Genomic DNA, 144,179 nt, shown 5'->3' with positions numbered 1-144,179 from the left:
CCCACAATCAACATCTTGGGGCATGCTATTGACCAGAAACTGAACTGACCCAATGCCAGTAATGGCTTAGTGGAACTCAATACCATGCTCAAACATGTCATAGTTGAGGAGGCTCTGAGAGTAAATAAAATACCAAAGAAATTAAGTTTAAGGAACTATAGAACATAGAACATAGAACAATACAGCACAGAACAGGCCCTTTGGCCCACGATGTTGTGCCGAACATTTGTCCTAGCTTAAGCACCTATCCATGTACCTATCCAATTGCTGCTTAAAGGTCACCAATGATTCTGACTCTGCCACTCCCACAGGCAACGCATTCCATGCATCCACCATTCTCTGGGTAAAGAACCTACCCCTGACATCCCCCCCCATTCCTTCCACCCTTCACCTTAAATTTATGTCCCCTTGTAACACTCTGAATCTATGTATCCAAGTTTCCAGTCTTGGATGATCCAAAAGATATGAAGTTAGTCATTTTTAGCAGTTCTTCATATGGCAATCTTCCAGATCATTACTCCTGCGTGGCAAATTTTATCATATTCTTGGTGCGAGAGAGTAAACAGTGTGTCCATTGATCTTAGAAGCCAAGATAATAGAGAGGGTTGTTGAAGGTATCTTGGCTGATACAACACTGGCATGAGTGGAAACAATAGAAGTGGGGCTGTGTTTTCCGATATTATGAAGGTAATCTTACAAAAGGGGCAATTTGAGAAAATAATTGCCCATAGAATGTTGTGTAGATAATAGTTCTCTGAATCATACTGAATTCCTGCAGAACTCCATTGTAAACAGCCTTCAAGTCACAAAGACACTGGTTGCTGCCTACCACCTGGATAGGAAAGGTTTGGAGGGATATGGGCCAGTGCTGGCAGGTGGGACTAGATTGGGTTGGGATTGTACATCTCTATGATTCTATGATTCTATGGTTTAGCCAAATAAACGCAGTGGTTACAAGAGCATGTCAGAGGCTAGAGATCCTGCAGGAAGTACTTCACTTCCTGACTCCCCAAAGCCTACAAGGCACAAGTCAGAAGTGTAATGGAATACACCTGCTTGCCAGGATGAGTACAACAACACAACTTCATGATGATTGTAGGCCTCCATGGTTTGCAGGTGGTGCAGTGTGTCACAACACTCTCTGGTAAATGCTGCCATTTACCAGAACTGAAAAGAATTAATACCCATTGACTACAGGCGGCAAATGAAGCAGATCAATAGTTGCTATCTAGCAGTAGGCATGATGCGTTCAGTTTGTGCGCCAAGAGCCACAGATAAGGGCATAGGGTCAAGTGAAATAAGAAAAATCGGCCACTCAGCCCATTGAGTCTCCTCTATCACTCAATTAGGTCATGGCTGATCTGATCAACCTTAACTGTACTCTTTTGCCTTTTCCACTGAATCTTTGATTCCCTTACTGAATTAAAAATTTGTCTACTTCAGCCTTGAGTATATTTAACGACCCAGCCTCAACAGCCCTCGGTGGTCAAGAATTTCACAGATTTACGAGAGGGAAGAAATTCCTTCTCATTCCGGTCTTAAATGTGCAATCCCTTTTTTCTCAGATGATGCCCTCTGGTTCTAGACTGTCCCACTAGGGGCAACAACCTTTCAGCATCCACCCTAATGAGTGGTCTACGAATCTTCCTTGTTTCAATAAGATAGCCTGGCAATACTTATCAGATGCAAGCTCTGCTGCAAATCACACACCCTCCTGACTTGGAATCATATCGCTATTCCTTCACTGGACCAAAAGCCTGGAACTTCCCCGTTTCCTAACAGCATTGTAGGGATACTTTCACCATATGGGTTACAGTGGTTCAGGAAAGTAGCTCACCACTGCGTTCAAGGGTGCTAAGGACAGGCAACAACCACTAGTCTTGCCAGTGACATCCTCATCCCAAGGAAGGATTTAAAATGAGCTGTACAGTTGAAGCAGCAGAGAAGTAGGATCATGAGCAAGAAGACAAGAAGGAAGTGGAAAAAGGGGTAGTAAGGAAGGAAGCAGCCTCCACAGTCCCTTTCTGCCTGGGAATGAGATACCAGAAACCATTACCACAACCCCGGCATTCAACTTTCCTAGTATCACTGACTACCGCCGCATTTATTTATCAACTATGCAGAAATAAGGATGACCAGAATGCAAATATTCTGAATGGAATTTTTAAATGAGGTCATACCATGTTGCACACAAATTAGTCACTTGTGTGCATTCCTTTGTACATTCCATCTCAGTTCCATTGTCTGTCCTAATGCTCAGTGATTTGGCTATGTCCCAGTTGAAAAGATCCCACATGGACAGCAAAGGTAAGAGCCCATGGGATCTAAGGAAATTTGGCTAATTGGATCCAGAACTGGCTGAGTGGCAGAAAGAAGAGGGTGATGGCTGAGGGGAGAGAAGCCTATATCCAGTGGCACTCTGCAGGGATTAGCGTTGGGACCCTTGCTATATATATATATTATATATACACACACACATATAAATAATTTAGATTTGAATGTAAGAGGGTTGCTCAGTAAGTTCTTGATTATATGAAAATTGGTGGTAAATAGTAAGCAACATTGCTGTAGATTACAGGAGGATATAGATGGACTAGTCAGATGGGCTGATCAGTGGCAAATGGAATTAAATCTGAATAAATGTGAGGTGATGAACTTTTGTAGGACAAATAAGTCAAGGGAATACGTGCTGAACGATAGGAAACTGGGATGCACCAAGAATCAGAGGGACCTTGATGTGCATGTACACCACTCCCATAAGCTAGCAGGACTGGTAGATAAAAAAGGCAAATGGGATATTGCCTTTATTAGCAATAGCAAGTATAAAGGTTAAGAGCTAGAAAATGTTTGCTTAAGCCACACCTTGAGTATCGTGTGCAGTTCTGGAATCCACATTTTCGGAAGGATGTGATAGTACTGGAGAGGGTGTGGAGGAGATTTAAAAGGATGTTGCCTGGGCTGGAGAGATTTAGTTATGAAGAAAGATTAGATAGACTTGTGTTGTTTTTCTAGGATCTGGATCAGTGGTGCTGGAAGTGCACAGCAGTTCAGGCAGCATCCAATGAGCAGTGAAATCGACGTTTCGGGCAAAAGCCCTTTATCAGGAATAATTCCTGATGAAGGGCTTTTGCCCGAAACGTCGATTTCGCTGCTCATTGGATGCTGCCTGAACTGCTGTGCTCTTCCAGCACCACTGATCCAGAATCTGGTTTCCAGCATCTGCAGTCATTGTTTTTACCTTGTTTTTCTAGGAGCAGACGCCTGATTGGGATGCATAAGATAGTGCCCTAACCTCTGAGATCCTTTCCAGAAACCTCTTTGCATTTCTACCTCTCTTTGCTCTCAGACTAAGTACCAAACAGTTTTTTTTTTAATCATGAGGGACATAGATAAGGGGAATAGCAAAGGACTTTTCCCTTCAGTTGGGTGAGAGAGGAAAGGTTTAAAAGGAACCTGAAGGGCAACTTGTGTGGAATAAACTGCCAGAGGAAGAGATAAATGTGGGTACAATTATAACATATAAAAGAAATTGGATAGTGACATGAATAGGAAATGGTTAGAGGGATATGGGCCAATCACAAGCAAGTGGGACTTGTTTAGTTTAGGAAACGTGGTCAGCATGGACGAGTTGGACCGAAAGGTCTGTTGCCATGCTGTATGACTCTATGACTCCATTCTGAGGGGCAGAGATAAGGTAGACAAGAAGGAACCTTTGCCCTTGGTAGATGGGTCAATGATCAGGGCACATTATATTAAGACTAATGGCACAAGGTTTAGACAGATGTGAGAAAAATTGTTTTCACACAGAGGATGGTAGGAATCTGGAACTGGAAGGGTGGTGGAGGCAGAAACTCTCAAAACATTTAAGAAGCATTAAGATGAGGACTTGCAGTGCCAAGGCAACGAGCCAAGTGTTAGAACATGAGTTGAGAATAGCTAGGTGGTTGTTTTTGACCAGCACAGAGTCAATGGGCAGAAAGGCCTTTTTCTGTGCTGTACCCCCCCATGATGCTATGGCTGCAGCACTGCTGATGGAAGATTGCTAATATTCACTGAGGAGGTAGTAGTGGCCTTCCAGATACCCTTGAGCTTTAAGGTTCACCCCATTGTTGTGGGTTTGTCTCCACAGTCCAGGGCAAGACAACTGTCAGCTAAGTGTTGAGAGATGGACTTCACTTCCTTGATTTCAATCTCTGTAAGTCGGGAAATAGGTTTGTTTTGCTGCGAGTTTTAAGATTTTTTTGAGTTTTTTGTCTATATTTAGATAGCTTGGTTTATTTTTCTTTGTGTAATAAACCTCTGTTCTGTCATCAAAGACAGTCTTATGTGAAATGTCTCAGTGATTGGGAATCACGTTAAGCAACTAAACACACAAAAAATATGACTGATCAAACCCAGTCTCACGCTGGGATCTAATTTGTCTAGTATCACCGTCAACTGGGAACAGAACATCTGCACACACCAGACAACAGAATTATTGTACCACAGACTTCAACTGAGTTTCTGTGTCAGTCGTTACTGTTTTGCAATGACAATAAGTTATGAGTTGGAATTCAAGGAAAGTTCAACTCCATCAGTATCTCGTGTTCAAGTGTCCTCCTCACTGCCCTCGGAAGTTTCCTGACCTTCACTTGGTGCCTCATTATGAGGCAGTACCTGAGTTTGGGAGCTCAAAACATTTTAATCAAATCATTTGAAAGTAGGCATGCTTGTAGCTCAATCATGTTCCTGGGCACCATGCCAATCTGTATTGTGAGGGTTCTAATGCCAGCAATTGAGAAATCTTCCTAAAAGAAAGAGTGTAAAGGGCATCTGGATCATTAAATTAAGTGTTGATTGGTTCCTTGTTTATTTCAGTACATAGGATTACTTTCAGTTCCAATTCCTTGTCATCTGATCATTGCTCACTGTCATAATTTGAGTAACTGCTCTTGTCCCAGTTCTATCAATAACTGTCTTCACTGTACAATATGAATTCCTTCATCAACAGGTTAACTTTCAGACGTCAGAAAACTTTGCACCTTCAAATAATACAATAGTGTCTTGATAAATATGTACAGTTCATTCTCAATGAGACCATCATTTCCAACATTGTCTTCACCTAGCTTGAGTGTTTCTCACAAAGTAAAATATTCTTTCGGCATTCCTTCCGTCTAGTCTCCTCAGAATCTGATGTATTTCTGATTCAAATTACCTTTCATTCTTCTAAACTCCAATGACTGGCCCAACCCTGTGCAAGCTTTCCCCATAAGATAACCCCCTCAATCACAGGAATTAGTTGAGTGAACATTTTTCAATCTGTTTCTAATGCATTCATGTTATGTTCTTTCTTAGATAAGGAGATCAAAGCTATACACAGCATTTTAGATGTGGTCTCATTAATGTCCTGTACTATTTCGCTCGTGGCAAAGGCCAACATTACATTTACCTTCATAATGATTTGCTCTTAGTGCTCAGTCTCTTTCTGGATTCTCACAGAATCACTATCTTATCTCATCTCACCTTCAATCAGAGCTAATAGGCCCATAGTACTTCTGTCTTGTCTTGCCTTTCAATACCCACACAAGGTTGGGTGGTTTATCATGGTTGATGGCAGTTAGTAGTCAGGGAGATGGACATTTTGCTGTACAACACTGTGATATTTCAGTGTGACATTTGTTGCAAACAAAAAGTCATGTCTCAAAGTCTAAATCGAGTAATCCTCAGTCAAGTCCAGCGAGATACCATTCTGTCAGAAGTCTCTACGCAGTCATTTAAGTGCAGCCTTCGATAGGTGGTCCAGGGACTTGACCATGTCAATCTACTGCTCAGTGTGAGCATGTATGGGAGTCTATACATCTACTGACCAGGGAATGGGCCCTGGTCAGTCCTGTGGCTCCATTCCACTATGCCATGGAAAGATAGTGGGAGTTATACAGGTACCTGTAGGGTGGAAGAGGTGATGTCTTGTTGTCATCTTAACCATCGAGACTGTGATAACACCTCTTGTATCTGCAGGAGCACAAGAGATACTGTATCATTATCCAGCGGTGAGGAACCAAAGGCCTTGCAAGTAGTCAGCTGCAGTCACCAGGTAACCTCACTAACTTTCAAGTTGGAAATCAGCACCATCTAGTTTCTCACCAGTATCTGGGAAAATACCAAGCTGCACTGAAATTAGAATAGACAATAATAAGATGTTAATGCATACAACAGGCCCCTCGCTGCTCACTGGAGATTACCGTCTAGCCATCAATAGCTGAAATGGAAAACCAACATTTTTTTCTCTTGATGCTGAGAATCTCATTCTTACCTTCTTGTCTTAGTTTCCTGACATAACCCACTTCCTTCTGAGTTTGGAAAAATTCATCCCATAGTGATTCTATCATTTTTTAAAATATCTCTCTGAATGAAATATAAAAATATTGAAAATGGAAGAAAAAAGCTGTCTGACTGACAATCATTGTTCAATTGGGTAGTTTTTACTTTAAGCTTAGCATAGGAAGATTGTTTGTCACAAATGTTCTGAGGAGCGGCTGAATAGGCTGGGATTTTTTTTCACTGGAACGTAGGAGGTTAGGGGCGGGGGTGGGGGTGAACTCAAGAGGTTTACAAAATCATAAGGGCCATAGATACGGTGAACAGCAAAGGTCTTTTCCCGAAGATTGGGGAATTCAAAACCACAGGGAATATTTTTAACATTGGAGGGAAAGATTTAAAAGGGACCTGAGGGGAAACAATTTCCACAAATTTAGGGTGATTCGTATGTGGAATGAATTGTCAGAGGAAGTGGTAGATGCGGGTAGTTACAACATTTAAAAGACATTTGGACAGGTACAGAAATGGGAAAAGGTTTAGTGGAATAGGAGACAAAATTAGGCAAATGAAACTTGTTTAACTTGGGAAATGTAGTAAGTATGGGCAAGTGGGGTGGAAGGGTGTTTCCATTCTTTATGACTCTATGAAGTATGGATGTAGTGGCCAATTAATGGCTGAGCAGTAAGGGTATGTCATGTGATAAGACACTTAGGAATACATTTACTCACTGTTGGCTTTTCTGGGTGAGTTGAGAATCAACCATGAAGCACTGGAATCACACATAAACCAGTTTAAGTGCTAACAATATTCTCTTAATCCCAACATGAAGGAACTTGATTTTTAGTAGTCCCAACTCTTTCAAAAACAAAAACCAAATTCTCAAATTGCCATGTTGGGATTGTAACTCACAGTCTCTGGTTTATTCCTGCAGGTTTTTAAATTGCTAGTGCAGTAACATGACCTCTATACCATACTATACCATGCAGAGGGCAGGCAAGAGACCAGCAAACTGCTTAATCAAGGGAATTTCAAAAGTTAGCCGGAATGACTCCACTTCTTAATCTGCTGATTTGAATCCAACCATCTACTCTCTATGATCTTATGGAAAACAATTGGCAGAAGACCAAATTGTCTTTGTAGTGGGTGAATGACATTGAATATTTCCTGTTACTGAACTCAGACAAGCGTCATTGATTGAGAGGACGATGCAACAATTGTGTGTGTGTATATATATATATATATATATATATATACACACACACATGTGTGTGTGTGTGTGTGTAGTTATGTATACCATTCTGTGAGTGTGCCTGTGAAGTTGCTCTTCCTAGTAGTATAGTCCTCTGATATATACTAAACTGCGAGTAAACTTTTCAACTGATATCTTGCTGAGGCTATATTAAGATTGCTGGCTCCACACCATGAAGTTAAACAGTAGTATGGCTCTTTTACGCCTATTCAAAAACTCCTCCTTTCTGAAAGATATTAATCACATGATTGTAATGTGACCATATTTAGAACTCTTTTAACTAAATCACCATATTGGAAGGAAGCAGGGAGAGTGGTGAAGTCCTTTCTTGTCTTGATTCACAGTTGAAGATTCACACTGATGTTCCAGCTTCCACTCTTAGTAAAATGGTAATCGTGGTAGGAATGTTGTTACCCCTGAAAAGGGATGAAAGGAGACAAATGGATCAAAATCTGCTGTTTAACCATGTGTTTTTACAATGATGTCTGATCCCAGGGATGGCTGCACAAGACTGTCAGATTTCAAATACTCAGAAATTGGCCATGAGCAGTAATTCAGAGTGGTTATGTTCTGATTTTGAACTCCACTTTCCGTATTGTTTATTTACTAGCAAATTTCTTGTATTGTTGTGTGATTAAAAAAAACTTTTTGCAGCGGTGCCCTTTACTTGACTAGTCGATATTGCCTTTCAGAAGTTGGAATGAGGGGATCCATCAATATACTCTCAGTCATCCAAACTTATTTCACATTGAATACCTGTTGCAAAAGATCTTTAGATGAAAGGATAGTCATAGAATCGTAGAGCTGTACAGTACCGAAACAGACCCCTTGATCCAACTCATCCATGGGGTAAAAACAATGACTGCAGATGCTGGAAACCAGATTCTGGATTAGTGGTGCTGGAAGAGCACAGCAGTTCAGGCAGCATCCAAGGAGCAGCAAAATCTTTTAATTTTATAGACGTCATCTATAAAATTAAAAGATTTCGCTGCTCCTTGGATGCTGCCTGAACTGCTGTGCTCTTCCAGCACCACTAATCCAGAATCCAACTCATCCATGCTGACCTAACCTAATCTTGTCCCATTTGCTCGCATTTAGCCCATATACCACTAAACCCTTCCTATTCATATACCCATCTAGATACCTTTTAAATGTTGCAATTGTACCTGGCTCTACCACCTTCTCTAGCAGCTCATTCCATACATGCACTGCCCTCTGTGTGAAAAAAGTTACCCCTTAGATCCATTTTATATCTTTCCCCTCTCACCTTAAACCTATGCCCTCTAGTTTTGGACTCTCCTACCCTGGGAGAAAGACCTTGACTATTCATCCTATCCATGCCCCTCATGATTTTACAAATCTCTATTGGTGCAGGAATGTGGTGGCAGCCAATGGTCAGACCATGTTGAGTACCCTTGAGTTGGTCTGCAGGGGAGAGATGCGATGTTTGTCTTTTTAACTTTGCTTCTTGTTTTTCATAACTATGGTCATACTGTGTATAGCTGTAACGTAACTATGGTCATACAGTATATAGCTGTAATGTAACTTTTTTTCCTCATTTCTCTATTCTGTAACTGAGGATTGTACCTAGGATACTCTGTACCCAAGATTGCACTGGAAGGGTGATTACAAACTTTTCTCTGTATTCATTTGAGTACATGTAGCAATTCAATACGGTCACCCTTAAGCCTCCAATGCTCCAGGCAAAATAGCTCCAGCCTATTCAGCCTCTTCCTCGACCTCAAATCCTCCAACCTTGGCAACATCCTCATAAATCTTTTCTGCACCCTTTCAGGTTTAACAACTTCTTTCCTATAGCTGGGAGACTATAATTAAATGTAATATTCCAAAAATGTCTGTGCTAATTCACTAAATTACTCAGCACCAAGACAATGGGGAGGTAATGGCCTGGTGGTATTATTGCTTGGATGATTAATCCAGAAACCTAAGTAATCTTCTGGGGACCCAGGTTCAAATCTCACCACGGCAAATGGTGAAGTTTGCTTTTAAAAAAATTAAGAGTGTCGTGATGACCTTGAATCAATGTCGATTTTCAAGGAAAAGCCCATTTGGTTCACTAATGTCCTTCAGGAAAGGAAATTGCCATCCTGACCTGGTCTGGCCTACATGTGACTCCAGAGCCACAGCAATGTGGTTGACTGTTACTGGCAATTAAGGATCAGCAATAAGTGCTAGGTCTAGCCAGCAACGCCATCATACCGTAATGAATGACAAAAACAGCTCTTGTCTGCAAAGGTTTGAGAAGGAAAACTGAAGCAAAAGTATGTCCTTAATGCACTGTCTGCTGATTCCTCATCTTGAGCCATTTGCTTTTCAGCTTTTGTCACTGGTACATACTAAAGGTAAAGGTAGAATTCCCCAGTCAAGATTAATTGATCCAACAATTAATGCTTCTGAAGGTATGTGATGGTCGGTGCCTATCCTGCTTTCTGAATCAGGTGCAGGCTGTCGAAGTTTCTCTTATTTCTATCATGCTATGCAGGTGTCACTGGCAAGGCCAGCTTTAATTTGGGTGGCACGGTGGCACAGTGGTTAGCACTGCTGCCTCACAGCGCCAGGGACCTGGGTTCAATTCCCGACTCAGGCGACTGACTGTGTGGAGTTTGCACGTTCTCCCCGTGTCTGCGTGGGTTTCCACCGGGTGCTCCGGTTTCCTCCCACAGTCCAAAGATGTGCGGGTCAGGTGAATTGGCCATGCTAAAATTCCCCGTAGTGTTAGGTAAGGGGTATATGTAGGGGTATGGGTGGGTTGCGCTTCGGCGGGTCGGTGTGGACTTGTTGGGCCGAAGGGCCTGTTTCCACACTGTAAGTAATCTAATCTAATTGCTGAATCCTAACTGCCTTTGAATCAAATGACTTGTTTGGTCATTTCAAGGGGCAGTTAACAGTAAATCACATCATTGTGGGTCTGAAGTCACATTTAGGCCAGAATGAGTAAGGATGGCAGATTTTGTTTCCCTTAAGGACATGTGGGAACCAGGTGGGTTTTTACAATTGTTGATCAACATCCTCATGGGCATCAGCACTGAGATTCTTTCCCACTTTCCTGACTTAGCTTAACCATTTCCTATGGATTCCCAAAATAAGTTAAAATGAACCTTTACATCTGAAGTGGTCTTTTCAATTGTCCAAAGTCACTTCTACTATTACACTGCCAGCCTTAGCAACCCAGAATTAAGATCTCTTTCCAACAAGATAAAATCATCAGCAGCTTTGTCTTAAAAAAAGGAAATCAGCGATCAGAATAGAAAACATCTATCAGTGAGTTGAGCATAATAATTTAATCTGTGGGTTGTTTGCTTAATATCAGTTTTGTTCAATTGAGTTACCTTCCAGTTCACAGTTTTTGGATCAGTGGTGCTGGAAGAGCACAGTAGTCCAGGCAGCATCCGAGGAGCAACAAAATCGACGTTTCGGACAAAAGCCCTTCATCAGGAATAAAGGCAGAGAGCCTGAAGCATGGAGAGATAAGCTAGAGGAAGGTGGGGGTGGGGAGAAAGTAACATGGAGTACAATAGGTGAGTGGGGGAGGGGATGATGGTGATAGGTCAGGGAGGAGAGGGTGGAGTGGATAGGTGGAAAAGAAGATAGGCAGGTAGGGCAACTCATGGGGACAGTGCTGAGCTGGAAGTTTGGAACTAGGGTGAGGTGGAGGAAGGGGAAATGAGGAAACTGTTGAAGTCCACATTGATGCCCTGGGGTTGAAGTGTTCCGAGGCGGAAGATGAGGCGTTCTCCCTCCAGGCGTCTGGTGGTGAGGGAGCGGCGGTGAAGGAGGCCCAGGACCTCCATGTCTTCGGCAGAGTGGGAGGGGGAGTTGAAATGTTGGGCCACAGGGCGGTGTGGTTGATTGGTGCGGGTGTCCCGGAGATGTTCCCTAAAGCGCTCTGCTAGGAGGCATCCAGTCTCCCCAATGGAGAGGAGACCGCATCGGGAGTAATGGATACAATAAATGATATTAGTGGATGTGCAGATAAATCCTTGATGGATGTGGAAGGCTCCTTTAGGGCCTTGGATGGAGGTGAGGGAGGAAGTGTGGGCGCAGTTTTTGCAGTTCCTGCGGTGGCAGGGGAAGGTGCCAGGATGGGAGGGTGAGTCGTCAGGGGGCGTGGACCTGACCAGGTAGTCACGGAGGGAACGGTCTTTGCGGAAAGCTGAAAGGGATGGGGAGGGAAATATATCCCTGGTGGTGGGATCTTTTTGGAGTTGGTGGAAATGTCGGTGGATGATTTGGTTTACGCGAAGGTTGGTAGGGTGGAAGGTGAGCACCAGGGGCGTTCTGTCCTTGTTACGGTTGGAGGGGTGGGGTCGGAGGGCAGAGCTGCGGGATGGGGACGAGATGTGTTGGAGGGCATCTTTAACCACATGGGAAGGAAATTGCGGTCTCTAAAGAAGGAGGCCATCTGGTGTGTTCTGTGGTGGAACTGGTCCTCCTTGGAGCAGATACGGCGGAGGCGGAGGAATTGGGAATACAGGATGGCATTTTTGCAAGAGGTAGAGTGGGAAGAGGTGTAATCCAGGTAGCTGTGGGGGTTGGTGGGTTCGCAAAAAATGTCAGTGGTGTCGGTGTAATTACGGAAGATCGACTGTTCTATGTAGCCAACAAAGAGACAGGCATAGCTGGGGCCCATACGTGTGCCCATGGCTTCCCCTTTGGTCTGGAGGAAGTGGGAGGATTCGAAGGAGAAATTGTTTAGGGTGAGGACCAGTTCGGCCAAACGAATGAGAGTGTCGGTGGAAGGGTACTGTTGGGGTCGTCGGGAGAGGAAAAAACAGAGAGCTTGGAAGGCCTGGTCATGGCGGATGGAGGTGTAGAGGGATTGGATATCCATGGTGAAGATGAGGTGTTGGGGGCCGGGGAAACAGAAGTTTTGGAGGAGGTGGAGGGTGTGGGTGGTGTCTCGAACGTTTTTCCAATTCACAGTGTATGGCCAGTCATATATTATCTTCATGCTAATACAATTCATGCCAGTTAGTGTTTGATTTGTATTCTCCCAACAGACATTCCTGCTTTAATCTTCTACAGAAGAAAGGACAAATTAAAGTTAATGACGCTGAAGGTAGGATTCTATATCAGCTGTTATTGGCAAAGGAAACAATTTAATAATGGCACAGTATGACAGGCCAAGGCTACTATAGGTTGAAACATATAGAACAGATTCGAATATTGAATGGTAAAATGATTTTATTTAAGTATAAAGATTTTTTTGTTGAAATTCTTGATTCTTGAAATGGGACATCACTGCTCCAGGAGTTCTTTTAAATTTGTTCAGTTTGAAAGTGACATAGTCCAAATGCAAATAATCTTAAACTTAAAAGCTAATCACAAAGGTATGGGAGGAGAACAATTGTGGTTAATTAAATAAATGGACTAAAAGCACGAAAGTCTGACGTTTGGAGTGCTTTAGAAAACCAAAAGTTGGTTTTATAAAACACTAAATTACAAAAGTAAACTAGTCAGAAACATAATACTTAAAAAGTTTTTCTAAGGCTATAAAGAAGTGAATAACTGAAGAGAATGTCTGATTAGATTACGTTGATGTCTCCAGTTTGGTAAGATTAGATTAGATTACTTACAGTGTGGAAACAGGTCCTTCGGCCCAACAAGTCCACACCAACCCACCGAAACGCAACCCATCCATACCCCTACATTTGCCCCTTACCTAACACTACGGGCAATTATAGCATGGCCAATTCACCTGACCCACACATCTTTGGACTGTGGGAGGAAACCGGAGCACCCAGAGGAAACCCACACAGACATGGGGAGAATGTGCAAACTCCACACAGTCAGTCGCCTGAGGCGGGAATTGAACCCGGGTCTCCGGTGCTGTGAGGCAGCAGTGCTAACCACTGTGCCACCGTGCCACCCACATTTGCCCCTTAGAAATTATCATGTGGGTGAGGAAATGACAAAACTTTTCACAATTTTGTGTCTTTACAGTGGAAGACATAAGTTTCATTCCAGAAAGAGACAGCAACCTAGGGGTCAAAAAGAGTGGGGAAATTAAGGAAACTAATGTCAGAGAAAAAGTTATGGAGAAAACTAAGGGATTAAGATCTGGCAAATTCTCAGGACCCATGGCCTCCATTTGAGCTTCCAAGAAATAACTGCAGACTTAATGGATGTGCTAGCTATAATTTTTCAAAATTATTAGAGTGAGGAACAGTTTAGAAGCTGGCAAATTTTACACTGCTTTTCAACAAAGGAGAGAACTTGGAAGTAGGCACATATATTCAGTTAACCTAACATCAGTTGTTAGGAAAATGCTGGTATCTGATATTAAGGAAGTCTTATCAATGCACTTAGAAACATGATTATCAGAAGTCATCAAGGTTTTACAAATGGGAAGTTGTTTTTGACAAACTGACTGGAGTTTTTTCACTATATAACTAGTAAAGTAGATAAAGGAGAGCCAGTAGATGTAGTTATGTTACAACACAGGGTAAATCCTCCTGCTTAATTTAACTCAGCAATATAGAAAAGATTTATCCCATCCGGTAATCTGTGAAAATTCGATAGGCCAAGAACTAGTCAAAGTAAGGATTAACAACACTATTTCATAAAGTATAATAGAGTATAATTAACCAACAACTATTTACAATTCCGTCCTCTAACCTAGCTTTTACCTTCCCTTCTATAATACTGGTCTGATAAAACTCCTGATTAAGATTAACAAAACAGCACTTCTTATCTCAAAACCAGGCAGCTTTTGGTACTTCTCAGTATTCCTATATTCTTTTTTTCTTTTTGGGGATTCTACTTCACAGGTTACTGATCGATAAAGGCATCTTTAGGAGAGCTATTTTTCAGGCAGCCTTTACATGCTGGTAGCTTGGCAGTTCTCCTCTCAACTGTTCAATTTTCCCTGTCCCTGGTCTTATATACCCCAAAGCTTAGGATTGTGTCATTGGCTTTTAAGATAGTCAGTATACTCAATTCAAACTTGATTAGAATTTGGTATTTTTGGGGTGTAATTTAAACTGATTGGCTGAGTTCGAATTTTTTTTGTCTCATAGCAACTCAACCAATGCTATCTGTTCTGAACCAAATGTTACATTGTAAAGTCTCCAGCACTCGGTGTGTTTGCCAAGTCCTTTACTCTCTTAACGGTACAGTCCACTTCTACACCTTCATAACAAGTACACGTGAATCTCCAAAAAGCATACAATAAGATGCAGCACAAAAATAGTAGACAAGTTAAGGGCTTTTGGAATTGGAAGTAATATATTAACATGGATAGAGGATTAATTAACAGAAAGTAAGCAAAGAGTAAAGATACATATCCTTTCCTGAAGAACGATCACTTGACTCAAAATGTTAACTGTTTTGCTCTCCATTGATGCTGCCAGACCTGCTGAGTTCCTTCAGCAATTTATTTTTTTTCATCTATTAAAGATAAATAGGACATCTTCAAGTTGCTAGGCCATGAAAAGAACAGTGCTGAAGACATGGCTGTTTATAATCTAAATTAATGACTTAGATGAAGAGATAAAGAGTAAGGTATCAAAGGTTGCTGATGCTACAAAGCTAGCTGTTAAAGTATGCTTCGGAGAGCATTCAAAGAGGCCACAGAGATATAGTTAAAAAGACATAGATAGATGGTTAAATGAGTGTTCAACATGATGTTCGATAGATTTTAACATGGGGAAGTGTGAACTGTGACCCTTTGATCATAAGAGTAGAAAAGCAGATTTTTTTTAAAGGTGAGAAACTCTTAAATGTTTCTTAAATCACTTGGGTGCACTTTTATGGTGCATGCAAGAAGCTCGCATTTGGCTTCAGCAATCAATTAAAAGGCTAATGGCATGTTCACAGAGTTGCTACAATGCATTTAATTATCTCAGAGCCTCTTATACACTTAGGTTGAACCTACCTCCACCATACTTCCAGGCAGTGTGTTCCAGACTTTAACTGCTTGCTGGGTTATGGGGAAAAGGCGAAAGACTGGAGTTAAGCTGAGATCGGGAGACATTTTATTTCCCACTCAAAGTGTTCTGAAGCTTTGGGATTCTTTACCCTCATAGGGTTGTGATTGCTGGATCGTTGAATACATTTTAGGCTGAGATAAACAGACTTTTGATCTCTCAGAGAATCAAGGGATATGCACAGTGGGCAGGCAAGTGAAGTTAATAGCCATGATTAACTATGGGTGGGAGCAGATTCACCTATTTCCATGTCCTACTTCCTGTGCTCCTGAGTTCTATTGTTATAAGATCTAAGACTCTTCAGTACTATGTTTCTCTTTCTCGCCACAAGCTTCCAAAATCTGCTTTCTTTGATCTGCGATGTATGATTTATTTTTATAGTTACAAATGGCGTTGGAGTTCTTTTTTCTCTTGAAATCTAATAGCCCCATAAGGTTCCTATTTCTATTGCACTGATTTGAGGGTCATGTAGCCAATTCAAAAGATAATGATTCAGTTAAGTATGGGGCCTAGTTGGGATGCGAGTAAGGAGTTGAGGTGATTGGTGGATTGAGGTGGATTGTTGAGTGGAGGGGAGTGACAGGGAGAGAGCGGAATGGGTTGGCCAGTAGGTGACAGGGTTAGGAATGTGATGGGAGAGCAGTGTGGCAGGTGAATAAAGGTGGACAGAGCCAAGTGGGTGTGGGAGGCAGAATCTAACATCAGGGGTCTGTCAGGTCCAGAAGAGTTGGTGGGGAATCAGGCAAGGTCAGGGGTCTCGGGTCAGTGCAGGGAGGAGGTATTGGATCAGTGGGTTGTGTTGGGTCAGGGGTTTGAGCCCTGGTGTGTCACGGATCCATGGATGGGGTTAATCAGGGGAGTCCTGATGAAGGGCTCCTGCCTGAAACGTCAATTTTCCTGCTCCTCGGATGCTGCCTGACCTGCTGTGCTTTTCCAGCACCACTCTAATCTTGGCAATGGTAACTGTCAACCCTCCAAAACCTCCGACACTGATGGAAAGTTGGGACTTCCAGAAAAGTTGCCTATTGGAAGTTGCGACTTCCCAGGCAACCTCCACAGTGTTAGCTGCATCAGGACATCTGCATGATCCTGATATCTAGATCCAGTTTATACTGTTACATTAATTATCTTCTGATCAGGAAATCTGGTCTATCATATCATTGTAGGCTGTATTTCCTAACATGCAATAACAACAGCTGGTTTAAGACAAATCCCTCTTCTCAATAGACTAGTGAGTGGTTTCCCTCTATCACATCAGGTCAATGTGGGCTCTGTAGATATCTACCCAAAAACACAATCGTGACAACAAATTTACCCCATAGTGAGCAATAGTGCAGACAGCCAGATACAACAGGGTGGTCTGCAATGAGAATTGCTCATACAAAACAAACAACGGGAGAAAATCTGCTTTCGTGATTGAAATTGTGGCTTGGGATCCTTTACCCCAACCTGCAGAGAGAGGGCAGGCCAGGCCTTGCTTACTATTTCATCAAAAACACTAGTGGGGAAATTGCACCAAACAGGACTCAAATTTAATTTAGAGCTCAAGGAGGAAATTGAACTCATAGCATTCTGGTTCACAGATAAGAGTGCTATCACTGAGCTTCAACTGCCACTTAACATCCTGACTGAGCAGTGGAAATTCACGTTAGGACTTGGGTAGTGCAGGAGTTCTGCCGAGGTAAAACTTACATTGGGCTTGGACTGGGACTTGAAATTGCGACTTCTGAATTCAGAAGCTAAATTACTGTCAGTTAAACCAACTGACACAGATGTGTGTGGAGTAATCACAATACCCTTTAAAATGCAAACAAACTAGGGCTGAGTTCAATTCCAGATCACGGAGATAATGTGTTTAACAGAATGTGCCACTCAGCACCATAAACAGAACCTTGAAATGCGAGTCTCACCAGTTGAGTTTTATAAAAATGAATGCATCACAATCAACATGAATGCACGGATGGATACTTGGGAAAGAAATGATCTAACTAAGCATAGACGGCATGATTGGTGAATGGAAAATTATGTTCAACAAATTGGGGATTTTTGAGGATATTATTAACAAAGTTGATGAAGGAAGCTGACCAATGTGGTATATTTGGATTTTTCAGAAGGCTCTTGATAACATCACCCACTGGAGTTGGTTGGTAGAATTAAAATACATGTAATGCGAGGTATTGTATTGATAAGGTACAGCAATGTCCTGTAGTTGAGATGATTGACCTCCATCATCCCTGCAACTCTCTTGCCTCTTTACCTCACTTTTCTCTTTTTAGACATCCCTTAAAACTGACGTTGTTCACCAAACCGACCTCTTTGACCAAGCACTTGGACATGGTAGATTCAGATAAGATGCTCTCCCTCACTTGAGATGCCTTGAACCTGGGGAGGGATGTGATTTAAAAATAAAGTGGATACCATGATTAAAAAGCATTGAAGTGTTCAACAAGATCCTGGATGGATGAGCAGGCTGAATGGCTTATTCATGCTCTGATGTTCCTTCCTTTTGGTTTCCTTAGAAGATGCATTGTTTGTACTTGCTAACCTGCACTGGCTCACAGTCAAGCGATGTCTTGATGTTAAAATTCTCATCCTTGTTTTCGAATTCTTCCATTGCCTCTCCTCCTCTCTTTTTTTGTAATCAACTTCATCTCCACAATGTTTCAAGATGTCTATACTCCTCTTACTTTGGCCTGTATGCATTTCCAGTGAAAATCACTCCACCACTGAGGCCATGCCTCTATGACTCTGTGACCTTATCCCTTCAGTTGCCTCGGTCCAAGCTCTGGAATTCTCTCCCTGCACCTCTCTTGCCTCTTCATCTCACTTTTCTCTTTTGAGACATCCCTTAAAACTGAGGATTTTCACCAAACCTACATCTTTGACCAAGCTTTTGGCCACCTGATCTAACATTAACTGTGTGGCTTGTTATCTTACTTTACTTTATAACGCTCCTGTGAAACAATTCATTACATTAAGGTGCTATATAAACACACTACCTATGTTATTGCCATTTTTACTCTGTAAAAGACAAGTTTTTCAATTCAAGGAGCATACAATGATGATGGCCAAACCATCCATGGTATTAGTAACAGTAAATTGGGCGACACTCTTGTTTTAAAGTGATGGGGGTTTCATACCTTTTAACATCATTGCTATTGACCTGCCATTGAATGTACAGGCTGGGAATCAACCAAAATTAGACAAAGATTCACTTAAAGGGTTTTAAAGACAGATGACCAACAGCTTGGTCAATGGAGTGTCTTAAAGGAATAAAATGTGGTAAATAGGCAGAGAGATTAGGGTAGGATATGTGGAAATATAAGAGCTTAGGGTCTGGGCAGCTGATGTCACTGTTCTAACTGGTGGAACAATTAAAATGACAGATACCCAAAAGGCCAGCGTTGAGACTGTACATGGTTTTCTGAGGATTGTACCTGAAACTGGTGAAGCTGCACTTAAAATTTGTGCACAGACTTTGGATATCAATGGCTAGGCCATTATTTATTGTCCATTTCTAATAGCACTGGAGAAGATGGTGGCTACTTGAACTGAGTGGTGTAGGTAGAATCACAGTCTGGTTAGAAAGGGTGTCTAGGGGCTTTGGGACACTGGAACAACTTTGTGCTGATTTGACAGAGCCATTCCTTATTGGGTATAAATAACACAATGTGGGTGGAATTAGAAAGGAAGAGAAAAGCATGTGGAATAGACCGACTAGCATTACACAACAGTATTTATGGAACAGTATGTCTATAATGTAACAATAAAATTGGATTCTGCTATACCTCTGAATATCATTTATTGATGTATTAGTTTGCAATAAACAGTGTTATAAGAAATCCCAATCCTCAAGACAGTTATTGGTCTTTGATCAGTATGTCTTGAGCCCAAACTCAAGCTTGGGCTTGGCCTAAAGCCACAGATTAAAAGAGTCAGGATGGGTGGTGGTGTTCCAATATATCTGCTGTTCTTGTCCTTTCTGAGAGATGGAGGTCATGAGTGTGGAATGCACAATTTTTGTGAGTTCTTGCCATGCATCTTGGAGATGGCGCAAACTGTTACAACTGAGCAATGATGGTAGAGGAAGGGAATACTTAAGGAGGTGTTTGGCATGCCAGTCCAGCAGGCATCTTTGTCCTTATTTGAGGAAACCCTGCAGCAGTATCCTGTAGTTGAGATGATTGACCTCCAACAACCATAACCAACTTGCTAGGTATGATGTTTAACCAGTGGAGAGTTGCCCCCAGTTTCCATTGACTCCAGTTTTGCTATGACTCAGGTAAATGCTGCCTTGATGTTGAGGGCAGTTACTCACAGCTCACCTCTGGAATTCAGCTCTTTTTTCCCCCATGTTTGAACCAAAGCTTTAATGAGGTCGTGAGCTGAAGTGACCTTGGAGGAACCCAAGTGAGTGTCAATGGACATGTTATTTATAAGTAAGTCCTGCTTGATAGAACTATTGATCACCCTTCCATACCTTCACTGATGATTGAGAGGAGACTGATAGTGCAGTAATCAATCAGAGCGTGATGCTGGAAAAGTACAGCAGATCAGGCAGCATCCGAGGAGCAGGAAAATTGACGTTTCGGGCAAAGGCTTTTGCCCAAAACTTTTATTCTCCTACTCCTTGGATGCTGCCTGACCTGCTGTGCTTTTCCAGCACCACACTCTCGACTCTGATCTCCAGCATCTGCAGTCCTCACTTTATCCCAGTAATCAGTCAGGTTTGACTGAACCATGTTTCTGTGGATAGAACATTCCTGGGTAATTGTCCATATTGTCAGGTAGATGCCAGTGTTGTACCTGTACTTGAACAACTTTAAGCAAAGCATACTTTAGTCTTACCTGATTGTTTAAATACAAACAAAGGAAAGAAGAATTAGAATAACTTAACTGTATTGGAAAACTTAGCAGAATAATAGATTATTTAACCACTAAATAGCAACTGTTCCAATATAGTAACATCCCAAAGGCAAATTCAGTAAAATAGATTGTCTCACATTCAATTCTAGCAACAGAGAGAACTTCAGCTCTTAGCTGTAACAGAGAGATATAGCAGCTTCCACAGCTGACTTCAAAACCCTAGCACCTTACAGAAAGCCAAACTCAAACCTTGGTTCTGTGAAAGCCTGACTGTTCCCACTTATGCTGCTTCTATTGTTCCAACATTTAAAAAAACCAGAGGTCTCACAAGCTGTTTATTTCATTGGCTTGGAACAGACTACTTGGCACCTCTGTCTCAGAAAAAAAGACACCAGGACAAAATACACCTCTTAAAGCTATAGTATCATTACATTGTGTTGTGCAACACAGAAATAGTTGCTTATGTAGCTTCAATAGTTGACACCTCATCTTTATCCATAGCCGGTATGTGAAATATGGTAAGGATAGAGAGAGTGGGGTATTTGCTGGTTATAAATTGCAGTTGAATATAGTTCTGTTGGTGATGTTGATGATCCCACAGCATCTCCTGAATTCCCAGTTTACAGTTTCTGAATCTGTTCAAAATCTATCTCATTCGTGTCACACAGCATGATGGACTACTGCCTCAATGGGACTTTATCGCCATAAAGACTGTGCGGTAGTCACTGGGCAGATGTCCGTGAGAGAGGTAACTTGGTGAGGATGTGGTAAGTCTTCCCTTCTTGCTGGTTCCCTTGCTGTCTGTAATTATATCTTTTGGACTAGGCCTGCTCAGTCAGTATTGTGCTACTGAGCCACTCTTAGTGATGGACATTCTTGAGGAAATGGTCATTTCCAAGGACACAGAATCAAGTGTGTTTTTTGGAAAAGAACACTATTTGGATGATGTCAGATTTAAAAAAGATAAGCACTACTTTTTAAGAAGGTCCAATACAAAAGCAAAATTATACAGAACAAAAAAACTTCATTAAACCTCAATGGGTCAGGCAACATCTGTGAAGAGAAATACAGTTAATGTTTCAGGTTGGTAACTTTCAGTGGAATTCTGATAATTGACTGTCAACCTTAGACATTCACTCTGTTTCTCTGTGGAGATACTGCCTGGACTGATGAGTATTACAAGTATTAAAAGAGAGGATCGCTTACAATGAACAGCTAACATGAGAGCCTTGAGGGGAAAATGAGTAGTGAGTAGAATCATTAGAATCCCCATAGCGCATCAGAGGCCATTTGGCCCATTGCGTTTTTGATGACCCTCTGAAGTGCATCCCACTCAAACCCAGTTCCCCCACTCTATCCTTGTAATCCTGTATTTATCATGGTCAATCCACTTAACCTGTACATCTTTCGACTGTGGAAGGAAACCAGAGTGCTCGGTGGAAACCCACACAGACCATGGGGGAGAATGTGCAAAACCCACACAGACAGTCGCCTGAGGGTAGATTCAAACCTGTGCTGTTGGTGCTGTGAGGTTGCAGTGCTAATGACGGAGCCACCGTGCTGCCCCTAGTTTAGTGGGAATAGGGTGGCGGGAGTAGACGGTGGGTTTCACTGAAAAGATTAGATCAGCATGAGCACTCAGAGGAGAGAAACTGGAGAAAGTAGTGACTTCAGAGTTAGAGCAGAGAGAGCTTCAGATTGATTGATTCAATGGAATCTAATAAAAGTGAAGAATGATGCACAGGCAGCCGATGAGATGGATTTGATCTTAGTGTCACATTCTTCTTTTACTATCTTTGACAGTGAACAATGCTGGGTACTCACACGACATTTACATGGATTTGCAAAAATGGTAGTTTGGCCAAATTTCCCAGAGTTTGAAGAACTGTTTGTAGTCTTTCAGGTTTTTCGATTGTCACAGACCTTTGATTTCCTTTGCTTTCATGCAAAATAAATAAATGAAGCAAGTAGAAAAGTATTTGTATGTTACAAAATGGATGATTGTTCATAAATGACTTTTAAGGTCAGGAAAGGACATTTTGTCTAAAACAAGTTGGTACAACGTAGCTGAGAAATCATCTGATGACAATTTTGAGAATGGAATGGTCATTTTCAGTCTTGCTTATTTTGACATTCTAATGTGTGGGCACATGCTAATTTCATTCAGAATGACATCTGAAAATTTGGCTCGACTCTATTAGCAAACATAACTTAGGACCTGCCTGTAAACTAACTTGTTTGGTGCTGTGATTTGACTTAGTGTATTTGTGACTCAATCCAGACCACTGCACAACTGGCACAGCTTCCAGCCAATAGGGTAACACTGAGACAAAAATAAATTCCTGTGCACCTTTTGTTGCCATCACTGTAATCAACTCTTAGAGAAAAGTACTTGTCTTGCAAAAAGAAATTCACTGCATTTCTGTCTCAGTCATTCATTAATTCACTAAAACTCCTTAGAAAGCACCAAGCCCATTGCCACCACCAATTAGCTGAATAAGGACAGTAGACACATGGGAACACCACCAATGCTCCTCAAAACCATACACCATCTTGTCATGGAACAATGTCCTCATTCTTTACAGTCACAGGATCAAAATAGAGTTACAGAGTCATAGAGTTCTACAGCACAGAAACAGACCCTTCAATCCAACCTGTCCATGCTGACCAGATATCCTCAATTAAACTGGTCCCATTTGCCAGCATTTGGTCCATATCCCTTGGACCTTCTCAATTCATAGATCCATTCAAAGGCTTTTTGAGTGCTGTAATTGTACCAGCCTCCACCACTTCCTCTGGCAGCTCATTCCATATAGGCATCACCCTTGCGTGAAAGTGTTGCCCCTTAAACCTTTCCTGTCTCACCTTAAACCTATGCCCTCTAGTTTTGAACTTCCCTACCTTGGGAAAAAGACTTTGGCTATTCATCCCATCCATGCCCTTCGTGATTCACCCCTCAGCCTCGGACACTCCAGGGAAAATAGCCCCAGCCTACTCAATCTCTCCCTATAGCTCAAATTCTCCAACCCTGGCAACATCCTTGCAAATCTTTTCTGAACCCTAGTCCAGAGACAATATATTCCTGTCAGGGTGAAAAGAAAGGCTGGGAGTGCTGGATGACTAAAGAAATTGAGAGTTTGGCTTTTGTGCAGTTTTACGGTCTTTCATTTCAGAGTGCGGCTTATCTCTGTTTTGGGCTCAAGATGTCAGTGGTTTCACTTCCACCTTGAGTTTGAGGGGCTGCAGACCTTCCTCTTTTAATTGCAGAGGCTGCGCCTCAATCTCTGGCTGCACTTCAGTCCCATGTTCCTGATCCTTGCCACCTAAGTGAGTGGTAAATTTCGAGGGCCTCTTCTTGGTCTGCTCCCAGGTCATTTAACATTTCTTGGCAGTGCGCAGTTGAGGGAATCATTCAGTTTGGCTGGTAACCATGGTTCTTGTCTGCGCGTCTGAGGCCTTCCTTGTTTCCAATCTGCATTGCGGTATTTGCACACTTGGAGGTCGCCACTGATGATGTTACCTAGCCAGGTAATGAAACGTCTGGATATCAAACCTATAGCTCAGCGAGCAAACCTACACCCTAAATCTCAACCTGAGCTACAAACCTTCACAAACCTTGCAGTATTTGCACAGTTAATTCTTTAAATGATGACAGAGGGAGAGCACAGCAAAGATTAATGAGAATGTGTCTAGGTGATACAGCCTTCAGAGAATAGGATGGAGTCACTGAGATTGTTCTCTTTAAAGATTATAGAATCTCAACAGTGTGGATACAGGCCCTTTGGCCCAACAAGACCACACTGATCTTCTGAAGAGTAACCCACCCAGACCCATTCCCTTGCCCTATATTTACCCCTAACTAACACTGTGGGCAATTTAGCATGACCAATTCATGTAACCTGCATCTGGGATGAAACCAGAGCAATTCATGCAGATATGAGGAGAATGTGCAAACTCCATACAGGCATTCACCCAACGTTGGAATTGAACCCAGATCCCTGATACTGTGAATCAGCAGTGCTAGCCACTGTGCCAAAGATGTATGTTGAGGAGAATGAATGGAGTAGGTCGGATGAAACCATTTCCATTGGCAGAAAGATCAAGACTAAGAAGACATCAATTTAAGGTACATGACAAAAGAACCAAAAATGACTTTAAGGGAAACCTTTTCACAGTAAATGGCTAGGATCTGGAATTTGTTGCCGAGGGTTATTTTGGGCGGCTACGAAGCAAGACATTTAAAAAGAAATTGGATATTTATCTAAGGAGAAAAAAATGTGGCCCCCCTCTGCTGTAATTATTCTGTGACTGAGAATTGGGGTGCCTAGGTGCCACTGTAACAAGGTGATGATTTCATCTGGGAACATCCTTGTGTAGGCTTTGGGAACAGCTGCTATAGCTCACTCTGACCACGAGGGGTTGCTGTAACCAGCCGCTCCTGGTGGTGGCGGCGGGTCCTCCAGTATCCCAGGATCCTAGGGGAGCTGCAGGGTCCTCCCGAACCTGTTCCTCCACGATCCCAGCGTCCCTCAGCGGACAGTCAGCTGACGGCTGGGAGTTTCCGGCGTTGTGGTCGGCCGCCCGCCCGCCCTCCTCTTGTCTTCTCGGTGTCCAGCTCCCGGTTCGCCCGCAAAACCGACGGAGGCCCCTTTCTCATCCGGCTCGGAAAGCCCTTCCCCCTCTCCAACACACACACACAGCCACCCCCAGGATGTTGGCGCTCTTCAACCGGCTGCTGGACTGGATCAAGTCGCTGTTCTGGAAGGAGGAGATGGAGTTGACGCTGGTCGGGCTGCAGTACTCGGGGAAGACCACCTTCGTCAACGTGATCGCGGTGAGTCCGAGAGAGAGAGAGAGACACGCACCCTGCCCAAGTGACATCCCCTCCCCCAATTCACCCCAATCACCATCTCCCCCCCCGTCCCTATTCCCCCCCTCCCCCCCGTCCCTATTCTCCCCCCCTCCCCCCCGTCCCTATTCTCCCCCCCTCCCCCCCGTCCCTATTCTCCCCCCCTCCCCTATTCTCCCCCCCTCCCCTATTCTCCCCCCCTCCCCTATTCTCCCCCCCTCCCCTATTCTCCCCCCCTCCCCTATTCTCCCCCCCTCCCCTATTCTCCCCCCCTCCCCTATTCTCCCCCCCTCCCCTATTCTCCCCCCCTCCCCTATTCTCCCCCCCTCCCCTATTCTCCCCCCCTCCCCCCCGTCCCTATTCTCCCCCCCCTCCCCCCCGTCCCTATTCTCCCCCCCTCCCCCCCGTCCCTATTCTCCCCCCCTCCCCCCCGTCCCTATTCTCCCCCCCCCCCCCGTCCCTATTCTCCCCCCCTCCCCCCCCGTCCCTATTCTCCCCCCCCCCCCCCCCCCGTCCCTATTCTCCCCCCCCCCCCCCCCGTCCCTATTCTCCCCCCTCCCCCCCCGTCCCTATTCCCCCCCTCCCCCCCCGTCCCTATTCTCCCCCCCTCCCCCCCCGTCCCTATTCTCCCCCCTCCCCCCCCGTCCCTATTCTCCCCCCTCCCCCCCCGTCCCTATTCTCCCCCCTCCCCCCCCGTCCCTATTCTCCCCCCCCCCCCCCCCGTCCCTATTCTCCCCCCCCTCCCCCCCGTCCCTATTCTCCCCCCGTCCCTATTCTCCCCCCCTCCCCCCCGTCCCTATTCCTCCCCCCGTCCCTATTCCTCCCCCCCGTCCCTATTCCTCCCCCCCGTCCCTATTCCTCCCCCCCGTCCCTATTCTCCCCCCCCCTCCCCCCCCGTCCCTATTCTCCCCCCTCCCCCCCCGTCCCTATTCTCCCCCCCCTCCCCCCCGTCCCTATTCTCCCCCCCGTCCCTATTCTCCCCCCCCCCCCCCGTCCCTATTCTCCCCCCCCTCCCCCCGTCCCTATTCTCCCCCCCTCCCCCCCGTCCCTATTCTCCCCCCCTCCCCCCCGTCCCTATTCTCCCCCCCTCCCCCCCGTCCCTATTCTCCCCCCCTCCCCCCCGTCCCTATTCTCCCCCCCTCCCCCCCGTCCCTATTCTCCCCCCCTCCCCCCCGTCCCTATTCTCCCCCCCGTCCCTATTCTCCCCCCCGTCCCTATTCTCCCCCCCGTCCCTATTCTCCCCCCCGTCCCTATTCTTCCCCCCGTCCCTATTCTCCCCCCCTCCCCTATTCTCCCCCCCTCCCCCCCCGTCCCTATTCTCTCCCCCCCTCCCCCCCGTCCCTATTCTCCCCCCCTCCCCCCACCACTCCCTGTCCCTATTCTCCCCCCCCTCCCCCCGTCCCTATTCTCCCCCCCTCCCCCCACCACTCCCTGTCCCTATTCTCCCTTATTCTCTCCCACCCCCCCCATCCCTATTTCCCCACACCCCGGTCACTATTCCCCTCCCCTCACCCCTCTGATCCTTGCTCTCTCCCACCCCCGTGGTCCCTATTCCCCCCCACCTCCCCATCCCTATTCCTCCCCCCACCCCCCTGGTCTCTATCACGCCTACCCTCACCCCCCCGGTCCCTATTCCCACCCCACAACCCTCTGGCTCCCATTTCCCCACCCACAACCTCCTTGCCCCTATTTCCACACGCCCCGATTCCCTCACACCCCGTCACAGCCTTGTGAATCTACAAAATAGGCTGCAATAGAAGCTCACTCCCACCTTCCCTGGGCCTGTCAAATAGACACAAAATGCTAGCTGATGCCCACAACCTCTAAATGAATAAGAACTGACTGCCCTCTGTCTTGCTTTGATAAATTCGTTATTCAGAATTCTATCAGTGTTCTTAAGTCTTGTTCATCTATAATCCTTGTGCTGTCAGAGCTACTATACTAGTTCCTGACTGTTTTAAAATCTCATTTTTCCTTTCAAATCAGGCCTTGTCCTTTCCTGTCCATCACTAACATTTTGCCCACCACCATCTAAGATTTCAGTGCTGTGCTCTGCTCATGCAGTTCTTCCTTTCTCAATTTAATTGTTGCACAATTAGTGCAGTTGCTTAGATGCTATAATCTGAAGTACACACTGAAATCTCTGTACCTTTTTCCTCAAGCTTTTGTAACTTCCCTAATATTACCGTGCTTGACATGTTATCAAACTTTGCTTTAAATACTCCAGCAAAGCACTTTGAGATGCTGAAAACCCGTATGAATGCAATAATTTATTATAAGGGCAGAGCTTTGGGAATGGGAGCTTATTTTTTTAAAATTCCCAGTTAATTTTCCATTGTACGTACCAATGGGTCGTTATCTCATAACCTGAGAAGTGGATCATAAAGCCCCTTGAGTTTGCTGTGCCATTCAGTGACATTGTGGCAGAGGCTCTACATTAACTTCCATTTTCCTGCTCCATCCTCCTTAGTTTCTTTATTACCCAGAAATCTAACCAATTCAGTCTTGAATAAGGTCAAAGACACGGTTTGCGGTGTTGAGAATTCCAGTAGTTCGCCAATCTTTTGAGTGAAACACTTTCTCCCCATATCTCCATTGCCAATTATTGAAACTTTATCCTCAAATTATGACCCTGATTCAGACTGTCAGCCAGGGAAAAAAAGCCTCAAATCTGTCAAGTCTCAGAACTTGAACATTGCTTGTTCTTAGAACTGGTCAAATAAGCAGTGTGTTTATTTAATGGTATGATGGGCTGTAGAATTGAGGGCTCCAACCTCTTCCACTACGTCTCGATGCAGATTAAGGGGAACTTAATTTTGTACTTAAGTTCTTGCTAGGAAACATCCCCTTAACTCAAGGTAATTTTGATGAGCGTAGTAGGCGATTGAATTTCTTTATTGAATTTGATCTTTGCGCTGCACCATCTTCCTGCAGTACTTTTGCTGTCAGGTTGCAGAAGGGCCACATGTTAAGCTATGCAATAATGGGAAAGATATGTTAACACTGCTCCAAGTTCAGCCTATTTACAACCGATAAGTATTTTTCAATAATTTAGTGAAGTACACAATTATCTAGGGTTCATAAATGCTTGTTACCAAGTAGTGTAAAACAGTTTGCAATCTGAGCACACCCGGGGCAAGAAGTTTTTGTTCTTTCCCTGCTCCACACACGCACATTCTCTTATATGTTTCCACACACCGACCCCATTGATGTGAAGAGTAAAAGCAGTCCATGGTATGGTTAATCTTTGTAGCATGTTCTGACTAACATTACAGTTTGACTGGCACTTATTGATCAAGGTAATTGTATTGCTGAATAAAACTGCACAATGCTAACCCGATAGTGATTGTAGTTGGGTGTGGTCTTCCATTCTACCTGAATCAGTAATCTGTAGTGTAAGTTGAGAGCAGAATTGCTGTAATGCAGAACATCTTGCCTGAATTTGTGCTCTAGGTTACAAGTGTTATTTTTGGCATTTTCAAGCTGTGTTTTTTGCTTTGCTGAGGGATTTTAGCACAGTTCAGCTCTTAAATTAGTCAGAGAGTGGTTTTCAGTGATCTTACATGTTGGCTCGATTGAGCTTCTTTCCTGGGTATTGTTACTTTTTTTTAAACCACAATATTAAGTTGGTATTGTGCAAACAATCTGTCCATTGCATTTGGGACTAGACTGTTTCTTTCTTGAACTGTAAGAAGGGCACCAGAATCAAAATCTGCGTTGTTGATGCTTTGTTTATTTAGTGTGACCTAACCACCTATTAGTTCAGTCCATGTTTTGGAGTATGAATCAAAATTAGTTGGCACCAGGTATTGATATCTGGTAGTAAATAACCAGAAAACAGTCTGTATCTGCCACCATTCTGCATACAGCATTGACCATATTGGGTTTATCCAAGTAAAGAATTTAGAGATGCTGTGGTTTGTTTTAGATGTGCCAGTGAACGGCAATAATTAATAGACACTTTACATTTCTGTAATGTAATATTAATATTGCATTCTTGATGAAGGGTCTTTGCCCGAAATGTCAATTTTTCTGCTCGGATGCTGCTGACCTGTGTTTTTCCAGCACCACTCTAATCTAGACTCTGATCTCCAGCATCTGTAGTCCTCACTTTCACCTAGTCTCCATCTTCTACCCTTCAGAAACGTGATCTTGTTTAGAACACTTGCAATCTAAAAGTTGTTTGCCCAGGGTCTGTTGGCTTCTACTCTGGGGAAATCTCAATTTTAGAATTATCTTTCCACTCATCCCCCATAGCCTTGCATCCCTCCTTGTGTCTGTTCTCTTAGGACTGATAACCCTGAGATCTATCTGCTGCCCTGACACATCTCTCGTGCATCTTCAGTTCAAATCAGCCGTTGGTGTGGAGCCTTGGTTAGACTGCATTTGGAGTATTGTGTACATTTTTGGTCTCCTCAAATCAGGACGGATGCACTTGCCGTGGAGGGAATGCAGCAAACGTTCACCTGATGGGGATTGTCTTATGAGGGGAAATAGAGGAGAACACATCTTTATTCTCTACAAATAAGCAAGACTAAGGCGATCTCATTGAAATTTACAAATTACAAGCTGTGATAGGGTAGGTGTAGATGGATGTGTCCCTTGACTGGTGTTGGTAAGAATGTTGAAGACAGAAATCATACATTTCTGGAAACTAGTGACACCAAGGGTTATGAAGTTGGCAGATTGAGGTAGGTCAAGCCTGATCTAATTGACTGACAGAGCAGGTTTGAAGGGCTGAACAACCAACTCCCCTTATGTTTCCTTGACTAATGGTGTGACATTGACCATTTTAGTACATGATGTCTTCTCACTGTTTCAAAAATGTGCCAGAATATGTTTTTTGCAAATACAGCAAGTTCACTTAGAGTCAATGGTGGAACCTGGCCATGTGAAATCTGATTTTGGAGGACAATGATAAATACAAATGAAGCTGAAGTTTATGTGCAGTGGGAAGTAAACCTCTGGGATAAATTCTGCTAATCTATAAAGCAGTGCTTCCGAAACTTGCTGCTAATGTGTCCTTATTACAGTGCGATTTTAGGGTTCTGTAAGATTTCGGACAGAAGGTTGGTGGAAGGGTAGGGTTGTTCACGATACCCATTGCTGTTTGAGCTTGTGATTACAAACTTCGCAATCCCGCTTACGGAGCTGACTCCTATTTTGGGAAGCTCTAAAGAATCAGATTTAGTGTGGTCTTTGATTTTCATCAATTCGAGCAAGGAATTGGAAAATGCAACTGAGATTCATGTTGTGATTGCTGTCCAGAGACCCTTGTTAAATATTGCCCAGTTTTCAAACCTTTCATGTTTCTTGGTTCATTAAAGAATCAGAATTTCAGTAAGGTAATTGACAACATCTGTCTGCAGATTTTATCCCAGTGTGACTTGCCAATTTGAGCAGGTGGGGAGTTGTACCTTTCAGAAATTATCACCTACTTCATTTTTTAATTTGCAGTTATGTTATGCTTGTAATATAATAAAAGGTCTCAAGGTGCACATTGTACAAAAAGGCTTGTAATTCTGAATTTTAATTGATGCATGTTCTGGGAAAATCAGGAGTTTGCTTTGAGATACCATTGAAACATTGAATCCTGGTGTCATTTTTGGAGAAAAGATGAATTGGTGAATATTATTTCTGCTTTCTCATTGGTGATTGGAAGGTCAGCTGTTGCAGCTTGTTTCCTTGTGGCTGGCAGTTATAGAACATATTCGCTTGAGGATTTACTATCACTGTGCTGCATCTGGAATCATGAGTTGAGAAATGTCTTGCTTAACACAGTTGATGAGTATTATGAAACGTTACTTCAGCATTATTGTCTGATTTAAATTATCAAGTGGGTGAAGGAAAGAAGGTAATTGAATTTTGAAGATTTTAGGTATCTGACGCAAGTCAGGACTCTATTGCGATGATCACCATTTCCGTGTTCCCTAGTGACCTTTTTATTTGACTCATTGGTCTAGACGCTGGTCATGTTCTGAGATATTGTCAAGGCAACTGGGAGAAGGTGATTTATGTTTACGTGCTCACATTAAAGATGGGAGTGCAGTTTTTCCTTGCTGTATTATGCAGCATTGTTTCTTTACCTCTAACATGGATTTATTGCAAATCACACGAGTAAAATTTAAAGGTATTGGATTTTAAAACTGTAGAATCAAACAGATTACTGTTAGCGAACATCGGAACAAGTATCTCAATTCTGAGCAGAATTAACAGATCGCAAAATAAATTCTGTGCTGATGCAGAATAGTCCATTCTTGAAAAGCTGCTAAATGTATGCAATATTTCTGAGGAATCCTGGGAACCTATGTAAATCTCAACTATGCGTACAGAAAGTTGTTATAATCAGTGCGTGTGGAGTCAGTCGTACAGAATGGAAGCAGGCCCTTTGGCCCAATGTGTCCATGCTGACCTGTTTTCTGAAACTGAACTCGGCCCATTTGCCTGCAGTTTATCCCTGTATACTTTTCCTATCCATGTGTCTGTTGAAATGTCTTCTAAATATTGTAGTTGTACCCGCCTCTACCACTTCCTTTGGCGGCTCATTCCATATACACACCACCCACTTGAGAAAAAGTTGTGCTGTCAGATGTGCCTTTTAAATCTTAAACCCATGTCCTCTAGTTTTGGACTCTACCTTGGGGACACGATCTTTGCTATTCACCTAATCAATGCCCTTCGTAATTTTTTAAGGTTATCTCTTCACCTGCTATGCTTCAAGGAAAAAAAGTCCCAGGTTTTCCTTATAACTGAAACCTTCCAGTCTCTGTAGCATTCTTGTAAATCTCTTTTTCACCCTTTCCAGTTTAATAACACCCTTCCCATTGAAGAGCAACCAGAACTGTATGCAATACTTCAAATGTGGTCTTAATAATGTCTTGCACAGCTGTAACATGACACCACAACTGCTGTACTCAGTGCTCTGAAGGCGATCGTGTCAAATGCCACCTTCACCAGCCTTGAGTATTCAATATTCAGACAAGCAACTTGAACTTACCCAAGAGGTACCTTCCCCATTCCTTGTAATGTATCTGTTCATTAGCCCTTCATATCACGTTAACATCCTCATCTTCAAAGACGTTTATATTGTTGCTTCCGCTCTATATTCTCTTCCAGACTTGATGCCCCTTTCAGGCTCTTCATTCTATCTCTGGTCTGAGCTCCAGCCTTTGATTCCCTCCTTTATTTTATAGCAAAACTTTGAATTCCAAAGTCCTGAATTCCAAAGCACAAGTTTTTGATCATCCATGTAGTTACTGTCCTGACCTTGTTGAATTTCTTAATACTTTTTCGACCTCAGTGAACCAGTTTATAACCTACAAATGTGCTACATGAGTACTGGTTGTTTGCAAGTTCCTGGTGTTTCAGCAGAGAGCTGTGAAGCCATGAGTCTTAATAATGTTGGTCATCAGGTCAAGAAGTTGAGCCACAGCGTCATGTTGCAAATAGTGAAGCTGGGATCTGAGCTTCTACAACATTGCCAGTACGATTTACTAGAAACCGTAGTTCTGTCATATACTTTGAAGCTGGAACTTGCTAATCACTAAATAGATGTTGAAGCAACTATAAAAGGAACAGAATCTTCTGGACAAAGCCTTTAAAATAATGCCTGAAGCTTTCAAGGTACAAATAAGCTTATGGAAAGCTTGAAATTTGGGGCATGATCTAAGAGATGGATTTTACTGACTTATGTATATAGAATTATGTCAACTTGTGGGTAACATGTAAGAAAGCTATTTGTCTGTCATGCATTTCTAGCTTTGAGTCAAAAGCAGAAATTTCTGGAGATACTTAGCAGGTCAAGGTGTTATGAGCTCTGAGTGTCATGTTTAATTCCATACCTCCGTTTTTGTCGGTATTGCAAATAGAATCATTGAGATGTACAGCATTGAAACAGACCCTTAGGTCCAACTCATTCATGCTGACCAGATATCCTAACCTAAACTAGTCTCATTTGCCAGCACTTGGCCCATATCTCTCTCAACATCCAGATGCCTTTTAAATGCTGTAATTGTACCAGCTTCCACCACTTCCTTCTTCCATATATGCACCTTTAGAAAGAGTTGCCCCTTAGCTACCTTTTAAATTTTCCTTCTATGCCCTCTAGTTCTGGACTCCCCAACCCCAGGGACAAGGCCTTGCCTATTTACTCTATCCATGCCCCATTTGATTTTATACACCTCCTATAAGATCACCCCTCAGCCTCCAATACTCCAGGACATACAGTCTCAGCCTATTCAGCCTCTCCCTATAGCTCAACTCCTCCAATCCTAACAACATTGCTTGTAAATCTTTTCTGAATTCTTTTCATAACATCTTAACAATAGCAGGCAGACCAGAATTGCACAGTATTTCAAAAGTGGTCTAACTAGTGTCTTGCACAGCGACAACATGGCCTCCCAATTCCTATACACAGTGTTCTGTCCAATAAAGGACATCATACCGACTGTAATCTTCACTATCACATCTACCTGCAGCTCCACTTTCAAGGAAGTATGAACCTGCACTCCAAGGTCATTTTGTTCAGCAACACTCCCCAGGGCCTTACCATTAAGTGTAAGTCCTGCTCTGATTTGTGCTTCCAAAATGCTGAACCTCAAATCTATCTAAATTAAACTCCATCTACCAGTCAGCCCCATTGCCCCATCTGATCAAGATCATGTTGAACTTTGAGGTAACCTTCTTTGCTGTCCACTGCACTGCCAATTTTGATGTCATCTGCAAACTTACTAACTATACTTCCTGTGTTCACATCCAAATCATTTGTCTAAATCTCTTAATCATTGATTACTGTCTTAACCAGCTTCAGAATTAAGTATTGAATCTGCTACTGTCGCTTTTTCGGAAGGTTCCAGATCTTGATAACTGAGTGAAAAAAGTCTAGTCTCTCTGCAAGATCTTTTACTTGTGATTTTAAATCTGCAGTCTCTGATTGTTGACTGGCTTGGAGATGCTGAATATCCCAGATGGAGTAATTTTCCTTTATTTGCATTCTCAAAGGCACTCACCTTGGAAAATCCCAGGGTGACCAATGCTCCCTGTTCCAATGAGAACAGTCCTAACTTATCCAGTTGCTTCCCATAACTGAAGCCCCTCATCCTTTAAATCTCCTTTCTACCCTAAGGCCTTTGCATTTTCCTAAAGTGTAATGCCTAGAATTGTCCACAGTACTGCAGCTGAGGCCTGACCTCAGGCGGTTTTAGGATGATCTCTGCTTATACGTTCCATTTCTCTGTTTATAAAACATGCTGCTTTAATATTTACCTTTTCACCTTGCGGTCTCCTTTACAGATTTGTGTATGTAAAGACTAACCTGTGTCTGTTCATTTGCATATTTCAAATTGTTTTCATTTGCCATTTATAATAAATCCTTGTTCATTAATCATTTACATGTCCATCACTTTGGATTTTATTTTCTTGCACATCACGGTAGCAGGCTAGAAATTTAAAGCCCCCTTCCACTGGTCATTGCAACACCGGGCATTTAAAAAGTATGCAGAATTCCCTGTTTTGCCTGTCTTTTTAAATTGATAGGAGGGATGGGCCAGGTACTGACTGTCCTTGCCTAAATGCTTTCACTGATTTGCAGGAGACATGATTCACATTTGTAGTCAATGCTGAAGGAAAAATAAACTTTTTAAGGCTTAGTGATTTTTCAACAGAGAACGGAGACAGGTCCTGTGCTTGCATAGATCCGAAAGCTTTGCGCGATCCAGTTCACACCTCCAACCTGGGAAGCATTTGTATTGTTTTGGCAGGTCGAAGACCTTTGGTCTTTCGGCAAGTTGCCAGTTGTCAATGACAATCAGCTATTTGTTGCCGACTGGATCTCTGCTTTGACACAGCCATTGGCTGCAGTTTGTCTGCAAACCTCCCACCACTGTGGAACTAGCAACTGCGTAAACAACGCTTGCACTGAGTGTCTGGTAGCTTTCTCTCCAAAAGTTCAGCAATCCTTGGTTTTTGAGATTTTTCTTTGCTCATTCTCCCATAAGCAAAAGCACAGGTGAAAAAAAGACATGGTCTTTACACTTCACTTTGACCTCTGTGTCCATTTGATCAACCAGTTTATCATCTTTAACTGTCATCTCATTTTACGTTTTGTATCGTCTACAAATGTTATAATGCTGTTAATACTCTTGAGTCATTAAAAAAAAAGAATAGACCTGAATGCTTGGTCAGCACCATTGTAAACCACCTTGCAGTCTGGAGGAGAAGAAAAAATCAATCCACTGCTCCCCTGTGTCCTGTCGCTGAGCCTCGCGAAAATCAAACATAGAACAATGGGTGCTGGCGATCTAATACCAATGAAAACAAATTCCTGGGAAAACTGAGCAGGTCTGGCAGCAACTTTTAAGGGACTGTAGAATTTCTCCAATTTTTGTCTCCGATCTCCAACATCCTCAATTCTTCAAAGTTTGTGCGAAGATTGTAGCTCGGGTGCTTGTTGTAGTGGTTCTGTTCACCGAGCTGGAAGTTTTTGTTGCAAACGTTTCGTCCCCTGGCTAGGAGACATCATCAGTGCTCTGGAGCCTCCTGCGAAGCGCTTCTTTGATGTTTCTTCCGGTATTTATAGTGGTCTGTCCTTGCCGCTTCCGGGTGTCAGTTTCAGCTGTCCGCTGTAGTGGTTGGTATATTGGGTCCAGGTCGATGTGTCTGTTGATGGAGTTTCTGGATGAATGCCATGCCTCTAGGAATTCCCTGGCTGTTCTCTGTCTGGCTTGCCCTATGATAGTAGTGTTTTCCCAGTCGAATTCATGTTGCTTGTTTTCTGAGTGTGTGGCTACTAGGGATAGCTGGTTGTGTCGTTTCGTGGCTAGCCAAACGTTTGCAACAAAAACTTCCAGCTCGGCGAACAGAACCACTACATCCTCAATTCTTAGTTTTATTTTGGTGTTCTAGGTATGCTCACCTTGAAAGGTTCTGCTCCTGTCCACAGGATCTTCATTTTAAAGTAGTGACTTGTTCATCAAAGAATGTGAGCTGCAACATTTCTAGAATCGTCTTCCTTCCCCTTCCCTCTGACTGTTTGCCTTCTCTTAATCCCATTTTTTGCTACTTGGTATTCCTTTTGACCTTCCAGTCTCTGCTAAATGTTCAGTAATCATCAAAGGATTTAATTTTGTGCCTTTGCGACCCCACATTAATGAGTTTCAGGCACAACATGATTTTGAACTCTTTCCTTTGCCTTGGTGCCGTTTTCTTTGGTCCTCTGTCCCACAGATGCCACCTTCTCCTCCAATACTCTCCGTCCACTTGGACTCGTCCCTCAGGCCTTTTACCTGCTCTTGACCTGTTCATTGAGAACTGTTGACGTGACATCCAGTGCTGTTTTTTCACAGATCATGTTTGATCTGAGTTTCTCCAATTTATTTTTGTTTGATTCACATTCGTGCAGCTAATTTTAATTCCATGAGTTAGTAATTTGTCAAGCCCCTCATAACTTTCTCAACTGCCTTTGAAAGCCAAGTGTACAATATCTACATTACTAAATTAACATTCCCTGCTTAGCTATTTAGCAAAATCAATTGAGTTACTCTGGGATTTGAGTTAGTAAATCCATGTTGATGCTTCTTGATAAACTTTCACTGGAGTCATTGTTAATTTTTGTCCTGATGTGGTTTCCATTAACATCAAATAATTCAGCATTTCTGGTCTCCTGGCTTACTTTTTACTAATTCCACCTGATCTCGGCCCTAATTTATGTGCAATTAGTTGTTACAATTTTTACATTACAACCAACATTCTGACCAACTTCATAGAGTTTAACCAATTGCTTTGTTGGAATAAAAGTGGAATCAAGTCAAACTTGTGATAATGAAAAGTGAAATATGGATTCTTTAAAGCCTCTGGAATGATCCAACATAAATGCCCCTGAAATTCAATGATTCAGCTTTTTATTCCAAGATAGTTATTTAAGTTGTGGCTTGCACCAACTCCGTTCCAGACATAGTGATTAATCTTTAGGGCCAAGTATGTTAATAAGGAGGGCAGTATGCCTGTTGATTTGTTGACTTCAAAAAGTTACACTTAGTAAGAAAAGTGTTCAACCTTGATTTGATCCTGATATTTCAGAGGTTTTAAGTACAGTATATGCTTTGTGTACTTTTATGACTTGGCATGAAATCGGTAGAACTGTTTCCGCTGAAAAGATTAGTTAGCAGATTTTAGGTAATTATGAAAGAAACAGGTGCTATTTGTGAGAGAAGGATTTTGCAGCAAGTTGTAGTTTGGGACCTGGACAGGATTCTATCGTTCAAAATGGTAACAAGATTGCTTGCTGAACTGAGAATATGGATAGAATAGGGATCTGGGATTTGAGAAGTGGTTTCAGACACAAGGGACCAAATGGTCTCCCACTATGCAGCATTCTGACCTCTTTATAAATAAGTATTTTCTTCCCTTAATAATCAGATGATGTCGAATAAAAGTCAGGTAATAACTTGGATGAGGTGCCTTGTAAGTTTGTTCTGCCTCTTAGCACCATTTTTGCTTTTTAAAAAAAGTTTATATCAGTTTTATGGAAGTATTAGTTTGTGAACTTCCTCAAATGTTTTCAGTGTACACATTAAAAAACCTCATCAACATTTGAAGGCTTTAAAATACTTTGAATTTATCCAAGAATAGAGATACAATAAAGGGACAGTACCTTGTTTCTAACGTAGATTTATTATGCCGTTTGACCTTCAGTTCATTTGTATAAGTCAATGTAAGCCAGTAAGGTAATTCTTTTCGGCACTGGATGTTTGTGAACCATGTTTGAAGGGACCCTTGGGGCACAGTGGCTCACTGGTTAGAATGGCTGTCTCACAGCACGAGGGACCCAGGTTCAATTCCTGCCTCGGACGACTGTCTGTGTGGAGTTTGCACATTCTCCCCGTGTCTGTGTAGGTTTCCTCCAGATGCTCTGTTTTCTTCCCCCGATCCAGAAATCTGTCGGTCAGGTGAATTGGCTGTGCTAAATTGCCCATAGTGTTAGATGCATTAGTCAGGGGTAATATATGCTTGGGGAATGGGTCTGGATGGGTTGCTGTTCGGAAGGTCGGTGTGGACTTGTTGTGCCAAAGGGCCTGTTTCCATACTGTCGGGAATCTAATCTAATTAATTGTAAATTGCAGAGACCTTTGCTGCTCTTGGAGGGAATAAGCATTTAGTTTTCTTTGAAGTACTTGCTGTTTTGTGTGCATCACTGTCTGAAATTAAGTGAAACTCCTATTTTATGATGGGGAAAGGTGTTGGTGGCAGCATAATGGTAATGTTAATGGGCTAGTAATCCACAATTCCAAAGCTGTGATGTCCACTGTCAAGCAGAACAAGGGTGGCAAATGCATGGAGGAACGCCACTTAAACTCCTTCAAATCGTACACCATCCTGACTTGGAGACATATTGCTGTATGCTAGCCTGATTGATGATATTACTTGTATAAACAAAAGAGACTTGTAGTCCACATATAATAATATATTATTTTTTTCCCCAGACTTGAAGAAATTGCATTCAGATTTGTGGCATCAGCAAAATTTACTTTTTAAAATGAATTTAACAGGCCAAAGGAAACAACTTTAGAGGTTGTCTTAATCGGGATTTGAGAATTGGTTCAATTAAAACATTGTCATCCATTCATCTGCCAACTACTGCCATGTGTAATATTTGAAAAGGTCTTAAAGTTCAAAAACTGGGAAGAAAGTGTGAATGCTGTTGTGATTGATTTTTTTGTACTTATGTTGCATGTTTCAAAATTACTCAGTATTTTGATGAAAGCAGCAAAAATCTTGAGTTCATTAGGACATTTTACAATTTTCCTGGGCGTAATTATTATAATTCTATCTTAAATATAATTTGCCATGTGTTAAGTTAGAAAGATTAATCCTCTTTGAGTAATATGACTACAGATGTGTTGGAATTAATATTACAAATGTCTGGATGATCTTGTCAAACTTGAGAGTTTAGCATGCAACTCTATTCAAGGAAGGAAATTAAGGAAATACAGGCGAATGACTTAACATCAGCCATTAGGGAAATATTGGAATCCGTTACGATATATTTAGCAGGGCATTTAGAAAACCTTGATGCAGTCAGACACAGCCAGCATGTTTTGAAAGGGGAATTGTTTGACTAAGTTTTATTTAAGTTCTTTAAGGAAATTAGAAAGCCATGTGGAAAAAGGGAAACTTTAGATTTCCAAAAGTCATTTGACATTTACCAGCAAAGCTTGCTGTCCAAAACAAACTCATGGTGTAAGGAGTAAAAGATTATCATGGAGAATTGTTCAGCTAGCAAGGCATGACTAGGTCATGTTCAAATTGAAAAGCTGAATATAGAATGCGTCAGGATCAGTGCTGGGGTCTCAATTGTTTGTAAGTTATATCAATGACTTGAAAGGACTGAGTGCATGGTGCCCGGAACTTCGAATTTCCTGTTCCTTGGATGCTGCCTGACCTGCTGCACTTTAACCAGCAACACATTTTCAAATTTGATGATGAGAAAATAATAGGTAAAGAAGTTTGTTCTGAAGTGGAAGGATGGAGACTTTGGAGGGCTATAGATTGAGTGGTTAAATAAATTAGCAGATGGATTATAATGTGAAAAACACAAACTTGCCAACTTGTGCAGAGGAATAGAATAGTATATTAGTTAGTTGACGAGTTTCAGAACAGATGAATCAGATTGATAAACTGTGACAATTATGCAAGAACGGAATTGGGTAGGAAAAGCAAGTTGAGTCTTGTCATGTTATGACCCCCATCTGCTGTTCCTACCTCTAAGGCGGACTTGGATACAGGCAACAACGCAGAGTGGTTGAGTAGAGGCTTATAGCCAAGTTCAGTACCTATGGGGATGGCCTCAACTGGGCCCTTGGGTTGATGTCACACATGTGACCCCAACTACAGTATACACACTCACACAAGCGTGCACACTTTTACATACTTACACTCACGCAGACCTCCTCTCATACACATGCGCGCTCTCTCTCACACTCTCTCTCACACAGACACACCCACCCCCACCCCAACACTCTCACTCATGCAGACGTCCCCTCGCAGGCTTATACCCCTCACATACACGCTCTCACTTTACCAAGCTTGCTCACGCAAACAATACATTATAGTTTGTTCAAAAAATGCACAACCTTGCAGGACAGTCAATCCATGCAATAATTTGTAAATTTCACTTTGAAAATAGAATCAGTCTAACTCAAGGTTGGGATACACACAGACTGTAACCTCACACCTTTAATGCATTGTCTGAGCTGAGATGTCACCTTTTTTTTAATAAAACCTTAAGTTATCTTGAGAATGTGACTTAGAAGTAGTTCTGGAATTTGCGTATTAATGAACCAAAACCAGCAACCCATTCTATAAGATTTAACAACAATCAAGTGTTGTTGCAAGGCATTGTAATCTTTTGCGATAAATTGTGCCCTATGGTCCTGCTTCACAACCACCTGATGAAGGAGCAGTGCTCCAAAAGCTAGTGCTTCCAACTAAACCTATTGGACTGTAACCTGGTGTTGTGACTTTTGACTGCCTACTGGACAAATCAGATCCCAGAATGAAATCTGGCTTGATAGATCTAATTTTATTGTATCATCATTTTTCATCAAAACTTAAGCACATTGGGCTGAAGATTGTTTATTTGTTTATTGAAAAGAAATGAAAATAATATGAAACAATCATGTTACCTAAATATAATTTTAAATACTGACAAGGACACTTGCGGAAGTTTCCCAACAATAAGGCCTCTATTTCAAGCTTTATCTTTCAGTATCACAGTCTCCATCGAGTGTTTGTGCTTTAGTATGAGGAGGGCAAAGTAGTGAGGATGGTCAGCTTTGTATCCCCCTTTCTTGCAATCATCCCTTTCTCTCTAAGCTTGGAGTGTATATGGTAGTGGAATTTAAACCTGGAGTCACTTCTGTCTGTTTAGTTTGTGGTGACTGGTCAGAGGTGCTTATCTGAAGATTGCTTTTACATAGAAATCCTTTATCCTGTCTTAATAAAATCAGAATATAGAGTTAATTAAATTTAGAGAGGACAAAGTATTTCTTTTGTTCTTCTGTAGTCATTTGATTTGCTATTTCCAGTTGGACTGTATATTTAATCATGGAATGAAATTGTGCAGGATGCCATTTATTGCATCATGCTTGTGGTGACTCTTTGACAAACCTATTTAATTTGACTTATCCCTGACCTTTCATTAGTGTGGCAAGTTTTTGCTGCTTGTGTGTTCTGAAGAAGTCCTACCAGACTAAGTGTTAACTCTTACTTATATCTCCAACTTGCTGAATTTCTCCAGTACTCTCCTTATATTTCAGAATTCATAGTATTTTCCTTTTAGTTAAGTAGGATTGATTTCCTTGTGAGCCCGCAAAATATCTAGACTAACCTGAGTAGCCACAGTGTAAAGTCACAAGATCTGTTACTCGCACAAACTGAAGTCAGCTGATTGTCTCATGCTTATGATTTTGTCATTTTGCTGCCAACATCTCTTCAACTCCGAGCCTCTCTTAACTGTGCATGATTAACATAGTTATTAAAGGTTTGATTTTAAAATTATTTTAAAGTCTCGATTTATAGAATGTTGTCTTCAAATATCCATTTTCACTGGAACTGCTTGCACTAATTTCTTCTAAGTGTGCGTTTTTTTTTTGGCTTGCAGTTTCTGTTCTAATCTGACATTTCTGCCTATTGCTTCAGTCTGTTGTGGTGCTGCACAACAGTAACCGGAAGTTGTTGCAATGCGCCCGTGCTGTGTGAACTGAAGATACTTTGCTTAACCATTTCCTCTAAAGCAGCAGTACTGGGCAGTGACTAAGGTAAAATGTTGCAGAGGCCACTAATGGTCATCAAGCAGTTAAGGTGACCCAAAGGTTGGCTAAACACATGGATTTGAAGGAGGGCTGAAAGAAAATGCCAAGGATTTTAAGCAAACTAGTTTGGATGCTTGTGGCATACGCAATTACAATAGTTTACCATAATTTGCCACATTGGAATATATTTTCTAATCAGGGTCAGAAATACTTTTTTTCAATTTTGATCGGACAAAATAAGACATGTTTACCTTTTTGAGGAGCTCATACAACCTTCGGTGTCGGGACCTTTCACAGTTGCAGCAGTCTAACCTAGCCCAGGATTCTGCATCCCTTTCACCACACTCCCTGCTGGCTTCAGTCAGAGGATGGAGTGGAGGTGTTGGGGTCAGGTTGGATTTGGTGGGGGAGGGTTGAGATGGATCAGGTTATTTCCAGGGATGTTGGCCAGCAGGGAGGTTTGGTTTAGAGTTGGATTGGGTTGAATCTGAGTTTTGGGGAGGGGGTTACGATTTGTTGGAGGTCAGCATTTATATGGGTTTCTGTGGGATTGTTTTGAATAATGCATATAATTACCGTAGGAGCTTAACCACCTGCACGAGCATAAACTTTGCAAGAAAGTGGCTTTGCTTTATGAAAGATTAGAAATTGTTTCCGTGACATTAGATGAAAGCACTACTAATAGGCAAGAATTTAGGAGAAATGAGAAGTGGAACAACAGACATGCATGCAACACTACTTGTGTTGCTAGCTAAGATCAGGAGCTAATGCCTGGAGGATTGAACATGCTGGGTCATTCTCAAATGTAGCTAGTTGAAGCATGAAGGGCATTTCATTTTCACTCCATCCAGTTCAGGCCATTGCATTTTAGATACGTGTTATGAAATAGGTTTTTTTGGGTTTATTGCTTTAGCATAAAATCTTGCTCTTCATGTGGTTAATTTTAATTTAGAAGCAAGGGAAGAGGAAATACAGCTGCAGTGTGTGCAGCTTTTGTGGGAATTCACAGTTGTGGTCAATTAAAGATCGCTAACATTAATCCTAAATTTCAGAATGCGTTGAACCAATTTGTGTAATAAGTTGACAGAATATTTTGTTGCCAATTGATTGCATGGAGATGCCTCCCACCTTAGAGATATCTAATGAATTGCTTTATTTTGGCACATCAACCACTTTCTATTTTTAAACTGTGTACCAGTAAACTGTAGCATGTGAACAGAAATTGATATCCATTCAAGTCACTAATTACTTGAATATAAAAATGTCTGTGCTGTTAAAATGCCCAGTTTTAAAATGTCAATAATTTAGACAAATACTACATTGTTCAGTCTAATGTAGTTGCAGTGAGAATTGCGATTTTTAAAAAGTTATGGGTTAAATCTTGAGCATTTCATTTACGTGCTGAAACACAGGTTTTCTAGAATTCTCTGTCCAGCTCATTTAAGGACGGTTCCATTGTCTTTGATCACTGCACCTCCTTGAGAAGGCAAATCTGGAAATAAACATAAGGCACTATTAATGTTTGTGTAACTAGTACAAAACATTTACCTAATAAGTTGGATGGGATGGGAGAAAACCATTTCAAACTTTAACAACTCAGAAAATATTCTTCTCATCTGTCTTGATTGGGAGATATGTTGATTTTTAAAATGTGCCCACTAGTTCTAGATTTCCCGTAAAGGGTAAATATCCTCCAAGCATCTACCCTGGCCACTTCACTTTATCCAAATAAATTAGGATTTTTTTCTCCTACTTCTAAATTCCAATGCATGGAAGCCTGATCCTTCCTAAGATATAGTTTATATTGATTGTTAAATGTCAGAATGAGTGCAGTACTCTAATGGGGAGATCGTGCTGTCTGAACTGCACATGGGCTGCTTGGTTTTTTATTGTGGTCTTCAAAGTTTTGTAGCCCAACTAGACATCAAAAGTGTGGTTTAGAAGCCAAGTTAGTGTTTTGATTGTCACTGATACCATGATGTGGAAACATCTATTGCTGAGTGAGCTGTTGCCATAATCAAAGCTGAACTTGAATCCTCAACTTTCGTTCAGCTGCTCTTTCCCTCAAATGTTCATTTTAGATTCTGTAAAGGCAACCAATACTTGTTATTAAAGAGATTTGAAATATTGAGTTACTAGGAATTGTTTAGTTATCAGCTATCAGGAATCGCAGATGTGTCATGATACATACAATGTTCCATGTTTTATTTCAGTGGAGAAGGTTGAACTTTGGGAATTTCTGATCTAATCAACAATTGCTTAAGTTTTTGTATCAGTTACCTGTCAACGTTTTAAGAATAGTGTTCACAGGGGATTCAAGATGGCAGCGACCCAGTAGGTCTGCTTTGCTGAGCTCTGCACAAGAACCCAGACATAGTGGAGCTTTACTACTTAATGTACTGGAAATAACCATTTCTTGACCCCTAAAACTATCCAGTAATAGTCTGAAATTGCTAAGAAAATGACCAAAAGGAAATGAGCATGAGGATCACATCAGGCAGGGACCTGACACAAAAAAAATCAGTAAAAACGAACTACCTATGTGTTTATAATGTTTTCTCCACAGTGATAATTCTCAGGATAGTCAGGCAGGAACCTCCCCCTCCCACCCCCTCCGCAGCAACGGACACACCCATGGCTGCAGAGTTGGTGTCTGCGACCGCCCCAGGAGACTCACCTATGGAGCAGAGCCTGATCTGAGTTCTCAGGTTGATTTTGTTGATGGAGGAGACCCGGGCCAGGCATGAATTGATCTCAATCATGCTACATAAGCTTGACCATGAGATGGAGCACCTCGGGCAGCATGTTGGAGAGGCGGAGCGACAGGCTACAGCTTCAGAGACTTTGGTGGAATCCTCAATTGGTTGGGTCTAGACCCTGAAAGACAAATGTGGACCTTGGAGGAGCAGGTCGACAACCTCCAAGTTCTTAAACCTTTAATACATGGAGAGGAATATGGGATTCTGAATGTATATTGCCCCATGGCCCAAGATGCGCTTTCTAGATTGATGGCCCTTGGGCCATGTCATACAATTATAGGGGGACATTTTGATCGTATTATTGACCCCAAGGTGGACAGGGTGCCTAGAGGTCTTGTGGGTCTGTCTCTGCAATCCAGGCAGTTGGTGGATGTTGGGGTAGTTGGACGTGTGGAGATGTCTTCACCCCGAAGGTAGGGATTTTACCTTTTTTCTAACCACATAAGTGCTATATTGGGATTGATGTGTTTTTGTTCCATTGACGTTTTTGAACTCCGTGCTGTCTTGCAAAATAGAAAACATAACTGTTTCTAACTGTGCAGCAGTGTACATGGAGGTGCAGGCCAGTGGTAGTGGAACTGGCTCCCGGCACTGGTGCATGGACCCTTCCTCCTGAAAGATAGCAAATTTATAGACTATTTAAAATGTTTTGTGATATTAATTCTGATATGGCCATTAATGCATCGGTGCTGTGGGAGACTGCCAAGGCCTGTGCACAGGGTTTGATTATTTCTTACTCTGCGACCCAGAAGAGAGAGAAGGGAGAACAGCAATGCTTGCTTGAGGCTTGCCTGAAGGCAGCTGAGTTAACATATTTTGACAGATTGTCTCTAACTAAATTGTAGTAGATTACAGCCATTAGGGCTACTTTGAATGCTGCACTCACCCAAACAGCAAAGAGGGAAACCTCTTTTGTGAAACAGATTTTTTGAGTACGATGATAAATCAGGTAGATATCTAGCATACTTGGCCAGAAAGAAGAATGCCCCCAACCTTTTGCATCCATTAGAGAGAGTGCTGGTATTCTTATAGAGTCATAGAGATGTACAGCATGGAAACAGACCCTTCGGTCCAACCCATCCATGCCGACCAGATATCCCAACCCAATCTAGTCCCACCTGCCAGCAGCTGCCCCATATCTCTCCAAACCTTTCCTATTCATATACCCATCCAAATGCCTTTCAAATGTTGCAATTGTACTAGCCTCCACCACTTCCCCTGGCAGCTCGTTCCATACACATACCACCCTCTGTGTGAAAAAGTTGCCCATTAGGTCCCTTTTATATCTTTCCCCTCTCACCCTAAACCTATGCCCTCTAGTTCTGGACTCCCCCACCCCAGCAAAAAAACTTTGTCTATTTATCCTATCCATGCCCCTCATAATTTTGTAAACCTCTATAAGGCCACCCCTCAGCCTCCGATGCTCCAGGGAAAACAGCCCCAGCCTGTTCAGCCTCTCCCTATAGCTCAAATCCTCCAACCCTCGCAACATCCTTCTAAATCTTTTCTGGCAACTTCCTTGTAAACCCTTTCGAGTTTTGCACCATCTTTCCGATAGACCTTCTGGTCTAAGTGCACACAATATTCTAGCAGTTGTCTAATCAATGTCCTGGACAGCTGCAACATGACGTTCCAACTCCTGAACTCAATACTCTGACCAATAAAAGAAAGCATACCCAGCGCCGCCTTTACTATCCTATCTACCTGTGACTCCACTTTCGAGGAGCTATGAACCTGCACTCCAAGGTCTCTTTGTTCAGCAACACTCCCTGGGACCTTACCATTAAGTGTATAAGTCCTGCTAGGATTTGCTTTCCCAAAATGTAGCACCTCGCATTTGTCTAAAATAAGCTCCATCTGCCACTTCTCAGCCCATTGGCCCATCTGATCAAGATCCTGTTGTAATCTGAGGTAACCTTTGCTGTCCACTACACCTCCAATTTTGGTGTCATCTGAAAACTTACTAACTGAACCTCTTATGCTCTCGTCCAAATCATTTATAATGACAAAAAGTAGAGGACCCAACACTGATCCTTGTGGCACTCCACTGGTCACAGGTCTTCAGTCTGAAAAACAACCCTCCACCACCACCCTCTGTCTTTTACCTTTGAGCTAGTTTTGTATCCACATGGCTAGTTTTTACCTGTATCCATGAGATCTAACCTTGCTAACCAGCCTCCCATGGGGATTTTCCAGACTTTAAGAAATACCAATTGAGTTCTTCACAATCCTATGTGGCTGAATGGGCCTGTCAAGACCTGCAATCCATCTGGTTGGGTATTGAGGCCTTCCAGACATACTGCTCCCTCATTAATTTGTTGTTTATGGACAAGATGAGAACTGTTATGGAGCACTGAAGAAATTGTCCTAAACACGTTAAAGCATGGAGAGTGATGTGGCAGGGCGATGGCAATTTACAAAAAAACTTCCCCTTTCACTCCCATAGTGGAAATGTTGGGATTCTAGCCGGGGTTGATGGACTCTGGCCTTAAGTTGTGGGAGTCCTGAGGAATCTCCTGTTTTGGAGATCTGTTTGACAGGGAGGTCACAATGTCCTTTGAGCAGCTGAGTCAGTAATTTGAGCTAACTAGGAGAGATCTCTTCCGTTACTTAAGGTTAGAGACGTCATACAGAAAAAAGACTACATTGGTTAGTCCCTACAAGTCGGATATGGAATCACTTGTTTCGGAAGTAATGTTTCAAAGGACATTGAGCAGCTATGTAGAACCTGGATTCAAGAATTGGCAGTGCAAATCTCATCAGAGATGTGGGAGGATATCTGGGAAAACAGTAGGAAGTCCTTGATTTGCAATAGGACCCAGGGTATTCAACTGTAGGTACTCCACAGGGCTCACTTGGCACTGGAATGGCTTGTGAAATTCACAACAGGAATGTCCCCTCTATGCCCCAAATGTAAAATGGAGGTTGGCACTCTACTCGTTGCTTGTGGTATGCCACAAGCTTCACAGGTTTTGGGATGCTGCAGCGGGTGTTTTGGAAGTGGTTTTGGGAACTGAGGTTAAGTTGAATCTAGTATCCCTCTTTTTGGGTCTTCCAAATCCTCCATCTTTGGATGTCCATGGGAAGAAATTGTTTAATATTCTTTCATTCTGTGCGATGAAGAACATTCTAATGACCTGGGTGTCAGGGAATCCCCAGGGGCATTCGAGCTGGTGTAAATTAGTCATGGAACACATCCCCCTGGACTTCCTTACGAGTATGGTGCACCAGAAAATAAAATTGTTTTACAGAACATGGCGGCCCTTTTTGAATTATATGGCAGGCTATACTGATCAGGGCCTTTGTGTCGCCGTGAGGGTTGTGCCTGGCAGACCGTGAACCCCTGAGGGATAGAATCCTGAACAAGTGCGGGTTTGCTTACTATTGCTCCCAGTGGTGGGATGCTTCGGTGAGATTGCGCTGAGTGTAGTAATTTAATTGAATATAATTTGTTGCCTTGCTATAATTTGGTTTAATTTTACTTTATTTATTTTCCTTTTTCCTTGGTTATTTATTGAATCGTGGTTTTTGTAGAGGTTTTTTGCTTTTTTTCATGTTTCGGTAGTTAATGGAGTAGAGTTGTAGTTTCCATTGTTGTTGTCATATTATAAAGTTGTTACTCTATTTTGTACTGGTTTTGTAATTCTGTAAAAAAAAAGCTTAAAACCTTTTTTCAATAACAATATTTCTTTAAAAAAGTAGTGTTCACTGCAAATTTAAAATCAAGAACATCTCTTTGTAAATCTCTGTGCCTCACCTCATTTTATAAAAAAAAACAGCCATTTCAATACCCAGTATTTTGTAGTGAGGAGAAACGTGTATTAAGACTAGATGAATTGCAGTATTCTTGTAACTTAATTGAAACATTGATAGTTTTATCTCTTCAAGTGGGTCGTGTGTACTCCGGCCTGAATGGTGAATTAATTGATAGCATCAGGCGATACTTTTGTCCGTGTTGATTTGTACCCTTCTGGATTTCCCACACTTGTAATCACGCTGCTGCAGTAATGAATAGGCTGCATTCTGCCAGCAGTCCTGATCAATCCATGTGCTGAAAGGAAATCTGGTTCAAATGGCCTGTTGGATGTTTTCGTTTTCAAACTGATTGGACATTAAGGATGTCCTGACATCCTAAACTGACACCCTTCCATGCTGCACTTTATTTAATATAATTTGCAAAAGCGAGTCTCTAACTGCACAATTTGGGTTTGAAGAGTTGGGTGCAGTAATTATTGAACAGGGCCATTCTCTGGATGCTCTGACGAAAATCTCAATTAATTGTTTATAAACAGCATGTCGAGCTGTTCATTTCACAGCAGTGTGCAAATTGGCTGTTCTGCTTGTAACAGTCAGTCAAATTTCAAAAACCTTGGCACTCCGTATAGGATAACACCGTTCTTTCTATTACACTAGTTGTCTTGAGGTGAGCAAAGATGTGAAATGTCTGTTATTAATTTTCCTTATTTCCTTTAAATTCTAGTGTGGTCAGTTCAGTGAAGATATGATTCCAACTGTTGGCTTCAATATGAGAAAGGTCACCAAAGGCAATGTAACAATAAAGGTATGTAATGAAATGGGTTATCCAGTAAAGTACGGTTATGCCGTTTAATCTGATTTATCAACGCTTTACACCCAGCCCAGTTGTTTGCGTGTTCAACACTGCCCATAAAACACTCTTATTCAAACCGAGTACATTATTCAAATACCTTGCACAGTTGCAACATACTGTTAAGTAAAGTCACCAATGAATAGTGGTGCAAATTGATTTTTAAGGCTGCAAAATATAATTATTGATATTGGGGTTTCTGTGCATTTTGGAATCCAGCAGGTGGTATGGTTAACCCAAAGGTGTTTTGATAATTTCTTTTATGCACAAAGTCAACACTGGGATATAATACATCACAATATAATACTTAGTCACCAACAAAAACCAGAGCGAGTTCAGAATCGCAATGCGGGAAGTTGCATCCTCTGTTGAACCAAGATTTCGGGTCAGTAGGTGTTGGTGGATGTGCTCAAAACATTCAAGGTAAGCTGAATATTGGCCTTGCAAGAGGATTGAAAGAGGAGTGAAAGTTAGTTATAAAGCTCAGGTTAGATCTTAAGTACAACATTCAGTTCTGTGCACTGCACTTCAGGATGGATTGGTTAGTTTTTAAAGGAGTGCAGTACAGATTCACCAGAATTATACTGAGGCTGAAAGCATTAGATAAGCATTGCCTCAGCTTGAATTCCCTTGAACATAGGTAAAGGGATGATTTTTCGAGGTGCTTAAGATTAAAAGGTTTGATGGGATAGAGAATAACAATTTCCTTTTGGGGGCATTCAGAACAAGGGCGCATAACCTACCCTCTGCCGGGGTAGAAATAACCTGTATTTAAAATATTCCCTTTCACAATCTTAGGATGTCCAAAAGGAACTTAATAGCCAATTAAGTATTTTTTGAAAATCTAGTCATTACTAGAATGTCTGCCTGATCACTTAAAAATGTCAGATCACTAGATACTGCAAAGAGGGCTAGCAAAGGTTTCTGAACCAAGGGGGATTGAGTACTCTATGCAAATCAGCTGTGGCCGAGTTGAATGGTGGAACAAGCCAATTCTCACCCAACCATTTCCAATTTTTAGACTTGAATTCCTGTTCATTTTCCTTAAACTATGTGAATATGTGACTTTGCAGCAGTCAGAAATTCATTGGGCAGGCGTTGGTCCATGAGAAATTCTCGTAATTCACTAAAAATTGTCAGAACCTTCTAAATTATATTCCTGATATCATGTTACTTACAAGTAAAAATCCTGTATATGGTCTGCTTTGACTTAACTATTTCTCTTCAGCATTAATTTAGATCCAAAGAGAAATTGTGGAATGCAGTCAGTGTGTTTTATTACACATTTGGTTTTATGAAATGTTACTAGCTTTATCTAGGTGTACATGGATAATTTAATGATGGGGACATGTGCATGTCATAACTTGAGGCTGACGTGTGTGGTTTGTGAGAAGGCTTTTAGGTGGTTGAGGCTGCACAATATCTAAGAACATTGGTCCTTGCAGATGTAATTTATAAAACAATTGCCAGTTGCTGAACTGAAACTTTAAATTGAATTAAAGATTACCTCAGCAAAGAGCCAGTTCCCACATTCAACAGAAACTGAGATGCCATCACCATTCTCCCCTCTCGCCTTTTAGCATTCTGAAGGGACTCTTGCCTCCTGGATATTCTGAAATGTTCTTCAGTCTCCCAATCCTTCCTCGCATTTGCTCAGCTTCTCATCCCAAGCCCGTGAGGTACAGCATCTAATCCTTTTAACTCCTCCCTTCCTGCCATCCTAGCGCTCCCATGAGTTGCAATGAAGGACTGTCTGTCTTGAACTTGAAATTCAGTGTACCATATTTACTACTGTACTTTGGAGAAATCGAACACAGATTAGATGATTTCTTTGCTAATACCTCAATTTTATCTTGAGCATCTAGCTGCTGCTCATTTTTAATTCCTCACTCTAACTTTTTTGCACTTGGCTTCTGGTACTGTTTCAATTAAGTTCAAGAAACAGTATATCTACCATACTCTAATTTGGTTCTTTATAACCTCTGAACTTGACACTGAATCTCAGATCACAACTTTTGTTTTAATTGTTTTTAGAAAGCACTTATTGCTAATGGCTCTGTCTTGTTTGTTCCTGGCAAAAAAACTACTTTCTTGTCTGATTACTAGTCCTCCTCTGTGTTACATAATATCTCCTTCCATCCAATCAAATTTGTTCCTTCTTTCCCTGACTGTACTTGCCTAAAATCTTGCACGTTTGTAATATTTTTCAAGTCTGAGGAAAGATTGCTGACCTGAAGCATTTTTTTTGTGGATAATAGTATTTCAAAACCATCAGTTAGCCCTCATAAGTAAACGCCTTTGAAAAGGTCAAGATTAGAGTGGTGCTGGAAAAGCACAGCAGATCAGGCAGCATCAGAGGAGCAGGAAAATCTATGTTTCAGGTAGGAGCCCTTGCCCAAAACATCAATTTTCCTGCTCCTCGGATGCTGCCTGACCTGTGATTTCCAGCACCACACTAATCTTGTCTCTAATCTCCAGCATCTACAGTCCTCACTTTTGCCCGTGAAAAGGTGGTGAGCTGTTTTCTTGAACTGCTGTCATACACTGATATTCCCATAATGCTGTTGTGTTAGAGCTGCTGATTTGTGATCACACATCCGTGAAAGAAAGATGCGATGTTTCCAAGTTGGGGTGGTGAGTAATTTGGGAACTGAAGTGCTGGTATTTTTACATACATGCTGTTCTTCTCTTTTATAGATGGAAAGTTTGGGAGGTCTAGTTGAGGCCTTGCTGAATTGCTATAGTGCAACTTGTAAATGGTGCACACTATCGCCATGTTACATCATTTACAAGGTGGTGGACAGTGGCAACCATCCACTAAATTAACCATAATGAATGGTGGTGCAGGCTCGAAGGGCAGAATGGCCTACTCCTGCACCTATTGTCTATTGTCTCTCCCCTTACCTGAGATATGGTGACTCTGTTTAAACTCACCACTGATTGTGTATATCCAATGAGAGAGCAGATTTTGGTCCTCTGGAATTATGGCAACTTTAACCTTTTAATGACATGGGAGGATGCCATTAAGTCCCTAACTACCTGCTGACCAGTCCAATCAGCCCATTTCCCCACTCAATTCCTGTAGACCTGCAAGTTTATTTTCCGTATGCATTCATCCAGTTTTCATTATCTTTGGTCTCACTACCTTCACAGTGAGTTCCAGCTGGTTATCGCATGCTGTATGAAAATTGTTCTTTTTCACATTCCTTTTTGTTTCTTGTCCAGAATTTTAAGCTGTGTTCTCTTGTCCAACTAATGGGAATGGCTTTACTTTGTCCAACTTATGTAAACCTGTTTATAAACCATCCCCAATCTCTCTCGTTCTGAAGAAAGCAATTCCAGCTTCTCCAGTTCAAATTTGAAGCTAATTTCCTTCATTCCTACAAACATTTTGTTAATTTTCTTCAACATCTGCTTTGAGGACCCTCAATCCACCTAAAATAGGGAGCAGGTACAGTACTTTGTATTCAAATGAAAGGTTCAGCATAACCTTCCTGCTTTTGTACTATATTTATAAAACCCAAGATTCAACTCACCTAGCTAATGATGTCAGAAATTTCTTGCCACTTTCATGAATCTATGAACCTGGACCTCAAGGCCTCAATGTCCCATCACATGCTTTAGAACAATTATTAATTGTGCCTTTCTCCGTCCTTTCCGCCAAACTGCATCACCTTCACATTTCTGTATTAAATTCCATGTGCCATTTGTCTGCTTTTTCTTTTAGATTCAGTGTCCTCTTGCAATTGATTGATCATATCCCACTGCCTGACACACGAACACAGTTGGTATCACTGGCAAAGTTTAAAATTTTGCTCTCCATTCCAAAATGCAAGCCATTTTATCAAAAGCACTGGTCCAAACATTGAAAATTGGGGAACACCACTTACCACCACCCATCTATTGCTAAAAAAAACTACTATTTAGCACAACTCAGTTTTCTGTCCTCAAATCATTTTTTAAAAACCAAACTGACATTAACTCCATGAGCCTTAGTTTTATTAACTTGCCTTTCATGTGATTCTTTGTCAAACATTTTCTTAAGATCTGTTCCCTTTTGTTGACCTTAACTTCATCAAAAGGTTCACTTAAATTAATCAAGGGTGATAAACCTTTATAAGTCCACATTGGCGCTCTCGAATTAACTCCAACCTCTACAAGTTGATTATTTTTACCGGGCTTATTCACCTTGAATCATCATGAGTGTTGATATTTCATTTATTGCGTTCCTGATTGACGTTTTTGCACTAAAAAGTGTGGGGTGTCAGGAGATGAAGATGCTTATTGCTGGGTGCTTGTGATGTGTGAATATTGCCGGCTTAGCTAAGTCTAAATACGTCCAGGGCATTGATGCAAGTTTTGATGCATAACAGTATGTTCTGTTTCATTGTCATTTCTGACCTGACTTTAAGAGAACTTCCAGCATCTATTTTGAGTAATTGAGCATCTGTCAAATATACCACTTGAGCAGAAAAAACCCCTACAAATCCTAAGAAAAGTTAAACATGCCCATAAACCTTTCTCTGATGGTTTCTTCCACCTGCTCGCTCCCACCAAATTTCATTAAGACCTTGTGGAGCTGCTGAATGCTTTGGATTCAGATTGCATACTCTCACTGGCCGCCAGCTTGTTAATACCAAAAGTGCTTAGCTAGCGAGGAGTTTAAATTCCTGTACAATTGTTAGTTGCTCTGGTAGTAACTTCCAGAATCCATCAAGTTCCTATGTCTATGTCTCCTGCCCAGGAATCTTCCTGTTGGAACTTCTGCCACCTCCTTGACTGCCACCAAGCTGCAGGGAGAAGGCAAGAAAGGATAGCAAGAAGCAGAGGGGTAAACAAATGAGCTGAAGAGGTGGGGAAAAAGCTATGAAGAATCTATTGATGGTGGGGAAGGCTATGATGGTAATAAATATAGGCCTTCACAGATAAAAGGTTAGCACTGCTGTTGCCCATAAAATTGCAAAGAAAAAGAGGGACTCTTTCGAAGAGTGAAAATAGTGACTTTTCATTTTTTTTTTAGTTATAATTACATTGGGGGCAGAAATTTTAGTCTTTGGATGTTTTTGCATGTAGGGTTGGCCTACAGCTCCTTTTGAAAGTTATAAGCTTTCTAATGTATATATGATTAAACATGGTAATTCTGTGTTGTCAAATTTTGCTCTCTGTAATTGCTGTTTTATTTTTTAAAGATCTGGGATATTGGTGGACAGCCAAGGTTTCGAAGTATGTGGGAACGTTATTGCAGAGGAGTCAATGCTGTTGTGTAAGTATGACTTGCAGTTTATTACCGTTACTGTAAAGAGCAGTAGTGTGAATTTTGATATATTCACTGACACCCTGTCAGAAAACTATAAAATATTGAGCATACCAGCTTCTTAGTCAGCAAAGCTGTTTCTGAAGTCCCTTATTCTCTCTCTGCACATAAAATGCTGTGTTGCATAGAATGCTGGATACCCATAGTCTTCTGTGAACATTTGACTCTAGTTAACATTGAGAGCTTGCTCTCAAATCATGATGCTGTTTCAGCAGGGGTTCTGACCTTCTTTCAGTGTACCTGAGTTCTTGATATTCACTATGTACTTGAACTACTTTCATCACTGTTTGCAGAAAGTCAGTGAACTGAAACATTTAATCCTGTTTCTTGTTCCACATTTCCTGAGATGCTGATTGCTGATGTTTTACATTAATTAAGGTAGATATTTAGTTTTACATCTAATTCAACTGCTCTAAACTTGATTTTAAGACCGTAATGCATAGGAACAGAAATTAGGCCATTCAGCCTATTGAGTCTGTTTCGCCATTCAATCGTAGCTGATAGGAACATAAGGCTGAAAAACCTGCTTTTTCCCTGTAACCTTTGATCCCTTGGCAATCAAGAACTTATCTATCTTTTGTTTTAAATAAACTCAATGATCTGGCGTCCACAGCCCTATGGCAGTGAATTCCACAGATTTGCTACTCTCTGGCTGAAGAAGTTTCGCCTTATCTACTTCGTTCTAAAGGGTCTTCCCCTTACTCTAAGACTGTGCCCTCAGTCCTGTCAATGGAAACATCCTCCCAACATCCACCCTGTCCAGGCTTTCAGTATTTTAATTTTTAATCAGATCCCCCTGCATCCTTCTAAACTCCATTGAGTTGAGTCGAGTCCCAAAGACCTCAGACGTTCCTCATATGTTAAGCCTTTCATTTCTGGGATTGTTCTTGTGAATCTCCTCGGGACCCACTCCAGGCCAGTACATCCTTCCTGAGGCATGGAGCTCAAAATTGCTCATAATGTGGTCTGAGCAGACCATTATAAAGCCTCAAGTGCATCCCTGCTTTTTTATTCTAGTCCTCTTGAAAGGAATTACAGCATTGTAATTGCTTTCCTAGCTACTTACTCAACCTGCAAGTTTACCTTAAGAGGCACCTGGACCAGGACTCCTTAGTTGCTTTGCACTTCAGATTTACAAATTTTCTCCTCATTCAGAAAATAATCCACACCTCTATTCTTCCTACCAAAGTGCATGACTTTACACTTTCCCATATTGTATTTCATCTGCCAATTCTTTGCCAATTCTCCTAACCTGTCTAATTCTTTCTGCAGCCTCTTCACTATCTCTACCATGTTCCCCTCTACTTACCTTGGTGTCATCTCAAACTTAGCCAGAATACCCTCCGTTCCTCTATCCAGATTATAATGTATAAAGTAAAAAGTTGTGATCCCAACACTGATCTTTGTGGAGCATCACTAGTCACTGGTTTTGTTCCTGAGAAGGGCCCGTGTGTCCCCACTCTCTGCATCTACAAGACAGCCAGGTTTCTATCTATGCTAGTACTTTGCCTCTAACGCCATAGGCCCTTATCTTACTCAGCAGCCTGGATCGATAACCTTGGTCTAATCTGCTTGCTACCACCTCAAAGAATCCTCACAGATTTGTCAGGCATGACCTCCCCTGAATGAAACCATGCACTGTTGGGATATAACTTGTCTTCCACAAAGTACTAATTCAGTTTCTCAGCTGTTTCCTGCATGGACCTAAAGGAAAGGGTTTGTAATGTGTCCATTCAGTTAGGATCCAAGTGCAGAATTCAGAGTGCATGTTACCCATAATTTTAAGCTGGCAGTAACTTGCTTGCATTGTTCAATGTAAGAAATAATAAAATTATGAACCAACTTTATAGCTTTACAGGACTAATACTTGACCTTCAGTGAGTAGGGCCTGAAGTAGGGTCTCCAGTTTACATGACATTTGGTAACATGCAGTCTTCTCGGTCTGGCTGCATCAAACTTTGATTTTTGTCTTAAATTGGGAAGATATAGTGGAGCATTTTCTCAACCAGCCAACACTGAAGACATTGCCCCCTCATGTCCTACCTGTAGCTTCTTCATATCACAATTGTGTATTCTCAACAGGGATTAGGTCATTTGTAGAAAACAGTGAACAAACCTGTGACCTTTACCATACATTTCTTACATTCTGTGTAAACTTGCACAGAAATAATTGATTTTGGTAGCTACCTCCGCAGCAATGCATTAGGTTAACAGAATTCTTTAGAGTACCGTTTTAAATTTGAAGAATAAAAGTAACACGAGAGGAGGTTTTATCCCTCGAGTTTATTTGCTGTTGTCTACATTCTTCAGAATGTAGTGACGTGTTATGATACAATTTGAGTGCAAATGGCCTACTGTGATTTAGGGCAAATGATTGATCCAGTAGTGAACTTGGGTGATGACCAGCTGAGATTGACTTACAGCACAGTTCATGGATTTAATGAGAGACTTTTCTGACGAGTTAACTGCCAGCAGTTCAGGTACTGTGGGTTCCATAACCTTCATTATTTATATCCCTTTGATCTGCTTTTAAAATGAGCTTTGTATTGTCAGCAATGACTTCCATTGCTCTTATGCTGAGTTAATATTTCCCAAGGCGCCTCATAAGGGCATGATAAATGTAGAATGGGAGAACATGTGCCAGTTTGTCTTGTTTGTGTTTAGGTTTTGGGTGAGAACTGGAATTTTAAGTACTTCCCCATAGTGCAAAGGTTGGTTCTGCATTTTTGTGCCAATGCTACTGAATCAAATGATTAATTATTTCCAAAGAATTGGAGATCCTTTGAGGAAATGCTCTCAAGCAGCGAAAGGAGATGTACACAGTTTACTTGCTGAACAATTCACTACATGAATATAGTCAGGACAGAATGCATTTTCGCTTGCTGTCCTAAACAGGGTCTGGGTGCAATGATATCATTAAATCACATGCACTTAGTAGAAAGTACATTACACTTTGACAACATGGGTAAATGAACTCTGATCGAAGGTTGAGAGATGTACTAGGTTTTGAGCAAGTACAAAATTGGGGAGGAAAAAGCAAAAGGGAAGGTCCGTGAAAAGGGTTGAGGTAAGAGGTTAAATAATGAGGGAGAATGATGCCTGTCAAAAATACATTGTCAGGTACCATCCTAATTCCGCTGTTTAAGCCGCTGAAAAGATGTCACTTTTTTGAGTGAGTTTTACATAACAAAAGATGAACAGCAGCTCTGACATGTCCTGTGATCACAATGCAGTCTCCTTGCATTGGGTGAATGTAACGCAAATTATATCCACTTTGCTAAACACCTTCAGTACTTTTGAGGCATGACCCTGAACTTAGTCACCTAGACCAGCTGTCACCTGACATCTGCCCTTCACCTGCCCTTCCACTGAACCCTCAGGTTAGCTTGGAATGGCACCTTAACTTTACCTTGGAGTCTTCCAGGTTCAACAGTTCAGCAATTTAGGATTATTTTTGCCCAAGTTATTTCAGACAGCTGCTGATGATTCTGCTTTTCTACTTACACCTCCTATGAGCCTTTTTTTTAGTGGTTTACTTGGCCTGTTGTGGTTTGGTTTTGCTTGCGCCATGACGTTTTTGTCATTCAATTTCTCCTGACTTCCATTCTACCCCAAGCCTTCCTTATTTTTATTTCTCCCTTCTGTGCCTCTGTTCGTTCTTCAAACTTATTGGATCTCTAATTTTCCAGTCCTGATGAAAGGTCATTATTGCATGAAATTATAAAATCATATGCTATGCGAATGAGCATTGAGCTCACATTTGACTCTTATTCATTTCAATTAATTGTTCATAAAATTAATTAGATATATCTGGATTTCCAATCTGTGAGAATAGTGGCTGTTGCGGTGGATAAAGCTATTCTAAACAAACTTGTAGCCACTAAACCACATAGTTTGGAAGCTTCACTTCTGCTTAAGGTAGTTTCCACAAGAGTTTTTGTATCTACTTTGATAGTGTTGGCATCACAAAGGAGCATCTACATTCTGCAAATGTTTATTAATGTGATTAATAATGTGATAATTACTAGATAATCCAGTTTTTTGATATTGGTTAAGGAAAAGATATTGGCACTTAGCAAAATTGGCAAAAAGTTATATCATTTCCAAAGAAAACTACTGTGAAGATATCACTACTGCCATGGACCTCCTAGCTTTAGAAATAGGACAATGGTTTGTGCAATCAATACATGCACAACAAACAAAATTTGTCATAACTTTTTGTTTTGTAGCAAAATTACTCTCTTTACTTTAAAGGTATATGGTGGATGCTGCAGACCGTGATAAAATTGAGGCTTCTAGAAATGAACTTCACAATCTGTTAGACAAACCACAACTCCAAGGAATCCCTGTGAGTACTTATTTCTGTATTTACAAATGATTTTCAATTTATTTTCATTCTGTATTTTGCACTTTTTATTCTTAAGCTTTGATTATTCCACTTATATATATAAATTTGTAGCTTTGCAAGAAAGCACTCACTTAATTTTAAAATCTGCTCAAACATTGAATTGTAATTAGAACTGTCAAAGTTCTAATGCAATCTAAATACAAGGTAGTTATTCAGCATTAATGCAGATCATATTTGTTTTAAAGATGTGGTTGTTGATATTTCAGATTTATTTTCCTCAGTAAAGTATACCACAGAATTTCCCCTTCTGGTTGGAGACACTGGAGTCAGCTCCTTTAAATTTAAAATGTTGAGTCTCTCCTGTTTTACAAGGTATTTGTCCACTCGATACCACTGTGTATTAGTGTTCGAGTGGCAACAATGGACTGAAATCTTAAGACAACTTCTCATCTCCTGGATTGGTTTCACAGGATCATTTATAATGTCAGCTGAAATTTTTACTTAATGTCCTTTTCAGTCGTTGACTTTTAGATGATGTCATGCTGCACTTGAGTGTCAACGTGGATTATGACCGAGCACAATTGAAACAAAAGGGAATTTTCAAAATAGTAGGATCAAACTTTCCAGATGAAACAAAATACAAAATTGTTGGAAAAACTCGGTTGGGCAGAGAAAGCAGAGTTAATGTTTTGGCTTCAGTGACTCTGAAGAACTCTGGACCCAAAATGTTAACTGTTTTTTCTCTACAGATGCTGTCAAACCTGCTGAAGTTTCCCAGTAATTTTGTTTTTGTTTCTGACTTCGAGCATCCACCGTTCTTTTGATTGTTTTTTTTTGCCAGGTGAAGTCTTGGTTTCATCTTTCATCTGAAAGACTGCACTTCTGACCTTGTAGTACTCTCCCTGTACTGCACTGAAGTGGCAACCTGGATAAGTTATCCCACTACAGATGCTGGAAATCTAAAACCAGGCTGGAGAAACTCAGGTCTGGCAGCATCTGTGAAGAGAGGAAGTATTCAAGTTTTGAGTCTGATATGACTTCTTCAAAGCATCACTGAAGAGGAGTCATTGAACTTGAAATGTTAACTTCTGAAGCAGAGATGTTGCCAGACCTACTGTGTTTAGCCAGCATTTTATGTTCATTTACTTCCATTCCTTGCAGTAGCAGTTAACACTTATTACAATGTTGAGTTCAATGTACTGCTCGTGGTAATTCTAAAGCTTGTATATGGGCTTGCTAGTTGCTAATAGCCAGTAACTTTGGAATGATAGCCTGCCAATTATCTCTATGGAGAAAACATTTCAAACACACTGGTAGTTTGTTTTTGCTGATTTTTTTTGTGTCATTATGCAGCATGTTATGCTCCTGCATTACTACATGTGTAATATCTCTAGTGGTCTGTAAAGCTTTTTCTGTGGTAATTTAAGGTTTTATCAGGTAAAATTTGAATGAACTGCTCAAGTCTTGCATTTAACTTTAAATTACTGTTGTACTCCATATAGGACAGCAGAGGGTGCAATGTCTCAGGATTTTAATAAGAGCACAGCACTGGTTTCTGTTCTGTTCAAACAATATCATTACAGTGGCTGATTATTTATTTTGGGCACTGCTGAGAATTTTCGGTTTACTCATTTCAGGAACTCAATGATGTGTGTTAATTGTTTTGATTGTGAACAAATGCTTTCAGTTCTGTTAAGCTGGTATGTGCCTGTTGTAATTATTTAGTTTAAATTTATTTCAGTAGTAGTTGTAATGTGCACTATGAAGTTTGACAGTTAATACCTGGGCAGTGTGAGCATTGGACTTCAGTGTCTCAGATGCCATTGTCCACTTGAAACACATGAGAGAGACTAATGAAGCTTCTGAAGAGTCACTGCTAGGTTCCAATGAAATACAGTTGCATTTATGAAGTGTAAGACATTTTACAATGTATTAAAATGAGGTGATGGAAGTAAGTTAGTGGTCCTCAGCATTATGGCTGAAAGCAGGTCTTGAATAATTAAACTGGGAAGAAAGTATAGAAGCTGGAGGATGCCTATGTATGCCCAAAGTCAGAACAATGAGCTTCAAAGTCCACAGTCATGAGGTCAGTAAAGGAAAAAGTAAGATTGCTTAACCAGCACCTCATGGAAGGATTCCATGAAATCTAAAGCTTGAGAAATAGTTGGAGAACCAAGAATTAAAGCAAAGTTTGAAGGGCTGTTATGTGCCTTTTGGGTAAACCTAGGAGAAGTGAATAAGTGTGTAAGATTTCAAGCTAAGGAAACTTTGGCTGAGTAAGCAGCAACACAGTTTATAGCAGAAGGAATTTATAAACTATAGTGATGAGTGATCCTGTTTGCTTTGTTTAATTATTTCTGATATTCAAATTTTTCAGTTTAAAAATGTGAAATCTTATGTAGTTGAGTGTTTGGATTTTGCTTAAACATCAATCCCTAAGTAGATTGCAACAACTGTAAACCTGCACGCTGCATTCCAGTCACATTATTTTGCAATTTTAATTGCTGTGGTACCTCCAAGGGTTTTGAGGTTATCTGAAATGACAGCATTCTGCCCCGTAATTAACAGATTTATCTACATCCTTCACAAGCATACGCTAGATTAATTTGAACCCAAGGCTGCTTGTTGCAAGCTGAAATTCTTGATAACTTAGCAAGACCACGAGTGAAAGTCATGTCCTTCAGTGGATGTGCCACTTTTAAATTGCCTGTTCTGCTGATTTGGGGGATAAGCAACATCAATTTTAAATTCCACTTTCAAGGTCAGGAAGGAGAATATTAATTTACAAACATTTTGTCTTGTGCGTTTTTTGGAGACCAGGGTGACAAGGTCTGGTTTCCCTGCGCTCCCATTTTCAATACTGGAAAGTGCTCTAGAATCTAATTGCCAACTCCCAAAACAGTACTGACAAATGTGCGCCATAGTTGTGAGCATTACTCTGACAGTGGTTGTAACTTTGTTGTGAGTTCTATGGCCCTGCCCAAACCTTAGTCATCCATTAGGAGCTCACGTCATATTGGCAGACTTGATCATTTTTGTGGACTGGGAATTAGTTGTCTGTAATCGATTAAATTGTTGGTGTCAAACTAGTTTCTAACACAAGCTATGCCTCGCTACAAATCATGTGAGAAATAGAAGTGTTACATGGACTTGGGCTTTTGAGAGGATGACATAAGGCAGTGTACAGAAGGCACTGGCAGCAGTGAGTTATGATGTAAGGTCATTGGGCAGGCACTTCAGTGTGATTCCATGCTTTGTGCACCATTTGCTTTAAAATCAAGTGAAATCCTGTAAAATATACTGATGAAACCCAGATTCAGGAATGGTGTGTCATAATGCTGAGTAGATGCAGTTACTGCTATCTGGGGAAATCCCATAGCACAGCTGTTCATTGAAATGAAAGCAATTTTGAATATTCAACACACTGCACAACAGCTTTGAATTAATGCTCAATGTTTAAATTTTGTTCTTTTTATAGATGTACCATCCTTTTTTTAGAAAAGGAACAATGTTGCTCGGGGATGTGTAGTTAAGATTTGCTATGCTCTGAGGGTTGGAGAAAATTAACTGGCCAAATGTCACTTGAAGTAATTTGTGTCCTTGTGCAGGCAACTCAAGAGTTCCTTTGCTGTGTATGAAAGGCCTCAATAATGCTGAGCAAATTCATTAACCAAGAGTTTTGTGCTCCTTTTCATGAAAATGACCCTTTCAGAGAAAAACAGGTGTTGTTTGACACATTAATTATAACAATTTTTAAAAAAAAATCTTTTACAGGTGCTAGTTCTTGGGAATAAGAGAGATCTTCCAAATGCTTTGGATGAAAAACAGCTCATTGAAAAAATGTAAGTAATTTTTCTAGAACTCTGCACTTCCTCTTTAGGAAGTTCTTGCCTGTTTTGTAGTATGAATTGTATTGAACAATTGAAGCAAACATATTTTGTCTTGATATTTAAATATAGTGGGCACTGATTTCGTATTGTTAATGTTTGCTTTATTTGAATGTACTGTTCCTTTTAGTATATCTGATTGAAATGCTTTGTGTTGCAACTCCTTATTTCAATAGCGCCAATCTTGATTATTTATTGATTTTATTGTCATTTGTACCTAAGTACAGTGAAAAGTTTTGTTTGAGTCGTTCAGGCAGATCATGGTACGGTATGGATGTACAGAACAGAAGATTTAGACAGAGATATACGGGTGACATTCTGTTCATGATTGCATCACAACTTGTGTTTTTACTATACCTTTTAAAGAGTGCAAAAAGCAAGTTTTCAAAATGGAATTGTATAATGCACGATTGGGCACATTTCCAATCGTCATATCCTCTAACTTTTTTTGGGCAATTTGTTTTAGTGCACAGCCTTTTTACGTTTTTTGCATGGCCCTGCTTACAAGGACCAATTTGAGTGGAACTGGTACTGGAGCTTTTGGCTGGTTGTGCAACATAGAGGAAGCACTGCTTCCAAATGTTGCTTGTTTATAAATTATGCATGTTTCAAAGGTAATATGTTTCAGGCCCTGTCTGAATCCTCACCATTGATCCTGGAGAAAGCCTGGACGAATTTGCTCTATTATCCTATCTCATTTATACTATTTAAAATTGAGGAAATGGTGTGCAACACAAATAGAATTTACAATTGATTTATCTATGGGTTGGTCAGTTGGTTACTGTCGGCTCCTTTTGGCAAGCACTTGTTTTGTTATTCTCTTGCCACTGCTGTTCAGATTTTAATGCAAAGGCTCTTATGTGCCTCTAATTCTCGAACATTGAGCAATTAGTTGATTGAAGAAACAGCAACACTGATTTAAATTTGTTCATGAGAAAGTCAATGTACATTGAAATCTCTTGTTCAGCCAGTCATGTATAGCAGTCAGACCTCATTGGCAAATTTAACCAAGAATACATATAGCAGATTTAGCTGTTGAAATATTACATTTCACTTCAAAATAGCTATCTTCGAAAGCATTTCAAGTGTGTTTTAAGATATTACATGACACATTGGTTATTTGGGAGCTATAAAAAAAGTGAATTTTTAAAGTGTAGAAGTAGCAATCTAAAATATTTGTAGTCAATTGTGTCTGTGTTTCAATCATGAATTATATATAGTTTGTATGTTCAGAATATCTGTAGTTTTTCTTGGGGATGAATTTGGTTTTACGTATTTAATTGTTTTTTCTGTTATAGGAATTTGGCTGCTATCCAGGATAGAGAAATCTGCTGCTATTCAATTTCGTGCAAAGAGAAAGATAACATAGGTATGCAAAATTTGCAAGATTCCTTTTGACAATGTCATTGATATCAGAAATGAAGTTAGGCAAAGCATCGAACTTCCTGTAATGGGCACCTGTAAGTGGAACCCAGTGGATATAGTGACTAACTTGTATGACAAGTCAGTGTAGTGTTGTGAAGGGTTAGTCACGTCTGGTTAAAACTGTGAATCCATTGATAGTACAAAATTTGAATATTGTTGAAGAGATGTGACCGATGCTTTGTTTTGCGCTTATCGGGATAAACGCAGGAATACCAAATTCATACAGAAGAAAAGGGTGCTGAGTAGTTGGCATGTGTACTATGACTGAGGCATTACCAGAAATTAGTGGGGAACTAAAGGATTCCCCAAACTCAAGAAATTCACTGATGTATAAGATTTGAACATAAGAAATGTTACTTGCAGTGATGCATCTGAAAGTAACTTTTGGCAAATGTAATTGAGCCAATTGAATTTGATTGGTTATGGTGAATTAGTTATTACACTATGAATGCACTCCAGGCTATGCAGCAAGTTCTGTCCAGCTGTGGAATTGTAACTAATAGATTCTTGCTTTTCCATTTTCCAAGTGAGTGGTATCTTGATTTCAGTGGTGATGCCAGGAATGTGGTTGTCCATTCCAGTAATAAGCTGATGAAACAAAAGGAACATGCTATTTGATTCTTACAAGGCAGAGTGCAACCCTACCTGCTTTGGTAGCATATCTATCTCTTCAGCAAAAAGTTATTTTGGAACATCCTTCGCAAAAGTTAAGATTGTTTGGCTGAAAATGTTATATCCTCAACAAAGCCATTAAAGACAGAAATCTGGAATGAAGACAAACTGTGAAGAAACAAGGTCATGTTCTGAAAAGGATGTATCCAGTTTTTGTTTGTATATAAGATTAGTTATTGTCATGGTTGAATTATATTTGTGTTGAACATGGGTCTGGAGAGCAGGAGTAAGCCATTGGCCCTTCAAACCTGCTCCACCATTCAATAAAATTATGGCTAATCTAGTTGTTGTTTCAGCTCCATAATTTTGCTTGCATTTCATACACACACCCATCAGAAATCTTCTGACTTGAATGAGCTTAAAGAAATGGCCTCCATCTGGGAAAGAGAATTCCAAGCTAACACCTTTGCAGAGAAAATAATTCTCCTTTTCTCAGTTTAGTGCAGAGAAAGATCTCTCTCGAATTTAAACTATGTTTAATAGGTTTTTCATTGCATTCTTTCTCTGACTATGGGGAAAAAAAACAGTTTGCAGTCAAATGTTTTTGAAGGCAACATGGGTCTCCTGCAGATATGGAAAATTCGACATTTACAAATGAGCATCCAACAAGACCTCTAAGCAAATGCAGTGTTGTAAAATGGACTAATCCAATTTGAACTTGTTTTCAAAGTTTGTCAAGTTAAGTTTAAATTGCATGTATTTTGGGTGTATGATTACAGTTGCGTGAACATTTCATTCTACCTTTTCTGTAATTGTTATACAAGTAGCCATGTCAGTACTAAATTTGGAGCAGTTTAGTTTGAGTATGGTGCTTAATATTTGAAATTAAATGAACAATTCTTTTTGTATGCTCTCTTCCTGGTGCACAGGTGAGAATCAGATTACTTTGACATTGTGTTGTTGGTTATCAAAAATCTGGGCATTTTTACATTTAATTTCGTATTTTTATTTTATTTAGATATTACTCTGCAATGGCTTATTCAGCACTCAAAGTCCAGAAGAAGCTGAAATTTAATGGTGAAAATCCATGTGTGATTGGCCACAGTCCTCTCTGCACTCAGTTTACTTCATTCTTCATGGGATAACCTGCAGAAATACACTATTCTGAATATATCGAAATACTTTGAGTCCCTCATGACACATCTGCTGAAAAGTATGTTCTCGTTGTGAGACAAACTTGCTTTACCAATGCCATTATATAAAATCATGATTGAGACAAATGTTGAAGTCAGTGATAGAAAAGCACAAGGAAGAGCCCATGAAAATAATCATGCTTATTTCTTAGCCTCAAATGTGTTTGAATCTGCAGTATCAAGTAATCTTTTATAGCTTTTATCAATCTCTCACCATTAATGTCCTTACAAGTGGGGTTATAGAGCATGTTACATTGCACCCCATATTTGTGTTGGTGCTGTAGATATTTCAATGTCACTAGAATTTTTTAAATGTTCACGGTTGGTACAGTATTTAATTTAGTCATGAGCTTTTGCATACAAATTAAATATGTATGTTGTAGTTGGGGGACCATCACTGAAGTTTATTTAACAGGCTTTAACTGAAATTTATGCGTTGGGTGTGCTGGTTGAATACACTGCTTCAACATTAGAGTCTTGACACTATTGGGCAACATGTGACCTTTCTGTAACCATGCATGCAAAACTTCCAGTTACAAGATTTGTAAATAATATATGTTGAATTGGTTTACTTTTTCTATTTAGTTGACTTGTGAATAATTGTGCTCTCCTCTCTTCTGTTGAAATAAATGGAGTTAATGAGAGCATATTGTTGTCATGTTTGCTATCATTCAAAAATTTTGTGTACAAAGTTCATTTTTTTATTTGTGGGCTTGCCTGCTGTCTAGTTTGGCCTTATTACCAGCCCCACGTTGTTCTAAATCTAGAGAATTTTGGAAATTATAACTAATATGTCCATGACTTTTGCAGTCACTTCCTTTAAAAACCAAGAATGCAGACTGTTAGGTCCAGAAGTACTTGTCAGACTTCAGGCCTGTTAGTTTGGCTTGTATGTACTTGTTTTAAGTTCTTCCCTTTCCTAACTTAATTTTCTAATATTCTTAGGTGGTTTGTGTTATCTGCAGTGAAGACGGGCAAAGCCTTCAGCTGTGTCATTGTTTCACAATCGCCCAGTCTTATAAGCTACCAATCAGAATATTATTTAAATTGTTGTACAGTGGGATTTGGATGTTCTTATAATCGAGCGTTAATGTGCAGCTACATGCCAGTAGGAAGGCAAATAGAGTGCTTTTATTTTAAAGGGGACAGAATATAATAGTTAAGTCTTGCTGCAGTTCACAGAGCATTGTTCAGAACTGCACCTTGGACCTTATGTGCAGATGATCTGGAATTTCCAATGGCCAGATAAGCATTTTTTGCAGCCTAGATTGGAGTTGTGTATGGAAACCCTGCAGAATTCATGATGGAAAGTTCTGATGGGCAATTCCTGTATGTCTGGAACCTTAAGTCTTCATTTAAATCTGAGAAATCATAAGGTTCTCCCATAGTAAGTCAAATAAATACTCTAGGAAAAGTTGGATTTTTTTTTAAAAAAAAGCACCTTTAATTTAACTCCTGAGTAAGTATTAAACTTAAGGCTGGCTTATCCTATACTCCAAGTACACCCTCCCCCCAGACCACTTACACTCCTGACCCCTCGTTTCTCAATGACAGACTTGACCCTCAATTTCCCTGCTATGCTTACTCAACCCCAGCAACTGATTCTCTCTCTTTCTTTATGTAGGTAAAGTCACAAAATACCAGGTTTGTTTGGAAGTAGTAGCTTTCAGAGCGTTGCTCCTCCAGGTAGCTATGGAGCCAGATCATAAGACACAAAATTTCTAGCAAAAGATCAGTGTCATGCAACTGAGAGGATATATTGAACAAACGTAGATTGCTGTTAAGTCTCTCATCTTTTAGAATGGATTGCAGGTTTTGGTTCATTAATATGTAAATCCTAGAACTACTTTTAAGTCCCGTTCTGGATAACACAGTTTTATATTAAAAAAGACATCTCCGCTCAGGCAGTGTTTTAAGGTGTGAGGTTAGTCTGCCTGTATCCGACTGTATCCCAAGCTTGAGTCAGACTGATTCTACTTCCAAAATAGAAATTTATAAAATATTACATGGGTTGACTGCCTGCAGATTGTGCTTTTTGAGCAAAGTAGAATGTATCTGCAAATGTAGGAATTGTCAAGCTGGCTGGTTCTAATGCTGGAGCTTTAAATCACAGAATATAGCAGAGCTGGTGTGAGAAAGGGTTTTGTGGTCTGTCGTCTTCCTGTCTGTCCTGCTCTATGAGAGACCTGCCAAATATGGCTGTACGTTTCTAAAGGAGAATTGAACCAATTTCCTGTTGGCATTGAAATACTCTTCACATTTTCAAAAAAAATTGCAGAGTGGCTGCATATGATCACCATTTGTTATAAAGTGTGGCCCTTGGTTTTTTTATGATAACATGATAACACACAGAAAAAGTTTACTGATTCCTGGAATGAAGAGATTCTTTTATAAAGTTTTGAGCAGGTTAGGCCTATATTTGTAGCTTTAAATAAAGATGTGATCTTATTGAACCTTTAGATCCTGAGGGGGCTTGACAAGGCAGGTGCTGGGCGGATGCTTCCTCTCAGGCACTCAGTTTAGAAATTACAGGGCTTCCATTTTAGGAATGAGATGTGCTGTGATATTTCTTTTATCACAAGCTTGCGGACCTTTTGAGTTCTCTCAGCAGTGGTGGTTACGTTATTAGAGATTGAAAGCTGCAAGATACTCATTCATGTCGATCAAAAGGGCCCCTGATTGTGGGATATTGGTGAGAAAGGGGCATTAAGCTACAACGTGATTAACCTTGATATTTGAAAGGCAGAGCAGACTTGAGTGGCCGAATGGCCACTGTTCCAGCAGCAGGAGGTGCAGGAGTGTTGAGCAGGAGGCTGTCGGGAAGGTGAGCAAAAAAATTTCAAAACTCACCTCTAGCGTCGGGGCCTGCCTTTTTACAGGAGCAGAGGTGAACACTGGAGGCTGTTGGCAATATATTTGGGCAGCCCTGAACCCAAGACACTACACGTGCAGTGTCTCCCACCCGTCGTCCTCCTCTAACCAAAAAAAAGGACTCTGTGGTGGCTTGCTAAGGTAAACTGGTTAAAAAATTACATTTTTATCTTCTATTAATTGGTTAATTGAATAAGACCAGTGCAGAGAAGTACTAGAAATTATTTAACACCAATTTGTATGTATTAATTAACTCGGCAGAGATGGCTGGTCAGGTGATATGCTGTAGTTGTAGGATGTGGGAGCTGGCTGATCCCATTGTGAACGGTAGTGATCACATTTGCAGCAAGTGTTGATCTGGAATCTGAGCTTCAAATGCTGTGGCACATCCAGGAGGGGGACAGTTACCTGGATGCTTTGTTTCAGGAGGCAGTCACACCTGGTAGATTAAGTAATTCAAATTCAGTTAGTGATCAGGGACATCAGGGTGTGTTTGCAAGTGAGGCAGGTAGGGGGATCCTGAATTCAGGAGTAGGGGAGCCTCTGCTTTTGAACTTATCCAAAGGTGTGAGATTCTTGCTCCCTGTGGAGATGAGGAAAAGGCCTGCGGGGATGATGAGCCAGCTGGCCAAGGTGCAGAAGGCCATTCAAGAGGGGGGAGCAAAAACACAAGTGGTAGTTACAGGGGATTCTATAATTTAGGGTGAAAGATAGTATCATTTGCAAGCCAGACTGGGAGTCCTGTGTGGTGTGTTGCCTTCCTGGTGCCAGGGATCAGGACATCTCTGGCTTGAAAGGATATTGGAGCGGGAGGGGGAAGGATCCAGTTGTTGTCCACGTTGGGACTATAACAGTATTGGTGACGGTACGATGGAGGAGCTGCTTGGGGATTATCGAGCACTAGGGATGAAATTAAGGAACAGGTCCTCAAGGGTCATAATCTCCGGATCACTGCCCGAGTCATGTGCAGATTGGCTTAGGGACAAGAACATTAAGGAATGGTGTGGGAAAGAGGGGTTCCGTTTCAAGGGGCATTGGGATCAAGTTTGGAACTGGAGGGATCTGCACCGATAGGACAGTCTCCAACCGAACCAATCTGGAACCAGTGTTCTAGCGAAAAAGGATAAATAGGGTAGTCACTAGGACTTAAAACTAGTGATTTTGGGGGGTGGGGGGGAAGGGAAAGCAACAAATATAGTGATAAATGAAAAGGTAAGCAGCAGGTTAGCATGTATGAAGGAGGATTTAAGTTCAAGACAAACAATGAAAGAAGCAAAAATGAAGTATAACTCAGGAGATATTAGAGATGTTGTGAATCATGACAGTAAGAAAGCTAGCATAAAGGCACTTAACCTGAGCTATAAATCTGCTCAAAACTCACCGAGCATTCAGGTTGAGGTTCTGGATGTAGGTTTGCTTGCTGAGCTGGAAGGTTCATTTTCATCACCATACCAGGTAACACCACCAGCGAGCCTCTGGATGAAGCACTGGTGGCGTGACCCACTTTTTATTTGTGTTTAGGTTTCCTTGGGTTGGTGATATCACTTCTTGTGGTTTCTTGTTGTTTTTCTTAGGGGTGGTAAATAGGATCCAAGTGAATGAGTTTGTTGATAGAGTTCCGGTTGGAATGCCATGCTTTGAGGAATTCTCGTGCATGTCTCTGTTTGGCTTGTCCTAGGATGGACGTGTTGTCTCCGTCAAAGTGGTGTTCTTCCTCATCTATATGTAAGGATACTAGTGAGAGTGAGTCATGTCTTTTTGTGACTAGCTGATGTTCATGTATCCTGGTGGCTAGTTTTCTACCTGTTTGTCCAATGTACTGTTTGTTACAGTTCTTGCAAGTATTTTGTACATGACATTAGTTTAGCTTATTGTCTGTGTAGGGTCTTTCAAGTTCATTAGCTGCTGTTTTAGTGTTTTGGTGGCTTTGTGGGCTACGATGACCAGGGATCTGAGTAGTCTGGCAATCATTTCCGAGATGCCTTTGATAAAGGGGAGAGTGGCTAGAGTTTCTGGACATGTTTTGTCTGCTTGTTGGAGTTTGTTGCTGAGAAGTTGGTGGACTATGTTCATTGAGACATGTTACTTTTGAATCAACAAACACATTGACTTGGATCCTGTTTACCCCACACACTGAGGAAAAGAAGAGGGAATGACAACACCAACCCAAGGAAACCTGAACGCATAAATAAAAGACAGGCCATGCATGAGTGCTTCAACTGGAGGATCACTGATGATACCTAGTATGGTAAGAAAATGTCTGAAAACTAGCCTTCCAGCTCAGCGAGCAAACCTACATTCAGATTCGTAACAAGGTTGATGAGTTAATGGCACAAATCATTGCAAATGAATATAATTTGGTAGCAATCACGGAGTCATGGTTCCAGAATGGTCATGACATGAAAATAAATATCCAGGAATGTGAGACTATTCTGAAGGACAGACAGGGGGTGCAAGGGAGATGATGTAGCTCTGATATTCAAGGACAACGTCAGGGCAGTGCCGAGAGATGATATAGATTCTATGGAGCATGAGGTTGAATCCATTTGGGTGCAAGTGAGGAATTCCAAGAAGAAAAAGTCACTTAGGTGTAGTAGGGAAATAATAACATCGCATTGTGGTGGGCAATAAACATGGATATAACTAATGCCTACAAAATTGGTATAGCTATTATGGATTTAATCTGCATGTACATTAGCCAAACCAACTCAGTCAGGGTAGCCTTAAGGTGGAGTTTGTTGAGAATATCTGTGTTAGTTTTCTTGAACGGTATGTAATGGAACCGATGAGGGAGCAAGTTATCTTACATCTGGTCCTGTGTAATGAGACAGGAATAATTAATGACCTCATTGTCAGGGATCCTCTTCGAAGGAGTGATTGCAGTATGGTTGAATTTAGAATACAAATGGAGAGTGTGAAGATAAAAATCCAATACCAGAGTCCTATGCTTGAATAAGGGGGACTACGATAGAATGAGGGAGGACCTGGCTAAAGTAGACTGGAAACAGAGACTTTATGGTGCTACAGTTGACGAGCAGTGGAGGAAATTTTTCAAAGTGCTCAGCAAATGAGATGGAAGGACTGTAAGAGGAGGGGTAATCTGTCATGGGTGTCTAAGGAAATAAGGCAGGCTATCAGAGCAAAAGAGAAGGCTTGCGAAGTGGCCAAGAACAGCAGGAAACTAGGAGATTGGGAAAACTTTAAAGGTCAACAGAGCCACAAAAAGAGCTATAAAGAAAAGTAAGATAGAACATGAAAAAAAAACTAGCACAGAATATAAAGAGAGTGAGTAAATGTTTCTAAATATAAAAAATGAAGAGTGGATAAAGTAAATGATAAGGGGCAGTTAGTTATGGGATATGATGAAATGGCTGAGGCATTGAACAGGTACTTTGCATCGGTCTTCACTAATAACATGCCAGTAAGTGACAAAGAGGTGGAGGTAAGTGAGGACCTGGAAACTATTATTATTACAGAAGAACTAGTGTTGGGTAAGCTAATGGAGCTAAGGATAGGTCAGTCTCATGGCCCTGATGGAATGCATCCCAGGGTACGAAAAGAGACGGTGGGAGAAACAGCACGTGGACTGGCGTTAATTTTCCAAAATTCTGGGGCAGTCCCAGCAGATTGGAAAATAGCAAATGTGACGCTACTGTTTATAAAGGGAAGTAGACAAAAGATGTGGAATTATAGACCAGTGAGCTTAACCTCTCTAGTGGGGAAGATGCTTGAGTCTATTGTCAAGAAAGAAATAGCAGGGTATTTCAACAGAAATTGTCCTATTGTACAGATGCAGCATGGGTTCACGAAGGGCGGGTCATACTTCACAAATCTTTTGTAATTCGATCAAAACATTTCAAGCAAGGTAGACAATGGGGACCCAGTGGATGTGGTGTACTTAGATTTCCAAAGGCCTTTGACAGGGTGCCGCACAGGAGGTTGCGATCTAAGATAAGGATGCATGGTGTTAGGGAAAGTATTAGTGTAGATAGAGAATTGGTTGACTGCCTTCCAGAACAGTACTCCTTTATCCCCACTGCTTGCTTCCTGTCAATCAGTGACTCGTGGTGTGCCTCAGGAATTGGTGATCGAATACAATATTAGTAAATGTGAATTATACATTTTGGTAGGAGTAACATTAAAATAGATTATTACTTGAATGGTAAGAAGTTGCAGCATGCCGATTCAACAGAGGGACCTGGATGACCTCGTGCATGAATCTGAGAAGGTTGGTCTGCAGGTACAACAAGTAATTAGGAAGGCAAATGGAATTTTGTCCTTCGTTGCTAAAGGGGCTGAGTTTAAAAGCAGAGAGTTATGTGGATGCTCCAGCTGGGTTTCCAGTTAACAGGGACTCTGAATGTTGATGGGAGGGACGATTGATATTCTGAAAGAATAGGGGGAGGGGTGACCTTTCTATTTATTTTTTCATCAGTTTAATTGTGAGTTAAATGTATCGCTTTACCTTGTTGTTATTGAAGGTTTGCATTCAATATGATCAAAATATCAATTTGTGCAGCACTCCCACTGTCTGAGCATCAGTAGCCTCTGAGCTAGGACCGGCCTCATTTTGGTGAGTCAGACAATGATTGCAGATGTGCTGGCCGCTAGTTGGTTGTTCAATTTCAGTCCAGCATGATGGTTGGAGGGGTTGCCCTACGTTCCTTTCTATTGGTTAGATTTTGATGGAGGGGTGGGGTGTGAGGACAACATTGAAACAGCTCAAGACAGATTCACCTGCCTCTCCTCCAATCTAGTTTACTGTATCCAGTGGTCCTGATGTGGTCTTCTGTTCTCACTGATGTACAATGTAAACTCTGGGCATGTTTTGCCAAGCAGGGCCCTCCTGGTTACCACCCATTTCAACTCTGCCTCCCACTCCCTTTCCAACATGACCATCCTTGGTCACAGTAAATCAGACTGCAAATTGGAGGAACAACCCCATATGTTCTGTCTGGGCAAAGTTCAACACTGAGTTCTCAAATTTCAAACAACCTCTGTTCCCATCCTCCTGACTCCCCTCCCAGTTTCCCCCACCCCCCCCCCACCTTCTCACTTCTCTCTCACTCCCTCCCTCACACATGCATGTATACACGAGTCAATTGGGTGCATTTGTAGTTGCAGATTTATATTTGCAGGACATGTTATTTTGTTCCAAAAGTGCATAATATGTAGGCAGTCGATCCAGGTCTTTGGAATTCCTACTTTGGAGATAGAACCAGTCTGACTCAAGATTGGGATACAGACAGACTCTAACCTCACACTTTTAATGCATTGTCTGTGCTGAGATGTCTCCTTTTTAATATAAAGTCTTAAGTGAAATGTGACTTGAACCTGCAACCCATTCTAAGTGTTAAAGACTTAACAGCAATCTAGGTTTGTTCAAGACATTGATTCACTTGTCTGGCACTTCGATTTTTTTTACTGTAAATTGTGTCCTATGACTCTGCCCCACTAGCTACCTGACAAAGGAGCAGCGCTCCGAAAGCTTGTATTTCCAAATAAACCTGTAGCTGTATGATTTCTAACTCTGTCTATCGTAGTCCAAAACTGCCATCAACATTCTTCTATCCCTCTGACTACCCCTTCCTTTCAGATACCAACCAGATTCATCCCTCCCATTGACCTGCGAGGCTGTACCCTCTACCTGTGTTCACCTATCCCTACTTCACCACACTGCCCCTCTCCACTTCCTTTATCTGAAGCACCCCGATCTCTACCCATACTCCTGAAGGGGTTACATCTCAAACGGCTTGCTGTGTTTATTCAGCTTCCTTCTCGTCGACCGACCATTCACATAGGTATAATATTAGCGAGTTTTGAGAAGATTTGTAACTCAGGTTGAGGTTTCGGATGGAGGTTTGCTTGCTGAGCTGAAAGGTTCAGCCCAGCGAACAAATGTATATCCATAGGTATAATATGTTAGAATTTGACAAAGTGGAATTTATATTTCCAAAGGATCAGTTAGACTCAAAACGTCAGCTCTTTTCTCTCCTTACAAATGCTGGGATTTTCCGGCATTTTCTCTTGTGGAAATAGAATCAGTCTGACTCAGGATAAGCATACAGCCAGACTTAAAACCAGTATGTACGTGCAAAACTAACAGGCCTGAAGTCTGAGAAGTTCCTCTGGACCTGACAGTCTGCATTCTTGGTTTTTAAAGGAAGTGACTGCAAAGGTAATGGTTACATTAGTTATACTTTCCAAAATTCGCTAGATTTTGAACCTTTAATGCATTGTCTGAGCTGAGATGTCTTTATTTTATATAAAACTTTAATCTATCTTGAGAATGAGTCTTTAAAAGATGTTCTGGCTTTATGTATTAATGAACGAAACCTGCAACCCATTCTAAAAGATGAAAGATGTTACAGTAGTCTAGGTTCGTTCAACATATTATTTCAGTTGCATGATACTTTAGTCGTGCTATAAATTCTTTCTGTTGCAGTCCTGCTCTACAGCTACGTCATGAACAAGCTGTAAACCTATTGGACTATAAGCTGGTGTATGATTTTCACCTTTCCACTTCAGTGCAACATTGACTCATCCACACCATACGTTCACGAAAATTAAAAAATCACACAACACCAGGTTATAGTCCAACAGGTTTAATTGGAAGTACACTAGCTTTCGGAGCGACGCTCCTTCATCAGGTGATTGTGGAGGGCTTGATCGTAACACAGAATTTATAGCAAAAATTTGCAGTGTGATGTAACTGAAATTATATATTGAAAAATTGATTGTCTGTTAAGCCTTTCATCTGTTAGAATACAGTGATAGTTTCACTTCTTTCATGTGTAAATCACAAAACCCTTTTTAAAGTTGCATTCTCGGGTTAGCTGCTAACAGTGGTGATAGCTAGACAAAATGTTGAAGGTGTTAGCCCCCTGTGTTCTCTGTCTATGATCTGATGTTTAGATTGATGCTAATCTAATAAGTGAGATAAGTGTTTTACATAAATTCCTGTAGTTTTTGAGCTCAGAGTTCTACATGAATGTATACAGTTTTTGAGCAACGTGCAATGTAACTGTGCAATACAAATTCACCACACAAAATATGTGTGCATGTGGGTCTTTGTGTGTGTGTGTGTGTGTGTGTGTATATATATATACACACACACACACACACACAAAGACCCACATGCACACATATTTTGTGTGGTGAATTTGTATTGCACAGTTACATTGCACGTTGCTCAAAAACTGCATACATTCATGTAGAACTGAGCTCAAAAACTGCAGGAATCTATGTAAAACACTGGTTCTAATCTAATAAGTGAGATAACAGAGAACACAGTGGGCTAACACCTTCAACATTTTGTCTACCTATCACCATTGTTAGGAGCTCACTCGAGAATGCAACTTTAAAAAGGTTTTGTGATTTACACATGAAAGAAGTGAAACTAACAGATAATCAATTTTTCAATGTATAATTTCAGTTATATCACACTGCAAATTTTTGCTATAAATTCTGTTACGATCGAGCCCTCCACTATTACCTGATGAAAGCTAGTGTGCTTCCAATTGAAGCTGTTGGACTGTAACCTGGTGTTGTGATTTTTAACTTGATACACCCCAGTCCAACATCGGCATCTCCAAATCTTCACGAAGGTTGAAATTGTCACATCAATGAGCCAATGAACGAGCACCACGACAAGGGGTTCCCCCTTATTTAGAATTGACTTGAGCTCAGGCCAATACGTAGGTAGCACGTGCGTGAATTGCCATCCCATTGGCCATAGGGTGTTGGAGTGGCGGGCGGGGTAACTGTTGGAGGTTGATGCACAGACCGACCAATGGGAGAGCGGCATGTCAAACCCTCCCCGTCCTTCAAATGGATGGAATAGGTGAGGGGCGGCCGGGAGGCGGCGATGACGTGTACGATTGACGCGGGGCCAGGCCAATGGACAAGCGGGGCGTGGGGATAGCTGGTCCAATGACGGGCGGGGGTTGAGTGTCGACCCCGCCCCACCCCCGGAGAGCCCGCCGAGGCGATGCGGCCGCCGCAGTCTGAGAATGCAATGGCGCTCGATAGTGTTGGGCCTCCTGCTGCTGCGGCTAGGCCTCCACCTGAGCCTCTGGCTTCTGTTCGGCTTCGGACCCAGCCTGGGCTTTTACCAGAACCTGGTGCCCTTCCGGCTCGGCTTGAGCATGGTACGACAGTCCGAGGCCCCGGCGCGGCCTCGGGCCAGCGGTAAGCCTTCCTGGTTCGACCAGACCTGGGCGAAGCGAGAGGCGGCGGGCGGCGAGCCGATGGTGTGCCGGAGGCGGCGGCGGCCCGCGGCCTCGAGCCCCGCCGGGCCCGGCTACAACTTCCTGGACGGCTTCGGCGAGTACAGCCGCAAGTACAGCGCCTTCCCCGAGCCGCAGCGCCGCCGCATGAAGGAGGCCGCCCTCCGGATGTTCTACTTCGGCTACGAGAACTACATGGAGCACGCCTTCCCCCAGGACGAGCTAAACCCCATCGACTGCCGGGGCCGAGGGCCCGACCGGGATAACCCGTGAGTGCGGCTGGGAGGAGATGGGGGGCGTGAGGGGGCACGGGGATGGGGATGGGGATGGGGGGGGGGCGTGAGGGGGCATGGGGATGGGGGGGCAAGTGAGGGGGGACGGGGATGGGGATGGGGATGGGGGGGCGTGAGGGGGGATGGGGATGGGGGGCAAGTGAGGGGGGACGGGGATGGGGGGGCGTGAGGGGGCACGGGGATGGGGAGGCGTGAGGGGGCACGGGGATGGGGATGGGGGGGCGTGAGGGGGCACGGGGATGGGGATGGGGGGCAAGTGAGGGGGGACGGGGATGGGGGGCGTGAGGGGGCACGGGGATGGGGATGGGGATGGGGGGGCGTGAGGGGGGATGGGGATGGGGATGAGGATGAGGGGCAAGTGAGGGGGGATGGGGATGGGGGGCAAGTGAGGGGGGATGAGGGGCAAGTGAGGGGGGATGGGGATGAAGGGACATGGGGATGAGGGGGCGTGAGGGGACACTGGGATGGGGTTGAGGGGGCACGGGGACGTGGAGGGCGTGAGGGGGCACGGGGACGGGGAGGGCGTGAGGGGGCACGGGGACGGGGAGGGCGTGAGGGGGCACGGGGACGGGGAGGGCGTGAGGGGGTGAGGGGATGGGGGGGGGGGGCGTGAGTGGAAGGTGGGTATGGGGGAAGAGTGTGAGGGGTGATGGTCGGTTGTATCGCTCTTTTTCTCCCTAATACTTTTAAAAGTAATTTGCACTTGGTGTGATTGAGGAGTCCAGGTTCCAGGGAGATCAATCCCTGTGATTTTTGCAACACTGTGTCCATTAGGTGGACTTCGGAATGGGTTTCACGACTGCTGTATGAGTGAATGAGTGCCAGTTTACTCCAACCTTTTAACTTTGTGAAACTTTTCACTGAGTTGTACTCTCTTTGGAAAGGGATAATTAAAATACATGTAGCATTTATTTTAATATATATGTTTCTGTCATATATTTCCGACAACTTGTCCAGCACTAGTTTCAATGTTAAAGAACTTTCCTACCAATTTGTTTTTTTTTATTTCGACACCGCTGTAGTTTATTTCAGCTGCAGATTAGTAGAAAATGTCCAAGTTGTTTGTGTTGCACTAGGCAATATAACTATTTAGTGAACAGCTAATGCTGGTAGTCTGTTTTGTGGCAAATAATCAGTTTGTTTTTATTTGCATGAACACTTCAGGTGCTTGCTGTGTGAATTGAAACCGATAAATGCAAATGATACTCATTATAGTTAACTGAGATCCCAATATATTTTTAATGTATATGAAAAGATGTGACTTAATTGCAAAAGTGAAGTAAGAACGAATTTTGAGCAGTGGTTTTTGTGTTGGAATATAAGTATTTCAGACATTTTTTAAACCATGGTTTTCACAAACCGCTTTGCTAAAACCTAAGCATTTCTGAGTTATAAAGGAATGCTTTGAATAGTTTGAAATCAACTAGGCAGTCCTAGTTTTTTTTTGGACTTCCTTGTACCTGTTTCTTTGTGAATCTGCTTTCTGTAACTTTCTTCCTTGCATCTATTCTCATTTAGGAATGTCGCTATACTTTTTTAAAAAAATCTAAACAGCAAAACTTCTTTCGTGGAAAATTAAAATGGAACCCACAAAATTGTTTGTTGCAAATGGGCACAACATTAATTGTTCATTGTTCAGTCATAAACTTTATTTTGAACATGTTAAGTTCCATCTGTTATGTTTGAGCTTTTAATGTGAAGAAAATTTAATTTTGCCACATTTGAAATTTTTAAATGATTGAAAATCTTATTTTTTAACATTTAAATTGCAGTATAGAAGTTAATTGTAAGTCATGTCTTTTGCTAAACAGCTGAAATGGGGAGAAATTTTGTGCCATGCCGTACAAGAAGCAAATTTCATGTCATCTTTTTCATATGGGCCTGCTGATAATTTTTCAATTGGTGAAACCGAATGCGATGCAGAATCTGTTTTCAGTTGCTTTCATTCAGTTGGCATTGAGCAATTGTTTAACCTGCCCTGACAATACGACTTATCTCTGTCCAAAATATTGCTAATGACTGACAGATTACATTTTCTTGGTTTAACTGAAAGGAGCCAAAAGTAGTTTGCAAATGATAATCGCTAACACACAATAGGCAAATAGCTTAATTTAAATTCCTTTTAACATGATGGAGAAAGGAATAGGAGTTTGAACAATGAGTCGAGGAAGTTGCTGTTGAATATAACCAGTAAGGTTGAATATTCTAGGCTTTACGTGAACACCTGGAACACTTATGTTTGGTATCATGGATAAACCACTTGAATTTGCAGGACAAAGATCATACATGAGAGTAAATTATAGAGTCATACAGCACAGAACAATCCCTTTGGTTCACCATATTTATGCCTTCCAACAAATACTAAATTACACCCAATCCCATTTATGTGCACTTGATTCATGTCCTGGCATTTTAAGTACTGATCAGTTGCTGCTTAAATGTTGCAGGAATATTTGCCTCCGCCATCCTCTGAAGCAGCACATGAGATATATCTATCTTTTCCTTAAATTATTTTATTCATTCACGGGACAAAGGCACCGCTGTCAGAGCCAACATTTATTGCCCAGAGGGCAGTTAAAAGTCAGCCACCCTGCTACTGGTCTGGACTTGCAGACCAGACTGGATAAGGATTGATGTTTCCTTCCCTGAAGGACATTAGTGAACCAAATGGTTTTTTTTGGACAAATGACTGTGCTTTCCCAATCATCATTAGACTCTTAATTCCATATTTTTATTGAATTCAACAATACTTGGCAACACTTGGTGAATCTCCTCTGTACCCGCTCTAGTGCAATAACGTCCTTCCCACATGGTGACAATCAGAACTGCACACAGTATTCCACCTTCTTGTTCTGTCCCAGCTAATAAAGGCAAGCATTCCTGTATGTTCCCTTCACTCCGGTCTACTTGTGCTGACTTTCAGGAATCCATGGACTTCTGCATCAAGGTCTCTTTCTCCTCTGTACTCCCATCCATTGTGCATATTCTTACCTTATGAGACCTCCCAAAATGCATTACCTTGCACATAATGCGATTAACTTCCATCTGTCATTGCTCTGCCTATTTTACTGCCTCATCAATATCAGGCTGGCCTGAGACCATCTTCCTCACTATCAACAACACCAACTTTCCTCTTGCAAACTAATTATACCTTCTCCATTCACATCATGAACAGCAAGGCTTCTAGTACCAAACTCTGGTACACCACTAATCACAAGCTTTCAGTTATGAAAGCAACTCTCTGTCATCACCCTTTGCCTCCAATTTGTAAGACAGTTTTGGATCTGGTTTGCCAACTTGCCTTGGATCCCATAGATTCTTGCCTTTTAGACCAGTCTTTGGTGTGGGACACTCTCAAAGGCCTTACTGAAGTCCACGTGAACCACATCAGCTGCATTACCTTTGATGTATTTAGTGACCTTTTTTAAAAAAAAACAAATAAACTTGTCAGGTAAGATCTCCCGGTAACACATTTATGCTGACTATCCTCGATCCATCCCTGCTTTTCCAAATGTTGATTAATCCTGTAACTCAGTTTTTCCAACACTTTGCCTACCACCGATGTCAGAATAACTGGTCTGTAATGGATGGGTATTTGAATAGGAAGGGTTTGGAGGGTTATGGGCTTTGTGCTGGCAGGTGGGATTAGATTAGGTTGGGATATCGGTTGGCATGGACGGGTTGGGCCAAAGGGTCTGTTTCTATGCTGTACATATCTATGACTCTGTGACCTTTTGTCCTGCCCTTCTTGAACAAAGGAACCACATTAACTGTCCTCCATTCATCTAGCACTTAATCAGTGAAGTATTAAATATATTGGCCAGGGTCCAGCAGTCTCCTTCTTTGCATCCCATAGCAGCCCAGGTCTCAAGTAGTCTTTGTGATTCATTAGGATCTTAGTTGATTTCATTGATCTAACTTCACCTCTGTGCCTACACTAACCCCAATACTTTTAAGTCTCCATACAGGATCAGAAACCTTCTACCTCGCCCTTGGATGTATCTATTGACTTAATCACTCTGCTTTCTGTGGAAGAGGATTCCAAATGCTAATTTCTCTGAGGAGAAAGCACCGTAATTGCTGGTTTAGAGGGAAGACTCCTTGTTTTTAAAGTGTCCCTAGTTCGAGACTTGAAAACTTTGTTTAAGCTTTTCATTTGAAAAAAAACCCTCGTCCAAGATTCAACCAAGTGACCTTTTGCTAAACTGACTCCAGGATATCCCTCAAGGAGTCCAAAGCTCTGTACACCATTCTCAGCATTGTGACTTTTATGCTCCTCCTCCTCCTCTATGGACAATTAACGTTTTACTTACCTTGAATTACTTGCTGTGCCTGCGTGTAAGCTTTCTTGTGATTCTTTGTACTTTTATGGGATATGGGAGTCGTTGACAAGGCTAACATTTGTTGTCCATCCCTAATTTTCCTTGCTTGAAATGGTTTGACCGGCCATTTCAGGGTACTCTTAAGACCTTTGGATGGTCAGCAAAGCAGGCTAGACTAGTTAAGTTTGGCAGGTTTCCTTCCCTCAAGGACATTAGTGAGCCACATGGGTTTTTACAACAAGTGATGGTGGTTGTTATACTCACTATTGCTAATGGACAGCTTTATCTTTCAGACATATTAATTGAATTCAAATTCCACCAGCTGGTCTAGTGGGATTTAAACCCAGAACATTAGCCAGACCTCCAGATGAAGCAGCATCATACCAACATTTTCCTACATTTGTATGCCATAAAGGTAGAACACAGATACAGAGTATAAATATAGCTATACACCAGATAATGTATTTTGGCGAGTCATTCATATTGCCACTTTTTTTATGATATGTATTTGGTTACTTACAGCTGCAATGAAAATCCCTGATGGACTGTTTTAATGATCTGCAGAAATAAGAGTTAGCATTTGACTTCATTGTAGCTTCGGAGTAGCTTTTCAGATGTGTGCACTAACGACTCTTTTAGACAGAAAAGCTATTTGTTAGATTTTTATCATCAATTGTGATTTTATGCAGGTGCGTGCCATCTCTAAAGATATAAGAAATTGGAGCAAAACTATACCCATGTCCTTTCAAGTTGGCTGTTATTCAACAACACTAGTGCAGCTGAGCTCCACCTTCCAGACTTCAGTCTTCTCAGTTTGATGACAACTGGAGGTCTAATAGCAGCAGTCTCTTGAAAAAGTGCCCTATCTTTCCTGTCAAGTATTTGTGCTAATGCTGGTAATGTTTAGGTTTTGAAAGCAGTATTCAAATTGCAGAATTTGGTACACCTTGAGCCAAGCTGTTCCAGTACAGCTACAACACTGATATCTACCCAGTGATGTAAAAGATATCCAGAATCGTGGAGTCCCTACAGTGCGGAAGCAGGCTATTCGGCCTATCGAATCCACACTGACCCTCTGAACAGCAGCCCACCCAGACGCATCTCCATAACCTGTGGCTGTAAACATAGATATCCCATTGCTGATCCATCTAGCCTGCACAGCATTGGACACTATATAGGCAATGTAACATGGCCAATCCATCTAATCTGCACCTCTTTGGGCTCTTGCATGGGAAGGTGTTTGGGTTATTGGAGTGGAGGAGGACTGCATGCACACTGCAGGCCAAATCAAAACTAACCAATTATTGCACCATCAGTCTAATCTCCATCAATAAACTGTTAGAAAAGGTCATCAACAGTGCTCTTAAGCACTGCCTGCTTAGCAATTACCTGCTCAGCGGTTCTCAGCAAAATGAATTGAAATGAAGAGCTGTCAGTGCTGGGAATCCGAAGCAAAAATAAAAATTGCTGGAGAAGCTCAGCAATTCTGACAGCATCTCTGGAGAGAAAGCAGCGTTAATGTTTGGAGTACAGTGACCCTTCAGAACTGATTGTAGCTAGGGAAAGGTTGGTGTATGTATTGAAAATGGAGTGAAAAGCCGGTGAACAATTCATCCAAACGGAGCCCAGAGAGAAAGCAAACGAGGCAACAGTAGTTGGGCCGAAAAAGAGTGGGTAATACTCAACCTGGGAGAATCAGTAATCGCTCATGGGGACTATTTGTATTTGATGCTGGGTTGGTTGGGTAGGAGCCCATGTGATAACACAGCCTGGTGTGTAGGAGTTGGGGGAGGACATGGTAGAAGGTGCTCAGGCTCTAAAGTTATGAAACTCATGATAATATCACGAAGGCTGCAGGGTCTCCAAGTGGAAAATGAGATGCTTTTCTTCCAGATTATTTTGTTGGTGCTTTGCAGCAAGCCTGAGGCAGATGTTGACTGGGAGCATGGTGCATTGAAGTGGCAGGCATTGGGATAACTCCGACATTTTTGTTGAGAGAACATGGGTGTTCTGCAAAGTTGCCACCCAGTCAGTGTTTCATTTCCCAGTCTAGAGGAAACCACATTGTGAGCAACAAATACAGCAAACTAGATTGAGTGAAGTAAAGGTAAATTGCTGTTTCACCTGGAAGGTGTGTCTGGAGCCTTGGATACTGAGGGTGGGGGGGCAAAATAAATGGGCTGATGTTACATCTTCTGTGGTTGCATAGGAAGGTGCTGAGGGAAGTTGGGAGTGGCAGAGGAGTGGACCAAGGTGTTCCAGAGGGAACCGACTCTGCAAAAGGCTAACCATTACCCATTCCTTTGTCTGCCTTATTGCTGTTTTGTGGGTTTGATCTCCATCTACTGATTACTCTACCACCCCAAAATCTTTGGCATAAATGCCAACCTTTTCCTAGCTACAATCAGTTCTGCTTTCTCTACAGATGCTACCAGTCCTACTGAGCTCCAGCAGGTTTTGCACTGATTCTCAGTTTGAGTTCTGCCAGGGCCATTCAGTTTCTCAGCTCATTACAGCCTTGTTTCAAACATGGATAAAAGAGCTGAATTCCAGAGGTGATAGCAAGAGGCGTCAAAGCTGCATGTGACTGGGCCATGGCTGATTAGTCATGTGAAGTCAGGAATTCGAATAGTGTCTAAAATGCTGCTGCACACCTCTGGAGCAAGTGGGGATTGAATCCAGGCTTTCTGGCTCAGGCACCCTACCACTGCACCAGGGCCCCCCCCCCCCCCAATCTCTTTAGACAGCCACATCGTCAATGACATTCCCTCCATAAGGAAAAGATTTGACAGTTTTCTTATTATAGGTGACAAACTCTGTTAATATCCCAATCATGAATTACTTGGGGTAAATTTTGCTTTTGGAACTGTTAATTGATTTTGTTTTCCTTCTAGTTCAAACATAAACATTAATGATGTCCTTGGGAACTATTCTTTAACTCTGATCGATGCACTTGATACATTAGCGGTGAGTAACAGATGTTTAGTGACATAACTACGTTTCTCAGTGGGACTTTGCAATCTTTTTATTGTTAATTTCAGTTGAGTAAATTTCTTGTTTTCCCAGGTCATTTGTTTGGAGCCTTAAAGCCTATTTTGAATAAAAATGTTCATCTGTGTTTGAGCTATGAAGTGACTTGAACATATGTACTTTGGGTGTTAATCCTCTAAAATTCATTAAGATTCTCTTGATTCTTTTTATTTCCTTCACCAAGGAAAGTCGAGTTCTAAATATTTCTGGTGATTTTAACATGGTCATTTTATGCAAACAACAGTCAAGATTGCTTGGATCGTGAAATTTTGCATAAATGAAACATGAAACAAGTGTTTCCAATTTACAGTGAACCTGAACTTGATGCAAAATACGTGTGTGTTCATGCCAATAGCCTAATTTTACTGGGTGATTTACTAACAAGAATGAAGGAGAGAGAAATCAAGTTCCAACTCCCTGTGAAATGTTGCATGATTTGCATCACAACCCTGTTGACTTCCATTGATCCTTAACTGTGTAAAATGTCATGTAATTGCTAAGTTTGCACTTAAACAATAAGAAAGGTCTCATTTAAAGTTGGTAACTCATGTTATAAATCTCACAATTAACAGGCTGCTTATTCAGTCAATCTTGGAAGTGTGGGCAGGGAGTGAATGCATCTGTGCTTGTCATCTTGACAACTGGTGATTTGCTCCTGGTTTTACCATTATTTGCCTGTATTTTTGTTAGATTTTGCTATGTTCCTTGCGGGTTTTAAGTTCTTGTATTTAAGATGCAAGGCTGTTTTGTGACTTCAATACCAATTAGATTTATTTCAGAAAACTTTCGGTTAAAGTGCATGACAAAGAATGTTCATGCATTTCACAAGTTGCCCTTCTGTTTACTTATTAAGGTCCTTTTGATCAATACGATAATTTTCAACAATTCCTGGTTGTTAGGCTGCTTTTCTGTTCCATTTTGCCTTCCCTTTCTGCTTCTCTTCTTTCAGTTCACTCTTTCTCTGTCGTTAAATTCCATTGGCGAAGGAAATGCTATTTTGGACCAGACTGTTATGAGATCCCAGCGACAACATTAACATTAAGACACTATTTAGTTTCTTATTTATGGCACAAAAATTAGTCTACTCATGATGAGGTAAAATCCCAGTTTGTGATGTTTCCTGTTTAAGTACTGTTCCAGATGTTTTTGGGCAGATAAATCTTTTTCCCCAAGAAAGTCCAAATTAGATGGGCCAAACAGTGAGTAAGCTTAAGCCACCTTTTTGACATGAAGCCAGAGTAGAAGCTGATCTAATTTTCTACTGTGCAACTTACTGTTGTTTATCAAGCTGTTGTAGGGTTTGGTTAGCTCAGTTAGTTCGTGGGCTGGGTGGCTGGTTTGTGATGCAGAATGTATTCTCACTGTTTGCATCAGTTAGCTGAGCAGTCTTATAGTTTGGTGAGACTGTGATAACTTTTTAACTTCTAATGCAATCAAAAATCCTAGCAGACGTTTGGCAATGAATGTTGTCTGAGTATGCAGGTCTGACTTAATGCTTACCTGACGTTCTCCCACAACCCCTTTACCCCCCCTCACCCTCACTATATTGAAGCAGGGACAATGAAACCTGTCTGCTTTGAGAAGCTTGTTATGAATTGACACTGTGGCATACTTGCTGTATCATGAGGTGTCAAGGTGACAATTCAATTGCCTTGTTGCCTCATTGGCTGTAGTTTCAGATCTTGGCTACATGTAATCCCTTTGCAAGTCTAGCAACACACTACTATCCAGGGTAGTATGCACAGATACACCATCCACTGGCTCGTGCAAGAAGCTCACTCCCATTCGCACATTCCATTAAAGCTAAAACAGGCTTTTACCCCTGTCTTTCTGTGCTATAGCTGCAGATTGGGACATATCCACAGGGATTGGCTTGCTATCGAGCAAGGGTCAGAACCCCCATGTTATCTTTGTAGTCTTGAGATTATAGTCCAGGCTATTCTGACTTGCATCTTTACTAATGAGGATTCTGGGCAATCTGGGATGAAGGACGGGAAAATTTTCTGACTATAACAGCTGCTTCTTTACTGAGGTATTTTAGGTGTTGGAGGTGATTTCCTCGAATTCCAGGAGCAACAATTACTGTTTTGTATGCTGTTGTGGTGTTTTGGAACTTTTGGGGAAATAAAAGTCACAACAACAGCAGTTTTAAAAGGCAAAAGAACAGACAAAGGAAGCACATGGTGAGGTCAGTGTAGGAGAGGGAGAGAGAGAAACTGACACAGCAGTGAACTTGCAGTTACTGCCTTTGCTGTTTTAAATTCATGTATCGCTGGACGTAGGAGTGTGTCTGAGAAAATTAAGTGAAATTCACAATTGATCTTGGAGGAACTGTTTGGGAGAAGATCACAGCACAGAAGCAGAGAAGTGTATTGTTTTTAAGTGACCTTCAGAAAGTCTGCAGTAGTGAGTAGTGTGGGTTCTTTCTTGATTATATGTAGTTGGAGATATGTTTCTTGATTCAACTTAAAATATAAGCGATAACTCTTAATTTATCCTGCGCAGTGTTTTGTAGAGGAATAAGACAGTGTTATTTGCAGGGTCTGTAGATTGTGAAGGAGCATAAATGGCCTTTAGTAGAGTGATATGTATTTCTTGTCAGATGTGGGAGTTTAAAGAGAGTTTAAGGGTTACTGTGGATTATATCTGCAATAAATACTGTTGGTTGCGAATCTTATCAGATTGAATGAATTGGTTGGAGAGACAGAAGCAATGAGGAATTTGCAACAGCAGCAGTATGTGATGAATAATGACAGTTATAGGAAGGGGAGAAAGTCTCAGATACAATCACATAGATGGGTTAACTCCAGGAAAGGTAAGAGAGGTAGGCAGCTAGTACAGGAGTCTGTTGTGGCTATACCTATTTCAAACAAGTATGCAGTTTTGGAAAATGTAGGGGGTGATGGATTCTCAGGGGAATGTAGCATGAACAGCCAAGTTTCTGGTATTGAGACTCATTCTAATACAATGAGGGTTACATTGAGTTCCAAGAGATCAATTGTGTTTGGGGACTCTCTAGTCCAAGATACAGACAGATGTTTCTGTGGCCAGCAGCGAGAAATCAGAATGGTGTGTTGCTTCCCTGGTGCCAGGATCAAGGATGCCTCAGAGAGGGTGCAGAATGTTCTCAAGGGGGAGACGGGTCAGCAAGAGGTTGAAATTTTGAAGGGAGATTACAGAGAGTTAGGCAGGAATTTAAAAAGGAGGTCCTCAAGAGTAGTAATATCTGGATTACTCAGTGCTGCGAGATAGTGAGGGCAGGAATAGGAGGATAGAGCAGATGAATGCATGGCTGAGGAGCTAGTGTATGGGAGAAGGGTTCACATTTTTGGACCACTGGAATCTCTTTTGGGTTAGAAGACACTATACTAGGACGGATTGCACCTAGATTGGAAGGGGACTAATATACTGGCAGGGAGATTTGCTAGAGCTGTTCTGGATGATTTAAACTTTTATGGGGGTGGGAAATAGTGAGGAAAGAGATCAATCTGAGACTGGTACAGTTGAGAACAGAAGTGAGTCAAACAGTCAGGGCAGGCAAGGTCAAGGTAGGACTAATAAATTAAACTGCATTTATTTCAATGCAAGGGGCCTAACGGGAAAGGTAGATGAACTCAGGGCATGGTTAAGAAAATGGGACTGGGATGTCATAGCAATTACTGAAACATGGCTCAGGGATGGGCAGGACTGACAGCTTAATGTTCCTGGATACAAATGCTACAGGAAGGATAGAAAGGGAGGCAAAAGAAGAGGGGGAGTGGCGTTTTTGATTACAGCTGTGATGAGGGAGGATGTTCCTGGGAATACATCCAGGGAAGGTGTTTGGGTGAAACAGAGAAATAAGAAAGAAATGAAAACTTTATTCGGATTGTATTATAGGCCCCCAAATAATCAGAGGGAAATTGAGAAACAAGCTTGTAAAGAGAACTCAGCTATCTGTAAAAATCGTAGGGTGGTTATGGTCGGGGATTTTAATTTTCCAAACGTAGACTGGGACTGCCATAGTATTAAGGGTTTAGATGGAGAGGAATTTAAGTGTGTACAAGAAGACGTCCTGATTCAGTATGTGGATGTACCTACTAGAGAAGGTGCAAAACTTGACCTACTCTTGGGAAATAAGGCAGGGCAGGTGACTGAGGTGTCAGTGGGGGAGCACTTTGGGGCCAGCGACCATAGTTCTATAAGATTTAAAATAGTGATGGGAAAGGATCGACCAGATCTAAAACTTGAAGTTCTAAATTGGAGAAAGGTCAATTTTGATGGTATTATGCAAGAACTTTCGAAAGCTGATTGGAGGCAGGTGTTCACAGGTAAAGGGACGGCTGGAAAATGGGAAGCCTTCAGAAATGAGATAACGAGAATCCAGAGCAAGTACATTCCGGTTAGGGTGAAAGGTAGGTATAGGGAATGCTGGATGACTGAAGAAATTGAGGGTTTGGTGAAGAAAAAGGAGGAAGCATATGTACGGTATAGACAGGATAGATCGAGTATACATAAGAGGGAAATTAGGAGGCCAAAAAGGGGACATGAGATAGCTTTGGCAAATAGAATTAAGGAGAATCCAAAGGGTTTTTACTAATACATTAAGGACAAAAGGATGATGAGGGAGAGAATAGGACCCCTCAAAGATCAGCAAGACGGCTTTTGTGTGGAGCCGCAGAAAACTAAACTAGTATGTTGCATCAGTATCTACTTTGGAAAAGAATATGGAAAATATAGACTGTAGGGAAATAGATGGTGACACCTTGCAAAATGTCCATATTACAGAGGAGGAAGTGCTGAATGTCTTGAAACGCATAAAGGTGGACAAATCCCTAGGACCTGATCAAGTGTACTCGAGAACATTGGGAAGCTAGAGATGTGATTGCTGGGCCTCTTGCTGAGATATTTGTATCATCTTTAGTCACAGGTGATTGGAGGTTTCCAGAAGATTAGAGGTTGGCTAACATGGTGCCATTCTTTAAGAAGGGTAGTAAGGATGAGCCAGGGAACTATGGACCAGTGAGCCTGACATCAGTGGTGGGCAAGTTGTTGGAAGGAATCTTGAGGGACAAGATGTACATGTATTTGGAAACACAAGGACTGATTAGGGACAGTCAACATGACTTTGTGCATGGGAAGTCATGCCTCACAAACTTGATTGAGTTTTTTGAAGAAGTAACAAAGAGGATTGATGAGTGCAGAGCGGTGGATGTGATCTACATGGCCTTCAGTAAGGTTTTCAACAAAGGCGAGCATAAGAGGTAAGTTGGTAGATTTACAGATGACACCAAAATTGGGCCAATGGGCAGAGAAGTGGCAGATGGAGTTTAATTCAGATAAATGTAAGGTGCTACATTTTGGGAAAACAAATCTTAGCAGGATGGATACACTTAATGGTAAGGTCCTAGGGAGTGTTGCTGAACAAAGAGACCTTGGAGTGCAGGTTTGTAGCTCCTTGAAAGTGGAGTCGCAGGTAGATAGGATAGTGAAGAAGGTGTTTGGTATGCTTTCTTTGAGTGCAGGAGTTGGGAGGTCACGTTGCAGCTGTCCAGGACATTGGTTAGGCCACTGTTGGAATATTGCGTGCAATTCTGGTCTCCTTCCTATCAGCAAGATGTTGTGAAACTTGAAAGGGTTCAGAAAAGATTTGCCAGGGTTGGAGGATTTGAGCTATAGGGAGAAGCTGAACAGGCCGGGACTGTTTTCCCTGGAGCCTCAGAGGCTGAGGGGTGACCTTACAGAGGTTTATAAAATCATGAGAAGCATGGATAGGATAAATAGACAAAGTCTTTTCCCTGGGGTCCGGGAGTCCAGAACACGAGGGCATAGGTTTAGGGTGAGAGGGGAAAGATATAAAAGGGACCTAAAGGGCAATGTTTTCATGCAGATGGTGTTACATGCATGGAATGAGATGCCAGAGGAAGTGGTGGAGGCTAGTACACCTGCTACATTTATAAAGGTATTTGGATGGGTATATGAATAGGAAGGGTTTGGAGGGATATGGGCCAGGTGCTGGCAGGTGGGACTAGATTGGGTTGGGATATCTGGTCGGCATGGATGGTTGGACCAAAGGGTCTCTTTCCATGCTGTACATCTCTATGACTTTATGACTCTATTAGAAATGTTGCTTCAAGTTCCATGTTACACTTTTAGGAATGGCATTCCATGGATATGTTTTTCCATGTGGTGGCTACTTTTACATCTGCAGCAGTGTTTGGGTGTTGTCTTGACACCGGTCAGAAGTCAGCATGATGCTGCTGTCTTGAAACAGACTGGTGCATGTTGAGTTGTGATTGAGCCACCAGCAAGATGGAGTTTTTAAGTAACTGGGTTAGATACACGATGTAATCTAATTTCTTATTTTCAGAGAACAACCCCTGTGTTTCTCCAGAGTTTTCTAAAGTAATTCAAGTTTTACACTTTAGTAAAAAGTACAGAGCACTCCTGGGCAAGTGTCTGATTCAGAAGTTGGAAGTATGTCAAGCTCTGAGTAGATTCTGTAAAGATCTAATGATAAAAGCAATTTCAATACGTTATGCATGTGTTGAGAAAAATAGATAACACTGCATCAGTGTGGAATAAAACTGTGCATGCAGTGATAATTCAGCTGGAGCCTCTCTAGTTGGTAGTGTCGCACAGGTGGAGTGGAGTGAATCTTCTCCAATGTTAGCTCTACTATATTTGACATCTGCAAACAGCGTAGAGTGCGGTGATTATTTTTATGCAGCATTGGGTAATCAACATTTGATTGGAGTTTGATCTTGCTGAAGCAATACATTAATGGATGGCACGGTGGCACAGTGGTTAGCACTGCTGCCTCACAGTGCCAGAGATCTGGGTTCGATTCCCGACTCAGTCTGTGTGGAGTTTGCACATTCTCCCCGTGTCTGCGCGAGTTTCCTCTGGGTGCTCCGGTTTCCTCCCATAGTCCAAAGATGTGCAGGTCAGGTGAATTGGCCATGCTAAATTGCCCGTAGTGTTAGGTAAAGGGGTAAATGTCGGGGAATGGTGGGTTGCGCTTTGGCGGGTCGGTGTGGACTTGTTGGGCCGAAGGGCCTGTTTCCACACTGTAAGTAATCTAATCTAATTTTTTCTATTGCCACAATATTAAGTGTTCAAATTGAATGTACAATTAAGAGCAGGGTGTCTCCAGCTCTGCTTGTATAGAATGGGAAAATAGATAATTTATCAACTATTTCTACTTGTCAAAATTAAGTCAAGGGCGGTTAAGAACCATGAGTAGTTGATTTTAAAAAATTAATTCTTACAGGCAAGAATATGGTTGTAACATTCCCAACTAGCTGTTGAGAAAAAGGGGCCAGAAAAGATGTGGAGGTCAGTGTTTAGCACGGCTACCTCAATGTCAAGGACCCAGGTTCACTTTCAGACTTGGCTAACTGTCTGTAAAGTGTGCATGTTCACTCTTTTTGTCTGTGTGGCTTACTTCCCACAGTGAAAAGATATGCAAGTTAGGTGGATTACCCGTGCTAAATTGCCCCATAGTATCCAGGGATGTGCAGAGCTTGGTGGGTTAACTATGGCAAATGTGGGGTAGGGTGGGATGCACTCCCAAGTTGTTGCAGATCCAGTGGGCTGAATGGCTTGTGTGCACTGTAGGGATTCTATGAAATATCCTTCACCAAGTTAAATGCCATTTAGAGAGAGAAATCTGAAGCCTGGTTGACATGTGACTTCAGATCATAGCAATGTACTGCTTAATTAGGAATAAGCGATAAATGCTGGCTGAGCCAGTGATGACCCCATCCCTTGAACAAATATACATCCATAAAGCTTCAGGGCTGTAAAAGTACAGGTTCTTGTTGAGGTTTGTCTCTGCAGTTATAACATCTGTAACATCCTCTCACATTGATTAGCACTTCCCAGCGCCCTATATTTTTTGAAGGAAGTTTGCAATGATTTGAGCTGTTAAAGGCTTCTTGGAAATATTAATTTTAGGAACTGGAATATTAATGAAAGGATTACATTTTTCCTCTGTTAAAGCTCTTTTGGCTTTCTAGTAAAAATGTTGGTTGAGCATGCCTGATTTAAACAAGATGCTGGTTGTTCAAAGTTCTTCACAAATAATAAAAAAAATTCTTTAGGAATAATTCACAGAATTTTATTGTTTAATAGTACAAATATTTGTGGTTTTGTGATTTGAGCAGTTCAGAGTTCCCAGTTATCCTAAATTTCGAGACTACGAGACAAAGACAGGGCTGACTTAGTGTTATTTTTTAAAATAATGGAATGTGTGAAAAAGCAATAATTTTAATTTTTGAATGTGAAATTTTTGTATAAATGTGGAATGGAACAACTCTAAGCAAAAGTGACTACATACATCAATTAACTAAGGTGTTTCTGAACTACACACACTATATACGATTTAGGACTCTAATATTCAGGATTAAAATGAGTTTAATAAAGAAACTATGGTGGAAAACTCACTTGATAATATGGATTATTCAGACAAGACATATAGCACTCATGCTAGATCAAGACTGTACTTCAAAAACCCATTAAAACCCATGTCTTATTTGCAATAAATTCCCATTGTTCGCTTATGAAGATTTAGCCTTGGAGTTCAACTACTTCAACAACTGCTTTTATCATCCCCGTTCAGTCTTTTCTGAGATGGAATTCCCCAAAAAGTGTAACAAAACTTCCTCTTTTAACAGACAGCTAACTTTGTAGAGTTGCTGCTGAACTTCAAAAAGTTCCAATCTTTCACAACTAGATCAAGCAAACATTGCTTGTGGGCTTCGTACACGTCACTCCCAGCTGATTGAACACTATGGTCTAAGGGCTTCCTTATAACCTTGAAAATCTTTTGTGGGACGGAGCCACCATTCTGTGGAAGTTTTCCTCAGCCCTACTTGGGGTTTGCTAACAATATCACTTGTGCTATCTGAAACTACTTGTGCTGCAGTACTCTTTCAACTCCAAACTGCAACCAATTTCTTGTATCAAACACACACCTTGGCAAATTGAAGTCAGAGAACCTTCCTAAGCTCTACACATGATGATGTAGCCAATCCTGTGCCATCTTTAACTGGACCTTTTAGAGTTTAAACTAATTTAGCTCCTATCTCCTCTGGACTACCATTTCTACAAGCTCCTCAGGCACGAATCCTTCAGTATGGTAATCTCACCTGTTTTTATAGCTCCGTCTCTATTCTGATACTACTTTCCAAACATGAGTAACTTCCTGAACTACCTTTTAGTTCATGTGACATTCATAAAAGCCAAATAGTTTAAATACTTTTCCATTGCCAAATACTCTTTCCAGAACTAAACATTAGTTCTGAAATGTTGACATGAATCAAATACTAATACTTGCAAGAAAAATGTGACCGGTATTAGAGGGTACTTTTTGACTTGTTAGATCGAAACAATGAATTTTCAGTGTTGTTTGAATTTTGCAGCATTGAAGTTAATTCCTGTTGCACAAAAATGCGAGTTTGATCAGGAATGTAGATGAAGACCAATACTTAATTGTAATTATTTTAACTTGTCATTTATTTGTTGTGCTGGGGCATTTTGGAAATAAACGATGGGTACCTTATGCACTGTTTTCTTTTTGTTTGAATGCCACTTAATGATTCCTGATTAGACTGAGCAGTTTCTTTCCTATTTAACTTGATGAAATTACTATCTTGTTTTTGCAGTCTGCTTGGGTGTCAACAGAAATTTCTAGCTGAGTTGTTACAAATACAGTATGACTCTTTTTTTGAAGTCAGCTAGATCAGAGGGTCTAGACATAATGACGAAAGCCTGATTGTTTGTGCTACTGTGTAATTACACCTATGTTTCTATCACAGCTGAATATGCAAAATTTGTGGCTGCAATGACTTGGCATAAAGGTCCACCCTTAGCAGGAACTTGGTGCTATAGTAAACATTTCATTTCATTCGTGGCCAGTGGATAGCACTGCCAAGACAGTTGGAGTACTCATCAGCTTGTTAAATGATTCGCTTTGGCCTTCCAGTTAACAGCTGTTCATATCCCAATACTGCACTTTCCAAAGTCTAAGATTATGTGCTGTGGGATGCATTTGAAGCTTGGGACAACTGCACATAGGGAAAGAGGAAAGACCACTGTCTAGGCCCTTCAGCTGGTGTAGACTGAGGGCTGGAAATTGAAAAATCCCTTGGACTGTATGTTTGATGTAACGGATGTTGTTATTTTAAATGTAGTATTGGAAAATAGTTGTTTTGTACTGTACATGGCTGTTCAACATGACATTATAGAATTTAATGGATAATGTTTTTGGGAAAAATACAGAGTTACTCGAGGTGTCAACCACGTTAGCTGGAAACCCTGTTTCATTGATTACGAATTGTTAGCAAGTTGGGTTTTCAAGGTTTGTGTAAAGACTTGTAGTTCGGGTGCTGATTGCCACGTTCTGGGTATGATCGCTGAACTGGGAAGTTGATTTGCAGACATTGGATCCCCTGTCCGGGTGACGTCTTCAGTGCTTTGGAACCTCCTGTGAAGCGGTGCTGTACTGTCTCTTCTGGAATTTATTTGGTTCCGTTCCTGTTGCTTCCATTTGCCAGTTCCGGTTGTTCATTGTAGTGGCCGGGATATGAGCCAGGATTGACCTGCAAAGGATGAAACCAGAAAGCAGCAACCCCAAGATTTTACAGATTACCTAGAGTACGCAAGCCAGATATACCACTTAGACCTGTTGTGGCACTCACAGGAATGCCATCGCATAAACTGGCAAAAGAACTTCAGCAAAAACTAAAACATCTTATTAGTGGATCCAAGCAGTCCGTATAATTGTCACAAGAATTGAGAGATAACATCAAGAGCATAAACATAGACAAGGACAAAGCAATGATCTCATTTGACGTAACAGTATTAGTCACTTCAGTTGACAAAACTCTAGCCAGAGAGACGATAACCAACCTCCTGGGGAAGCAAAACAGACAACATGATGGGGAACCAAAGACTACTAGACCTGTGCTTGATGACGCATTCACACTGAAATATATGAACAGATCAATGGAATGCCTATGGGGTCACCCATCTCTGGGCTCATAACAGAAGCAGTGATGCAAAGATTGGAACAAACAGTCCTCCCACAAATCCTACCTAAACGCTGGATCAGATACCCAGGCAACATTTTTGTTATCATTAAGAGAAAAGAAATAGCGAACGCACACCGGATTATCATCAGAGCAGTGAATGCACCGCAAAAGTGTTCAGGAAAGCCCCACACACTGACCAGGTCTTGCATTACTACAACAACAACCACCCACACACACCCAAGAGAAGTTGCATTAGGAGCCTGTTCAAAAGGGGTACAACACACTGTAGCACTCCTGACCTACGAAGGGAAGAAGCAGAACACCTCTACAGTGTCTTCACCAAGAACAGATATCCCTGTAACTTCATCCACAGATGCCTAACAGATAGGCATGCCATGATCTAACTCAGCAGCCACGATATCTTACATTAAAAAAAAATCTTTGCACTGACAGCCAGACATCTCCGACCACTTGGATTCATGGCAGCCCATAAACGGACAACAACTCACCAAGTCAAAATACTCTATACTCATCATGTGCAAGACTAACATAATTTGCAAAGACTGTATGAAACACAATGTTGGGCAAACAGGCAAACAACTAGCAACCTGCATCGATGATCAACAACTAGCGGCACGGTGGCGCAGTGGTTAGCACAGCTGCCTCACGGTGTCAGAGACCAAGGGTTCAATTCCCACCTCAGGTGACTGTCTGTGTGGAGTTTGCACATTCTCCCCGTGTTTGCATGGGTTTCCTCCAAGTGCTCGAGTTTCTTCCCACAGTCCCAAAATGTGCAGGTTAGGTGAATTGGCCATGCTAAATTGCCCTTAGTGTTAGGTGTAGGGGCCTGGGTGGGTTGCGCTTCGGCGGGTTGGTGTGGACTTGTTGGGCCGAAGGGTCTGTTTGCACACTATAAGTAATCTAATCTAAAATTTTAATCTAGCCACTAAACGCATGACCATCTGTCCTCAGTAGCCCCACGCACAGATGGCAAGGACCACAAATTTGACTGGGACAACACAATGGTCATAAGACAAGCTAAACAGAGGGCAATCAGGGAATTTCTGGAAGCGTGGCACTCAGCCACAGATTCCATCAACATGCATCTTGACCTAGGCCCAATATCACAGCCACGGCAATGCGAAGCAACAGAAATGGAACCAAACAAATTCGAACATGGTGTCGCACTGCTTCACAGGAGACTCCAAAGCACTGAAGATGTCACCTAGACAACAGATGAAACGTCTGCAAATCAACTTTCCAGCTCAGTGAACATACCCAGAACTATGACAAGTTGGGTTTTTCCCTTAACGAACTGAGCTTTTGTTGGTATATGCACTATAGGTCTGCAATTAGATGATTGAAATGGATTTTATGACTTGGAGTAGATTGAATTGATAATGTTGTGAATTTGACTGCTGGGGTTGAACTAGGGAAAGTGGAAAAGGTCAAGGTGCACAATGGATGGAACAGTTTAAAGTTGGTTCATTGGCCATTATTGTCAAAAACAGAAGAGTGATAAAGGTGATTTTGAACACACTTTTCCAAGGTAAAACAATAAGCTCCAAGCTATCTAATTTTTACCCAAAGAAATATTAATAAATTTCAGTCACTTTGTGTGCTTGTATATCCAGTGCAATGTCTGCAGGATTATTTGGTTTGTTTCATGTTAAAATTCAACCCTCCAATCCATGTCTATATGCACCTTATCCAAAAAAACGCAGTTTGGAAATTTGGAGCAAGGCCCCTTGGTGTCACTGTATGCTTGCTAACTGGAAATTAATAGAGGCCTGTTCTTAGATTGCGTGGCTATGGTTGGTTTTCCTTTTGACAGTATGCCCAAGATTGTTATCTCCCACTGTTAGAAACAAATAAGTGTAAACATGTGTTCTTGATGCCAGACTTTGACTTGTACCATGTCCAATATTTGGTTCCTCCAGGTGAATACTTCTCTTTCCCTCTCCCTAGCTCCCTCAGAGAATATGGGTACATTTATTAGGATTTTTGTTCAGGTTTGTACTTGCTTTTCTCACTTAAATAGTCATGATATCCCTGGCTGTTATTCCACTGTTATTTTGCACCACATATCTGATGGCTTATTAGGGAAACATAGTATGCATTTTCCGACATATTTTGATTTTACACCTAATAGTATGAGGATGTATTCTTTTATATAAAATAAAATTCCTTTTTCTTTGCTTTGTAGATTTTGGGCAATGCTTCTGAGTTTAAGAGAGCAGTGAAGCTGGTGACTACCACAGTCTCTTTTAATAAAGATTCAACCGTGCAAGTCTTTGAGGCAACTATCAGGTAAACCACAGATTTAATTTTTGTACCTGATGTTTTATTTTCTGTTTTTTGTCCAGCATCAACTCTTAGGAGTTTTTGTGTTATGTGAAGACAGGGTCAAGCTTGTCTGTAAAGTTTTAAAAAAAAATGTGGGAACAGAGGTCGCTCAGTCAGCCCTCAAGCTCGTTATATCATTGACTTTGCTGCATGCATGTTGCTTGGTTGAGAGCTTGCAGGTTGGAATGCCTGATGTCGAAGCAGGTTTGGAACATGGTGTCCAAGGACCAGTGCTATGGTGTTACAGTACGTCTTGCTAGTGGTACACATTGTTGTTATTGGGTGTCGGTGTTGGAGGGAGTCAATGTTGATGGTAATAGATGGGGTGTCAATCGGATTGCTGTTATGTACTGATGATGTTGAATTTCTTGGATGTTGGAGTTTTACTCATCCAGGCAAGTGCCAAGTATTTGACCACTCCTGACTGTGTCTTTATAGATAGTGGACAGGTTCCGGACAGTCAGGGAGTGAGTTACTCACTGCAGCAATTCTAGCCTCTGATCTGTTATAACTGTGGTATTAATATGGCTAGTTGAGTTCACTAATGGTCGATGGCAGCCCCTGCAATATTAGCGTTGGAGGCAGGTGTTCAGTAATGGTAATTAATGTTCCCTTGACAGAACTATTCCTAATTGCATTTTAACAGCTTGTCTTGTTCTTCTGTAGGATTTTGGGGAGTTTGCTATCTGCACATATGATAATAATGGACCCTGCTCAACCCTTTGGAAATATGACCCCGGATGGTTATGATGATGAATTGCTTCACTTAGCTCGTGACCTGGCTGTGAGATTGCTTCCAGCATTTGAAAACACCAAAACTGGCATTCCTCATCCTAGGGTATGTGGCATGTAGTGTTCGAGTTGTAAGCTGGTGAATATTTCATACCCGCTCATGCCTATAAAATTGTCATTTTGTAAAGTTGAGGAAGCCGGACTTCAAGTGCATAATCTTAATTTTAGATTTAGATAATTTCCAGCTTTTAAGCATAAGTTTGGTTACAAAATTTGAATGACACTGATTTTCCTGGGGACTTGTGCATCCTTTTTATTTAAATCCACAAATGACAGTTAGTGTTACTTGTGCCATGTTTGGTATGATTGAGCAGAGATGTGATTTCCTGAACAAAGATAAAATTGGGAAATTTTGCACATTTGCACAAGTTAGGGAGCAACCAACTTGACTTTGACATGCTGATGCACAGAGTGGTCTATGTTTGAGAAAGAACAAATGAACCAGTGTCTGTGTGAGTTTCCTTCGGGTGCTCTGGCTTCTTCCCACCATCCAGAGATGCGCAGTTTAGGTGAATTAGCCACACTAAATTGTACATAGTGTTGAAGGATGTGCAGGTTAGGTACATTAGTCAGGGGTAAATGTAGAGTAATAAGGGATTGGGTCTGGGTGGGAAACTCTTTTGGAGGGTTGATGTGGACTTATTGGACCGAAGGGCCTGTTTCCACGCTGTAGGGATTCTATGAAAGCAGACCGGCATTGAATACTTCCAGATTTTTGGAATACCAGTCCATAGTTATTTGTCTAAAGACATCCAAGCCGTGCTGTAGCTGCTTTTACATTGACTTTGCTATTCAGTTAATAAAATTGCTGCTTCCAAAGCGGTATTACTTGCAGCAACTTCACTCTGCACTGGCCAGCTTTGCTTGCTATTAATTTGAACCTAGGTCTGTGATAATTGTGAAACATGGTGATCAGAAACTAGCTGTGTGAACGCTGCTGTACGGCGACTTCTGTGTGATAACTTAAGTTGCAGTTAATTTTCTTTTTTTGATAAAAAGAGTCACTCATTAACTTCTGAATGTTACCAAAATTGTATCCACATATCTTGGACTTATGAATGCCCAGGTCCACTTCAATTGTCAGCAGTTTCAACTTCCTAAAGGCATCAAAGATTTACTGCATAATTTGATACTCAGCATGGACAGCTAAATATTTTTATTATTATTCCTGTGATCCCGGAAGTGATCAACCTCCAATCTGGATTGGCAAGCAACGTTTTACCACAATTCAGCTGAAAACATTATCCTAGTTTCTGGGTCATCTCTATCCCGTTGCTGTCATTTCTGTTTTCATGCTGGCTGTTCCCTTCGGATTTGGCAGCCTTTGCCAGACCATGGAAGGTCATTTTATATCTTCGTAGATTTATTGCATGCACAACTTTATAAGTCAGGGCTCCACCTTAACCTGTGACAATCCTACGCCAAATGAATTAATGATTTTCTAATGAAATGCCAAAAGCAAGACTTTGGGTATCCAAACTAGAAAAAATGTAACAAAAAGTAATAAAAGATCAATGCAAACCTCCTGCAGGGAAAATTGGTGGTACTTCGAGTGCTGGATGAGGAGAGAACAACTTGTATTATATCTTGAGTTAAATATTGCTATGTAGGATTTCAACTGTTAATGCTGCACCTAGTCATTCATTGATTTTCAGCTTTTTAGATACATGCTAAAGTTGCATTATCTTCTAAAAGTAAATTAACATTGCTCTTATATTGAAAAATGTTTAGTATTTGCAGTACACTAGTAATTGCACTTTTACGATGGTGTGAGATTGTGGTATGGGCAGAAGATATCGGGGGGTTGTCACAGATGCAATTACTTACTTAAGTAGCGCATGGCATGTTGGAGGAAAGGGTATTCAAACTCGGCCAAAATGTCTTGGAATGTATTGTGACAGCTTAATTCCCCTGCTGATTTTGAGTTTATTTTGCAGTGTGGCACAGCAGAAAGTAATTAACCAAAGAAATCTCCTTGTTTAAAACAAAACCTTGCAGGTAAATCTAAAGAAAGGGGTGCCTTCTACTTGCCTTAATGAAACTTGTACTGCTGGAGCTGGCTCTCTGCTTGTGGAGTTTGGAATCCTGAGCCGTCTCATTGGGGATTCTACGTTTGAGTGGGTAGCTCGCCAAGCTGTAAGAGCCCTTTGGAAACTCAGAAGTGATGAGACTGGACTTCTAGGTACTTAAATGTAATTATTGGTGTTTCTGAATTGTTTGTGGAACTTTACAAAATCTTAATTTTAATGTTAAAGTTCTTGGTGTAAAAATGCAAATTAAAGTGTCCAAAATTGAACATTTTGACCTGTTAACGATAAGAATACTTATAAAGCTCAACTTATAGCTTGTAATGTGAAATAGGCTATAATGCTTTATTCCACGTTTGTGTTCAGATTGTGGAAGTAACTGAATTCTTAATGGTAGGACTGGCTTTGTTTCAGCTCATGCTGCATGAGCATACAAATGGCATGAGATCACTCTGCAATTTCTTGACATTTAGGTAACATGGTTTTTTTTATTCCAACTAAATTGAACAACTTGACATTTTTACCACAGCATGCAACATTTGCCAGATCTTGCTCACTGGGTAACTTATCTGTGTATTTTTGTGGTCTACTGTCCAAACCTCTGTACTGTTGTCATCTGCACATTTAGAACCATAACTGTTGACCCTTCATTGAAGTCACTTGTATAAATTGTGAACAGTTGGGGTAATAGCACTGATCTCTGCAATGCACCACTCCTTATACCTTACCAACCTGAAAAAGATCCATTTTTGTCTACCTTCTACTTCCTGTTAGCCAACCAGTCTTTCTGCCTCTATCACTATGCTGCTCTCTACACTAAGCTTTAATTTTCTGCAATGTCTTTGTGGCAATGTATCTGGTATCTAGCTACAATACTTACAATGTTTCCTTTTTATCCTCTGAGCAGTCAGCCATTTAGCTCCTTGAGCCTGTTCTGCCGTTCAGTGCCATTGTGGCTGATGTTTGGCTTAACTCTATATACCTGCCTTTGGCCCATATCAACAGGATATCTTCTCAAAGAACTCTAATAGACTGATCGAACGCTTATCATTTCATAAGACCTTAAACTCTCCAATTGCACTGCTATGGCTACTTTAATCAGGGCCTCAAACGTTTTCCTGTTAAGCTAACTGGCCTGAAGTTTCTTGCTTTCTGACTCTCTTTGTGAAGGAGTTACATTTGCCATCTTCTCGTCCATTGGAGAGAAGAGGAATTTTGGGAAATGAAATAAATGCCAAACCAATTAAAATGATCTAATTTCATCTTTAAGACCTAAAGTGAAGACCATCAGGCTCCCGACATCTGGCTGCCTAAAAATTAAATTTACTCAGTCCCACTCCTTTGGTTTTCCTCCTTCTGTTTTCTGTTCATTTTCATTGATTTTGGGATGTCACTTGTATCCTCTCATGAAGAATGCAAAATTCGTATCGAACTTGCTTTCTATAGGACCAACGCTTGTTTAAAGCTTTTCTTAATATTTATAGTGGCGTTTACTAACTCCTGACTTTCTCTTGTATTCTAACATTTCCCTCCTCACTTTATGGGCGGCACAGTGGCTCAGTTAGCCTCACAGCACCGGGGACGCGGGTTCGATTCCAGCCTCTGGCAGCTGTCTGTGTGGAGTTTGCGAATGCTGCCCATGTCTGCGTGGGTTTCCTCTGGGTGCTCCGGTTTCCTCTCTCAGTCCAAAGATGTGCAGGTTAGGGGAATTGGCCATGCTAAATTGCCCATAGTATCCAGGGATGCGTAGTTTAGGTGCATTAGTCAGGAGTAAATATAGGGTAGGGGAATAGATCTGGGTGAGTTACTCTTCAGAGGGTCAGTGTGGAACTGTTGGGTCAAAGGGCCTTTTTCCACACTTTGGGGATTCTAATTCTTCAAAAAAGTATCATACTGAAGGTTTGGTAATTTTTGAAAATATTCTGAGTAATCATCTAACCTGCCCTCTGCCCTTGTCTTGATAAAATTGTGCTTTTCCTTTTAGGTTGAGACCTTTAACTTTTTTTTTCAGTTAACCATGGATGGTGAGTCCATTCCTTAGATTTTTTTTGTTGAAATGTATTTGTTCTGTGTCTTCTGAAATATCCCCTTAAGTGTTTGCAACTGCATCACTGTTTACCTATCTTTTAACTTTTTTTAAATTCAGCTTTCTTGCACTTGTAATTTTCCTATTCTGTAAATATCAGGTCTCTCCTTCCTTCTGTAAAATTCAGTTGTAATATGATGACTGCTACTTAGGATGTCATTTTGTTATGAGGTAATTAATCCTGTTTCCTTGAACAAACAGATCTAGTTTGGCCTGTTCTCTGTTCAGCTTCAGATTATCACGTTTGATGGAAATATGCTGAAAGCTTTCTATGAATTTGTTATCCAGGCTACCTTGCCCATGTTTATTGTGTATTTCCAGTGGCTATGTAGACTTACATTTCTCATGCCTTTCTGATAAGCTCTCATTTCTTCCTTTGTGCAGAGCCTTACTCTGTAGTTAATATTACGAGACCTGTGCATCACACTAACAAGTGACTCCTTGCTTTCATCAAGCTGTTTCTACATTTGATTTTCTGAACTTAGTCATCCCTGTCTAATAGCATCATTATTAACAAAGTCGCCTCTCCACATTTTTATTAGCTCCCTATCATTTGAAATATCTCGCATTCCTCAAGCTTCAGGTCGCAATCCATGTCATCATCTAGCCCAAACGTATTTCCTGTTTATCTACCTTCTCAGTTTCCTCTTTATTTTGAATGCTATGTGTTCAGATACAGACACTATAGTTAGAAATTCTAATCTCCTGTTATTTGACTCTGATTTAAGCACTTTATCTTTTCCTGTTATTGCCTGTATATCATTTTACTTTTTAGTACCTTTTTGCTCTAAACTCCACTTATTTACCATATCATCCCAAATTTGATCCCTTGCCCCCTCTATTTAGATTTCCGTCCTCTCTACCTTCCAGCTGTGCAGTTAGCAAGGACAGTATATTCCTGATGAAGGATTTTTGCCCAAAACATAAATTTTTTTCTTGCTCCTCAGCCGCTGCCTGACCTGCTGTGCTTTTCCAGCATCACTCTAATCTTGACTCTAATCTCCAACATCTGCAGTATCCACTTCTGCCACATATAAGCCCCATTTTCCTCAAGACTGGTGTCCATGTCCCATGAACTGGATCCTACTTCTTGCGCACAAATCTTCAAGCCATGCAATTAAAACTCTAATCTGATTTGCTTCATACAAATTTGTATGTGGCTTCGGTTGTGTCACAGATTGACATTAGAGATGCTCCTCCTTAGTATGGTTTTCAGCTCCTCTTACTGATCTTGCAGAAACTTCTTGTTTATGTTGATGTTGTTGGTACCCACACTAATCAGGACTACTGGATTCTCCTCTCCAGCCCTAGCACCAGATAAGCAACATCACCATTTGGATTTGCTATGTTCAGCTGCTCCGAATTTTGTTATCCCCTTCAGTACACTGTCCTACACTAGCACTATTTTTTTCCATTGACCTTCCATCTCTTGAATGGCTTGTGCCATGGTGGCATGGTCTGTTATACATCCACCCTGAGGACATTGTTCTCAAGTAGACAGGCAGCAAGAACCTCAAACCATTTGGGACAATTATGAATACGGAGGCTCTGCCCTCTTTTCTAGGTCCATTTACCTGCCTGTCACAGAGTCTCATTAATTTTTCCTTGACCACTGATCAAGTCAGATTACTCAACCCTAAGAGGTGTGACTGCCTCTTGGTACAAATAATCCAGGTAAATTTCCTTCTCCTTTAATGCATCCCAGCTCAAAAGGTTTGAGCTGCTTTGGCTGAAGTGTTTCTCATATTTGATCTTAGGCACAAGCTCAAGGTTTTGATCTGCATGGCAAATTTGAGGGCTGCTAAATTTAATTTAGTTGATGCATATGAGGAATAAGCCTCTGTTTCTCTCTCAAATGGGGCTTGTTTTATTTCGTAAAGTTCTACTCCCTATTGATAACCATGAACCCCTCCCAAACCCTCTACCTGTTCTGATCAGAATTTCCCTCATCAGCTATATTATACTTGTCCATCTGAACCAAACCTTGCTCCTGTTCAACCCAGCTGGTCGATTTCTCACACTTACCAGGTTATAGGGGCTGTTGCCTTCATTAGAGGGTGAAGCGACTGGTGGTGATTTAATCTGAGGGCCACCAGACTTCAGGCAAGGGAAGAGGTTGAGAAGGAGAGTCCTTCATCGTAACCTCAAACTGGTAATGGGAATTGAACCCAGGCTGTTGGCATCACAATGCTCTGTAAACCAACAATACAGCCGGCTGAGCTGAATTGATTCTCCTGGTATTACTATAGTGTTAAGTCCCTACAAAGTGTAACGTCAAGGCCATTAAATTTCTCATTCTGTCACAGCTTACAGTCAGTGTAACCATTTTTACTCAACTTTGGGATTGTTATATGTTCCTCATCAATAGTTTGTGTTGACGCAATGAGGCAGCACATCAAGACTATTCACAGCTGGTTGGTTTTTTTTGTGGACCATGATTTCCTACTTTGATATTTGGAACTTAATACTTTTTTCTGCAAAAATGGTCAAAACTCAATTGAGTTCTGCTATGAATGGGTTCACCTCTGTCCCTCATCTATGACAGTTGGATAGAGACCCAATTAGAGCAAGTAGATACTACTTATTATTTTTTTTTAAAAGTCCTTAATGGATAGCAAAGCTAACACTTCGTCCATAAACAATAGTGTGGTGATTATTTTAAAAATAGCAAGGAATATATTAAAAAACACTTGCTACTTCTGAGGGGTCTGCGGCTTTAGTGCACTTTGAAATCTAGTTGTGCAGGTATCACAAACTCTCATGGGAGTATTTCAGTTTCCATTGTGCCATGAATTTTATATAAATGTTGAAATATAGGCAGATGTTCCATTTCTAATGACTGACTTAAACTATTTGTTTGGAACCTTTTTGTTAACAGCCAGTAGGATTTCTGCAGTTTGGACATATTTCCTCCTGTTTAGAGTTTGTTACTTTACCAGATCTAATTGTCAAATTGCTACATCTCTACACAGCATTTCGAATTAAAATTCCACTGAGATCTTAATTTAAGAGTTTGAACTGTTTGAACTCTGAGACATTGAGAATTGTCTCTTTTTTTTCTTGAACCGTAGGGAATGTGGTAAACATTCAGACTGGACAATGGGTTGGAAAACAAAGTGGATTAGGAGCAGGAATGGACTCTTTTTATGAGTATCTTCTGAAATCCTACATAGTGTTTGGAGAAACTGAAGATCTGGAGATGTTTAATGCTGCTTATGAAAGCATTCAGAATCATCTGAGAAGAGGGTATGATATCCTTGTACTGTGAATTTTAAGCTCTTGGATAAGTACTCTCTTCAACGTCAGAAACTGCCAGCCTTTCTTCATCTATTTTAATATTTATTTCAATGGCACCATATTAAATTTTCCTGCAGTTGTAAATTCACTAAAAATTCAGCAAGCAGTAATTTCTGTAATTTTTGTTCAATGTTTTTGAAGTGTTGAACCTTATAATTTGTAATATAAGGATTAAAGGAGGAAAAAATGGTTATGGAAATTAACTTAAACTTTTAATTGAGAGCCCCATCCTTCAACTGTTAATGTTAACGTGTATGACAAACTCTCGTAGCTCAACGTTATCTTTAACCTATGGACTTTGCTTAATCCTGCACTGAAAAAGTTTTGAAAAGACTGAATGACAGAAACTACTGCTACCTGGAGTAGGAGGGATTAGGCTGTTTGTTTAATTCAAGGCCAAGTTTTTTTTAAATTTCATAACTTAATATTATGGGGAAATTGAGCAAGTGTTAACAGTTTAAAGCAGATTCTATTAAGAGGGTTGTTATGTTTTCAGTGCCTTTGACAAAGGTTTGACATTGTCAAATACAAAGCTCAGCTTGCTGATTTGAATTAAACTGTCTGTGGTTTCAAAAGGGTAATGGGGATCGTTGGTTGTGTTTCCAGACAGCGGTTGTGGTTTAATGTTTGCAAAATATGTTTCCTGCTATGTGAGAGCAGTAACATAATTTTTAAAGCTGCAGAGAAGGCAACAGCAATTAATCTGCTTTTTGTAATCAAGATATCCATCTGTAATTTCCTCAGCAATGTGACCACTTTATAAAATAAAAAACTTGTGCACCTTTTGCAAACTTGAAAACGTTGTTTGCTAAATAGACTTGATATAAAGTTTATTTTGGATTTTGACATGGAAAACCATTTCCCGTTGTTATTTAGTGGTTTGTCCAAGTTGTACTGCAATCAACGCTGTACTAAATACCTTATCGTGGCAGGGAGTCAGAAATACCTGAGCACATTTGGTCTGAAGACTATCTGTACTTGAATGTTGAATCTTGAGTGCATGGGACTTCAAATCTTCCAGAACAGATATTTAAATGTATTTTAGGGAATGACGGTTGTCAAATGGAATGGATTGATGGATTATGCCTGAAATACTGGCACTTTTGAAGGCAACTCTTCTTCAATTTCATTAGTCTGTCTTACTCACCACGCTACAAATAAATTTTGGTCTCCAAATCAGAATACTCCACCGCTAGGTAACAGTCCATGAGAATTGTTGTCTAAACTTTTTAAAACAAACCTGTAATCATTTACAACATAGCATGGTACAGTATTAGAGATATGCAGTTGTGATGAATTGAGATGCTGCCACAATGAATATACTGATGGACTACTCATCCTTGTATTTGGGGTGGTGGGGCCAATGTACTCTTCCAGCTTGAAGGTTTATTGTTAGTTGGGATTTGCTACTAAAGTCTAATTGTAAATTTATATTATTTCTTAACATGTAGGCGTGAAGCTTGTAATGAGGGAGAGGGAGATCCTCCGCTGTACGTTAATGTGAATATGTTTAATGGCCAACTCATGAACACCTGGATTGATTCACTCCAGGCATTTTTCCCTGGTCTTCAGGTATATTCATTGATTTTAAATAGTGATTTTTCTAGGTTTTTTAATAGGCTTCCAAAGTGTGGCGATGTTTCTAGAGTGTGAACAAGTCTTTATTTGCTTCAGGTTTTAACAGGTGATATAGAAGATGCCATTTGTCTTCATGCCTTTTACTATGCGATATGGAAACGCTTTGGAGCTCTCCCAGAGCGGTATAACTGGCAACTCCAAGCACCTGATGTGATGTTTTATCCACTGAGGCCTGAATTAGTTGAATCCACTTACCTGCTGTATCAGGTATGACATGAGAAATATATTTGTGAACAGTACCTCCACTTAGTGTACCTCTGACCTTATCCATTCAAAAGAACTCTCTTCCAGCCTGCTTAAATTATCAGTATAAGCAATACCAGTTAACATCCCTTTGACTTCACTGGAGCCTTGGGTTTGGGTAATTGTTACAGGGTTATATTTCACTAAAGTTGACACAATATAGGGTAAACTGTGCCACACTTGTTCAGGTAAAGTGCTGAACTTGCAGGCTACTTTTCAAACCTTCCTTTTATTACAGCTGATTTCATCCTGTGCTACTTCTGGATGGCTGAAAGTAGTGGCACAACATTTACAACTCTCACAGATTGTTCCTTTAGTTTAGAATTTATTAGGTGCAAGACTTTTGAACAAGACAGACTGAACACACTAAGCTGAATATTTTCTCCATGGGTTTGCACTGTTGGTTCACTCAAGGATCCAGCTCTTCTGTCATGGCTACAAATCCCTTTCCGACTCATTTGGCTGGCATTAAATGTTTCTATATGGCATTTAACCTGAACCTTTCGGTTCCATTGATATGTTTGATTTCTTCCTAAATTCTATGTTGTTATCTCACTTTTGCTCAGGTGGTGAACGCAATAAGGTCATTTCAAACCAACATGGCAATTTCAGCATGTCCCCCTATGCAGCACAGTGCTTAGGGTCAGTTGTGGGTTTTTTGGTTTGGAATTTCCATTCCCTGCTTTACAGAGCAAGCATTCTTTAATGGAGTGTAACTCCAGTCTCACAGCTAGGCAATGTATAATGGCCATGAGAGTTGATTGTGAATCCTTTGTTTAACTCTGTTGCATGCCTCCATCTATTTTGGAAGATGGTAGGAGAAACATTTCTTTAGACTGTGGCATAGATTGACAGATAGTAACACCCAAGGCTGGATGTTAATGGGAGCAATTGTTTTTAGTTGTTAAACTTAACAGACATATTTTGTGGGACAATAAATAACAGTTCTTCAGTGCTGACGTTTCCAGGCTTCCAGTGTCTTAGCAGAGAGTCTTTCAGTAATGGCTGCGTACCTATGTTGCAGGATTTTAATGTGTAGATGTGTCTGGACGAATGGTTAGTCTGAACCTCCAGGCTGGACCACAGAAATTGGGCTTTTGGTCAGTCATAAGAAGTGGCGACTGGATCCTTTACAGGGTATGGTTTCTACAGTTCTGTACAGTCAGACATGGAATGTTCTGCATGGGATAGATTTGTAGTGCAGAGGAGCCTAATTACATCCCTGTGGAGGACGGTATCTATCTCATGGTCCAGGTTCAACTAAAGATAATTCGTGATTATGATAGATTTCATCCCTTCGTTCTCATCGATGTCTGTTTATGACTACCTTTCAGCTGAGTTTGATTAAACTGGTTCCATATACCTGTATGTAGGAGAAATTAGTTTATTTTTCCCCTGTTTTGAAGCCAAGTACAGGCAGCTACAAATTTCTTAGGTTCTTCCTTGTCCTACCCAACACTTCAACTCATACTGTGGTACTATTCTACTTACCTGTGACTGAGCTTGAGTGTACTGAATTTAGTCAATTGTAATGTCCATTATTGTTTTACCAAAGAATTGTAAATTAGGCACAGAGCACTTCATGAAATGTGTTATTTCGTAAACTATTCTATAAACGCTATATTTAAACATTCAGATGATTTTATGTGGAGTATCAGCATTAATTGTTTAACCTGATGTTCTCAATTACTAACCACTTCCATTTTTTTTGTTTAATATCAGGCAACAAAAAACCCTTTCTACTTGCATGTGGGAATGGATATTCTCCAGAGTTTGGAGAAATACACCAAAGTCAGGTCAGAACTGGAATAAGTCTAATTTTTTTTCTGTCCATGTGACACTGGCCACATTGGTTCCTCATAAAAATTAAAAGTCCAGAGTTACTCTGATTCCACTTACAAAGTTCTGCGTACTGGCGTCTTTGGATATAGGCTTTCTTTTTAAAACTGATGAATTTGGTATCTCTTTGTCTAGAATCTTTAAGTCAGGGGTAAAAAGGCTTACTGAAATTGACAAAGTAACTTTCCATTGTATTTCTTGCTGGATTCTTTGAAGGGGGAGTTTGTTTGGCTGTATGATTGTGCAGAGTGGAAAATTGGCAGCTATTCAAAATATGGGAAACTGGAAGGAAAAAAGTGGAGTTTCTGTGTGCACCATATGCCAGAGATGCTTTACCTCAAGTCTATCAGATTGATTTAACTCAGCAATGCCAATTGCATGTAAAGGCTTTTTGGACTTCAACAGAATCAACCATACACAGCATTCAAGCAAACGTTAATAGAATTAAGGTTGGCATTTTGCATCCTAGTCTCTGGATAGCAGCGCAGCACGGCAGATCTTGGCTAAGATCTCCCGTAGTTTGTTCTGTCAGTGCTTGTTTCATTTATGTTCTTGCTGTGTTGTGCACACAAACTCAGTGTCCTCACTTTAGTTTCAGTGCACGATTGTTTGACACAGGCCACTATGTTGCCACCTGCTCAAACGATTATGACCATCCTCCAGTTTGACTGTTACATTCCGAAACATCGACTTCTCCACCTCCTGCTGCCTGGTTCACTGTGTTCTACCAGTCTCCTGCTTGTCTACTTTGGATTACAGAACCTGCAGGTTTATTTTGTCTCTAACAGAATGCAGTTATGCATGTTAATAGTTAACAGGATTAAAGCCATTTGGACAATTTTCAAGATAGTGCCTACAATATGGGCTATTGATTTTTGTATTCTGTCATCTGATTTGAACATCTAGGTGGTTTAAATCAGAGACTAAAAAGAAAACATTTATTCTTAAAACAGCCGCAACAATCAGCTCACCACACTGGTTTCATAAAAATCATCTGAATTGAAATTAACATTTTATTAAAAGGTGTTAAAACTGGAACTCTGCCAGCCATGAAGAAACCCTCCTCTCCTATTTTGATTTCCACCTGCTTTGCTTATTGGCAATGAATGTTAGTGTGCCATTATCAAGCTTGGAAACAAGGAACCCAACATTGATATACATAAACTACCTGTATTTCAGGCAACTACTTTTGGCAGAGCTGAGGAGATGGATTTGTAACTAGAATCAGCTGGAGAAAGTGCTCATATAGCCACAAAAGAAAAGTATCTATTGGCAGAAGTGATGAAGTATGAATACGAAAACAGACCTCAAAGATCAACTGAAATAATTGCCACTTCTGAGAATAAAGCAATTCTGACATTGAAACCATACAGGTCAAGGGCACACAAAGGGCTATACTCTTTAATCTTCCTTTTGTACTGTACACTATCCCCTTTTATCTTTGTGTTTTTGTGTACATATGCTTGACATTGTTTTTGTTTTGAGGTTAGAGAATATTGTTCTTTCTTTCACTTAAGGGAACCTTGTATTTGGCTTGTTGCAATAGAGTACGTTTTCATTCGAGATGCTTATGGCCTTGTGCTAAAAGGCACATAAATTTTATACCATTCAGAGGAGGTTGCAAAGAGGAGAATCTGTTTCAGCCTTCCTTTCCTGGTCGTTACACAGTGAGATCATGCATCCTGCCTGGTGTCTGTTCCCTGCATAATGGTAACTAGTCATGATCCTATACACAGTTGTGTCTTTGCTTGTCCAGGTTAGTTGTGGCCTCCCTCCCAGTTAACTTAAAAAAAAAAGAGCTGTCAAGTTATTGACAGTTAATGAATTTGAGGGCATGCAAATTCTATCCAACAGCTAACAAGGATTAGGCCACAAAATGGCAATATAAGAATTGATTCATTATCTTGGATTATATAAATCATGGTTGCACCTTCATGTTTCAACTTGATATACTTCACTATTGTTCCCTTAACAAAGTTGCTACTTTGGATCTATTTGTTTTATGTAATTTGCAGCACGTCTAAACCAATGGCTATATTTCCAAAATGTCTCAATTTTTCACTTAAAGAATCAGAAAACAAATGCTGATCTGCACTGTGATGGCGCTGTTTAGGAGCATTTTTCTATTTGTTTGATTTTTGTCGGAATTGCCCTACTATAAGTATATGTAGGTGTTGCAAGTAAGTTTTGTACTTGGGCACAAATTGAGTTGGGAAGAGGAGCATTGTATGCCTGTCTAGAGTTGATATCCCAGGTGGTTAGCTTAATTTTGCTATCGTTCACATGTTAGCTTTGACCAAAGAACAAAATTATAGGTGTTGTACATGAGTAGCTATAATTATATATGGAAAAATATAACTGTCTTTTAAGCCCCAAGGAGAATTTCTATCTTGACATCTATCAATGATTATTGATGCAGGTACATGCTTGATAACTTTGCTTACTTTGAAGATAAGCTATTTCCTGTCAACTCCCTTTTAGGTAGGCCTTTACGCTTGCCTTGGGGCCAGGGTCCTCTGGGTGTTGGCAGGCATCTAATTTTATGTACCTATTCAATATGTAAAGAGCATAGAAACTGCAGGGGCATCTTCAGTCCCCTGTTTACTCCTGGCCAAAGCTTAGTTGTTACTAAAGATAGCCAATATTTAAAAAAAAAATTAGTTTCAATCCAAGAAATTATCAGAAGTTATAACCAATATGATTGTCTCCCCAAAAGACTGACTTTAATGAGAAACCTTTGTTGTCTTGGTAAAAACTCATGCCAAACTCTGCTGCAGTTATAATTGTTTGTTTTCTTTGCAAACAGATGTGGTTATGCCACACTTCACCATGTGATAGACAAATCAAAGGAGGATCGAATGGAGAGCTTCTTTCTCAGTGAAACCTGTAAATATTTATATTTGGTATGTTACTCAAATATTTGAGGGAAATTTATCATTTATCAAGTTGTTAATATCAGTATGATTTTTCAGGATGCATCTTAATGTATAACTGTGCTGAATAATGATTTACCTAGGACTCAAAAGGCGCATCCTGAAGGAGAAAAGCAAATCATTTGAGCTTTGATGGTTTGCATGTTCTACCTCTTTTTATTCATTGCTTGCTAATTTGCACTGTATTTCGGGAACCAGGGCCAGGTGAGATCTTAAGATAAACCCCGGTCATGGATGGGAATTAACTAGAATAGGGTACAAGGTGTTAAGCTGTAGTTTGAATTTTTAAATTAATAAATAACAGATGGGAGATGGAGTTTAACACTGTAGAGTAATTCATTGTAGTAGCAAGGATGAAAGGCAATATTACCTAAAGGGTCAAGTTTTAAGAGGTGCAGGAACAGTGACAACTTTTGAAAGTGGAAGGACAAGCTCAGTTTTGTTTTGAAATGCATGGTCCTTCTCTTTATTAAGAGAATCATAGAATACTCTAGCAAGAATTTATATTAAATCATTAGCGAGGCTCCTGCTGATGGCTTAAGTCTAATTCTGGTTATTATACTTGCAAAGAATGTCAAGCTGGAGAGAGTGAAGAGGATGAATTAATAGAATAAAAAGAAGGGTAGAGAGACTAGATAAAGTGAAAGTCTGGGAAGTAACAGGTTCTCAAAAATTGCATTTTGATCAAGTAAGTAAGCAACAGTTTTAGCAGCTGATAATTAGGACCATCTTGAATGTAGTTGGCAAGTGTACCAAAGTCAATATTTTATTTACCTGACAATGTCTTTTTAATATGAATGTACAAATAAAGAGCAGGAATAGACCACTCCAGCCTGGTCTACCATTCAATATGGACATGACTCATCTGATTTTTCCATGTTTTCACCTACCCTCTTTCTGATTAAGCATCCATCGAGCAGTGTATAAAAATATTAAGTACTCTGCTTCCACCTTTTGAAGAAATTGATCCAGTTATGATCTGGAATCAGATGAATAAATGGAAAATTATCACCAGGTTATCAGAAAAGGGCAGGGACTAATTAGTGAAGTTTAACTTTAAGCATAGACAAGCTCAGTGGCCTTAATGTGCTACAAAATTTCATACTTCTGAAATTTATGATGGAGGTAAACAGCATTAGAATCTTTGCTGATACGTGGGCTCCCAATCCACTGTCTTTTCTTCTAAAAATCACACCAGGTAGTTTATTGAGCTCGACAGCCATTCCCCCACCTCTGTTGAAGTATGTCAGTTGGGGTTGAGAGATAAATTATGCCACCGCCCACGGCTTTTCCGATACCTCTGTTCAAACTTTCTCATGTTAACTCATGCTAACTCATGCTAACTTAGCTGAAGGGCTATGTGTCAGAAGGCTAGAAGGGTGACCCCTCAATGTGAGGATGGAAACCTTATTGCATGTAGTACCTCGAGTTCAGAACTACACTAATAACTTAGACAGTTTTCGTGCTCTGAGCTAAATTTGAAGCTTGGGGTGAAAGGAATCAGAGGGTCTGAAAACATATGTGTGGCATTTAAATGTGAATAAATGAAACCCAAAGCAGATATTTAATTTTGGTGGCACCTTTTAACATAAAACATTCCAGGGCACTTTTCATTTGCAAACTTTGATTGTATGTCTCTCTGTTCCAAGTTGCATCACTACGTTATGAACTTTCAAGTATACATTAAAAAAAATCAGTCTTACCATAAGAAGCCAATAATGAAAATTGACAATTTGATCCATCAATGTTCATCTCTCCAATATTCAAATAACTTCAACCAACTGTTTTCATCTCTGTTTACTCCAACCCTTAATAACCGCATATGTCTGCACATTTTAGCTTGGAAATTTAATCTATATGTACTCACTCCATGAGTAAAAGAGGTCCTTATGGTATCTGGCAATTTTTCCACAAGCTTATATTTGACATATATTAGACTTCATTGTAATAAATCAAGATTTTTAATTCAGCCAATTCTGGCATGCAATCCAAATAAGATTCTGCTCAAGTTGCTTTTAGTGATTGTTTCGTAGTAGGAACCAATTTTTAATCTGTTTTTCCTTTTGACTGTACAATCAGCTATTTGATGAAGACAACCCATTGCACAGATCTGGGAGCAAATATATTTTCACAACCGAGGGCCATATTTTGCCAGTAGACAAGCTTTTCAGAGAAAAGCCTTGGGAAGATGTGTCTTCTAAAGAAGAAAGTACTGTGGATAACTCTGAAGTACTGGACCACAAACCTGCCAACTCGAGCATTAATGTAAGTAAAATAAAAGCCTGGAGTTTGCGCATGATTTGCAAATGAAATTGAACACTTTTCTATATAGTGAACAGTATTTTTCACACTGACATTGTGATGGTCACCTACCTGATCTCAGGTAATGTGCTGTGATAAAACATCTTGAATAAGTCTTAAAATAGCCAGTGTTATTTTTCTGTTTGATTCATGATTTGATGTTTTGATTCATAGCCCTAAATCTCTGTCTGTTCCCAAAGGGGTTTGGTGTTTTATTATTGCCATGGGTCACAGTTCTGAATCCTATCCATTGGTTTCAGTGTTGCTAACTTCAGCTAAGCTGAAGAATAAAGTGAGCAGCTGAAGTTAACCCACTTTGTGAGATGTAACCTTTTTTGTCTGGATTCTGAGTTAATCAGAAATGGCAATGCATAAAATTTATAAAATATATGGCACAGAATTATTTGTGGAGTATTTGCTGTTCAGAGTTAGTTTACTGTTCAAGGTGAGGAATGTTGGCATGGATTAGTGAACAGGGGTTTATTAATGTACCCCAGTTCAGGAATGGATGGTGGTTGTGAACATGCAAATTTCCTTCTCCTCCTCTCCCACCACCATCTTGATATTACATGAGAATGCTTTCCTTGGCTATTGTTGTATAATTTATTGCTTTTAAAAATCTTTCCACAGTGCAACAGAGTCCCCAGTGAGAGGAGATATGCACTTCCCTTAAAAGGAGTTTACATGCAGCAGATTGACCAAATGGTGGGACTTCTTTGAACCAACCTCAAAGAACTCATCGAAGAATTGGCAGGGACTTAATCTTCAACTATGCAACTTTTTATTTTGTATACAAATATATTGACATTTATTTATTAAGATTTTTACAACTTTTCAAGAAGATTTCTAAACAAGTCATTTCTAATAGTGATAATGCATTTTATACTCCTGCTTTTATGCAGGAGTGGTTTTTTTTGTTTATTTGAATATGTAATTTTTGATGCATAGTGTCTTCTGTGAAGGCGTGCGATTAATTGTTTGACTACAGGGTTCTTCCAGAAAGTATAAAATGCAAGATGGCTTACAGTAGGTATTTAAATGAGTTTGAATATTTGTGTAATTTCCCCTTAAATGTTTAATGATTTGAAATAACTTTCAGCGTGCATAGTTATACTAATGTAAGTGCAACACTTGCATTGGAGCACCATGAAATGGTGATAATCTGGCATGTGGAAGATCGTTCACACGCTCTTGGGTGCAGGGGATCCAAATACCAGGGTGAAAGTATTTTCTCTAGATTTGCCTAATGTGCCTTGTACTTTGAACAAAAGTAGATCATGGCATCTTGTCTGAGCATTAAATCTGCCTTGACATGCAAGTTGTCTGATGTACAGTTAGTATATCCCAATAGTTCTATTCTCGTGTGATCTCGTATTATAGGAAAACGGCACAATACCCATGCCATGTAAACTAATGGGGTCAGAATCGTGTTATAGCCAATAAATGTAAGGAAAGTTCACATTCTGCAAATAACGATCTAAATTCTTTAATTGCTTTAAAGCCAATTCACTTTGCAGAAACACTGGTTATAGCAGAACTGACTGTACGTGCTTTGCCCATTATATGGTTGGCTGTTATGGACTGCAACACTATTATGGTCAAGTGTGCCTTGATTGAGATCTATTCATCAACCGCACTGTTACGTTTTTGTGTAGGATGCCATTAAATGTAAAAATCACTCTGATATTGTATTAACGGTCCCAAAACCACACAAAGGGAGCAATGTGTGTTGAACTTTGTTCAGTACCTCCTCCATATTAGTACAGCTCTGTTTGGGGCTCTAATCGGCATTCTTACGTTCCCTGGTACTGCATAATTGTTCTAGTGTGTCATCTTAATGTGGTTGCCTTCAGTTGAGACTTCAGCAATTTCAACTTCATAATCTTGTGCATGCATGATCACTGAATTCTATCAATGTTTTCAGCGCATCTGTTTCTGAATTATATAGTATAAATGAATCTTCAGATGGGCAATTATTGAATTGCATTTTATGTTTTTGTATCTGATGAACTGGCATTGGATGACAATGAACAAGTTAGGCTATTGTGATTAAATATCTAAATCTTTTCAGCAAAGTGTGAAGCAGTGTTTAATACTGCTTTCCGGACTTAGACTTAATCTTGTCTATTTTGTATATGTCAGTTAACGCACCCTTTTTCTTAGGTGCATGCATTTTTGTTCTCTGATATAAAATTTCAGCATGGGTTTAATGTTGTGGAAATTTCAGCTTTGACCTTCTGATTAGATTACTGGCTTGGACTCCTCAATTATCTAGGCAGAAGGGAATAGTTGAAGGAAGAGGGAAGCTGATTCTGTATTCCCTAATTTGCCTGCCTATGTTTCATAAGCTGGCAATTGAGATTTCAAGTGAAGAACACAGTTTTATGGTTCCAAAATGACTGTGCGCATGAAGTTGCGATGCGGTGCAGAGATTGGTCAAAGGGAATATGGCAAACAATTTTTAAAGACAATTTTATACAGCACCTTTCACATCTTTATCATTTTATAAGCAGAAGTGAATTTTGTTGATGCTATGCGTTGACATTTTGTGACAGTATTTTCTGACACCGTGTTTAAGGAGCTGCTTGTCCTTCGTTTGATCCACTGTAGTTTCAGCTGTGCAATTGTGGGTTGCATTTCAGTCACTTTCTCTCTATCTAATCTCCTAATAAGGCAGCTCTGTGCAATATCTTAAGTGAAATAAGACTGAGAACTAAAAGTAGTGAAATCATGGCTCAGAAATTATAGCTTCTCAGTACTGCATGTCTCATCTGACGACCTCGAGTTTTTCCTACTGTACATCTGAAATATCTCTACTTCCAGCTGGATAAAAATCCTAGTTATTCATGGCTTCCTTGATGAATTGTGAGACCTAGAAACTTAGCAGATTTGTGTATTCATTTATTAGAAGGATGGTGTTGGATTGCCCGTATCCTTCTGAAACTATGTATTGCTGTATTTGGCTGTATTGTTTTTTTGTCCAACAGTATTTGAAGTTTTCTCTTGTTTGTGCAGGGTTACCTACAGTTCAACCTTTAATTTCCAGTTTCCTATAGATTTTGAGTGGTCTGTCTTTTTTTGTGTAGATGCAGAAAGAATGAACCAGATCAGGCAACAGGAGCTATCATAGTGGGATCTTCCTTTGGTTAAATGTGCAATGAAGGTGCCAAATGTTGAAGGTTTTAACATTTTCTATTTATATCACACCTTTTTATATAATTGACTAATCTGCATGTAGCGGCAGAGAGAATATCAGCACATTTGATCTGACTTTTTAAAAAAAAAACGCAGGTAAGGTTAATTGTCAAACTTTGTTTCTTATGAATAAAAGTATTTACCTAAAACCTGAATGTTTAATATGCAGGATAATGTTGAACCATTAAAGTTTACCAAAATCAATGTGCAATACACTTACATAAAAGAAAAATTGTATAAAATTTTATTTTCCCAGAAATGAGCAGTAGTTTTGAAATTGTGAAAGGACCAAACAAATGTCAATAAAATAAATGCAGTGCCATTGTTTTTATTTGCTGCTCGTATTTGCAAACGTCTGTTCCAAAGTGCATAACTTTCCACTAAGCTCTGCTCATAAGACTTGGTAAAAATGACAGGGTTTCTTCCATAACCAGATGGGTTGATGTAGCTGATGAGTAAAGCAGAGGATTGAAGTATGCTTTGCTCACAAGGCACATTCCTGGAAAGAAATATCATCCTTTATTTCTGTGACTTTTCCTGCTAATGTTGGTATTTATGGTGCCTACAAACTGTCATAACTCCCTGTTTAAATATAAGTTAATACCTCAGATTTTTGGTACACTATATTTTAAACTGTTCTCACCTTTTTTTTTTCCCCTCTTCCTCTTATTTCTGCAATCTATTCAGTTGTCTCTCATTATTGCTAGAAACTGAATTGGGCTAGTGAATACGAGGTATGGCGATACAAGGGCAGATCAGAGAATTTGCACCTGCTGACTTGCCTGGATTAGTGCTCGTCAACGACACTCAAGAGACTCGACATGATCCAGGACACTGATTAACACTAGATCTGTAACCACTTTCTCTTCTAACCACCAGCACTGTAGAAATTCATTGAGGTCATCAACATCTTCCAAACCAATGACCACTTTGATCTTGAAGGATAGGGGCAGGTGATAAATGGCAAGGCTTGCAAGTTATTGTCCTAGCCACTTGTCAACCTGACTTGAAAATGTAGTGCTGTTTTGTTTAGAGATCGAAATCCCGGAATTCCCTCCCTAACAACATTGTGGGTATGCATGTAGCAACTGGGCTACCATGGTTAAAGACGACAACTTGCCACAAATTAAAGGCAGCTGATAGTGGACAGTAAATGTTGGCCGAGCCAATAATGCCCTTGCCCTCAGAATGAAAAACGATGTGCATGATAGGTGTCTCTCTCTTTCTTGCAACATTTTCCCCCAAGTTTTTATTGCTATTGAGTCACGCTTCACTTGTGTACCATTTCCAAGCCATTTATGTACATTTGCAAGCAAAATGGCTGTAGGAGGTGTCTTGGATTTTTTTTTGTTCCTGGTGGCTATTCAAAATTTAAACCAATTCAGAATCTTCCTTAATTAACCCCTGCCCAACATAACTGGACTACTAACCCTGTCTTCTATTCAGTGCACAAAGAAATCTTGCTTAAAATCGAAGTTTCATATTTTTGAATTCCTTCTGTTCATCATCTTCAAATTTAAGAAAGTGTGACTTGAAAATGCTCTGCTCTACAAACTTATTTATTCTGTATGGTGAAGACTTCAGCCTTTCTAAACAATCTACGTACAACAATAATATAAGTTCCCAGCTTTATTCTGGGTGAAAGTGTAACTTCCATCAATCCTTTCAAACTAATTCTAAAGTTTGGATACATCCATCCAATTTTGTGCAGGTTTATATTTATGTATCTTATGAGGCTTCTTGATATGTTTATATGCTATTGTGAGCAAGGTTGTATACTACCCCCAAAAAAGTGGTTCCTGCTATCAGATGCTGACTTGTTCATCATTTAGAATTATCTTGCCCTGTTGCTTCTTATTGAGAGTGTGGTGATTGGTGATGGACAGGCACAGTAGGTCAGGTAGCATCCGAGGAGCAGGACAGTCTACATTTCAGGCAAAAGCCTTTCATCAGGAATCATTGACGTTTCGGGCAAAAGCCCTTCAGGATTCCTGAAGAAGGGCTTTTGCTGGAAACATTGATTCTCCTGCTTCTCTGCTGCCTGACCTGCTGTGCTTTTCCTGCACCACACTCTGACTCTAATCTCCAGCATCTGCAGTCCTCACTTTTGCCCATTTCACAAAGTCTTGACAAAGTATTCAACAGCCATGAATTGGACCTCTACTTTTACTGTCAGCTCAACTGACAACTTTAACCATTTCATTTTATTTAGCTGTAATGAAGTGATTTTAAGTAAAAAGCTAAGAATCGAATAAAAGAATCTCCGATCTCTCTGCATGATTATACTAAAATCATTTTTGATCTTAATTCAAAAACCCACTACCTTTAATTGTTTGTATTACTATTTTAAATTTCTCACAATCTTTCAAACTTAACAACTACACTTGCTACCATTTGGTTGAGTGATCTCACCCAAATGGCACTAAAGTCAGTGGAGGAGTGGACAGTGTGAAAGAATGTTGTAGGGGGACTTGGATAAACTGCAGAATTGGGTTGAGAGGTGGCAAATGGAATTCACTGCAGATAAATGTGAGGTGATTCACTTTGGGGAAAAATAACAGGAAGGTGGAATACTGGGTCAATGGAAAGATTCTTGGTAGTGTGATGTGCAGAGGGATCTCTGTCCATGTACATAGATTCCTGAAAGTTGCCACCCAGGTTGATAGTGCTGTTAAGAAGGCATATGGTATGTTGGGTTTTATTGGTAGAGGGATTGTGTTGCGGAGTAGTGATGTCATGCTGCACCTATACAAAACGCTAGTGCGGCTGCACTTGGAATATTGTGTACGGTTCTGGTCGACAGGAAGGGTGTGGAAGCATTGGAAAAGGTGCAGAGGAGATTTACCAGGATGTTGCCTGGTCTGGAGGGAAGGTCTTATGAGGAAAGGCAGAGGGACTTGGGTTTATTCTCATTGGAAAGAATAAGGCTAAGGGGGGATTTGATAGAGACATACAAGATGATCAGAGGATTAGATCGGGTAAACAGTGAAAGTCTTTTTTGTTAGGATGATAATGTCAACATGTACAAGGGGCATAGCTACAAATTATGGAGTAATAGATTTAAGACAGATGTCAGAAGCAGGTTCTTTATTTACAGTGGTAAGGGCGTGGAATGCCCTGCTTGCCAATGTAGTTAACAGATTTAGGGAAATTTAAACAATCCTTGGATAAGCATATGGATGATGATGGGATAGTGTGGGGGATGGGCTGAGATTAGTTCACAGGTTGGTGCAACATTGAAGGCCAAAGGGCCTGTTCTACGCTGTATTTATCCAATCTATCTATATAATTTCTCTTGAATTATTTTTCCATTAATGTTGAATGGTATCCCTTGTGATGCTGTTTGTAATTAACATAGCAAGTCTTTCACAGCACTTTACATCTAGGCTATGGAAGGTTATGGGATATAGGAATACCACGAAGTGAACAGTTATTTCCAAGCCATGTGCCACTCTGACTTGGCACTAATCATTTTCTGTTGCTTGGTTCAAATGAAGCTCCCGGACTACACCATGGGTGTACCTCCATATGGAGCGGTGATTCAAGAAGAGAACTTCTCCAGGGCAACTAGGGAGAGGCAATAAATAGCAACACTACCTGAAATACATTTTGAACAATAAACTTTTCACTTCATGAGTTGAGTGTTGCAGTATAGTTATTTAGATTAGATTAGATTACTTACAGTGTGGAAACAGGCCCTTCGGCCCAACAAGTCCACACCAACCAGCCGAAGCGCAACCCACCCATACCCCTACATTTACCCCTTACCACTATGGGCAATTTAGAATGGCCAATTCACCTGACCCGCACATCTTTGGACTGTGGGAGGAAACCGGAGCACCCGGAGGAAACCCACGCAGACACGGGGAGAACGTGCAAACTCCACACAGTCAGTCACCTGAGTCGGGAATTGAACCCGGGTCTCCAGGCGCTGTGAGGCAGCAGTGCTAACCACTGTGCCACCGTGCCGCCCCTATCTTGTGATCAAAATTCACAAATGCCTGCAAGGTATTGTCTGTAATCTAGACCAGCTTTTATTGGTGCCAAAATTTCATCTGAAAATTTAAATTTTTTTTATTGGGGTAAGACAATGTTGTACATTTATTTTATGGTCTACTGGCTGACGTGTTTTTCAGGTTTTTTTTGTTCCCTCGATCAATCTGTATGGGACAGTCAAGAATTATTTATTGTAATGAAGCCACATTCTGATAGTGAGTTCTCCAGTACACCACAACCCTATAGAACCGTAGAGATCATTGCAATCCCTTCTTCCTACACGTGATCCATAGACCTGTAGTTTATAGCCCTTAAGGTGCAGATACAGGTACTCATTAAAATAGTTTAGAGACTCCACCACTCTCAGCATAAAAATGTTGTTCCTCATGTTATTTCCAATCTTTTGCCACTTTGATTGAATCTGAGTTCTGTTTTTTTACCTCTATACCAAGAGAAACTGATTTCTCCTGTTTGTATCCTTAATCATACCACCAGTCAACCTTTTTTGATTGACGATCACTAGTTCCAAGCTCTCCAGTTTCTCCTTGTAGCAACCATTCTCCAGCCCTGGCAACATTCTAGTGAATTTCTGCACTCTGTCCAGAGTGGTGTCATCTTCCAATCCAGAGCCCTCCTTTTCTCCTCGCATATATCTTTATAACAAATTTTAATCAAGATAACTGCTTCAAAGCTTTAAAACAATTGTGTATTCCTTCTATATGTTAAGTTAATATAGACCACTTTAAATATATTTTTAAAATCTATGTAACAGCTAATACTGCAGAACTAATTGTAAACAGCATCTCTGGAGAGTTTCCTGCATATTTAAAATTTTCTCATTAAGCTATATGTCCATTTACTGTACAGAAATTTGAAAGTTTATGAAGTTAGCTATAAAATCATTAATGATACCATTTAACTTCGAATCTCAAATAAAAAGCGAAGGTGTTGAACACAAACCAAGTTCCAATTCAACCTGAATGGATACCTGAACATAGCTTTCTTAAAACCCACCACAATCTCTCGTCTTTAGATGAATGAACAGTCCATCGTTGTTACATGCATCATTACTTGGTCCTTATGGATCCTTCAAACACTATACGGTTTGTGAGACGCCTTATCACTGCCAATATTCGCATGCAAGATTGTTGAATTGAAATTAATCTGGATAACAGTTGACTGTTTCAGCTACTGGAGCTTTTATGGTAGCTCTAGGTTTTGCACAACAAGTTTCACCAAATTTTCAGGATGTAAGTTGCAGGTGCCTATGAAGTGTGTTTCTGAATCTGAGGAAATGCCATCAAGCTACCAGCTTATCCCAGAAACTAACTTGACACAACTTGCACAGATTAGTTCTGCAGAGTGAAGACATTCTCCAAGAAGAAGGCCTTCTGCAGAAAGGACTATCCGTGAGGATTTTTCAGTTCTTGCTCCATCTTAACCAAAACCAACACCAGAAATTTACCAAAAGAGATGGTCGCAATACAAAGAACAAAGAAACTTACAGCCCAGGAACAGGCCCTTCGGCCCTCCAAGCCTGAGCCGATCCAAATTGACTCTCTTCACCTGTTGCCCAATTCCTAAGCATCTGTATCCCTCTGCTCCCCACTACTCATGCATCTGTCTGGACGCATCTTAAATGAATCGACCGTGTCTGCCTCTACTACCTCTGCTGGCCATGTGTTCCAGGCACCTACCACTGTCTTGTGTAAAGTACTTGCTGCGTCTATCCCCCTAAAACTTTTCACCTCTCCCCTTGAAAGTGTGACCTCTCATTATTGAATCCTTACCCTGGGGGAAAAAGCTTATCTCTATCTACCCTGTCTATACCATCCATGATTTTGTAGACCTCAATCAGGGTTCCCCCCTCAATCTCCTTTTTTCTAATGAAAACAATCCTAACTACTAACTTCTCTTCATAGCCAGCACCTGCCATACCAATATCCTTGTAAACCTTCTCTGCACTCTCTCCAAAGTGTCCATGTCCTTTTGGTAATGTGGCGACCAGAACTGTACACTGGTTGGCTACATTTAGAATACAATGTCTTGTACAATTTTAACATGACCTGCCAGCTTAATACTTAATATGCGATGAAGGCAGACATACCAAATGCCGTCTTGACGACTCTATCCACCTGTGCAGCAACCTTCAGGATACAATGGACCTGAACTCCCAGATCTCTCTGCTCATAACTTTTCGCAAGGTTTTTCTGTTTACAGTATAATTCACTCGAGAATTAGACTTCCCAAAATGCATCACCTCGCATTTGCTTGGATTGAACTCCATCTGCCACTTTTCCACCCACCTCTCCAGTCTATATCTTCCTGTATTCTTTGACAGTCCCCTATGCTTTCTGCTACTCCGCCAATCTTCGTGTCATCTGCAAACTTGTTGATCATATCAACAGTGCCCTCTTCCAGATCATTATGTATAATGGTGGTTGCATTGATCCTTGTGGAGCACCACTGGTCAACTTTCTCCATTTTGAATGACTCCCTTCAACTACTACTACTGTCTCCTGTTGCTCAACCAGTTCTTTATCCACCTAGCTCAAACACCCTGCGCACCATGTGACTTCACTTTCTCCAATAGTTTACTACGGGGAACCTTATCAAACACCTTAAAGTCCATGCAGATGACATCTACAGCCCTTCCTTCAAAGAACATTAAGTTGTAAAGTGTCATCTCCCCCAAACAAAACCATGTTGCCTATCACTGATAAGCCCATTCTTTTGCAAAAATAAATAGATTTTATCCTTCATTACCTTCTCCACCACTGAAGTCAAGCGGCTCTGTGGGTTCTCCCGTGTCAATAGGAAAAGGTGCAAAATCCTGCGAAGGGTTCCATTTCACTATGTAATTGACATGCAATCACTGCATGAACCACGATGTTGGTGAATACTGTGATATTAGTGAGTGCCCATTATTCTGTCAGCAGCCATGATGGCTTCATCATGAAGTGCTTGAGAGGCTCTTCCTGCCATCTTTGTGCAATCAATAAGAACCACAGACTGAATGCTTAGAGGCCAGGGATACTCCCACAACCCATAGCTGATGCCTCTTCTTGAGCATCCAACCATGTGAGGGTGACTGGTGGATAATGAAAGCTGTGCTGTCACCAAAGAATACTGGAGGAGAATGTGGGTTTGCCCAGATTCCACCTAAGGACCCTCCAAGCACACGGCATCAACATAGATTTCACCAGGTTCCTTATGCTCCTCCCCCCACATCCAAAATCCAACCCTCCCACTCAGCACCACCCTCTTGAGCTGTCCTACCTGTCCATCTTTCTTACAAACTATCTGCTTCACCTTACACTCTGACCAAACACCATCAACCCTCACCTACCTTCCCCTGCAGCCCCACCACCCCACCTCCAATTTATCTTTCAGCTCCCATCATCACCCCTCCCCCCACACCCCACACATTCCTTTTGCCTGAAATGTTGATTTTCCTGCTCTGTTGCTGCCTGATCTGTTGTGCTTTTCCAGCTCAACACTTTTTGATCCTCAGTCAAAGGTATGCCCATGATATACCAACAGCTTGTCTGTAAGTTTGTTGTGGTTATTACCTCCTCCACAGCATCACCCTCAAGAGGTGCAACCAATGCCAGTAAGTAGTTAGGGGCCACCTCCAGAGATGGAGGAAGAGGAAGCGAGGAGATATCTTGGATCCCTTTCCTTGGGAGAACCATCTGAACGAATGTGTTAAAATTCTGCTTCCTTTTGTAGGTTATTACTTCCCAGCTGAGGTTCCCCATCTTTCCATCCACCCGCAACAATCCAACAGAGTTCCCTTGGTTAAAACCCTGCAATAAAAATCGAAACTTCCTACAATAACTTTATCCATGTCACATCAAATAAAAAAGAACTGCAAACTCTGTTTTATTTCATTTCTGCCTGTCTTTCATTACTCTCATTGACTTTAGCTTTTCTAGGGCTCCATAATGTGTATTTGGTCACATCCCTTACTGAAGTCGACGGCAATCATTCTCAGCTCGCTTGAACCTTTATTGAACATTATTCCAATGGGACTTAGATTGATAGAGTCATAGAGATGTATAGCACTGAAACAGACTCTTTGGTCCAACTCGTCCATGCCGACTAGGTATTCTAGCTAATCCGGTCCCATTTGCCAGCACTTGGCCCATATCCCCCTCAACCTTTCCTACTCATACACCCATCCAAATGCCTCTTAAATGTTGTAGTTGTACCAGCTTCCACACTTCCTCTGGCAGCTCATTCTATGCATGCACCACCCTCTGTGTGAAAAACATTGCCCCTTAGGTCCCTTTTAAATTTTTCCTCTCTCACCATAACCCTATTCCCCCACCCCAAGGAAAAGACCTTGTCTGTTTACCCTATTCATGCCCCTCATGATTTTATAAACTTCTATGAGGTTTATAACCCTCAGCCTCCAATGCTCCAGAGAAAACAGGTCAAGTCTATTCAGCCTCTCCCTATGACTCAAATCCTCCAACCCTGGCAACATCTTTGTAAATCTTTTCTGAACCCTTACAAGTTTCACAATATCCTTCCTATAGGAGGGGCACCAGAATTGTACACTATATTCCAAAAGTAGCTGAACCAATATCCTGTACAGCCACAACATAACCTCCCAACTCTGATTCTCAAAGCTCTGACCAAAAATGAAAAGCATACTAAATGCTTTCTTCATTATCTATCTACCTGTGAGTCCACTTTCAAGGACCTTGGATCCTGCTAAAATGTTCTCAAGAAACAAGTGTATTCCTGGAACTGACACGCTGTCCATCTCTCCCACTGTTATTTCCCCAGTCTTGATTTGACTTGCCAACCTGATCTTACACAGGGGGACGGTAGATTTCTGTCCATCTATTCCACATATTACCACACTCTCGGGTAACAGGTCAGAAAGTGCGCAAAAACATTAATCTCTTACAGGATCTAATCGGTCTCTAATAGTATCTCTCAAAATTGTTACTTCTTTGTCATCTTCCCCTGTTTTACCTGAGTAACTTTACCCACTGAGGTGAAGTCTTTATAGAGATTGGACATTAATCCATACCCAGCCCCTGCCTAGGCTGTGCACTCTCCTGTAGTTCCTTGACTTTTCTTCGGGGTTTTCTTTATTACTTTCACTAATCCCAATGGTTGAGCATCTTGTACCACATCTTTTCCCACAGTGTATTTCTCTAATGTCCAGCACTATGATTTTATGTCCAATCTTCTACAATTAAGACCCCTTTACCCCGTGCCTTTCTTAAACCACTGGTACCGTAACTTTCTATATCCCACTCCATTACAGTGAAAACACCTGAGGCCTTTCACCTCCTTTTCACCCTCTTGGCCATCTTTTTTTCACCTGTGATAAACTATTACCAATGTGCCCTACTCTTTGTCTTGTTGTGTAGGAACCTCCCTTCTCCTAATTTCTATCCCTCACAGGATGAATTTCGATGCCTTGGATCAATTATGGCTGTATTAAATTGCGCAGGAGGCTTGATAGCCCTTGTTCTTATGAATTAGTGGTGCTGGAAGAGCACAGCAGTTCAGGCAGCATCCAAAGTGCAGCGAAACCGGAATAAAGGCAGTCCTGATGAAGGGCTTTTGCCTGAAACGTCGATTTCGCTGCACTTTGGATGCTGCCTGAACTGCTGTGCTCTTCCAGCAGCACTAATCCAGAATCTGGTTTCCAGCATCTGCAGTCATTGTTTTTACCTTGTTCTTTTGAGTCCACCTCTTTTGTCTGTTTTGATTGTAATGACCTCAGGAGCTAAATGGCCCTGGCAAAACCTAAGGTTACCATCAGCAGGTTGTGGCTGAGTAGGTGCCACTTGATAACACTGTCAATGACCCCTTCCATTCTTTATGTTCAAGGAGAGTCTATTGGAGCTGTAATTGCTTGGGTTGGATTTGTCCTGATTTTTGTGTCATGTGGAGTAAACGATCCTTGGCCCAGATTTGGTTGGTGGATGAGAGACTGGGGCTAGCTGCATTCCGCACTATGAGAGGTTGCTGGTGTAATGCAGGTGAGATTACTGTGCAAGGTACATTCCCTGCTGCTGTCCACCCAAGTGAAGAATCGAACCTCTTATGGTATTGTTCCTCGACCCTTCCTTGGGGTCGGATCTTGCAAGTTGACCTTGGTTACCCATGGGTCGGATTTTCCCAGGCAAACTTTCAGGCTGTCGCTCCATCCAATTTTTTTATCGAAAGGAAAGAGCTACGTTGAGAGATTCTGATAGGACTGGGAGAGGAAGGTAAAATACACCCAACAGTCAGAGGTTGTTTACAGGTCAGATGCACAGGCAGCCACTTTGAGAGCCGCAGTCAAACAGTTAGTATGTAAGTGGGGTGCAAAATGGGTACAGAGCATATTGCCAGGTAGTAGGGTGCCAGGTAGGATAAATTACTATTTGGGTATGGTGCCAGGTGGGTTGGATGATAATTGGATAGGGGTTAGGGTGAACCCAAGGTGATTGCCAGTTGGGTGAAGTACAAAGGTGCAAGATGGTGAGGAGGCCAGCTCACTGATGCGATATTTACATTAAATTGGGGTTGGGTGTGCGATATTGTCATGGAGAAAATGTAGAGAATTACCAGGAGACACGGAAAGTTCTTCAACAAGTAGGTCTTTTTATTTGCAACAAAAAACGGTGACAACCAGAAAGCGAGTTCTTGAATGCTCCCGAACCTCAGAGTCTGTGGCTTTTAATGTCTTTTGTTATCATATTTTTGTTAGCTTACCAGCATGCCCAACTGTGTTAATCAGAGATATCTCTCTCCAGATATATCACAACCAAAAATGTTAGTTCCTATTTTCTCTCTACTTCTGCCACTATTTTTTTTCCCAACATTCTCCTTAATATTATTCTAATTCATGATTAGATATTTTACTACCTCAACTACCACAATGGTCTTCTCTCCCAGGCTGACCCTGCTTACTACTGATTAGATATTTATTGTCATGTCCTAAATATTTATTGTCCCCGACCTGTTCCAACCTGCCATGATACTATTTAGCAGACGAGGTTGACTTTACTGATTGTTGTTATCTCAGCCTGCCATAGTAATCTTTCAGCCCCATCCTGATTCTGCTAATTGGTGTAGCAGCATTTCACTATTCTTATTCCATCCTGTCACAGTGACCTTTTGACTAGTGTAGCATTCCACAGACCCCTTGTAACAAATCGCTAGTGGTCTTCATGCTTTAACCCTTCCCATGCTTTCTTTTTCCATAATATCAGGACTGGTGAGTCGTGTGCTGGAAGGCAGGTGTTAGCTGTCAGTGGGGTGGAGTGGTTGGGGGAGGGGTGTCCGGATCCTGGGAAAGAGGAGCAGGAGCAGATCGGGTCCACAGCAGGGTGCAGGGTCAGGTAGGGGAATGTGAGGGATGGGAAGATTGGCTCAAGGGCAGTTGCTTAGCTGGGAGTGAGGGAAGGTGGGGAGCTGGATCCGGGGCAGGGAGAGGAGGCAGGTCAGATGCAGAGTGGAAGATAACGTGACCAGGTCCCTAGTGGAACAGTGGGTGTCAGGTCCTGGGGGTGGGACAGAGGTGGTGGTGGAGGGGAGTGTGGGGTCAGGGTCTGAAGTGTGTAAGTCCAGGTCATCGACTTTTAACAAGTAAATCAATGGCCCTAGTGCTGACCTCTGAAGGGCATTAACGTAGAACATTACAGCACAGTACAGCCCTTTGGCCCTCAATGTTGCGCTGATCTGTGAAACCAATCTAAAGCCCATTTAACCCACACTATTTGTTAGGACGGGACTACCGTCCCGTGTTCGTTTGAAGGAGAGAGACACAGGATCTGATTCAAAATATAAGCTGATTTAATGAGAGAGCCGTACACAGGACATGCAGTGAGATACTTTACTCTTCATTGGAGAAGGCGCGTTCTGAGCTATTGCTCTCTTTGTCTAGCTTTTAGCCCCTCACATCCCAGTGCTACATCCTTATTTGGTAAGAAGCGGTATTCTCTAATAGTATTGGTTCCAGAAGAGATAAGATTCAGTTACCTCAGTATGAGCTACGTGCAATCTAACACGGTTTCAATGTCCTGTTATCTGTTCACCCTCCCTGTGGCCCCATTATGCCATCAGTGTTTCAGTCTGTTCTTAGTGTAACATAATGGCTTACTGTTGTCTAGTGAAGCTAACAGTTTCCAGACTTGCTAGTACTACCTTACGTGAGCACTACCTAACAATAAAGTTTCTGAACACAACCTACCCTTAATAATGCTTCCTAACATATTCCATTATCATCCATATGTTTATCCAATGACCATTTATATGCCCTTAATGTTGGCAAGTCCACTACTGTTGCAGAGTTGAAAAATGTGGTACTGGAAAAACACAGCAGGCCAGGCAGCATCCGAGGAGCAGGAGAATCGATGTTTCGGGCATGAGCCCGAAGACATTTTTCAACTCTAGTCTCCAGCATCTGCAGTCCTCACTTTTTCACTACTGTTGTAGGTGTACATTATTATAGACCTTCTTCCAGCTCAGACACCTACTACTCTCCAACTTCTGTCATTGCATTACATATCCATTCTGGCACATTTCCTTTTACTTTGTAGACTTCAGCTCGGCTGGAAGGTTTACTGTATGGCATTTTGTTGAATTTCTTTTGGAAGACCAAACATGCACTTTATAACTGCATTACCCTCATCTACCCTCTCAGTAACTTCATCATTTTTCCCCAGTCAAGTTTGTTAACTACAGTTTGCTTTTAATGAATCTGGGATTAAACATCACTTGTACAAATTATTATTAATTATCTCCTGGATTAAAAGCTATTCCATCACCAAAGTTAGACTGGCTGATCTGTGGTCGCTGGGCTTATCCCCCAAAAACCTTTTTTTGAACAAGCTTCCAGCGTTCTTGTATCACCCCTCTACCTAAGGAGAATTGGAAGATGAGCCACTGCATTTTCCATTCTTACTGTGCATTATCATCCAGCCTTGGCAATATTATTAACAGCCCTCAGGCTTACCAATGAACCCTTTCTAGCAGCTTTTATCCTGCTCAGAATTTCATCTGGTTTGACTTTCACTATCTTAATAATTCTTCCCTGGCAAAGTCAGTAGCAAAGTTATTATTTATTGTCCCAACAGTGGTCTCTGCCTCCATGTTGGCCTTTAATGTACCCTGCTCCCTTGCCTACAATCCTTTCCTGTGTCCATAGAAGACTCCTGAACTTTCTTCCATGTTAGCTGCCAGCCTTCCTATTGTACGTGTATGGAATGAGCTGCCAGAGGAAGTGGCGGAGGCTGGTACAATTGCAACATTTAAAAGGCATTTGGATGGGTATATGAATAGGAAGGGTCTGGAGGGATATGGGCCAGGTGCTGGCAGGTGGGAGTAGATTGGGTTGGGATATCTGGTCGGCATGGATGGGTTACTCTGAAGGGTCTGTTTCCATGCTGTACATCTCTATGACTCTTTGTTTCTATTTTTAATCCCATTTAAAGCTCGTCCATGACTTTTACATATTCATACAGAAATTCTTAACCAAAGTCATCCCAGTGCAGATGCAGCATGGGTTCATGAAAGGCAGGTCATGTTTTAACTAATTTACTGGAATTCTTTGACAACACTGCAAGTGCAGTGGACAATGGGGAACCGGTAGACGCGGTTCATCTGGATTTCCAAAAGGCATTCCACAATGTGCTGCACAAAAGCCGCTGTGTAAGATAGGAGTTTATGGCATTACAGGTAATTAGCCTGGAAAGAGGATTGGTTGGCTAACAGAAAACAAAGTGTGGGGATGAATGTGGGTTTTTCTGGTTGGCGATTTGTGGCTGGTTAATGGTGTGCCTCAGGGATTGGTGTTGGGACTGCAATTGTTTCCAATTTACACATATGATTTGGAGTTGGGGACCAATTGTAGTGTTTCCAAGTTTGCAGATGACACTAAAATGAGTGGCAGAGCAAAGTGTGCAGAAGACATTGAAAGTTTGCAGAGGGATACGGATAGGTTAATTGTAACTCTAACCCCAGCCCTAGCCCTAGCCCTAGCCATAACCTTACCCACAGCCATAAACCTAACCTTAACCCAAACCCTAACCCTAACTCTAATCTGAACCCAATTCCTAAACCTAACCCCAGTCAAGGGTCTTGCAGATGGAGTGCAATGTTTGTAAATGTGAGGTCAGAATAACAGCAAAATGGACCATTATTTAAATGGTGAAAAATTGCAGCATCCCGCTATGCAGAGGGACCTGGGTGTCCTATTGCATGACCCACAAAAAGTTGGCTTGCAGGTGCAGCAGGTAATTAAGAAGGCAAATCGAATATTGTCCTTCAATGCGAGAGAGCTGGAGTTTAAAAACAGAGAGGTTGCTTCAGTTGTATAGGATGCTGGTGAGGCCACATCTGGAGTACTGCATGTGGTTTTTGTCTCCTTAGAGTCATAGAGATGTACAGCATGGAAAGAGACCCTTCGATCCAACTCCTCCATGCCGACCAGATATCCCAACCCAATCTAGCCCCACCTGCCAGCACCAGGCTCATATCCCTCCAAACCCTTCCTATTCATATACCCATCCAAATGCCTCTTAAATGTTGCATATGTACCAGCCTCCACCACATCCTCTGGCAGCTTATTCCATACACGTACCACCCTCTGCATGAAAAAGTTGTCCCTTAGGTCTCTTTTATATCTTTCCCGTCTCAGCCTAAACCTATGCCCTCTAGTTCTGGACTCCCCCACCCAGGGAAAAGACTTTGTCTATTTATCCTATCCATGCCCCTCATAATTTTGTAAACCTCTATAAGGTCACCCCTCAGCCTCTGATGCTCCAGGGAAAACAGCCCCAGCCTGTTCAGCCTCTCCCTGTAGCTCAGATCCTCCAACCCTAGCAACATCCTTGTAAATCTTTTCTGAACCCTTTCAAGTTTCACAACATCTTTCCAATAGGAAAGAGACCAGAATTGCTGGGAGGGGGTGCAGAGGAAGTTCACGGCGTTGACTCTGGAGTTGAGGGTTACCTTATGAGGAGAGACTGAGTAGACTGGGACTATACTCATTGGAATTTAGAAGAATGTAGGGGAATCTTATAGAAACATATACAACTATGAAGGGAATAGATAAGATAGAAGCAGGGATGTTGTTTCCACTGGTGGGTGAAACCAAAACAGGAGGACATAGCCTCAAAATAAGGGGGACCAGATTTAGGGCTGGGTTAAGGAGGAACGTCTTCACCTAAAGGATTGTGAATAAGTGGAATTCCCCGCCCAGGGAGGCAGTTGAGGCTACCTCATTGAATATTTTTAAGGCAAAGATAGATTTTTGAACAGTAATGGAATTAAGGGTTATGGTGAGCAGGCGGGTGAGTGGAGCTGAGTCCATGAAAAGATCAGCCATGATCTTATTGATTGGCGGAGCAGGATTGATGGGCCAGATGGCCTCTTCCTGCTCCTGGTTCTTACATTCTTATATGTCCATCCCTCCTGCTTCATCTTACTCTCCAGCTCTTTTGTTCTTCAGGGTGCTCGATTTTTGTTTTGCCTACATTTACCCATTGTGGGAATGAATCTCAGGTGAACTTGAATGATCCCTCCTTTAAGTCCGTTTTGATTTTGGATGTCAATCCTTTTATTCCAATTTACATTGATTGGATCTGTTGTCATCCCTGGTCCTCCTCTAATTAAACATTTTAATGTTACCTTCCTCCTCTGTGTACCTTAAATTTTTTATTGGTTTGATCACCAGCTTCAACTGGTATCATGAAAATGTACTAGCTTGTCAAACTTGTTGTCACAATTCCTACACCACAACAACATTGATATTTCTAAAATACTTAATTGGCTGTAAAGTACGCTTGTGACTTCCTAAGCTGTTTCTTTTTTATTCATTCACAGGACAAATGCGGGATCAGCATTTATTGCCCATTCCTAATTGTCCAGTGGGCAGTTATGAGTCAACCACATCACTGTGCGTCTGGAGTCACATGTAGGCCAGCCCAGGGAAGGATGTCGGTTTCCTTCCCGAAAGGAACCAGATGGGTTTTTCCTGACATCAACCAAGGATTCGTGGTCATCATCAGACTCTAGATATTTACTGAATTGAAATTCCACCATCTGCCATGGCAGGATTCAACCCCAGGTCTCCAGAACATCACCTGGGTCTCTGGATTAGCAGTTCAGTGATAGACTATTGTCTTCACATCAATGTGAAAAGATACCTTCTCATTCTCTTTCATAAAGAAAATGCACACCGTCTCTCAAGAGCTATTGATAATGTATATGATATTGTCCGATAACACTATATATGATGCTGTCTGATCAGCTTAACCTGATCAAATTGTTTTGGGCCACTGTCAGAAATATCTATGCCAGATATGACTATTCTTTTCAGTTTCTCTCTTTTCTCCCAAGTTGGTTTGGCTGTTTCTGAGACAAATGTCCCTCTATTGCTCTTGAGTTTGTCAGGTGGAGTGCACAAAATTAAGATAAAGATTAAAACACATGTTGTGCAACACAGTTGTATACTCAACACCAAAGTAAAACTGTTGTTTTTAATCTACTCGATCACATGTGTTATGACATATCTCTGGAACAGCTGGGACTTGAACATAGGCCTTCCAATCTAAAGGTAGGGTCTCTACCATTGCATCACAAGAACACTCTAAGTGCTGCTATTATGTGTAATTGCTTTTGGACACTATACAACTCTGTCATGGTAGACACTGCAAGATGTGTCAGAGTATCGACACAGATACTGCCATTACACTTGGGGACACCTCCTCCCATGTACGTGGCAGGTACTCATGTGACTTGGCCAACGTTGTCTATCTCATACGCTGCAGGCAAGGGTGCCCTGAGGCATGGTACATTGGTGAGACCGAGCAGAGGTTACGGCAACGGATGAATGGACACCACACAACAATCACCAGACAGGAGTGTTCCCTCCCAGCCGGAGAACACTTCAGCGGTCCGCGACATTCGGCCTCAGACCTTCGGGTGTCCATCCTCCAAGGTGGACTTTGGGACAGGCAACAAAGCAGAGTGGTCGAGCAGAGGCTGATAGCCAAGTTTGGTACCTGTGGGCATGGCCTCAACCGGGACCTTGGTTCATTTTACACTACAGGTGACCCCACTGCACGATACACACACGCAGGTACACACACTCCTACAGACCCATACACTCACGCAGACCCTCTCTCATACACAAGCTCTCTCTCATGTGATCACATATACACTCCCACACTCACACATGTGCCCTCTCACAGACTTTATACCCCTTTAGACTCACGCGCATACACATACACACACTCTCTCACACACCCCCTCCCGCGTGCACACACACCCACACCACACCCACATGCACATATATAAGTTTGTGGGGTGAATTTGTACCTGCAGTATTACATTTTATTTTGCTCAACAACTGCATGAATTCCTGTAAGATTCTGTAAATTCCCTTTTTTTAGATTAGAATCAGTCTGAACAGTGGGACACAGACAGACAGACTTTAACTTCACAACTTCAATAAATTATTTGGGCCAACATGGCACCTATTATTAAAGTTCACTTGAGAATGTAACTTTAAGAAAGTTCTGGGATTTACATATGAAAGAACTGAAACAACATGCCCATTCTTAAAGATGAGAGACTTAACAAACAATCCAGGTCTTTTTCAAGACATAATTTCAGTTACATCACACTGTAAAATTTTGCTTTAAATTCAGTGACCTATGATCTTATACTGCACAACCACCTGATGAAGGAGCAGAACTGTGAAAGCTAGTGCTTCCAAATAAACCTGTTGGACTATAACCTGGTGTTGTGTGAGTTTTAACTTTGCTATTGGACAATTTGTTTAAGTCGTTGGCTTTTCAAAGTTGCCACAAGATGGCAGCATGTGTATGTTGAATAACAGCTGCTGGCATTCTGAAAGCGCAAGAAATTTCATCTGTGCATGTTTCAATTTAAATTTCCATGCTTTTAAAGCAAACTTTGTGGTTTCTGGCATGGGCGGTGCTGGTAAATCAAAAAATGCCTGTTAACCCATTGCAGTTTGTGACAATGGTAAGAATCAAATGAAAACATGCCTTCAGTGAATATTGAGACTTGTAGAGACTTTGAGTCTCTCCACCATTGACTCTTTCCATTGTAAATGCTAAGGAAGAGTATTGTACACTTCGGCTGGTTCTTTTAACGTTTTATACAGTAACGGTGACCCCTGAAGGGAGATATCAGAGACTCTTGTTAATAGACTTTTAGGTGCTGGAAAACTGGATTTTTTTTTTCTGTATATCACTTTCTTTGGTACCAAAAGGGCTCCCATTGTTTGGAAATTCTTCATCCATGTCCCAGTGGTTAGCAGCTGTTGGTGAGTGCCCTTTGAGGACATCTGTTTGTATTTCCAATGAGGCTAAGGGCATTTGGAAGGTATTTCTGACCACAACAGCTAAAAACTTGCTTTGTGCTGACTTGTTTGATCAGATCTTTGGAATCACGCCGTCCAGCATATGAGGACAGAAGAAATAGGAATGGGAGCAGATGTTTAGCTCATCAGGCCTGCTCTGTCAATTGATACGTTCATGGCTGATATACCAGCTCAATTTCCTGAGCACTCCCCATAACACTTAATTCCCTGAAATATTACACAGAGATGAATTGCCAGCGGTGGTGGTGAAAGCAAAGTCATTAAGGACATTTAAGCGACTGCTGGACATGCACATGGACATCAGTAAGTTGAGGGGTGTGTAGGTTAAGTTATTTTATTTTACATTAGGGATTCATCCTCGGCACAACATCGTGGGCCAAAGGGCCTGTTTTGTGCTGTACATTTCTATGTCCTATTACAATCAATACAATCAGTCTTAAATATGATCAGTGGTGGAGCCTCCACAACCCTCTGATGTTGAGAATTTCAAAATTTTGGCATTCTCTTGAGTGAACAAATCTTTCCTCCGTTTGGTCCTAAATCATCAATCCCCATCCCGAGGCTGCTCTGACGAGATGTGCCTTTAAGAGAGATTTAGTCTGTCCTTTCTCTCTTGAAGATGAGTGCAGAGAACCTGGCGCTGAGGTGTCTGCTCCAGGGAAAGAGTAAATAGTTTTGGGGTTTGATTTAATGAGAATAAAGTAGCACGAGTAGGTGGAGTCAGGCTGACACAGGCACAGGGTCTTAGATTTTATTTCCAGTTGTTGAAGCTAGGGTTTCTGGAGATACACACCCCTCTCTCTCTCTCTCTCTCTCTCTCTCTCTCTCTCGGCTGCTACAACAAGCTTGAGCTCCCTCTCTCCTTCTAAGCTGTTTCTTTCAGTCTTTCACTCTGCTCAGTTAGAGTGAGAAGACCACATGTGAAAACTGTTTTGCTGAAGTTGCCTTTGCCATGGGTGTGTTTAAGGAATGCTGCTCTAGTGTATTAGGAGAGGCAATGGCCTAGTGGTATTATCATTAGACTTTTAGTCCAGAGAGGAGACAGTGAGGACTGCAGATGCTGAAGCACAGCAAGTCAGGCAGCATCCGAGGAGCAGGAAAACCGACATTCCTGATGAAGGGCTCTGGCCCAAAACGTCAATTTTCTTGCTCCTCGGTTGCTGCCTGACCTGTTGTGCTTTTCCAGCAACAGACTCTCAACTCTTAGTCCAGAGACCCGGGTGATGTTCTGAGGACTCCAAGTTCAAACCTCACAGTGGCAGATGGTGGAATTTGAGTTCAGCAAAAATCTGGAGTTAGGAATCTAGGGATGACTGTGACTCCATTGTGAATTGTTGGAAAAACCCAACCAGTTCACTTATGTTCTGCAGGGCAGGAAACTGCCATTCTTATTTGTTATGGCATATATGTGACTCCTGACCCACAGCAATGTGATTGACTCTCAAATGGCCTCTAGCATTTAAGGATTGTCAATAAATGCTGACTTAGCCGGCAATGCTGCCATCTCATGAATGCATAGTTTAAAAAAAGGAGCTGATGAGTATTAGTCAAGTAATATATTATTGTGTTAAGTATTTCGATAGAGTTAACGTTATACCAATTATAGAGTCATAGTCATAGAGATGTACAGCATGGAAATAGACCCTTCAGTCCAACCTGTCCACGCTGACCAGATATCCCAATCTAATCTAGTCCCATTTGCCAGCATTTGGCTCATATCCCTCCAAACCCTTCCTATTCATATACCTATACAAATGCCTCTGAAATGTTGCAATTGTATTTTAACTGTGGTGTAAGAATAAAGTGTGTTTTTCTTAAAGCCTAATAGTTTAACCAATCAAATTGCATCTGGAATGCAGCAGCTGTTGCTTACTTTTAAATAAGATAAAATTTAGGGTCTAGGCTACCTCCTTGATATATTCTGAGGAAGTTTTGTCTGGGAACAAACACTGCATTCTGCAGCCTGGTAAACAATCCCTTGGTGTATTGTCCTGTCAGGCCCCTTCACAATCTGATGATGGGCTTTTGCCCGAAATGGGCTTTTTCCTGCTCCTCGGATGCTTCGTGACCTGCTGTGCTTTTCCAGCACCACTCTGATCTAAACCCCTTCAGAATCTTGTTCATTTCAATGGGAACACTTTCATTCTGCTAAAGCCCAGATACTCAAGTTACTCAGTGTTTGTTCACTTTTTAAGAAAGGTAGGAGAGAGAAAGCAGGGAATTATAGACCAGTTAGTCTGACCTCAGTGGTGGGAAGGATGCTGGAGTCTATTATAAAGGATGAAAATAACAACACACCTGGATAGCAGTAACAGGATAGGTCAGAGTCAGCATGGATTTATGAAGGGGAAAGCATGCTTGACTAATCTTCTGGAATTCTTTGAGGATGTAACTCTGAAGATAGACGAGGGAGATCCAGTCGATGTAGTGTACCTGGACTTCAGAAAGCTTTTGATAAAGTCCCACATAGGAGGTTAGTGAGCAAAATTAGGGCACATGGTATTGGGGGCAAAGTACTAACTTGGATTGAAAGTTGGTTGGCTGACAGGAAACAAAGAGTAGTGATAAACGGCTCCATTTCGAAATGGCAGGCAGTGACCAGTGGAGTACTGCAGGGATCAGTGTTGGGACCGCAGCTTTTTACAATATATGTTAATGATATAGAAGATGGTATTAGTAATAACATTAGCAAATTTGCGATGATACTAAGCTGGGTGGCAGGGTGAAATGTAAGGAGAATGTTAGGAGATTATAGGGTGACCTGGACAGGTTAGGTGAGTGGACAGATGCATGGCAGATGCAGTTTAATGTGGATAAATGTATGGTTATCCACTTTGGTGGCAAGAACAGGAAATCATATTACTACCTAAATGGAATCAATTTAGGTAAAGGGGCAGTACAAAGAGATCTGGGTGTTCTTGTACACCAGTCAATGAAGGTAAGCATACAGGTACAGCAGGTAGTGAAGAAGGCTAATAGCATGCTGGCCTTCATAACAAGAGGGATTGAATATAGAAGCGAAGAGGCTCTTCTGCAGCTGTACAGGGCCCTGGTGAGACCACACCTGGAGTACTGTGTGCAGTTCTGGTCTCCAAATTTGAGGAAAGACACTCTGGCTATTGAGGGAGTGCAGCATAGGTTCACGAGGTCAATTCCTGGAATGGCAGGATTACCTTACGCTGAAAGACTGGAGCGACTGGGCTTGTATATCCTTGAGTTTAGAAGACTGAGAGGGGATCTGATTGAGACATATGAGATTATTAAAGGATTGGACACTTTGGAGGCAGGAAACATGTTTCCGCTGATGGGTGAGTGTCGAACCAGAGGATGCAGCTTAAAAATACAGGGTAGACCATTTCGGACAGAGATGAGGAGAAACGTCTTCACCCAGAGAGTGGTGGCTGTGTGGAATGCTCTGTCCCAGAAGGCAGTGGATGCCCAGTCTCTGGATTCGTTTAAGAAAGAGTTGGACAGAGCTCTCATCGATAGTGTAATCAAGGGTTATGGAGATAAGGCAGGAACAGGATACTGATTAAGGATGATCAGTCATGATCATATTGAAAGGTGATGCAGACTCGAAGGGCAGAATGGCCTATTCCTGCACCTATTGTCTATAGGCCAACCTCACATCCCAGGAATCAATCTTGAGAACTTTTCCTATGCTGCCTTCCATACAAATATATCCTTCCGCAATGGAAATCAAAATTGCATACAAGTATATCAGATGTAGTCTCAAAAAAGCCTTGCCAGCAAGACTTTCTTAGTTTGTACTCCAATTGCCTTGTCACAGAGATTAACATGTAATTTGCCTTCCTAATTGCTTGCTGCACCTGCACACCAATTTTCCAGAGAAGTAAAATGCTGCAGATGCTGGGCATCCGAAATAAAAATGACAGTGCTGGTGAAATGTAGCAGGTCTGGCAACATGTATGGAGGCAGAAATTGAGTTGACATTAAGTTTTAGTTCTGAAGAAGAGTTTTTGGATTCAAAACGTTGATTCCGTTTCTCTCTCAACAGATGCTGCAGATCTGCTGAGTTTCTTGAATATTTCCTGTTTTTATTGTTAAATTTCTGTGTGAGTCTACCCAAGTGTTCTGTGTAACAGCATGCACAAGCTTCACGACCTTTTGAAAAATATTCCAGAAAGTGCTGGAAGATTGTCTTCCAAAAGGCCTTTGACAAGGTGGCGCACAGGAGGTTGTTAATAAGATGAACCCACAGAGTTAAGGCGAGGTACTGGGGTGCATGGTTAGAGGATTGGCTGTCTGGAAGAAGGCAGAGAGTGGAGATAAAGGGGCCTTTTTCAGAATGGCAGTCGGCGTCCAGTGGACTTCCACTGGAATTAGTGTTGGGGTCCCAACTATTCACTTTATAGATGAAGGAACTGAGGACGTTACAGCTAAGTTTGCAGACGTTACAAAGGCATTGAGGAAGGCTGCAGAAAGGCTAGGAGAGTGGTAAAGGAGTGGCTGATGGACTACAATGTGGGAAAGTGTAAGGTTATGCACTTTGATAGGACGAATACAGGCACAGAGTAATTTCTCAATGGGGAAAGCTTTGGAAATCTGAAGCACAAAGCATCTTGGGAGCCCCAGTTCCGGATTCTCTTCATGTAAGCTCATTTGGCAGTTAGGAAGGTAAATGCATTGTTAGCATTCATTTCAAGAGGGCTAGAATACAAGAGCAGAGACATTCTGTTGTGGCTGTATAAAACTCTGACATCTGAAATATTCTGAGCAGTTTTGGGCCCCGTATCTAAGGAAAAACATGCTGGCATTGGAAGAGGTCCAGAGGAGGTTTACAAGAATGACCCTGGGATGAAGGCCTGGTCATGTGAGGAATGGTTGAGGACTCTGTGTCTGTACCAGATGGAATTCAGAAGGATAGCAGATGGGGACGGGGGTGGGGTGGGGTGTGGTGGGGGTGGAAACTTGTGGAATACTGCAAGTCCTGGATAGCGTGGACCTGGAGAAGATATGTCCACGAGCAGGAGAGACTGGGACCTGAGGCTACAGCCTCAGAGTGAAGGGATGACCCTTTAGAACTGAGATGAGGAGGAATTTCATCAGCCAGAGGGTGGGGAATCTGTAGAACTCATTGCCACAGAGGGCTCTGGAGACCAAGTCATTGACTGTATTTAAGACAGAGATAGGTAGGTTCTTGATTGGTAAGGGGATCAGGGATTAAGGGGAGATGGCAGGGGATATGGTGAGAAACATATTGGACATGATTGAATGGTGGAGCAGACTCGATGGGCTGGATGGTCTGATTCCGCTTTTATATCTAATGGTCTCATGGTCTTGAGAAGCAATCTGCAACTGTTCTCAGCTGTGTTCAATCAATGTATTTTCAGCAAACTGATCTTGGTTTAGCGCTGTATAAAAGAGCACTGTGTGCATCGTCACCACCATCACTTCCCTTTAGCTCATTTCAGGCACAATTGGTTTAATTTAAACTTCACAACTACTGGTCAGAATTGTTCTCACTCCTACTCCAAAAGACGCTAACATTCTTCTTTCAGCTTTTTGATGAGAATGTGAACCGTAGAAAATACCTCTTGATGATAAAGGCAGGCTCTGTTAATTGGTAACATTCAATGATTGATTCAATACTAATTAATGCCAGTATGCACCAATAGTTTGACATTCACTGTTGCTGTATTAATTTTCAGGTCATACTTTCAAAAATGCAATGTTAGAACATAGATTATGGTCGAATGACAAAAAACAAAGTTCATTGAGATCTTTTCATTGTTTACTGCAGAATGAGATTTCTTTCTATTGCTGTTCATTTTTTCTGGAGATGTAACTCTCAAACTGGAATACAACATTTTCTTCATGTCTTACTCATCAATTATCTCTGCTGTTAAGTTTTACCAGTTCGTGAGATGCAGCGATCGCTGGCAAGTTCAGCACTGAGTAGCCGTTCTCACTTGCCCCATGAAAAGGTGGTGACAGACACTTTGTTGAAATCTTGCAGTTCCTGTGGTGTAGGTACACCCACAGTGATGGTTGTATGTGAGCTCCAGGATTTTGGCAGTTTGGCAGAATGATTCCAAGTCAGACCAGTTCATGGCTTGGAGGGTAACTTGCAGTTGGTTGTGGTCCCATGCCTTGTTCATCTAGATTAGATAGGCAGGAGGCTGGAAGAACACAGCAAGCCAGGCAGCATCAGGCAGTTGAGAAGTCAATGTTTCAGGTGTAACCCTTCTTCAGGTCTGATAGTCTTCAGGACAATAGTCTTGGCAGCTCAAAACCTCATGGCTTTGTTCATCTAGATGGCAGATGCCATGGGTTTGGGAAGGACTATCAAAGAAATCTTATTGAGTCACTGCAATACATCTTATAGATGCAGAGGCTGTGGAGCACTGGTGAAGGATGCAGTGGAGGTTTGAGATGTGGTGTCATTTAGGTGGACTACATTAACCTGGATTGTGTCGTGTGTCTTAAGTAGTATTTGAGCTGCACTCACCCATGCAAGTATAACATATTCCAACATACTAACTTTGTCCTAGTCAATGCAAATCAGTAAGTGTGTCACTGTACTTCCACGCTTTCACTCTCATCCATGAGCTATAGTAACAGGCATTTGCAATGTATTAAAAATGAAATCGGGAGTTGAGGCTACATTATGCACAGCATAGTGCTAAGTGCAGCATTTGGCAAAAAAAGCAATTTTATTAACAGATAATGAATGATCTATATTTGGCAGCATGTCCAATTTCTCTAGCTGAATGTGTGATCATTTTTGTCCCAGGAACTTTACAATGGTAACTGAATGGTGACAAATAAGAAACATCGTTTTCAGGTATGAAACTTTCAGAGGTTTTTGTTTACTTTTTACGGGCAACATTTTATGTTGAAGATGTAGCGACACACTTTGGCTGTATTAAACCCCAAAGGCATACTAACTCAAAGTTAGCAATAGGAAAGCTTACACAATCACACTGATCTTGAAAAAATAATCATCCAAATCAAAGAAAAATAACCTCAGATCAGAATTTTACATATCTCTAACTGAATATGGAGCCATTTCTTCATAACTTGCAGTCCCTCAGGTTTGTTTTTCCTCTATCTGACCTGGACCTGAATTTCCAGTGATCTCCTAATCAGTTACTGACTCATTTCACATAGCGACTCCCAATTCCTTTCAGTTTTCCTGTTGCAGGAAGTGTCAGCTGGTAAATGATC

The 144,179-nt window shown here is 41.2% G+C and overlaps 2 protein-coding genes across 2 annotated transcripts; both read left to right on the top strand.

The window, feature by feature from the left end:
- Positions 1-24,885: 24,885 nt before the first annotated feature.
- arl8ba (ADP-ribosylation factor-like 8Ba) lies at positions 24,886-66,142 on the top strand. The gene is made up of 7 exons (XM_060835226.1): positions 24,886-25,195; positions 49,258-49,338; positions 54,573-54,646; positions 58,952-59,045; positions 62,820-62,887; positions 64,231-64,301; positions 65,988-66,142. The coding sequence occupies exons 1-7, from the start codon at positions 25,073-25,075 to the stop codon at positions 66,035-66,037; spliced, it is 561 nt and encodes a 186-aa protein (XP_060691209.1). The 5' UTR covers positions 24,886-25,072; the 3' UTR covers positions 66,038-66,142.
- A 10,860-nt stretch (positions 66,143-77,002) lies between these two features.
- Positions 77,003-118,932, top strand: edem1 (ER degradation enhancer, mannosidase alpha-like 1). The gene is made up of 12 exons (XM_060835731.1): positions 77,003-77,530; positions 84,771-84,843; positions 98,128-98,231; positions 98,934-99,105; positions 101,058-101,241; positions 106,244-106,418; positions 107,921-108,041; positions 108,144-108,314; positions 110,073-110,146; positions 112,996-113,092; positions 115,202-115,387; positions 116,054-118,932. The coding sequence occupies exons 1-12, from the start codon at positions 77,046-77,048 to the stop codon at positions 116,141-116,143; spliced, it is 1,932 nt and encodes a 643-aa protein (XP_060691714.1). The 5' UTR covers positions 77,003-77,045; the 3' UTR covers positions 116,144-118,932.
- The last annotated feature ends 25,247 nt before the right edge of the window (positions 118,933-144,179 follow it).

This window comes from Hemiscyllium ocellatum, chromosome 14 (genome assembly GCF_020745735.1).
Source record: "Hemiscyllium ocellatum isolate sHemOce1 chromosome 14, sHemOce1.pat.X.cur, whole genome shotgun sequence".
NCBI classification, from domain to species: domain Eukaryota; kingdom Metazoa; phylum Chordata; class Chondrichthyes; order Orectolobiformes; family Hemiscylliidae; genus Hemiscyllium; species Hemiscyllium ocellatum.
This window is presented reverse-complemented; position numbering and strand designations above follow the sequence as displayed.

Bases quoted from the DNA above. Each gene is read 5' to 3' on its own strand.
- arl8ba (XM_060835226.1), top strand. From the start codon at position 25,073: ATGTTGGCGCTCTTCAACCGGCTGCTGGACTGGATCAAGTCGCTGTTC. The intron at 25,196-49,257 runs GTGAGTCCGAGA...TTTAAATTCTAG, and splicing joins CCTTCGTCAACGTGATCGCG to TGTGGTCAGTTCAGTGAAGA. The intron at 62,888-64,230 runs GTAAGTAATTTT...TTTCTGTTATAG, and splicing joins AAACAGCTCATTGAAAAAAT to GAATTTGGCTGCTATCCAGG.
- edem1 (XM_060835731.1), top strand. From the start codon at position 77,046: ATGCAATGGCGCTCGATAGTGTTGGGCCTCCTGCTGCTGCGGCTAGGC. The intron at 77,531-84,770 runs GTGAGTGCGGCT...TTTTCCTTCTAG, and splicing joins GGGCCCGACCGGGATAACCC to TTCAAACATAAACATTAATG. The intron at 110,147-112,995 runs GTCAGAACTGGA...CTTTGCAAACAG, and splicing joins GAGAAATACACCAAAGTCAG to ATGTGGTTATGCCACACTTC.